The sequence below is a fragment of the Diadema setosum genome, chromosome 10 (assembly GCF_964275005.1).
Source record: "Diadema setosum chromosome 10, eeDiaSeto1, whole genome shotgun sequence".
Lineage (NCBI taxonomy): Eukaryota > Metazoa > Echinodermata > Echinoidea > Diadematoida > Diadematidae > Diadema > Diadema setosum.
In genome coordinates, this window is record NC_092694.1 from 32184158 (window position 1) to 32328336 (window position 144179).

At 38.5% G+C, this 144179-nt stretch overlaps 2 protein-coding genes across 2 annotated transcripts; one reads left to right on the forward strand and one right to left on the reverse strand.

The window, feature by feature from the left end:
- The first annotated feature begins 4627 nt into the window (after positions 1-4627).
- Positions 4628-75886, forward strand: LOC140234193 (kelch-like protein 38). The gene is made up of 6 exons (XM_072314261.1): positions 4628-4737; positions 32977-33043; positions 68557-69669; positions 70445-70612; positions 73846-74853; positions 75491-75886. Exons 3-6 carry the CDS (start codon positions 68596-68598, stop codon positions 75818-75820), a joined length of 2580 nt encoding a protein of 859 aa, XP_072170362.1. The 5' UTR covers positions 4628-4737; positions 32977-33043; positions 68557-68595; the 3' UTR covers positions 75821-75886.
- Positions 75887-86588: 10702 nt separating this feature from the next.
- LOC140233945 (uncharacterized) lies at positions 86589-90432 on the reverse strand. The gene is made up of 3 exons (XM_072314032.1): positions 89973-90432; positions 88599-88898; positions 86589-87334 (listed from the first exon to the last, which is right to left on the reverse strand). The coding sequence occupies exons 1-3, from the start codon at positions 90430-90432 to the stop codon at positions 86589-86591; spliced, it is 1506 nt and encodes a 501-aa protein (XP_072170133.1).
- Between the last annotated feature and the right edge of the window lie 53747 nt (positions 90433-144179).

The window sequence follows — 144179 nt, forward strand, 5'->3', positions numbered from 1 at the left end:
TTGTACGTCTGTTTTTTTTTTTGTTTTTTTTTGTTTTTGTAGTTTAGTATGGTTACAATGATTGTCTGTCCAATAACATAAGGTATGGTGAATCATACTAAAAAGTGAGACAGATCACCTTCTGAGGGTATCTACTTGAATACCTTCATCCGTGCACTTTCAAGAGTCTCAATTAAGATAAAGTTGGCTTGCACCTGCTACTAAAGCTAAGTGGGCCGCTTGCTTCGGTTCGGCCACAAAGGATATCTCGTCTTGTGTCATAATCACTATGGGGATGCGTTTGAGGTTCAAACATCAGCTGCGCAACGGCAGGAAAATCTGCGCAGAAGAATTTGCACAAGACTCGAAGAGTTTATTCACGAATTCAGTCAATTAAATCGCAAGCTTCCGATGACTCGCAAAATTACAAGGACTGGAATCGTCTTTCTATCACAGAAGTTTATTGTTTTCAAATTTATTTTTTTAAAGCAAACTTTTCAAGGGTTTCGTTTAGAATGATCCGTATGAGACATGTCATTGGAGACGCATATACAAAGAAAGCGTTTATTATTTCCAAAATTATGTTAGCCTGCGTGTAAATTTCATTGACTGTGTTTCATACGACAGTGCTGCATGTCGATGTTATCCATCATTTCGGTTTTGATCGTTGCAGGCCTATGTCATGTTATCAGGCCTAAAATCAGGCGTTTATAAGATGTTTAGTATATAGAACATTTAAGACAGTAAGAAGAGGCGACCGAATTAAGATTTTTTTTTTTTTTATGACCATCAAAATGAAGTTGGTCGAATTATAGAATCCCACAGGCATACTGGTATTTGACTGCACATAGAAGATTGGATTTCAGAATATTGATCTCGACGTGTGTCTCCAAAGTATATGGGATTTAATATCATGCGACCGGCCACATGACATTGTCTTGCTTTGAATCAAAGAGTTGAAAAAAAAAAAGAAAGCTGTGTTGATGGAGTAATTCTTTGTTGGTTTTTGTTTGTTATGCGCTTTGTTATGGTTTTTGTAACACAGCAGGTTGGAGACAAATGACACAGGACTCCATCATTTGTTCAGTATAGTGGCAGACTTTAATTGAGGGTGGCTTAACCCTGAAAAAAAAAACAACAACAACAAGGAACAAATCATGACTTACACACTGGCCATCTGACATATCTGCAAACTGCATGCTGTTGTAACATGCTACACTACTGATGTCTCAATTTTGTCTATTCATGCTTTTCAGCATTCCAATCCACGTGAACTATTTGGAAAAATCAATATGTATATCACTTTCTATGATTTTCCAGCCATATCGTTTTCCCTACAGTACACCATTGTACACATATGATCATACAATTATCACTGCAAATCATCTACCCTGGTACTTATCATCTTTATTCTTTCAATTCACAATATACTCCCTTCTTATTTATTTCAACCATATGCATGTAATTACCCCCCCCCCTTGTTGTTTTATTATGCTTTGTATTGTCTTATACTCAGTGTATATATATCCCAACATCTGCTTTCATAATATGCAAAATAACTCACAGCCTGCTATATGTACTACAAACAGCACAAATTTAATGATGTTACCCTGTCAACAAACAGGCTTGCTGGCCTACCAACACCAATATACTGTATCGTACATCATCAACTCTGAAATGTATCAAACAAAGCACATTTCAACTGACCAAAAACTTCATGAAACAGATTTCCTTTCAATAACAACCTATGTACAATTTAAGCAGCGTTGAGCTTGCCAGCCTATATGCTTATCACTGCCCTACTACAACTCACCCCTCTTGAGCTCTCTTGAGACTCGACTCCGTGCAAAGTGACTTCCAAGTCACTCAGTGAACTTGAACTCTGTAATATCAACATTATCCAAAAGTAACAAAAACGTCTTTAGTGTCTTGTACCTAACGGCACTATAACTTAAGTCATAGACTCTATCTGTCATAACAGATAACTCACATCAAACACCTAGCCAGTGCCATCAGTATTGTACATTCCAGCGAGTACGGTAACATGTCCCATCTGGCACACTCTCCATAAAAAAAAAGAATATACAACACATTGATGCTAGCATAGATGTATGTTACAGCCTATACAGCACACTTCTCAAATTTTAGTACAGAGCTGCACCACTACACCTAGATAAAAACTACAGTAGTTCATCATCTATCTGGGTGATGGATTGACACCATGTATCTAGGGCTACATTATACCCCACATAGAGTTATGTAATGTACCATCATCCAATGCCCGGATGGTAAAGCTAATGCCATCTCCATTGTATGGTGTACCTCATACAGGATTTTTGTCATACCTGCTATTTCCATCATTCACATTAAACTATTAACATAGCATGAAGTGACTCTTGGAAATATGGCATTCTCACTCACACTGCAACCTATGCCATAAAACTACATTATTCCTGGGGAAAAGGATGAAACAGCATACCCTGTCTTCCATCGTCTCCCTTATTTCCTACTACATAATCACTCCGAATCACTTATCACCTATAATCAGTCACCTCTCAAAGTTTTAGTGATTACACAGTGACTATTTTATACTTGCATAGCATCAAACTTCCAACTGAAACACTATGAATAAACATGAACAGCTTGCCTATGTTGTGGCATACATTACTGTGTCACCACAAGTAATCACCTAAGCTCCATCCCATACCATGAAGCCAACCAGTATTCTTCATACATGCCATGGCCAGCGATGGCATTGTGAAAAGTTACTCCCTTATAGTTTGCCAGGTATAACACACACATTTATTTGCACCATCGGTACCATACCTTAGCTTATGTAGTAACTCTGTGTAATGCAGCTGCTCTCAGCAGCACTGACTACAATCTTTCTTTACACACTTGACAAATCATACTTCAAACTCACATTTGTCATTTATTGTACCACCATATAATAACAAAGTTGTCATTTTCATAGTCAAGGCATTGTAGCCCAGGTTCCTCACCAAGTTCAGGCCTCTTGTTTCTCCATAAACTTTGTTGAAACGTCTGGAACTTTTGAGCTAAGACATGCTTCCATCCATCATGCTGCTCCAAGTGTTCCACTCATCCCCAGCCACATTTTGGTGACTACACACAACCCTGAACACTGTATGGTCAATGCTGCATGCTTTCACTAAAACAATAGGGTGTGTGAGCCACACAATAGGGTTTTGTACTTCAGCAAAAAGAAAAAAAAAAAACAATGTGAGAGCGTAGTCTACACCTCTCAGACCCACAAGATTAGACTCAAATCTAGACTCAAGTAAGGCACTCATACCAATTCACCTGTACATTTCTTGGTTGCAGAAATTACCCCAACTGGTCTGTTACATTTTGATAATGGTTGGGTGAGCTGCAAGCCTAATGTCCATGGCTTCTTTTTTTGTGTGTGTATATCGCGGTATACTATTTTTCTTTGAGTACACAAACCCTGTTACCAATAGATATTTTGATACGTGTATAATACAAATGTATATTGATATATCTATTGAATCTGATAAGAATATTCTTATCAGATCCCTCTGGCCGATTACTAGTACTTCTTGTCGGTTACTTACCTCTGTAAAGATGACCTCTTGGCCTTTTATTTTCTTCTTGCCTAACGTGTCATATTTATTGACCTCCCTTGTCACTCCACACAAAATAGCAAAATGTTATTAGTCGATTTTAAAATACCCGTAAATGGAAGGCGTACCATTTGCAATGCATTGATCATAAATTATGCAATTTGGTTTGTATACAATTCTTATTTTCACCACATGATTCCAACAGCTAGAGCATTGAATGAATGTAACTTAAGAGTATTAAACGAATCTTTTACTTGAAATACTCGTAAATAATCAATTTGCCTAAAAACGCACAGGCCACTGCAGCAGCTGTGCAACCTTTTGCCGGGGAGGGCGGTATTGCCTTTAGCTGGATGATTTTATTTTTAGTTTACCCTTTTCCCCCTTATTTTCTTTACCCCACGTAGTGTTTGGTGTTTTACCAGAGAGTCCTCTGCTTCCAAAATCATTGCGTATTCGTGAGCTACTGCCAAGTTTCGATTTGCACACAGTATGAATACACAGAAAGTGATTTGGTTGTTTCGAGATGTTTAGTGGTTTGCATTCATTCACACGCATCAAAAATCTATTGGTATCCGAATCTCTGATGCGTCAGCACACAGCGCTAATGAAAGTCCTACGTGGATCGCGCGCAGACGCCGCCCGTTGTGGTCCAATCCGTTCCGGATACTAGTAAGCTGCAGCACACACCGGATCCCGGTTGCACATCGGTTCCGCACATCTGCATCTCTCCTATCCTACTTTGTGAGCTAGCTAGCTGCTGCAGGCGCTAGGCGCAGGTGTAGGCAGCTGCAGATTAGAGGAGGTGCGCAGTCCATGCAGAAGCCTTGATATTTGGGCGCCGAATATCATCTGCATCTCTTCTAAATAAGAAGGAGATCATATTACGTTGACACTGAAAATAGTAAGGGGCACAATAGTTTCTGTCGATTTGGAACTCACGTGATGTCCTGACGCTTCCAAATTTTGGGACTCTGCCGACCTAAAGACTGACGAAAAGGGGACAAGAATTTGTGGGAATTTGCGGTAACCAGTTCGACGAACAGTAACCAGACATCGCCGAGGGGGCTTACCCCAAGCTCCGGGATCGGGATCAAGCGGACGCCCTGTACGGACTGGTCGTGCGTGGTTGGGTCGCCGCACACAAAGAACGGTAAGCATCTCGCATGCAGTGGATCCACGCACATGCAACCTCCTCTCTGTTGAAAGTCTTTGACTGATGGCAGATTCTATACATAAATAATACATCTTGTTTGGTTAGATTGACGGAGATTGCTACAGACTGCTTGGTCTCATGGTCTTCTACCCAGCCAACAAGCCAAGCTCAAGCCAAGGTTACGTTATGGGACCGGTTGTGTGTGTGGGAGAATCGTTTCACAGACCCTTCGCTTTTTCGTTCTTGTTCTGGTTTGACTGAAATACATTGGACGACACTCCTCTCTTTAAAAAAGAAATTATAAAAATTGGGTTGCTAATGGGCTACAAAGCTCCCTAAACCCTTCCACACTTGTAATCTAGGCCCTATCCACATGAAGATGGAGGCATGGGCCTTGGCACTTCACAACACAAGGTTTAAATTCAAGGTAAATATTCATATAGACCTAGACCTCTAACATTTAATTCAAGATACACCATACCACCATGACAAGTCCATGTACGGTGCGGTGCTGGGTTGCTTCACTGTGTTAAGGTTGAGACATTAGCTCTCAAGTCTTTGACTTTAATGCTAGATAATGTACAATGTAGGCCTAGTTGAAAGTCTTCGTAGTGATTGGAATCTATGTTAAATGTGTGCGTGTGGGTAGTTAGCTGTAGGCCCTAGACTCTAGTCTAGATTCTATTCCTATGCTATTCATTTCTAATTTGAGTAGATATAGACGTAGACCTCTACAGGTAGGTAGATTCTCGATTCTAGTTGTGTAGCATTGAATTTCTAGATCTAAAGTTAGACTGGTTTATACTCAGTATGAGAGTACATGTACGTATGCAGCCGGATCAGGTCTTACACAGTAAGTATCTAGAGCTTTTTTCACCACATATCATTGCAAAATTGTGTGAGAATGATAGGCACCACAGACAGTCTGTGTTTAGTGAGTGTGTGTTACAACAAGTGAGAATTGAGTTTCATATAATGTAAAATATCACAGGACTTCTGGGGCCTATATGATGATGTGACGTGAGTGTGCCATGATTTGTTTGAATGATCATTTGTTTTACATTGCCACTACACAAAAGCCCAAGGAAGGAAGCGTGCTTGTTCATCTACACGTAGTAAAATACAGGTTATCACAGGACTTCTGGGGCCTATATGATGTGAGTATGCCATGATTTGTTTGAATGATGATTTGTTTTTACATTGCGACTTCACTAAAGCCCAAGGAAGGAAGCATGCTTGTTCAGCTAGCAACCATGCGGGACCAATGGCTTGTAAGGCTCCTTCAAAGGAGTCCTTGGCATTGAGGATAAAGTGCCTAGTGCCTAACCAAGGAAGGGGCACAACCACTGCAGCCAGGGGACTCGAACAAGGAGGGGCGTTATTGATATTTCGTGGTCTTTCTGCTTAGCCACGACAGCTTCTCTATAAATCATATTTTACCAGAGCTCTGACTCACAAGATAGCAAATTGAAAATGAAAACTGTATGAGATGCTCGCTGACACAAGACTAAATCAGTTCATTAGTGTACGGATCAAGGTCTCATATTAAAGTTGATCATTTTCATTTGCAGCAGGACTGTCTGGCACTACTGAAGCACTAGTTTAACATAGAATAATCATATACCGTTAATGATGAAGCAGAATGTGTGGCAAAATTGTGTATTATTAGCCGGGCTTGTCAAATATTGAGTCAGCAGTGCGATTTAAAGCATGAACATGTGATTGTGTATCATTTGTGATTTTTTATAAAACTATGAACTCTGATTTTTCTCTCATGGGGATCATTTTCATTTCAGTCAATAGCAAATGAATTAATGTAATACCATCATCTAGATTCATGATTTTTTTTTGAATTTTTTTATAGTGAAACTAGTAAATTTTTGTATTGGAAACTTGTAGGTCCTAGAGTGGGGGAAATTTGTATTGTGCGTGAATTTGTTATCATTTAGGTGCGCTTGTATGTGAAGTTGTAACAAAAGATTCACACTGTGTGTGCGATGTGCAAATACATGCCTCAAATTTCTTGACGTGGTATAACTCCAGAATACATTCTGAAATGTGCTCGCAAGCACATTGAGTCTGTGTCTGTCCAGAGTGTTTGTGTACAAAGTGTACATCGTATGCTCCACAGATGACATTTGCTTTTACACAATTGATATAAGTGTGAAATTGGCTATCTATACTATATTTGTACATCAGTGTACATTGTGCCACTTTGTACTGAAACTTTATGTGAGTGGAGACAACGCATCCATGGAAGTGACTAGTTAATAGTTACAATAACATATATACAGCAACACTAACACCAACACTGAACTTGAATTGACAGATTTGATAATCTCTAGGGCCTTGTGTTAGCCAATGCGGAAAAGCATGTACATCACCAACATGAATCTACTACAGCCTGTACATAGCAGAGCATGGTTCCTCAGATGACATTAAACGCTAGGCCGATACACAGGTCTGCTAACACCAGCTGATTTCGGGTTGGAGGTTATCCCTAAATGTTGTTGAGATTGTACTACAGTAACATACTCGGCACTAGCACAAATGATACTAAAGCTTACATACAGGTAGTGTAGCCAAAACATCTACATGTAGGAAAACAATGTGTGAAGTTTACACTGTGTATATCCACACATGCTATGGATACAATGTGTGTGCTGTACAATTTTACAATGTACATTGTAGGTACTAGCCACTAGTGTGTGCAGAATTATTTTTATGTACAACAGGGAATAATTTTCCTGGTATCGCATCGCAATTTGCTATGCACTTTTACACCACTGCTACACAAACTATCTTTTGTGTAGCAGTTTTCTTCCATAGAAATGTACAGGATACCATGTGAAATATTGTTCATCAGCTGAAATTGCTAATCAAATTTGAGTTGGAAAATTATTCCCTGTACAAAATACAAATGTACAGTGTACGTACATGTACAATGGCCTTCTTCTCTTGATCGTATCTCACACTGAATATTTTGATGATAAGATATCAAAATTCTACCGTACGGCAATGATGGCAGAATTGATCTGATGCTGGAGGCACTTTGTCTTTTCTATTCATGTACATGTATTTAAATGGTCTACTCTGTCATATGAGTGCATGCTGGTCTGTTAATATGTGCTTATAATGTAATCACAAGACTACACTCGTACACTGCATTTTAAAATGCAGCCAGATTTGAAATACATGGTACTTGTGTGATGAGCCGTGATGTCAAGTCAAGAAATATAATTTCAGAATTTGACCGGCTGCTGCTGGATGGGACTAGGATGAAATGACGTGTATTTGTCTCAAAGACCATCCATTGTATGTATTGCTTTGTCTAGAAAATGGTAGAAAATTTACTATGAATTTGAGAATTAGTAGACTTGGTCAACCACTATTTCTGTAAGATAGTGAGGTCAGCATCGAAACTACTGAACCAACTGATTGAAACATACATTGTTGTTATTAGAAAAATCTGTTACTGTATCTCACTGCGTAATGTAGTAGTTTTGTACACCTTGGAGCTGAACTTGATATTCATGCACTGTGGAGATGTAAGAACACCAAAAAGACATCTACGGTGTACATTGTAATAGGCCTTTGCCTATTAGAAACCTAACCATTGGTGTTGTGGGACAACTACAGAGTACATTGCAGTCTATAAAATGTAAACAAATTGAAATTCTGTTTCTGAGTCATTGCCCATTCTGCTTTTGAATATGTACACATATACTATGCTCTGTTGTACATAATGCATGGCTTTAGATGGAGAGACTGGAAGATTTCCCCCTGCCTGCACTTCTTGTGTTTTTCAAACAATGTGCATTGGATTATACATAATGAGATTCCACTGATGATATGCGTAGATTCCACTGATGATATGCGTAAATTTCTATCTTTTAGGCGTAGCTGTAATGAACCCACAGTGAAATCCATCTCATTACAGATCAGACCAAGTACATGAATAGCAAAAGCGGAGAGATAGAGATAGAAGGGGAAAGATGAGAAGGGAGGGGAATCCTCAATCAGTCAGAATGTCTGGGTAGGTAATGAGGTACGACTGACTGCGCGACCCGCCCCCCTCCCTACTCCCCAGGCCACGTTCTGTGGCAGTCAGCTAGGGTGGATGGAGTGAAGTGGCCGTCATAAATAATGATGAGGGATGGGAGGCAAGGAAGGGGGAGGGAGCTTCTGCGTGTCCACCATGCTGTGGGCTTCCTTACCTACAGTGTATACCCCACCCTACCATTATCACTTGTTTAGCATTCCAGCATACAAGGTACATGTACAAGTACAATGTGTGAAATTACTTTGTGGCCTGTCAGTAAAATATAAACATGAATTCAGTCATGTCACCAAACCTTAATCTTCTCATTTTGTTATTGAAAGCTACATGTATTATTCTATTAATTCAGATCACCAGACTCTGAGCTGTCCAAAGATTGATTTGCCCTGATTTATTTCTTCAAACCTATCGGGTGTATCGTAGAAATGGAAGGAAAATGCATAAATTATGTTCAGGCAAAACCCCAGTTTGAACCCCCCCCCCCCAAAAAAAAAAAACAACAACAACAACAAACAAACACAAAAAAAAGCCCACAAAATAGTAACTACAGGATTCACAATTTAGACATTTAAATTGGGTTTCTAGAGCTCATTACACCATTTATACAGGAATGGAAAAAAAAATACTGCCACGTGAGAAAAAAAAATGAAAGATCTCAAATTTTAAATCTGTCTGACTGAAATTTTGACAAGAGCTACCTGTACCTTTGTTTATGAATCTGTGGATTTATCAAACTATGAATGTATAATTTTTGTATGATCTATAGGCTTATATGTGAAACCCATTAAATTTTCAATCGTTTGTTTGTTTGTTTGTTTGTTGTTGTTTTTTTTTTTGGGGGGGGGGGAGGAGAGGAGGGCTTTTGTTGTGTGAACATTACTCTCCTAAGGGTAAAATCGTGATGGCTCACCTGCAATAATTTGTATGTCTCCGCCCGAAGTGTGCTGGAGGCATTATTTACTGTTGCCATATTATTGAATTTATTATTGAATATTATTGACAGTACCAGGTTGTATTAAATTGCGCATCCAATAATGCACAGAACCAGTTCCGTCTTGCACGGGCAGAATTTCTTTTCCCCACCTCCATTTCCTCCCATTCTCCTGGTCTTTCATGTTCATGTGAGCTGTCAGCAAACAGCATCCCTGCATGGATTCCCTGTGCAAATCTCAGGCCCGCCCCACCCCAGGGGCCCTTTGTCGTTTCTCTCTCAGCCTGGCTGCCCCGTCAGAATGAAAAAAGTGTGTGATTTCCCAAGTGTATTTGCCCTGCCCTAATATGGACATTGTTATGACCTATGGCTCAATGGAGATTGTACGATTGAAGCAGGGAGGCAGGGAAAGATGAGAAAATAGTGTGCATAGTCGCCTGCAACATTGCTTGAAGGAAAGATCTTATCGTGTCCTCTTGTATGTAAAGCTAGCATGGAATGACGTATTAACATGTTACAGACACAGGAATGATGAGGTGCTGACTGTGGCTTGATGCTTTAAAGGGACTGTACAGTACTGGTTGAGGAGGGAATTCATGTTTTGAACATTCCTAAGTGAGATAATGAGAAACCTCTTATGAAATATGAAAGAGCATGTAATTTTAAGAAGGATTCGACGTTTATTTGATTAAAATTGGTTTTCAAATGACTGAGATATCCAAAAAAGGGATAGTAATAAAAGGCGACAGGCCACGCTTTTTATTATCATCTCTTTGTTTCACCTTGTTTTTGGATATCTCAGCCATTTCAAAACCGATTTTCATCAAATAAACTTTTGATACTTCTTAGAATTGAATGCTCTTTGACATCTCATAGAGTGGTTTCTGAATATCTCGCAAAACGTTAAAAGCTTAATCCTCACCTCGACCAGAACTGTACACACCCTTTAAGGCTCTACACATTATGCTCCGAAGCTCACACAGTGTATGGTTGTACATTTTGTGCCTGCACTCACAGAATGTAAATACCTTGAGGCCAATATAACAGTTGAGTGCATTGCAAATTGAAGTACAGTTGTATGTTGTACTTTGACAGGAAACCCAGTCTAGTATACATTATTGTATCATTGTGTTGTATTAATAAACCATTATCTTCAAACCCAAGCAAGCAAGCAAGCAACCAGTTTATGTTGATATTTTGATAACACTCCTGGGAAATTTTGTTGTACATTGTAAGAACCTTCTGAAGAGCAATGGGGTAATCTCTTTTTGCCCTTGTCACTTGTGGTCCCTTGCTGATCTATATTGGGAAAGATTGATGTTCAATGGAGATTACACTATCCCTTGTAGACGACAGTGTCGACATCATCATAAAGTGAGGAAAAACATGTCAAACCAAACTCAGTTCTTTACAACAGATCAGCGAAACTTGCCAACAATTGTGATATTAGAATCAATCAATTAAAAATCAAATGATTGCACCTTGTACAACTGTAGATTGACATAACGGTACAAATTGTACCATAGTCCAGGCTAGGCTCCATAGAAAGTGCACCTAACCTTGTTTTTTGATATATACAATGTTTTTTGATGGTTTCTTGTCAATTCGAAGGTGCTGATTCCAAATCCGATTGATGCCACTCGCGTAACCTTGAGCATTTTCGGCAAAACGCAAAAATTCAAAATGGCCGCCAGATATGCTAATTTGGCCATGATAATCCCAGTTATGTCAATTTTATGACAAATTATTCCATCAAAGTTTTTTAAATTCTTGTTCCTTGAGTACTTCTACTTGCACATGCAAGAAATTTTTCATTTGAAGAGGTACATTTAGTATTTTAAGCTTATTTTCAATTCAAAATGGCCGCCACTCCTATACTCATGTACTATATGAATGGCAAAAAATATGCATAGAAATAGAAAACGAATTTTCAGTCACATACCTACGCTTTTATCAAGTTTTGCATGTGCAATGCAAATCTGATGAGTGCCACTAGCAAAACAAGCAAACAAACAAGCAAACAAACAGAAAGTTTATTGTCTTTAGGCTTATTATATTCTTCTTAATACAAAACTTAAAAATGGATGCCACTCATATACCCCTGCACAATATGAACGGCAGAGCGTGTGAAATTAAAAAAAAAATTCTGTCACTCAGGTCCTCTGTTTACCAATTTGTGTGCTGATTATAAATCAGAAGGATGTTACTAACAAAGGCTGTTTCATTTTTTGATGCAAACATCCAAATTTGCCACCTCAATCTGAATTTTTCCTTAGGTATTTGGAAAAATCCACCAAAACTTGAATTGACGCCAAGATCAAGATCGTTTATCAGGAATTATTAGACATGAACATTTGATACTTACTTGCCTTGAGATGTTTAACATCAAAATATTCATTCTGATTTACTGAATTAAAAGGCTGAATCCTAGATGATGACAAAAATGAAATTTCCAATTAACTGTCCTGTTCTACATTATCTAAAAGCGATATTATACAAATTTTTCAGTCCCCTCATCCGAGAAAGAACATGCGGCAGGGGAAAGTGGAAAAAGGGACCACCTCACTTCCTGTTGTCAAATCTCTGAAATGAAAACAATGCCCCCAAATTTTTAATGTTAACCCAGATGAATTATATATGGTAGATGAATTTTACCACCATTTTTTTCGGAGTGAATGTGATTGAGTATAGGCCTATGATGTCGAGGGAGACTCTGAGATCTGTACAGTGCTTCCTCATTCTGAAAGCAGTGTTCTAACAACTTCACACTGCTTGTCTTTAATCTTCAGCATTTGCAGATTCAGGATTGCTCTCGGTAACCAGACCAGCTGTGTTGGGACTCTGAATGATGGCCTCCTTAATGGTGGCTGCAAACTAACTCCACTAGAGGTCTTTTTAACATATGTGGTGACATTACATTCACTTCACGTAGGAAGTTTGCAGATGATCTTGCCTTTACGTCTCATAGAAAGTCCTTGGATGACATGAGCCGAGTACTGACCCATCTCAAGACAATAGTGGAGTACTTCATCTTCTGGAGACTTTGTCCCAAACTTTTATTATTAGATTATCATCAGACCCATGCCTTCCATCTTAGTAACCATCTTTCCAACGCTATGTTCAAGGTAGCCCTCTCTGGCAAGCCTTCCAAGCATAGGCTGAGGAAGGCCACCCTCCTTCACTGGCACTCGATCACTCTCCCTCACACTGGAAGGAAAGGATGGCCATTGTCACCAGTGCCGTCAACGCATACCCTGACCTTCCAAACACGATAGCATGGGGGGGGGGGGGGGGCATTTCATGAAGCATTTTGTCTGACAAATTTGTCTGACAAATTTGCTTTCAGCCAATCAGATGCAAGGATTTAATAGCTTATAACAGTTTGTCAAAAAGAAAAGATCTGACAAAACACTTCATGAAATGCCCCCTTGAACAACCTGCCATCAATGCGCCTGAAATCCCACAAGCCTAGATTTCCCTGATGTAACTTGAAAGCTTTGACCCCAAAACGGGTTGGGGCAGATGCTGGTCTGATGTCATCTCTGATACCACCCAAGTTACCTACAACACTGTCTCTGGCCTGGCAACAAGGCCACAGGGCTTCAATGGGTGGTGATCAAGCAAGTCTTCATGTTTTCATCCTGTTTCTATGACAAGTAATCGGCCTCTGACCCCTGAGGAAGTGCTGAACACCACGATGTGGTTGCAATTAAAACAATTGCAGGACTAATACGCATCTTAAGCCTGAGAATTCTGCAAATTTGGGGCTGATGTCGCCTGCTGCTAAACATACAATTAAATGGTTCTTTAAAGACAATAAAAATGACAGTTTTAGTTTTAAGACAAGACTGAATGAGATCATGATTTCAAAGTGTATATCATCAACACTTGGGAACATGTTACTGTGAGAGAGCTAAAAGAGGTATCTCACATTGCTCCTTGGTTGAGGTTTAATGAACAGTTTGTACGGTATTGCATTACGACAGTTCCGTTTATGCCTTCAACAGTTTTTATTGTTGTTTTAATTCAAGAAGAAAATCAGGTTTGCTCGATAATATCAAGGCGGCATTTCTAAATTAAATCATATCAAAGTGATGGAGGTTATAATACATTTCGAACTCGCCTCAGGACTGCTCCCCCCCCCCCAACTCCTTGCAGGAAAAAAAAAAATCTACAATGTAAAGGGTTTTTAGTTGTGTCATTAATGTCCGACGCGTTTTTGTCTGCAACCATGTATCTCTGCACTTACTGTATAGGATTTTTCTGTACTTTGTTAATATGATTTTAGGGGAATGCATATTACAAGCTTGTTTTATAAGTTGCTTTATAGCTTCCCCTCCATTTTCAACATTATTTGATAAATACCATGTATCTAGGCTCCTTAATATATTGTGTTAGTATTACATTTTTTTATTCAACCGGCATGTGGAATATGATGGTATACTGATTCCTTGCGAGACGTTTAGTGAACTTATATTGTTGAGACTTTTGTTGAGATAAAATGAAATATATAAGAAATTGTGTTCAACATCGTAAGGGTTATGAATATTAAATGCTCATATATGTAGGCCCCCTGTATATTGTAATTGACACCCAACATATTGCACATGCAACACTTCATGATATCGTAGGTACGGGACTGGAAATACAGTAAATTTGTTGTATATTTCCATGCATATGTTTTGCCATTCATATAATACATAAGCATAGGAATGGCGGCCATTTTGAATTAAAAAATGAGCTTTAAATGCTAAATGAACCTATATGAAATGAAAATTCGCTTGCAAATGCAGATGGAGTAACTCTAGGAACAGAAATGTACAAAGTTTGGTGGAATAATTGGTCATATAATGCACATTATTGTGTTTATCACGGCCGAATTAGCATATCCGGCGGCCATTTTGGATTTTTGCATTTTGCCGAAAATGCTCAAGGTTACGCGAGTGGCATCAGTCGGATTTGGAATCAGCACCCTCGAATTGACAAGAAACCATCAAAAAACATTGTATATATCAAAAAACAAGGTTGGGTGCCTTCTAGCCTGGACTACCACATATTCAAGGGATTGTATGTAAGCAAGGTAACAACATTGTTAAACAAGGTGAATATCTTATTTGCAAAGCACTCTGCCAAGAGCATGCCTCAGTTATCACAATGCTGAATACTTCTGGAAAATCAGAACAGGAGAAAAGTCTAAAAACCATAGGTTGTTCCGCTTACAATACACATAAGTTTGATCGTATTGCCTTGGCTTGTTCAGAGTGCTCAGGTTCCTTTCTCAGTGTGTATCCTCTTGAGCCAGCTTCATTATCAGAGATGCTGTTGCAGTATAGTTATTATTTTCCTGTTGTGTTTACGTGCCTTTTATTTGTCAACAATCGCGAGACATCAAAGACGGCCCCCCAGGTGACCCCGGCAGAATGGAATGACGTGCGTGGGTGGCACAAAGTAGTTCAACCAAGCGACTAGAAATGAATTGCTCTTCAAACCAGAGAAGACCAAAAACCTCCTACAGTCAATGCCGACGTGTACTGCACCATCCATATTTTTCAGGTTTACAGTATGTGATAGAAACAGAAATTATGTACATTGTAGCTCAAATTTACGAGTAGAAACCGTTCCTTTGTGGACCGTTCAACCATGGTGATTGCCAATGAATCAGGACTTCAATCACAAATCTGTTGTTCACCACATCATGAAGTGAACTACTTCAGGTGTGACTGTGTCAAGATACATGTGTATGATATTCATCTGGTTGATTTCACTTGTAATATTTGTCCTAATTTTAGTTTGGTTTTGTTTGACTGCAGTTCCATGAAGTGGATAGCCACTTGAAATCATGCACAAATATGTGACAAGAATAACTAGAGAAAAAAAGAAAGAACTTCTATGTTATTGAAAAGAACTTATTATATAAAAAAAAAAAAGAAAGCTACATGTAGTCCTTCTGTCACTGGGGGAGGGAAAAGTAGATCATTGTGCAGGGCCACTTTGTCTAAAAGTGCACAAAATGGTGCATTCATGAACTAATCATGTCACGACCTGCTTTCAGACAAAATGCTTGCATACAATTCAAAGCGTGTGTGGAAGGATATGACCTATCTGATATATGAACACACCCCAAGCCACAAAGTTGAGGCATTGTTTTCCATTAATATGGATGTTTGTAGTTTGATATCATACAATGTAGTTCACGGTTAATTTGTGGTTTCTGCGGTGAACTTTAGGACAGGAAAATGGATGAAGATGAAGTTAAGGTGACTTGCTATGATCAAAGGCATATTCTGTTGTGACACTTTTAGGTAATGTTTTTAAAAGCACTGCACTGCAGTGCAGTGTGTAGAGAAATTCTGTTTAAATCAACTTTATGATTTTCAAGTACATTGTGTATTGCAGTACATGCTGTGATTTTAATCTCGACCTAGCTGTATAGATAGCAGATGTTATATATCAAAGTGATTCTAATTGAAAGTGTCTATAATTATGTTAATGAATCAGGCAACAGATCATTCTTTTACAAGAAACATATCTACGCTTTTTCTCTTCATGCATTGGGTGGTGGAATGTTAATGACCCACAACATTTCGAAGTTGGGCACTAATACACTGTAGTTTATGGTGGTGGGAGCTTGGAGACAGTGGGACTGCTGAACATTGTTCGCTGAAGTTCACTATAAATGTGCATGTACATTGTATGGTTATTCAACCCTTGGAATTTGATCGAATTCAAAAGCAGTTTATACACTTGCACAGATGCACAAAAAATGAAGGAATGTAAATTTAACTAATCAATGAATGGCTACAAGTGTACAAACGTTGTATGATGTACTCCATTTATAAATCACCAATAGCAATACTGATATTGATAAAAGAAAAAGAGATTTAGATGATAATATAATATTATTACTTAATAAATGTGTTTGAATTGTAGAAAAGTATTGGAAGCATTTTCTTGTTTTCACAGAGGAGGGTAGAAAATATTTTATAATTTTATTATCTATTGATATTTTCCATATCTTCAAATACTGTGTTTGGTATCTCAAATTGCTTTCCCCAAAACACCCTGTAGGCCTATATAGCAAGTTATGGTTTAGGGATACAAACTCCATTATATTTCACTCATGGAGGAATCTGTACAGTATGCTGTGCCATCTCCGTCATGTGAGATGCATACCACTGTACCACTACTTCGCTTGCCTGCATGGTGTTTGTGTCTTTATTTGTTGCAACCCTACATTATACAGCACATCCCCGTCTTGGAAGCCCACAATCAATACTGCTGAATCTGGTCATGGCATGGTGCACATGAAAGCAGTCACATTACCAGCCCTCTCCTTTTGTCCAACTGGGGTACATTGTAGACCCCTACATGTACTTCAACACCAGTGTTAAACACGAGATTGGACTTCAGCCAAGGAGGGGGGATGGGGGTGTGCCATGAGGAGGGGGGATGGGGGTGTGCCATGAGGAGTGGGTAGGGGATGATGGAATACTTGGTATAGTACCTTCTTGTTTGGAGTGTCTACTGGAAAAAATATCTGGGGTAGGGACATTGTGTCTCATCCCTAAGCCAGGGAGCTAAACTAAAGAGGATTATTGAGCACTTGGTACTTGCAAATTGCATTATTATATTCTTCATGTTATACTTGAGCCACAAAGTACATCCAAGGGATTACATGCTAGGACTTTGCACCATGTTTTGTACTCTCATCTTTGCCCCACAGGTACTTGTATTATCTTTCTTAGATAGTGGATTACAATAGTAATTTGATTGTGCTAAGTACTTCAAAGTAGGAAGATGTACCGGTACAATGTTGTATGAAGAATGCAGTGTACAACTGTATAGGAATGGCTATTAGTGCGTGTGTATGTGTGCGTTAAATAGGTATAGTACAGAGGTAAATGTAGAGAAAGATGTATATTGTTACCACGGCAGGGCTGTGTCCAGTTTATGTGTAGATTATGAAGATTGATAAATAGTAAAAAATGATTATATACAATGTATTACTCTGGAATGAGAAGTACACTAGATAAAAAGGGGAGACAAATGAGAAGATGGTGTTTTGAAAAGTTCTGATTTATGGAATGAATCTTTCACAATGAGAAGGAAAACAAAATATTGATGCATTGTTAAAAAGATGTGGGCATTTTTTTTTTATGCATAATGGAAGTGACTGATTGATAGCTACAAATTGTTAGATTTACTATGAAAGCACACTTGACAGAGTGGAAAGATTTCAGGGAGACTCATGATAAAGGTCATATCAAAACTCACGATTTAAAGCTATGTTCTTTCCTGGGACTTGTAGGCCCTTATGCTCTTCCGATAATAAGCTGACCACCGCTCCTGGAGCATGTTTGTATGCTTGCATGTCAGTGGTGATGTTGTTGCCATGGTGACGATGCAGGGGATGCTGAATAGAACCAGCAGGCCGTGAAGGCGGATTGAGCGTACTTGCTCTAGTGAGGATTATCATCAATCTTTTTTATTTTTTTCCAGTGGGATTTGCCCGTGAGGATGTGGCCATCTAAAGGTTAAAGGTTTAATGGTAATACAAATGTAGTACACGTAGCCTACCCTGATATTCAAGAAGGGGGGACTTCACTTAACTTTGGATGATGGACAATAAACCAATCCATTGCCCACTGTAACTCACTCAGAATCTTGTAGAGAACAAGTTTAACAACTCAAATTATCACGTCCCATATTAAAGCCACATTTTTGTGATTTGGTCAGCTTTGGTCAGAGTTTATTATTAGTATTTGAACAGATTTTTAAAATCATATTTGTGTGTGTGTGTGTGTGTGTGTGAGTCATTTGCTGTTTGTATAATAACTTTTTTAGCTTCAGTTAAAGAATTTTCTGAAGCCTCAAAATTACTGAATTTTAATGAATTTTTAAATAGGTAGGCCTACAATGTAACATCTCCAAAAAAGTTTTGTTTGTCAAATTGGCAAACACTAGTGAGACAATTGAGCATGATATATCTTTCACAGTTGTAAGATATGCAGTGAAATTTAAAGGTGATGATTTCTACAAGCAATATCCCCCCTGGAACCAATGATGGGTAAAATATATACCCATGAAGAGTCATGTCAGTGCATGATGAGTGTGATGAATGCCTCAGAGTCTCTTTCAACTCATGAGTGACATGTCTATGCAGTGACTGTTGCAAACTAATATTTTCAAATCTGTTCAATTTCTACAAGCTTTATGATACATTTGTAAAATATGTATCATCCATGTTGAATAGTGATGTCATGACCTGCAAGTGTTAAATGGCCAATGATGAGAAAAAGCGACGTTCATTTAAATGTAGAATACATGTACAGTATATTAAACTACAGTGCTGAAAATGTGTCCTTAGTGTTAAAATCAACAGGATGTTTAGTAATGAACTGAGCCAATGTTATTTTGAGGTTGAAAGAAAGGATTGAAGATACACATACATGTACATTGTACAATTGTAGCACACACTCACACCAACTACATTTGTATTGTGTGCATTGTATCTACCAGACCGCAATGAAATAATACAATTAATGCAAGGCCACTGCAAGTAGTAGTGGGTAGCTGTACTACCTACCCCTGGATGGACTGGTGCCGATATTGTTGTGGGTGAAACGGTTTAATTGATTCGACAAGGAGACAGTGCCGCATGTTTTCCCAGCATGTCTGGCCTTAATGAGAACCCTCGCAAGCTGCAATCAATACCAGCGATAACTCCCTTCACAGCAGGTGTCTTGAGCAATTTGCGAGTGGTTTGACGAGGAAAGCAGATTGCTTATCATTTTCTTTATGTACCTGTTAAAATCCTATGAGCAAGAACTTTTTTTTTAAAAGGCCAGATCAGAAGCGTCAAGAACAAATTGCAAATACCAGCTGATATCACCCCAAAACAATCTGATTTCTTTTTTTTTTGTAAATATAGAAATTTGAAAACTTTTATTGAGTAAAATTTTGCCAATTTAGTGAAAACTGGATCCTATGTAGTTGCTAAGATATTTCAATGTCTCATGTGGTTTTGAGTTCACCCAAGAAAGAAAGTTCAAGAAAGAAAGAAAAAATCAGTGAATGGACGTTTGTTTGTTTGTTTTTCCAGATGGATGTTAAAAAAAAAGATTAAGAAAACCCTTTGAATGCATCAACTAGAAAAATGCTGTGACTGATACTGCATGATTTGATCTGCTATGGAAAAAGTGGGCTTTTTTGCTTTCCTTGATTGTAATAGATTTTATATGATTATTTGCAACCCTAAAGATGCCTGTCTTTATTTCTTCTTTAAAAAAAGATGAACATACCAATGGTATCCTTATAGCCTTAAGATTCAGAGTGTATTTTTTATTAGTCTGCATGTATGCACTTGATATTGTTATCAGTGTGTTTTTCCATAAAATCATCGACTGCATGTTTTCAGTTAGAGACATTGACCTGCACCAGGGACAGGGTATTTTTATCAGGAAGGAATTGATGGGCTTGCTTTGGATACTTTCTGTTGTATGTTTTCCTTTCTCTGTGGGTACCCATTTGAGATGGTTTTAATACTTTGTATCCTTGAGAGAGATTAACAAATGCATTTTTTTATCATTTATTTTTTGTTACCATCCATTCATCATTCTGGACATTTATTAGGAGTGTTTTCCGAGAGACTTGAACATGTGAAGATGCTGCCATTTTTTTTGTTTTTTTTTTAGCATGTTATGTCCTTTTAATAATACAGCCTGCAGTATAAATCCAGGCAGCTTTGTACAACCCCCCCCCCCCCCCCCATGCAGACCAGCGAGATGGATTGAGCCAGGGTCGATTTCGGAGAAGAGAAGGATTTGATCGTCTCTTTAAATGATGAATGGGATATGATGCATAGTTGAACATGTAATCAAATTAATTCTACCCACGCCCCTGTACGGCATCGCCGTTCACTCAACGCCGCAAATGTTATGCTAATTGCAGAGATATCATGCTGTACAATGTTCACTTGATATTTTGATGATCATATTGAAGCTTGGTCATTGTACTTCAAGACCAGAGATATTGCAGTAATTGAACATTTATTCAAAGATAATGTCCTCTAGATTTATGAATTAAAAAAGACATGATATTCTGATTCTATTCACTACACTTATCTATTACAGTGTATCAGTTGCAGTAAGTAGTTTTATTTCCTAGTTTGCACAGATATTTCCTTAAATTGGCATTGTTTTATTTTGTAGGTTCATTTTTGTTTATAAGGTATAAAACATGCCTGCTTGCTTTTGGCAGGCAAAACTCATTCTCCAGCAAGTATGATATAAGGAAACGTTTACATCCTGATGTCATAAAAATACATATTTGTATTTTTTTTTTTATTAGCACACATAAAGAGCACTTCCTGATTATATATTAAAAATGATTAATGTCCTTGCCTGACATACGATTCCAAATTATTGTCGTAATACTGTATTCACCCCCAAATATGGTCACTCTGAGGAACAGTAAATCAGGATGAATAAAGAGGAAACTATGTTTCTCTTTTCCATTTCATCAGAATATTTCTTTTTTGTTTCTGTTTTATATAGAAATTTGAGCATGCCTTGGACTTCATCTAGAATTTTTCCCGTCTTCTGTTTTTGTTTTGCATTTATACTTTGAAATGTATGTAATGTATGCATTCCGGGAATAGTTGAGAACACTCGTAACTCTCCTGTACAGCCATTGCACAGTGGTGTATTCAAAGAATGTATCACATTTCAGCTAGGTTTCAGCAGCAGCAGTATAGTGTAAACAGCGGTTAAGAAAGAGGAGGAGGAAGAAGAGGAGGAAGATGATGAAAAGGAGGAGGAGGAGGAGGAGGAGGAGTTCTGAATGTTCGGCATCCCACAGTCTTGAGTCATGCACAGTTCCTCTACATGTAAATTGTATACTTCATTCCTGGAGTCATGTGACCCTTATGCTTGCCATTTTTTTTTTTTTTTTTGCCCTCTTAAGATGGCATAGATATGAAGTGTCTAAACTCAAGATGAAAATAAAGATCAAATAAAAATTGATATTGGTATCAAAATCAAAGTATTCAAATTTAATGGGAATTGGAGTCAACTTTTTAATCAAAGTTAACAGTCAACAAAACATCACCTTTGTATATGAAGTATGCACCAACAATGCATATTCTCAGATGTGTCTAGAGTTGTGCAGCTTGTTCAAGAGTTTTGCATGAAGACTATCAAGACCTAATAGAGCAAGCGTGCAAGTAGACAGAGAGTTCTTTTAGATTGGCAATGCAAAGAACTTGTTTGTAAACATGTTTATTAACAAAATATGTTTGTAATTTACTAATCAATAAATGATTTGAATCTCACTCATAATGATACTGATTGGAAATGGAAATATTAATAATTGCAATATTAATACCAACATTTCACTTGCCCAGAGTGCTCTTTTAAAATTCCATTGTTTTCATAAATCAAATTCCTTGTAGTTTGCATTGGGAGAGGACATTCACATAATCTCCACATATTAGGCTCTGTGTTAAAGGCATAATTTACCATTTGCAGATGAAAACATTAGTGCTTTGAAATAGTTCTAAAATGTGAGTTAGGGATAGAAACAACCACTGTCAAAATTTGAATCCGTATAATCGATGTTAAGTGTTGTTAAATACACAAAATGTGAACAATAGTTATAATAAAAAATGTTTCCAGACTAAACCGTATACAGTTACGGTTTACTGAGAAAAACCCTGATATCTCCTTATATTTTAGGTTTTATTGCAAATATTTCATATGGTAGGATGTTTTATGATACAACAGACCTACACATATGCATCAAATGTGATATCTTGAACATTTTTGAAATCACTGCTCCCAAAGGTAAACTGGACCTTTAAAAGTGATGTCACTTCGAGCACTTTGTGGACTATGACCCCTCATGACCTGAGCATGAGAGGGAGATAAAAGTGATAGGGTTGTACTTTATTACGGGGAGAGCGAAAGTTATCAGTTTACCCTCGTAGGTCTTTACCAGCCAGTGAAGATGGGGAGAGCAGGAGGAAAGTGATACCGGTTCCTGATGGTGATGCGGGCGTGGTGGCCTGGAGATGTACTTGAAGGCCTGACAGGTGACTCGTACATCTCACAAGATATTGACAGAGGGGGTGGGATGGATGGCAATGGCTGGGGGGGGGGGGGGGATTCATTTGATTACGACGTTGTCCATAGTTGAACTTTGCTTGAGATTCAGCTTGAGGGTCTCATTGACCAGAAGGAAGGAGACTGTTATATGCAGTATTCAGAAATCTCAGAAACATCTTTAAAGCAGTGTATGGCTCAATCATGAGAAGGACTAACAAATGTTATAAAGAGGGCTGCACACTTATTTTTTTCTACCTGTCCGACAAACAGGTCAGGTCGGATCAGCAGATACCCAGTTTTTCCATGTTTTACTTGTCCATTCCTGAAAAAGTAACTGGTCCGACAGTGATTTTTACTGGTCGGGGACCGTCAGACCAGTGCCAGTGTGCAGCGTTGTTATAAGGATGGTATAGTTTTGGTTGAGACATGGATTCAGGTTTTAACTTTTTGCGAAATTACTAGAAACCACTTTATATATGAAATATTTAAGAGCATACAACTCAAAGAGGAATTGAAAGACTATTTGAGAAAAAATGGTTTTGAAATTGCTGACATCCAAACTCAAAGTGGTCCTAATAAAAGATGGGACCCACCTTTTATTAAGAATACTTTGATTTACTTTTGGATATGTCAGATATTTCAAATCAATTTTCACCAAATAATCTTTTAATTCCTCTTAGAATTGCATACTCTTAAATATTTCATATAGTTGGTTTCAAACTATATTTCAAAGAGTTAATTTCCAAATCCCCATCTCAACCAAAACCATGACAATCCCTTTAACGTGAATTCAAATTGAATGTATGTCAAGTTTGACAGCATGCAATCATAGGTTGTGACAATGATCACAGGCTATCTATTGAAATGGCAAGTGTTAATTTACTCAAATGAGTTAAAGGAATTGAAGATTAACACATTCACAGACAATAATGTTTACAATCAAACATCATAGAGTATCACCTTGAGTCTCAAAGACACCAGGGGAATTGTTCCATTGAACCTGGTGGCCTGCGTATTACGTCAGTGGGCATTTCAAAATTCAGTATGGAACAGGTTAAAGTATACTATGCCTACTGGTAATGTGATGATACAGAAGAAATGCTGAAATTGATGATGTCATAGAACTACATAGGAGTGCATTTTCATGAGCAAGGAAAGGGGAGGGGGCATCAGTTGTGATCATCACATATCCACACTCGGGTTTACATTACAACTTTGTCGATGATGTCACAGGTTCAGCTATATTGGCCTGATTCACCGCTCGTTTCGAGTTCTCATGTCAGAATCGATAGGTTTGTGTGGACTGTGACTCACAGCCAATATCGTGGTGAGCGCTGTCCATCATTCAGAAAGCTCGTGTGAAACAGGCAGACTTTATTCTCTGTTTCGCTGCATTTACAGGCTGGATGGTGAAGGTTTAAAAACTGTTGTAATCATATCAAATGACCAGATGTTTCGAGGAGAATCGTGCGGTGAAAATGTCTGAATATCAAGGGATGTAGGCCTCGTCTGTCTAGCACGGAAAGAGAGCATTGGAAATGTGTTAGAGGGATCAACAAATGGATGGCGTTGGAAGAGTGGCTGGGAAATGCAGAGGATATTACTGCACTCAGCGTGAGCGGTGACAAAAGCGAATGATTCATCGTTACACACGTGTGTGTCGACATCTCACCCAGATCACGCCACAGTCTGCAAATGTAAACAAAGAGCCAATGCTGTGCTCATGAAGACTGATGTTCATTTTGTGTTGTATACCTGTATTCTGCAGTCCACTGAAAGAGGTGAGGGCATTGTGTGCAACATTTGTGAGTTGATTACATACAATGTACATTGTAGAAATTGACAAATATGTATAGTACATGCGTGTACAATGTAGATTTCATCCAGGTGTGTTGTGGCTGCATGAATATTCAAAGTGAGCATTATTATGTCTCTGTGAAGTATGCATGTGTGTTATTGGGATAGGGGGTGAAATTATATAAATTTCACACACCCTTCCCCTTTTCTAACTCAACTCAATGAACTTTATGCTGTTTTATGAATACGTGTGTATCCTTACTTGTCACATTCCTGCATTGTAGCTGAGTACAATGAATTTGATTTCATGGATAGAACTGCTGTCAATCAGCGCTAACTGATTGCACAATCAATGGTAGTTTTCAATATGTTTTGGTGTTGAAAACATGATAATCAATTAAATCATTTGACACGTGTGTATCGATTCACTTGGCTACATGTTGTAAACCATAGATACACATGCAGTGGACAGAACAGTTGTGCATTTGATCCGACTTCCTGCATAATGCATTCCATTACCGGCATTGCAGATCCGTTCTATCATCATGTCTGTCTGGTTTGGTGATTAAACTCGCCGTGCACTTTTGGTCCTCATTCCTCACCACTAATGGTGGCCAGTGTACATCCTTCTGTGCTGAGGATGCCCTCTTCATCACCAATCGCCATGGCAACAGCAGGGTGCTTGCCTTTGTACATGGGTCATAAATCCTCCCAGAGCTTCGACCCCGCCTAAGCTCCCGTGATGTTGTTCAATTTGTTAATGAATGGTCCTGAAAGACCCCTCTTTTTCTGTCCGTCTATTGATAATAGATAAAAAAGGAGCCCCCACCCCATCACCATCTTTCTCCTTTCCCCCCTCTCCCCATGTTCACAAGGCATCCGTGATGTAATTGCATGAGTCAGCCGGGGTCTGAATTTGTGGGTGATTAGGTATTTCACCTCGCTTTGTCTGGCTGTGTGCTTTACGTCGGAGCTGCACCCTCGCCTGCAATGTACATGTGTGTCGTGTACACGTAGGCTGCAGTCATCACTCCCGGGATGCGGGGAAAAGAGCCGCAGTGTGCATGTGTGATGGGGAATGGATGATGGGTTTCCACGGCGACTCGGCATTCGCATAGGATGAGACACGCTTTTCCCTACACGTTGGCCAGCCAGCAGGCAAACCGTGGACATGAAGGTGTCGATGAAAACATCAAGTTCGACATGTGTGCTGCCCTTTTGTCATTTTACGCTTCATTCGACAAGCTTTCTCTTCTCATGTGCATTGTAGCGGAAGAACACGTGTGGATGCATTCATTCTCTTATAAAACAGAATGTGAAAATCTATGAACAACCTCTTCATGGGGCTGTGGTCCCCTCCACCAGAGTGATGAAATTGAGGAGCTGCAAATATACAAGAGAGGTTGTATCGTAGGAAATGAAAGGTTTGTCTGCGGAGACATAAATACAAATGACCATTTTAAAGGAGGAAGTTGGATTGTACAATCAGCTTAATGTAAATATCTAGAGGTAAGTGATAAGATGTTATGTTAATCATTGTAATGAGTCTTTTGATAGAGATTGGTGCTTTTCACTTTTGTTTCTCTCTTGTCAATGGCAATGACGTTGTCAATGTCAAGATGTGTAGTTTTTATCATTGACATTGTAAATGAACATACAACGTAGATTGTGACAACAAATGTTATGCTATTGATGACATGACTACAACTGTTTATGAATAATAACATGTTATCACTCGTCCATGACTACATGTCGTACATCTTTTTTGCATCAATTGATATTTTACTAAATTGAACTGAATTTTCCAAGAGATGCAGACTACAAGGGTACCCCCACCCTATGAAAATGCTTCAGAATTCTGGAGAAACGTGCATTGCCCCCAAAATTTGATTGTTAAATGCTTGCACTCAGCACCATAACTGACATCCTCTGCTATGATATGATGCATGTTGACAGCCATGCACAAATAAAGGTATGTTGTACTATAGTAGCATGCCACTCACCTATGTACAGCCTGTAGTATGAGAGGTGCCCTGGAATCTAGGACTTACAGAGTGATTGTTGTACTGCTTGTCAAAACTGACACTTGTATGGTTTTATTTTTTCATACCACTGTGACTACTGTACATGTATTTGTCAACATACTCAGGTGCCATCATCAGGCTCATATTACTATACAGTAGGCTATATTTCTCTCTCTAGCATTTTGCTGGTACCATGGCGTTGTAAGTATTTGAACGTGAGTACATTGTACCTGTAGAACATTCTGGTGACTTATGCGGGCACTCTTGCGATGTTGTTATTGATGACTGTAATATGATATTCTACATGTGACATTATTTACGAGATGGTGCGCTATCAAAAATATACACTGTATGTGGGTAGTCTCTACTGTCACTTACAGTCCTTGTGATCCACAATGTACGATGAAGATAAATTTGAAAGGTACCAGGGGTAGTCACCAACAAATTGTAGTTTATTTGTTTGTATGCCGAAGGGGAATCATCAAATGTAAACAGAATTAGATAATTGTGAAGTCATACAAAATACAATATGAAGGGAGACATGGTGAATTGGTTCATTCGGTACAGCCAACAGACTTGCTGGTCATCAAGACAATAAGCTTTTATGGATGCAATTGCAATAAATGTCATCATAAATATTAGATCTATATTTTCCCCCGAGGATGAAGTTATGTGTTTAATTTGCCATTCATCCGTCCTTAGGTAACCCTTCCTTAGGTAACCCTTCCATGTAGTTGCTTTGTTTATGAAAGGGATAACCATGGATAATATCTGGATACTTTTAATTCCAAATACCTAATCCCCTATTGTGTCACATGGCCTTTCTGTTGGACTAAGGTACAATGTATTGTCATGCCTGAGTGGGCTGGCTAACTTGAATACCGGTACAGTAAAGTTGTGAGGATTTGTCTGAATCCTAATGAAATACAACGTAAGTACAGCAGTTACAGTGCCATGGGGCACACAAGGAGTTAATATGCAGAACCCAGTTTGCATCTACTGTAGTGGAAGGCAAGTGGAGTGAGCCAGTTCGCAATTGGCAAAGAAACCCACATTTTTGTGATAGTCACAGGAAAGTAATGTTGCCATTTCAATAGTGTAAAATGATAAAATGTGGTAGCCTTTTGTTGAGAAAGCCTGACTACCAGTATCTTCTCAGCACGGTTTGTACTGCAGCGCAAGATTGTATGTGAACTGCACGAATCTGGCATGGGAATTCTTTTGAAGTTTATCAAGTTGTAGCTGATTATTTTTTTACTTCTTCATTTTTTGATTTAATCATCTGCTTTGTTTTTATTTACAGTTTTAGTTATTCATTTATCTACTTTTAGCTCTCATTCTTGCATTTATTGATACTTTATTTCTTCATTTAGTTATCCCTACTTCAATCTTTATATCAGATATTCATTCATTTATGTTTTATCATTTATCTCTCTCTCTTTCTGTAGATGTATCTATGTTTATTCCTTTATTGATTCATATCTATCATTGATTAATGCTACAGTGTATGTCCAAGGTAGAATTTTTATGGGCATTTGGAAGGCATGGTTAAGACACTATAGAAGAGGCATAAATTTTAGGCAAGAGGGCCAGTCTGAAAGCATTCAGTTGAAGGCACGTAGTTAAAACCGCAACTCCACACCACAATCGATTTGGCTTTTGAGAAGAGTAAGATCAGAACAGAATTGTGGAAGTCTCAAAATGGGCTGACCCCCCCCCCCAAAAAAAAAAAGAAATAAGGAAAAAAACAACAACCAACAAACAAACTGAAATACAATTGTATGATGACTTTCAAGTTTCACATGTAATGTTTAAATACAAGAAAGATGTTAGGAGCCACCACGATGTGAACAAGAAGAGGCAGTGACATACCTCTGAGGTAACCCCCACTAACCTTTAACTCAGCTCTTTACTCGAGATAGTCAATTTATTTGTCATTAAATATGAAATTAGTGGGAACCAGTTCTATCCTTCACGTTGAATTATGGTAGTCTTGTAATAATTTTGAAATGATGACTTTCAGAGGGAAAGAGCATGTAGTTGCTAAATTATTAAACTGTATTCATAATACTGTACATTTTTCTAATGATCTTGTGCTGTACTAACTAATAAAAGAACTGTGAGGTGATAGCTCCATTGCTTCTACACTGTTCCCAGTTTGGTTGCTCCTAAAAATCACTATTTCATAAAAGCATTGGAAACTTTTGTCATCTTAATCTTTCAAATTCTGAGTTCCAACTTTGGAGAAACCTCTTCCATTCTGTTCAATAAAGATAGCATGTCATTCAGCCATGAGAGGTGCCCTGGAATCTAGGACTTAATTGTTTGTGCTGCTTGTAAAACCTGGCACTTGTGTCATTTATGTATACTCGGTCAAACCACTTCGGTGAAAATATTGATCAACGCATGATGCCATTTTCAGGCTCACACTAAATTTTTTATTGAAGATTTGAGAAACTTTGAAATTCCATATGACTTTGTAGTTGTTACTTACACAATGTATTGATTTTGAGAAGTCTCTTTTGTTATGTATGTTTGATTGTATGCTTATGAAAACTAACTTGGACATGACATAGTAGTCAAGGTTGAAGATGCAATGTTTCTATCTGTTTTGTTTCCTTTCTCATGGAGGAAAATTCTATTGTTCATTCTGAATGTGATTCCCTCAGTGGTTTCTAGTGGAGGATGGCCATCTACATACAATGTACAATGACAAATGTTGTGAGGCCATTAAAGAGAGCTAGACAGTGTGCAACTTGGACCCTCTCTTTGCAGAGCCAATCTGGTTTTCATCCTGCATGAGTAAAGCCTCGAGCATTCTGGTTAAGTTGCCGTGGAAACGACTGCAGAACATGGGACACGGGAGTGCATCGGAAAGTGGGTCTCTCTTCGATGTTTGATCAAAAGAACATGCAGCCCTGTATTCTGAGAAGGAGAAGAAGAAGAAAAAGAAGGAAGAAGAAGAAGAAGAAAAAACACCCCAGTACTCACCTCTAGGGACTGTGTGGCTTGTGCACTGGGGATGCTATCGATTTTCACGCCCACCCTTTGATTCTATGTTAATGGACTTGTGTGCTATTTCAATCCATGCCACATACGTAATGTGCTTCGGGAGAAGAATAGAGCCTGCCGAAGTGGGCTGTTATCCACATCTCATGCCAGGTTGAGCAGACATGTTCATGGGGCCAGGCCATAGGAGGGGCACAGGTATTTGAGCCTGAGCCTCCTTCAGACAAGGAAAAAGTAAAGAAAGAAATGAGGTTTCCATTCAAGGCGCATTATCTCTGTTATGATGTTTACCCAAGGAGCATTCCATTGTACAAGATGTACATTGTATTTTGATATGTAAGTCTGTATGCATCAGCACCCAGAGGATTATAAAATAATATATATATATATATTTTGGTGTATGTGTGTACATGCTTACATCCTGACATAAATGTTGAACTTAGCAATTCAAATGTCAACTCTGCTAGAGATAAGAAGGATAGAGAAGCTTGAAATGTTCTATTAATCGTTCGAAGGTGAAGTGTAAAATCATCCAACAACTTGTGGGCATATTCCCTGCAGCCCAAAGAAGCGCAGAGGTTCTTGAAAGCATTCTTTAAAGAAGAGTATGGGGTATTTGTTAGAAGGTGTTCAATGACCAAGTTTCCAGTAGACCTGTTTACAAGTTCCAGAGAATCTGTTAAAAAAACAACCCATAAACAGATCTCTTTCTATAAAACTAGAAATGCTCTACAAAGTATTCAAAATACCGATTGGTGAGTGCAGAGACTCCAACTCTCCCGTTTTCGACGGGAGATCTCCCGCCGAAATCCCATTTTTGCAAAATCTCCCGTTCTCCCGTTTGAGATTTAATTTCTCCCGCCCTGGCTCTTTGTCTCCCGTTGGAAAGGATTTCTTACATATTTCTATCGTATGTTGAAAAAATAAGCCTTATACCCCTTTCCCGCTGAAGAAAATCTTCCCCGGGGGCACCTGGGGGCACCCGGGGAACCCCGCAGTGTGAAAGGTCACTCGGTTGGAACCTAGGGGAAGCCTAGGTGAAACACCGATGAAATTTTGGGCAATTTTTACCCGAGAAGCGTCCTGGGTAAACTCCGATAGTTCAACGGGAAATCACCCGGTGGTTCCCCGAGAGCGCCCAGCGTGAAAGGTTGTCTCGGTGAAACACCGGGGAAAATATGCAGATTATGTCAAAGGTCATGTTTTGTTTCTGGTCATACACACGTTTTCAGCTAGCTAGCGCGCACTCGACCTCCCAAATCCACACGTACAGGGTACTAGTAATTCGTGTTTGTAAACATACTAATACACTCGACACTACATACTGTATGTCGTTGCATCGTGCTGTGGATTGTATTGTTTAATTAGCACGCCGTGTATACATATACAAAGCTGATACGTGTATAGGTTTACAGTGTACTTGATCGATTTGATGCGTCCTCCCTTTTCGTCTTCCTCTAGTGTCTAGCTCTTAACTCTTTCAGTAAAGTCTGATACAGTCCGCCTCTTGCTTGATTTTTTCGTATTTTGTGCTTTTCTCGTCAAGTGCTGGGTTTACAGTGTGCAGGAGAAATCCGTTGACGTTTTGTGCTGTTGAAATTTGAGGGAATTTTGCAAACGGCTGGAGTGTGGACCAAAGACGAAGAGAGAGTACGTAGCGAGGCAGCAGTGAACGAAGAACTGAGCGGGACGTCGGCTGACGCTGCCGCGTACGAGTCCCTCCTCCGAAAACTTGCTGAACATGGGATCGAAAAAACCAAATCGCAGATGCACAACAAACTCAAGTACATAAGATCACCCACGTTGCGAGCAGAAAACCCGTCTAGGGGAAAGTTTCACCGAGAGCAGTGTGAAACGACGGCACTCAAACTTTCACCGAGAGGTTCCCCGGTGAATTCACCGGGGAACCTCTCGGTGGTTCACCGAGACGGGCAGCGGGAAAGGGGTATTAGATAGCACCAGAGAGCATCTAGAACCCTGGGAATTTCGCGCTTCGCACACATCAACTTTGAAACTCCCGTTTGCTAGGGGTTTCAGGCGGGAGAATCTCCCGATCAGAAGGTACTTTGGGTTGGAGTCTCTGTGAGTGTACTTTCGAGTTTGTTTGTGGCAGATCCAGGGGTGGCCCCCTTGGGTTGAGGAACAAATTTGATGATGTTTTTGGTCAGATTTTCTACAAACTGGGCTGGTATTATCACCAGTATGTATAGAATACACAGTGTACAGTGTATACAAATGGATGCTATTCCCTCTTGTGAGGGCCCCCCCCCCCCAAAAAAAAAAAAGTCCCCCAAGTTTGTGATGTTCTTCCTAGGTGCTTGATGTTTAATACTCATACTGTAGTCTGCAATATTGTGTGGAAAGTAAATTTGCATTACTTACAGTAGGTGAGTGCTAGACCCACTGGTTCTCTTGTTTTCGATATATTTATTTGAGGTATTTGAGGTATTTTAAGTAATTAATGTAGTCCACTCATAATCAAGGAATCGGTGGGGTGATTTTTTTCTTCTTCATATAGTTATATGCGTGTCTGTAGATTTCATGGTGCCAGTATTCTTCAGTGGAAGATTGTATTAAAATGCATTATTTCAACGTTTGTAAAGCAAAAGGCGCGAGATGCGCGCAGAGTACTATTTGGAGGTGCCAAGCTGTGTTTACCCTGAAAACATCTCAGACAGGTTTGGGTCAAGGAATTTTAGATGCAGGCGCTTGAGATTGACAGGGGCTGGTTGCCATGGCAACAATGCAAACTCGCCAGAAAGTGCAAACAGTATGTTTTGTGTCAATGGTATTTGTGCATACCAGGGCAGGGTATACACGTGATCAGAAAAGAGTGCTGATCTTTCGCTCAGGCACAGTCATATTGCTTGTAATAGGTATGTGACAGCAAACTTTATCATCATGATTGGCAATCAGGATGACAGTTTAATGTGCAAGAATTTTCACTTCAATATGTTTGAATAAAAAAAAAAAATGTGATTTTTAGTATGGATAGATATTCATAGTCGTGACATTTGTTCAGTATAGATTAACCTCTCTTTTACTTTGTAAATGCCACTGGACATGTGTGCAGCAATATTGCCAGTGGATGTTAGAGTTGTTTGAAACTCAAAGTATAGGCCTACTTGATCCCGGCGGATGGGATAGGGAGTATGTAGCATGTGGAAATGAGACACGTAAAGGGTTAATATTCCGTGGTGTGGCGAGTGCGAGATGATGAGTTCTCAAAATTGGTTAATGCACTTTTCCAAATCAATGCAGTATGGAGGAGATTTTTGATGAATGGTTGTTTTTCTCATTTGTTGATTTCAGATCTCCCCAAGATGTGAGGATGAAGAGATTTATTCTGCAGCTCTAAATCGCCACGCAGCCTACTTCTGTAAGTACCCCGACTAATCAAAATGCTTCCCTCGCCTTTCCCCGTATCTTCCGTTAAAGGGATGGTATGGCTTTGATTGAGATGGGAATTCAGGTTATAACTTTTTGCACAGTATTTAGAAACCTCTTGTATGAAATATCAAAGAGCATACAATTCTAAGAGGAATTTAAAGTTTATTTGATGAAAATGGGTTTTGAAATGGCTGAGATATCCCAAAACAAAGAGGTGATAATAAAAGGTTGCTTCTACCTTTTATTAGGACCATTTTGTTTTACTTTTTTTTCATATCCCAGTCATTTCAAAACCAATTTTCATCAGATGAACTTAAAATTCCTCTTTAATAGAATTGTATGCTCTTTCATATTTCATATAAGCAGTTTCTAATCATCTCATAATGGTTTAAAGCCTGTATCCCCATCTTAACCCAAAACTATACCATCTCTTTAACGTTTCTACCATTAGGCAGTCTTATGGGACCTGTCTTAGATCCAGAATACTGGGATTAGGTGGTGGATCCAGTACCTAAAATTCGGTAGGGTCGGGAAAAAGCCGCCAAATCCCGTGTAGCACTTGATGACGTGCAGCTAACAAAAAGCAGAAATGGACATCGGATTATCTCTAACTGCTTCAGAGAGGTTTGACGACATCGAGGCGAGGGAGATTTGTGTCGGCACACTGAAATCTCGGTCAGCAACCTTTAAACATTATACAAAAATGTACCTGTCTCTTTATAATAATGATGCATAACACAGTGGCACATGCAAATGTAAAAAGAAAAAGTGGGGGGGGGGGGGGGGGAGGGAATAGTTAAAAAACTCAAACAAAACAAAGATTTAAAATTAAAGTGGGAAATTCACCCCCCCCCCCCCACCTTTGCTGAACTATATCGGATGAAAACTGTTCCTTTCATTTTGAAAAGTTTACACTTGTTTATTAAAAGATTAGAAAGTCACTTTGTCTGTGTAGAATGATGAAATTTTATCAACAGTCATGCTAGTTCATGTTGAGCCTATGACATCAGCGCAGTACTCCACCCAAGAAAGCCATTATACTTTTTTTCTCTTAACAACATGATTTTCAAATTTGCAATATTATTGCAGCATTATGACTCATTCTGACATCAGGCATAGTTTGCCATCTCGTCCTCAGCTTTGCGATCAATTCTGGAAAGAAAAATGTTCTTGAGCCCTAGGCTATTGGTATACAAGTTCTAACCAATTCTCGATGTTGTCAGCATGTGGATCATATAGCAATCATTGTTTGCTATTAAAATGAGATCTGATTGTTTGGATTCATGTTGTAGACGTGCATTACTCACTGCTGCGAGTGTGGATTTTTTTTTTTTTGGTGTGGAAAATTTTGCAACAGTTGACATGACGGTATAGTGCAAAAATAAAAGCACACATTTTTTTATTGTTATTTATATGATTATGCGGGATTTAATGCACACAAACTTCATCCTACTTGGCCAACCGCAAAAAGTTACTCTCAGGAAATTTCCACTTTAATATACAACATACATAGAATGGAAGAAGTGCATGTATAAAAGATTGCCATTTTTACATACGTACGTACATGTAGTCCTGCTTGTCAATGTGTATGTTTGTATTTAAGTGTGTGTGTTTGTTTGTGTGTATCTGTAAGGATATGCAGTGTATACTGTGTATATGAGTCCACCTTAAATGAAAAGGTGAAGTTTGAAGGAATTGCAACAATTCATATCAGGAGTATTGGACCCAATGATGCATACTTTGAAAGCCGTCAAAATGATCCTGCTTTACAAATTTACATGTCGAGCCCTGAAAACAATAATACAAAGAAACAAAGTACTAGCTGCAACTACTCAGTACACAGAACATTAAATATGATTGTTTACAATAACTTGCTCTAAAAATGAAAGCTTTTTATCTTGCCAGAGGAAACAAAGAAGACAAGAAAGAAGAAGAAGAAGAAGAAGAAGAAGAAGAAGAAGAAGAGAAAAATGGCTTTGTTCTTAAAGGTGCCCTAGATACATAATACATCCTGACTTGTGGGGAGCGGACATTCAATCCCAGGATGCATTGGGTGGCGATGAGGGATGGTTGGATAATCTTCCAAATTAGATCACATGACGCTGATAGCTGCCGACAAAGATGGAACACCCCTCCTCCCCCCCCCCCCCCATCCCAATGCTAAAAGGATCTGCACTTTTAATGGAGTGGATTGAAACTGTAGCAATGTTTATTCAGCCCGGAGGTAGGTTTGAAGTTGTCTAGGGATCGACAGATTCTGCATCTATCCATGTGCCTTGTTGTAAATCATCAAGGTGTAATCGCAGTATCTGATAGCAAAACTGAGTATGACACAACTGCTTGCCTGTACAGTGTGTATTCTGCCCCAGTGGAAGGCATGTGTACCAAAATCACATAAAGCCAGTCGACTGCTAAGTTTCCATTTTGGTCAATCCGTTGAGAATGGACTGATTTTGCTACGACGCACATTTCCCATAGACACTTGCCCAAGTATACTCAGGACTCATCCTCAATGGGTTAATATGAAAGACAGCTTCCTATTTGTGGAAATTATGACAGTCTCAGGGTGAAATGGATGTACAGTGATAGGGATTCTCCACAAGAAATTAGGGGAAAGATCTTGAAGTGCACAACAAGGAGAGAAACATTGATAATCTAAGGCACTAAACGAGCAATGGAAATTGAGAAAGTTGTTAGTAGATGTCTGCATGAAGTTGTTGTTTTGGTATAAGAAGGCGGTTTGCAATTATTGTGAGTCTATAACAAGGAATTTTCTATGGTGGTTACCTGGAAACAATGAATCAGTTGGGAGAATTTCAGCTATTGCGACAATACCGGTAAACAATACCGGTAAATTGTAGTAATTTACAGTGATTATGAACTGCTTTATGAAAGAGGGGCCTGTAATATGTATATAATGATAGAGATATAGGCAAGATATAACTGGACTAGAGAGAGAGAGAGAGAGAGATTAGAGAGAGAAATGCAGAGAAAGAGATAGATAGATAGATAGATACATAGATGGATAGATAGATAGATAGATAGATGGATAGATAGATAGATAGATGGACAAACAGATAGATACAAATGTAGATAGATAGATAGATAGATAGATAGATAGATAGATAGATGGATAGATAGATAGATAGATAGATAGATAGATGGATAGATAGATAGATAGATAGATAGATAGATAGATGGATAGATAGATAGATAGATAGATACAGCTAGATAGATAGATAAAAGTATAGATATAGAGCCGGGAGGTTATCACTCATTACCTGTTATATTGCATGCAGGGCTTCTAATCCTACTAATTGGCTTGACATGTACATAACAAGCATGCCCAGGGTATATCGCCCTATTCCGGGACGGCTATGGAAGGCAGGGCATACCCAATGCCCCAAGGTATAGTATACAGTGCCTGCATACAATCCATTATTCATTAGCTTTGGTTCAAGGCAACCAGAGACTTTCTTTCCTTGCCGTGATACATTGTACAAGTACAAAGTGTAGAAGGCATTTTGTGATTTGTTTGCCTGCTTGAATTGGGTTTAGCAATCGCATCTGTTACTGTTGAAAATTCCAAATCTGAAGTGATCACAGTGAGAAAAACCTCAGTGTTAAAAAAAAAAGGTAATATGAAGGAAGCAAGTTTTAGAGGAAACATCTGAGGGTCTTGGCGAAGAAGTGTACCAGCTGAAAGTGACCGTGATCACGGATGAAATGTGCTCTTGCTATGATATATGTATTGCAACAGTGGTTTCAGTTACTGCCAAGTCTGTATACATGTACATGACTGTACCAGATACATTTTGTATGCCAAAGTGCACACATGCGCACACACACGCACACACCCAAAGATCATAATTATATACCTTACCATTTGCATGCAGTAGAATGCAGTTGACTCCTGTGTTCTTCTATAGAGATCTTGTCTGACAAAAGAGTATGAGGAAAAAAAATTCCTGATGGGGTCTTGAGCCAAAGTCAACTAATTCATTGCCGCCTGGGCCATTCACTAGAGTGTGTATACAATACCATCTGCTGGCACATTGGATCTATCAATGAAGATGCTCCTCTCCTCCGTCCAAGTGCCCTGTAACCGCATCTCTTGCATCAGCTCTGCACGATATAAGGACACAATGTTGAATCTACCCATCAGGATATATTACCACGATTCCAGCAACTTTTAATCAAGTCCATGTCACTTCAGATTGTGTATTTTCTTACTGAAAATGGGGTCCTCCTAGGTACAGTTTTAGTGGTTATAAATGGATGAGAGCATGTGTGAAAGAAAAAGTGTTGTTGCTGATGAAGATTATTTGCATAACATGCCTGTGTACATGTAGCTGTGCCCTTTACAACTCACTATCCATAGTAATGTATTGTAGCATCAAGTGCATACACGTACATACATTGTATGAGGCTGGACTCCTTTTCATGCGAACGGAATATTCATTCCATTTCAACTATAGATGCAGAGATGTAACCTTAAATACAGAAATGTATTGCTGCAGCATCTGCAGATAATTCTGGTTCCTTTTTTTTTTAATGAAATCAGTGAGAGGGTCTGATAAACTTTTTTTTTTTTTTTTTTTTTTTTTAGTTCAGTTTATAACTGTGTAAGGTACAGTCTTGCTCCTCTCATGACCAGTTTGATTCACCCTGCTCTTTTTCTACTGATACTTTGCTTGTGTGCAGGTATACAGGGGGTTAAAGAGGGTTATCTTTCACTGTATTGTTTTTATCATAGGATGAAACTGAATACATGATATCACACATACAATGAACTATGATAAATCACTTCACTGCTCTACCTGAATGCCATGCAAGAGATATAGTGGTTTACAAGTTGGTAAAGTGTGGGAGACTGCCTCCCTGTGTGCTATTGCCTACCCTAAAGTGATTGCACACAGAGATCCATGGCTGATCATAAATTACATGTGTCATCTGTACAGTATATCACTACTACCTTGTGCTAGGTATGTAGTATTTATAGCTGTCCGAGATGTAGCCCTCAACAAATCATCTCTCACAACATTCCATGATGCCAAGCCCTTCCCCACTCCATGGTGTTCCCTCTCAACTGGGTCTTCAGTGTTTGCAAGGAACAGTTTGAGCACCAAGAAATGCAGCCTGACTTCAGTGCAAGGAATATTCTTTACTTATTCTCAAAATATCAGCATTTGCCCATATCATTTTTCTCCCAAATCAGTGCATTTAGCCTTTGAATATTGCTCATGTAGGGATTATAGGGAGACATGTAGAAATGGTTGTGGCACGTAGGATACAGTTTGCGTCTTTGATTTCAACTGCAGCGAGCAAATAAGAATACAATAGTTGATTGGCTCTTGATTGTACTCTAGCTAGTGCATTTGAAATCATATACCTTTCAGAATAGGCAACTCAGCAGCAGATTAGCCAAGGCCATGCAGAGCATCTGTGTGGTCAGCGTACTCCTGTTGCTACACATTGATACAGAGAATGGACTAAATGCTGTAGTATATCGCTTGTAAAATAAGATCTTTGGCCAGTATTTACAATGACCGAAAAAGAGAGACGTTTGGTCAATTTATTCTTCACAATATGAAACACACAAGATTTAAAACGCAGAGGTGTGTGAATTTGACCTCATAAAGAAGTGTTGCGCTGACTCATGGCATTTAAAGACTCGAGATATCAAATGCCAGTGCAGAAATTGGCATTTCAGCAGCACACCGCCGCTTGGAAGTCTTTGGCGAGAGGTTCTTGACATCGGCAATAACAATATGTCTCTCTTGGAAATGATGTCATCCTATTTCTAGCCTGCACGGGTTCTGTCTTCTGTCTAAAGTAGATGGTTACATAGCAGCTTGTGCCATCAAGATGTAATCTGGGACATTCAGTACTAAAGTAGTTTACTTATTGTCTTTCATGTGGCACCATCACAAAAAGAAACAAGAGAGTATGTTGCCTGTCTTTCATTACCTACATGTATGAAGACAAACAGTAGTATATTTGCAAAGAGTCTCAGGCTCGGATGTAACATGATGAACTAGAATACATTGGTACCTCAAAGGAAAAAGGTAAAATTAGAACTGAAGTATTTGATATAACAAGGTATTTTTTCAGGTCCCATTCCTGTATAATATTTACCTGGTATTCTTTTGTTTTTATCCCTGATATGATGAGATTCTCAGATATAAGGAGGAAATTTGAGTGACCCCAAACAGCTCATTACAATGATTTTTCCCTTTTATTAGGGCTGGTTAGTACAGTGTAAGTCACATGTAATGTGTATTGGTAATGATAATGATAATGATAATGATAATAATATCAATCACACATACATTCACATTTTCCATATACACACATGTTCAAATGGACTTAAAACTATTTTGATCATTAAAGGGAAGATAAACCCCAAGAACAATGTGGATTGAGTGAAAGCAGCAACATTAGTAGAACACATCAGTGAAAGTTTGAAGAAAATCGGAAAATCGATGCAAAAGTTATGCATTTTTAAAGTTTTGGTGTTGGAACCGCTGGATGAGGAGACTACTAGAGGTTATGATGTATGAGTGGACTACAATATCAAGAAAATCTAAAGAAAATACTACAAAAATCCATTTTTCATGAAAATTACAAATTCCATCAACTTGATATTGACATATGTTAAGGGTAGCAATTATTCCCCCTGCTTTCTGAAAGCGGTTGGTCCACTGCTCTTTCATAATTCTAGAAAAGTGAATTTTTGTTGAATATCCTTTATATTTTCTTTGTATTGTTGTCCACTCATACGTCATATCCTCTAGTAGTCTCCTCATCCAGCGGTTCCAACACCAAAACTTTAAAAATTCATAACTTTTGCATCGATTGTCCGATTTTCTTCAAACTTTCACTGATGTGTTCTACTAATGTTGCTGCTTTCACTCAATCCACATTGCTCTTTGGGTTTACCTTCCCTTTAATGAAAGAAGTGAGTTTCTAGATGTTTCTTGAAAATGATGAGAGAGTGCTGGTTGTGGAGAGATTGGGGTAGATGATGCCACAGTTTTGGAGCAGCAGATAAAATGATTTATCACCAAGCGCTTTATCACCAAGCATGGCCAGCATCCTGGAAGTGGGATGGTTCATTGTGATACCATGTGAGGAGAGCAGAGGGTGTACCAAGATGGATGATGGATAGTTATGAGTTCGGATAAGAAAGGAGGATTGAGGACCAAGTGAAGACAATCACTTCACAAAGAGATCTGTTAGATCTATCTGTGATTTGGTTGATCAAGTACATACTTCAGCATGTCATAAGAATTTCAAAAAATATCAGAAAATAGAACTTCAAGAAGTCGCAAAGAGCTGTCTTTTAACTCCCATGAAGAATGTCTCTCTCATGAGTTTAGATTCAGCCTACATTGTAATTTCCGTACTATTGCATGTAAAAGAGGGAAAAAAAGAGGCTCTATTTTACCTATTAACAAGCTTTTATCAAAAGAATGTAAGCTGCGGTTGTGCAAAGTTATCCAATTATACTGTGGAGGAAGAAGCATGCAAGAAGAGCAGACACGCTTTGCTGTTTAAAAGGGTAGTGAACCTGCATTTGAGATATGTCTTGGAAATTAGAAACTTCATCAACATCTGAGGGTGATGTCTAATCCAATGATGGTGGGGATTTGGCGTGAGATAAGAGGTTTAGTCTGGAAACTATGTCACTTGCTTGAACCTCGTAGAAAGTTCTTGGATTGGTTTTGATACAAATGCATGAAGGAATGAATGCTTAGTGAAGGCAGTATAAAGTGTGTTTGTGTGTGTGTGGGGGGGGGGGATGCTAACTTGGATTATTTGGTGAATCCCTATGCATCTCATTATGGCATGTTTTCAAACAACCAGCAAACTGCATGCATTATAGGACAGTACTCTCCACTTAATTGGGTAATGTCTTGCAGAGCAGATGGAAAAAAAGATGGGAGGGGGAAAAAAACACTGACTTTGATGCATGATGATACAGGGCAAGTGTTCCATAAAATGCTGAAGCTAAACTGCTTACATTTTATGACTTACATCAGTGAGCTAAACTGCATCATCAGAAAAGGACAACAGTTTAACAAAGTCAAGCATTTGCAGTTGTCATGATAAACCAGTGTATTCTTCCAGATCTGTTTTCGTGTGAAGTGCTGGTTTATAAATGGCAGAGTGATGTGAATTCCTGCGTGAGCACCGTCATTAAAATGGTGAAGGGACTCCTTTCTGTCTGCCTGCTTACGAGCTATTGCCGCCAAGATCCTGCATGTTCCCCCTTTCCAGGGCAGACAGAGGTAAACAAATGGGACAATCCCCTGGCAGTAGCTGGGGGAAATGGAGATCTCCAAATAAGGACTTCCTTGTCAGAATACCAAGGAGGAATGCCAAGACAAGGTTGACAATGGAGAAAGGAGGAGACAGTTGAATGAACAGATTCCTCCTTCTTTTTTATCATAGTGAAGCAAGATAGGTGAGATTTATTAAACATGAAAAATGACAGGAAATTTCATTGGCTGGAAAAAATTACTGATTTGAGTATTAAAATACCTATGTCATAATGGCTTTACTTTTATGGATGTTGTAAGCTTATGTGAAATTATTAGTCAATTTTGTGCATTGATTCATTGCTTTTCATCAATGACGTACCTGGGCCCCGTCTTATAAAGACTTGTGATTGATTCAAATCGATCACAACTTTGCGATTGAATGCAAATCCATCTTATAAAAAAAGTTATGATTGAAGTTAAGACGGAGAACTGCAATCAATCAATCACAGGTTGCGATTGATTGCAGCTTTCAAGAGATTTGTGATTGATTGATTTCTATCACAAGTTTTATAAGACAGGGCCCAGGTGCATTCAAAGAAGCTTGTCTAAAGGAGATGCCAGATAGGCAAGATCACCTAGTACCTCCTTGGTCCAACAGCTAGTTCTTGAGGGGTATAAAGATGAATCTTATGTCAACAGATTATTCATGAATTGTTTTGGGAAGCCCCAGTGACCTCAAAAGCATGTTGATTTTTCACAAATTATTTTGGAGTTGTACATTTGCTATAAATATTCCCAGAGAGGTTTCCTATTTCTTTATTAGTCATTTTCTCTCTGTCTATTTTTTTTTTTTGTAAGTAGTTGAATCTAAAGTCATAATTTTCATCACCGTGGAGTTTGTGTATTTGAAATAGGTTGCCCCAAGTGTTTTTTATAGTGATCATGAATATGCAACCCTCATTGAACAGGGGCCTCTTTGTGGCTTGGAACATACCAATAACAACATCAGCAGCAACAACAACAAAAGGACAGTTGTACTAGCAAATTACAGCATAGATTTTCAATCCATTTGTTGTGTATGGTAGGGTCGAAAAAGAGAAATATAGAAGCTCTTGCATTTCACTGAAATACATTGTGTATTGGTTTGTAGCATTTTGATAACGGAACCGTCATAGCAATGTGTAGTAATCAGAAAATTGGTCAGATTGGTCATTTATGCTAAGTGTCAGCCTATGAAAAATCTGTTATCTTTTTGAGACAAGAACCATCATTGCATTGTATAGTAATCATTGTTCAGATTGGTCACATGTGCTATTAAAGGGTCACTCATTGATCAGTCTATTGGTAGCACTGATTGTTGGGACAAGAACTAAACCATCACAGCACAGTGTGCACACAGTTTAATCACCCTCAACAACATCAACTGACCAATCAACTGACCGAGAGACATAAAATCCATTGTGAGGTCATTAATGACCTTTCCATGGAATGCTGCATTTTTGTATTATTTTTAATTAAAGTTATTATTATTATTATTATTATCATAATCATTATTATTATTATTATTATTATTATTATTATTATTATTATTATCATAATCAGTATTATTATTATTATTATTATTGTTATTGTTGTTATTATGATTTTTTTTTCTCCTCTTACTATCTGGGCATGTAGTTAACTCCCAGAGGTCAATGGTACTCCCTGTACTGGTCTACTCAAGAGAATGAAGGGCAAAGGTCACATCTGGACTATGCATGTAGGCCAGCTGACATGGCTGTTTGTCTCCATGGCAATATTAAAGACATTTCTCCTTGAAGTTATTTTACGTACATGCCTTTGAAGTTCGGGGAAGTCATAAAATATAAATTCTTGAGTTTTGAAGGAGACGGTACTTTTGTTTAAAGTAAGTATCGGGATTTGCACCCATATTATCCTTTGTTTATTAACCATCCGCCTATTGCCTCATTTATAACTTTCAGTCTCTATTGTGAGGAATAGTTTTAAAAGTGAAAGAATCAATTTATATTTGCGTATTAATCTGCAAGGTCTGTAACCTTTTTTGTGTGTGTTTGTTTTTATGTAGCTGTAATTTCTTGTATAATTTGTTAAATTTCCGCAGGTCTGTTATCATTGTTTGTGTGTTTGTTTTTATTCAGCCGTAATTTCTTGTATAATTTGTTAAATTTCCGCTGGCAGTATACACATGCCTTTTAAGGCAGTCGTGTCATGTGCTTGTGTGTTTGAAATGTTGCCCTTATTGTTGATATTTTTCAGGTTCTATATTTGATACATGTACTCTAGGCAATACCAATACCAGTAATCTGGCTGATTGATTTTATCATCATTTCACAATACCATGGGCTACAGATAGAAATTGTTTTTGTGGAGATGGAGACACGGAAATTTTGTTGGATTGAAACGGAGCCAGCTTGACTCCAGCTTATTTTGTTCACCTCACCTCACCTTCTGCGAGAAGAGGAAGAAGATGATGAAGAAAGAGAAGGGGAATGAGAAGGAAAGAAAAATATATGTGTAGAGATATATAGATAGATAGATAGAGAACGAATAAATATAATTTCAGCAAACTAGGTATTTGAAATTATATACAGGTATATATATCCTGTTGTTTCCTGTTTGTTTCCTGCGTGATGCCAGTTTTTAGCGATAAACATATTTCCGCAAACAGAATTGTTTGTGCAGAGTAGTTAGGCAAGGAAACAATGTTAAAAAAAAGTCAGTTGCCTTGTTTGCTGAAATTATGTGTTTTCGCGCTCTCTCTCTTTCTTATGCTGCTTTGAAGTGCAGGCTTAAAGGGACTTTACAGGACTGGTTGAGATGAGGATTCAGCTTGAAACGTTTTGCGAGATATTTAGAAATCACTCTATGAAATGTTAAAGAGCATATTCTAAGGGGAATCAAAAGTTTACCTAATGAAAATCGGTGTTTTTTGTGTTGTTGAAATGTCTGAGATGTCTAAAAACAAGGAAAAACGAAGAGATCCTAATTATTATTTTTTATTAGGATCGCTATTTGGGATATCTCAGCCATTTCAAGGCCAATTTTCATCAAATAAACGTTTAATCCTTCTTGAAAATACATGTTCTTTCTTATTTCATAAGAGGTTTCTCATTATCTCACAAAAAAAGTGTTACAACCTGAATCGTCACCTCAACCAGTGCTGTACAGTACCTTTAAATGAAAGCAACAGAAAGAAAAACAGGAGAGGGAAGAGGTTGATAATATAACGTGGAATGGTTATTTTCTGTCTTTGAAATAGAGACGTGCCGAGTTGTCCCGACTTTATACCGAAGTTTCTTTCGAGAAGTGCCGAAAGACCTCGCTGGTACTCCAGTTCGGCACCAAGTCGTGTCTATCACGAAAGTTGATGTAAATTGCGTAAGAACCGTGAACAACCTCGCGTTATTTTTAGGAACAGACAGAAAGACATGTACATACACACACACACACAAACGCCAAGTTGAACATGCACAAAGACAAGAGAAAGACAAAAAAAAAAGGAAGAAAAACTACACTGAGGTCATTTGTATTCATCGCATCAGAGGCAAATTAGAGTTTAAAGAGCAGATATTTGTATAAATATGTATTATATAATAATATATACACACGTATGTGGTTATGATGTGTCTTAAAACTATAGTTTTATTTTTTTTTCGTGGGGGGAGGGTGATTGGGTGGGGGATTAGCAGGCTCATCATTATCATCATCATGGTTATTTTGTTTTGTTTATAATTATTTGTTTGGCTTTGGAAGATGATTAGCCAGGAGAAGTTATTGCCATCTTATATTCTCAGATAATAATTGTCTCCATAAGTCATTACGCCATTGATTACCGGGGTAGATCTGTTTTTTTTTTCCTGTGCTTTCATGTCGGCACGCCTCGATGTGAAAGCTGGCTATCGCTCGTCTGCAAACATGAGGCGCCTTTGGAGGTGAACAATATTCAGATAAGAGAGTACTTCCAGTCAGAACGATACAGAGAATCTATGGTTATCTTTGTTAAAGGAGTGCACACAGAGGATAGGAATTGTTTCAAGGTCTGCGGTATATACCCATGCAGTACTATATACATCCTCATAGCTATAGATAAATGGATCACTGTGATAAATATAACACTTCCAGGATATACTCCAGTTCGTGCTATAAAATCATGCAACAGATTCATGGGATAGGAGAAGAGTAGTTGATGTCTGAGTGTTGCATCATGCCTTGTAAAGGTGAGTCCCGCCACAGGAGTAAATCCCACATTCAGTACACATGCACAGTAACAGAGATACGATACGGTGATACCAAATCAAAATAATGGCAAGAATGTCTCAAGACCTTTAAATTGTTTTCCTTTTGTGAGTGGTGACGTTGTAAGATAATAATCTTGAGTATACGCGTATACTTCATGTCACAGTAAACACATCGGAGGGAAAGACCTTTTTTTTTAAAATAAAAAGTATATCTATGAAATACTCTATAATGTAGGAAGATGTGTGTGTTTGTGTGTGTGGGTGTGGGTGTGTGTGTGTGTGTGCGTGTGCGTGTGGGAGGGGACCCATAAAAGCCCGTTGTAAAGCAGGAATTACCCAATTCTTTAAAGGGAGAATGAAGTATAGTGTGTGAGACCAGAGACGTCCACGTACATTTTGAAACGTTATGAAATTGATTTGTCTTGTCTTCTTCTTCAGTTATAATGCATAAATATCTACACGGTTTCTCATCCAGACTTTTGCAAGTTTGCCTTTGCTTTTCGTCTGAACTTTACTCAATTTTGCATGATCGAGGAGATTTCAGAGTATAAAAAGAAAAAAAAAACCATATGTTGAAACTGCTTAAGGTTATTTAGTCCAACTTTATTTTGAAGTTGAATTTAGGTTGCCACTTCTTTTTCCAGTGTACTCTGGGTACCTCATCTTCATGAATTTTGCTAACCCCAGGGCTCAGTCTTGTCGCAAGGATTCGTGATGAGATATCGGTGTTAAAACATGGCGGAGACATGATGTCGGGAAAATCTCCGCATGCTGTATGCAAATGACCTAACTGCCTAAGCCACGACATTGTGTCTGACCCCTGTATGTAGACAAGCGAAGACAGATTTCCTAGAAATCTTGGCGTCTCTGCTGAAAAAGAAGAAAAGAAAAGAAAAAACATCTTTAGCTGATACGTCTAACATGTAAACGGAAAATACGGTTACAGCGTTCCGGGTGGTCATCGCGACTGATGCTTAATCTAGACGTCTTAATATATCTGTAGATTAATACTTTCACGAAGTCAGATGTAAAGTCTTGATAGAGGAAAAATATATTCGAAAGGATGAGGAAATAACCCCAAAACAAAAACGAGAATGACTGAAATAAAGTGAAGCAAGGTAAAACCGACTAGTCTTCATAAAGGAAACTTCTCTTTTTTCTCCTCTACACTTCTGTCTGTCGTGTCCGAAGTGTAGAGTGTCAGTCTATATACATTCGCATATTTAACTTCCTGTCGTAGGTTTATTGACTTGAGGTCACTTCAAGTAAGCCTATATAAACTTCAATATCTCTTGTGTTCACTTGTCATTATTTTATGATCCGTCACTAATTGTATAAATTTATTAAGAATTCCGTAATAGAAATGAATTAAAGTACCATCCAAACTACACATCCTTGCAATTGATTTTATTTCTTCCAAACTGCAAAAGGACGTTCCTTCTGATCGTAACTCCGTGCGCTGGGGCCGTAACAATAAGTACCCGACAAAACTGACTGTGTCAAATTGGAGCGGAATAATGTCGGTAGACCTCATTAAGTGTGTTATCAGAGGGTGCTAGGGAGATGCGGTTAAGTGATGTTATGGGCGCAATTTCCAGTTGACTTGTAAACATGAAAACAACGTCGTAGGATTTGAACTATTGCTCAGAAGCGCTGCCTAGCTCGTAGCATGCTGTGAAGTAGTGTAAATATTTAGGCAAAGTAAAAGACGAATGGTTGCAGGAAATAAAATTTTTATGGAAAAGGTACGGATGAAGCAGAAAGAAAAAAAAAAGAAAAAGCAGAATGAAGAAGAAGAAGAAGGCAGAGGAGGAGAAGAAGAACAACAAGAAGAAAGAAAAAAAAGGTATAGCGAGACTAACTTCACATCTTCAGTAGCCAGCGGCTTGGCGCCAGTATGTCTGGTCCGTGGCGCCACGGAGTTCACACTTTTAGCTGCACACATTAGCTCATTGAAATCGTGCTCTTACGCGACGTGTTCTACGGAGACTTCACCCCTGTATGTATGCATGATGGCCTCATGTGTTTGCAACCTATTCTCAACTTCCAGGAGGCCTTGAGAACTCACTAAAACAGTGCGGCAATAACAACACCACAAAACACGCCAAACTTTATCAAGATGAGGACATCTTGATTTGCGAGTTAAGAGCACTCTTACACGAAACTTGAAATTATTGTGAACAAACAGACTTGCACAAAACACGATACACATTTACATCTTCAAAATCGTTCACGAGTTTGACACAAGACTTTAAACGGATCGTATAGTTTTGGTTGAGACCTGTGGCCCGTTGCATAAAACTTACCGTTGAATTTCAATGGTAACTACCATCAAAATTAGGCGTCACAGCCAATCAGCATCAAGGATTATAAGCTTTACCGCTAATTTGAAGACTTACCGCTAGAAATGAGCGGTAAGTCCAGCGGTAAGGGTTTTATGCAACAGGGCACTGATTTCAGGTTTCTAACATTTTTTTTTTTGGTGAGATTATGTAAAACCTCTAATGAAATATGAAAAAGCATGTAATTCTATGAGGAATTCAACGTTTATTTGATGAAAAATTGGTTTTGAAATGGCTGAGATATCCAAAAAAAAAAAAGCGATTCTAATAAAGTGTGAGACCCACGCTTTATCACGATCGCTTTGTTTTACTTTGTTTTTGGATGTTGCAGTCATTCCAAACCCGATTTCCATCAAGTAAACTTTTAATTCCTCTTAAAATGATATGCTCTGTACTATAATCAGAAGTGTTTTCTAGGTGTCTCGCAAAAAGTTGAAAGCCCAATTCTCATCTCCACCAATACTGTACCATCCCTTTAACAACTTTTCCCTAAACCTTCTCACATAAACACGAAAACACATGCACACAGACACAGTCAGACACACACACCCACACACACACCCACACCCACACACACACACACACACACACACACACACACACACACACACAAATAGACACAGATGCGACACACAAATACATTCACCTTTGGTCAGTATATCTTCTTAGAACGTGTCGTTCGAATACGAGCACTCTTGTAACAGTCTTCTGATAGTTGAGTGGGATACACGGGCTGCTGTGTTTAAAACTATAGATGTCATTTCAGCGTCACCATACATGCTTCAGGTCCCTGCAATTGCCTCTTTATTTTTTATTTTTTACCGTACGTGAAGAGCCTACTTATAACATGACAAGCTATGGACGTAATAGATATTAACCACATGACGACACTGCCTTGTAGGTTGACGTATCTTTATGCGTAATCCGACGACTTTCTTCGAAGAATATTAAACTGCATGGCCCTAACGACTAAACTAATCCGTTCAATCTAGAACGCTCTATTACTGTGCAAATGAAAATATAAGCTGGCCTGACCTTGAGGGATTTCCTAACCACCAATAAGAGGGGAAAACGATGCGAAGATAAGAGATTGAAGAGGAGAGAAGCAGAGTATTAAAGAGAGAGAGAGAGATATCGGGGAAGAAAGATAGGAAGAACGATATAAAATGATTAAAAGAGGAAGAACAGAAGGCGAACGGTATGAGGAGATAAACATTAATTAACAAGTATGAAGTATGAGGAAATAAACATTAATATATTACAGGGAGAGAGAATGTTACACAGAGAGAGAAAGATATATAGATATATCTATATATTACAATATATTACAGAGAGAGAGAGAGATAGATAGAGTGACAGATGCAGGTTGAGAGGGAGAGACAGAGAGGATGATATGGTATTATCTGCCAATCTCAAGGTTAAAGATGTATCTTTCTTTCCTCCACACTTACGATTCATGTTGCGTTCGTCCAGTTCGTGGAGCCCTTTAAACAGCGACGAATCGGCGGTTGATATTTCAAGTGTATCTTTCCCCGAGACACGGAGTGAAATATCGCGAGCGTTTGGGATTCTTGGTGACTAATGTTACTGATTGGCACACATCTTGTTTGTTTCGAGGGCGAAAGGAAAAGAAGGCGCTTCCCTCGCCGGAGCCGCAACTCCCTTCGGAATAGGAACACGAATAGATGTATATGTTTTACCGCCAGCCCGAGCTTGTCTTACCACAACCCCTCGCGTTGTTTCGTTTTTGTTTCGTTTTTGTTTTTTTTTTGTTTTTCTTAGCGGAGATAATTCAACTTAATATTGAGTTCCATCCGGCGAGAACAGACGCGTGTCGTTTCACGACGTGTAGTATCCAGGTGCATGTATCATACGTCGTCATTCAGGTAAGACAGACTAATCGTTTTGTAAGAGCAGTAAACTAAGTTTCTGACCTTTTGACCATATCGACACAGTGCGTTCCTGATGGTTCACGTCATTTGGACTGAATTCCAAATGTTTACACTTGTTGTGTTCCTGTGTGTGTGTGTGTGTGTGTGTGTGTGATCAATGTCACACAAAATAATTAAAGAATAACATGGATCTAGAAGTGTCCCGATTCCAGCTCAAAAGCCCTACTAGAAGGTGATAACCAGTAGTTCATCTCGTCTTCAACGGTTTTCTCATATTCCATGCACCATTAGTCCTGGTCCTTATAAAGGTCACTATGTCTCTCCCCCCCCCCCTTTCCCCCCGCCCGTCCCTCGAAACCCCATTGCCCAACTTTCGTTGGATGGAATACTACTTGTGACTCAAGGAATCGGCACGCCGACAATGTTCATGGTCGGCGTCGAGGAGAGATTGGGAACGACACCAATATCTCCCGCCATGCACTCATCGCCTCTCAGCACCGGTACTCAATGTCGATTTCCATTACCCCTTCGTAAATCTCTCCGGGGAGGCCTGGGCATCTTCGACTTTGCTTCGACTCCTTCCATGCTCCCTCTTTGTCTGCGTGTGTCAAAAGAACTGTGATTATAACTTCGTGAATGGTTTCTCGATGTTCGTTGAACATAAGCCAGATTTCACAAGAACTAACAATTTAAAGGACATCTGATGTTGTTATAATCTTTGTGAGTGGTGTTCTAATTTTGAATTACGTTAGCATGGAGGTTGTGAACGGAAAGGACAAGCAGACTCGTAGCTTTGTCTTTTTTTTTCTTCTCGAATCTGTGCGAGATGTAAGTTCTCAGACCAAAGATCTCAGCATATTAAACCTTGATATCGTTTGATGTATAGTGCTTCGAGATGCCTGTGTATATCCTGTGACTGCTATATTTCAGCTGTTTATGTGACATTTTGACATCAGTGACATCAATCTAAGAGGCCGTTCGGGGCTAAACACAAAAATCCCTCTCTTTTTTTATCCTGCGGGTTCTCGACTGCAAACCTAAAAAAAAAAAAAAAAAAAAAAAAAAAAAAAAAAATGCGTTTGGCATTTGAAAAAGAAAAAAAATATTCGTATGGAGATATGAATACAACTCCGTTTCGTAGTCGTTCTGAGAGGGAAACATTTTCTTCCCTTCTCTCTGTTGCGTTACTTTAGTATCTACCTATTCGTTTAGCTTTATTTGTGAAATTTGATTGTAATGCATACTGACAACCCGTTTCTTGCTTAGACCTCATAGTGCATAATAGATTGTAAGCAGGGCCCAATATTACTGGTGGCCCGAGGCCACTAAACATTGATGTTGGGCCACCAAATTTCCAAAAAGGCTGTCTTTTGTTTGCCCGATCTGGCAGCTAAAATTCAAAATGAATTTTTAAATCAATTTTAATTTCGGGCCACCAAAATTTCAAATGCAAAGATTTTAGTGGCCCAAACGGACCACCTGAGAAAAAAAGAAAAAAGTTAGTGTCGAGCCCTCATTTGCCTGCTATTGTGTCATAAAGACAAATATGAGCCATATCTTGTATGTGTCAGCTGAAGTAGGCTCCTATATAGATACGTTAACAAACAAAGAAACGGAGAGGTATTTTACATGATTGTGCATCCATAGACATGATAGGGGAAATTGCCAAATGCAATATTATTAATTTAGGGGAAATGACAAAGAGAAAACAGCAGCTTATCCAGTTATATGACTAGTGGCATTGTGCAATGCGAATTCCCGATACTTCTACCAGGGAGGTGGAAATCTCTTTCCACCTCCCTGCTTCTACCTTATACATTACCTAATTACACCGATCCTGCGTGGCACTGCAGAGCTCAGTGAATGTGGCGCTGCATGTGAGGCGTGAAATCTGGTTAAGGGCCCAGAGTCTGTGTTGGCAGCGGGAAGGAATTCATTATGCGACGACGCCGTAGCTCTGTGGTCACCCAGGTGAAACGCCCGGGGAGGACCTGAATGCCTTTGCCTTTGTCCGAAGCAATCACGAAGAGTCTCCCGTCGATCGAATTTATTTAAAGGAATACATCCCCACTCAAATCGTGCCTCGTAAAAACGAATAAAAATCAAATAAACAGTGAGAAATGGAATGAATCTACAATTACCACGTATTTAAGTACGGAACATTTTCTCACTTAGTACTGTCGTCATTTTGATCCCTGTTATTTTCGTGCTAACAACATGCTTTTTCTTTTAGATTTATTAAAAGAAAAGCAGGAGAAATATACAGAAGTTATGTCCTTAAACTTATCACCTCATCCAATTGCAATGTTTATGTGAACAGTATCACCGTTTCTGGAAGAAAATATATTCCGTAAATGTTTCATGTTAAATGATATTATTGACTGCATTTTTCTTGTTTGTTTGTTGCATGGACTCTACTCAATAATCTTAGTGAACTTGAGCAAATGGTGTTACGTTTATCTGTTATCATGTTAATCAATTCCATTTCATTTTTTTTTTTTTTTGCGAAATTAAATAATCATTGCTTAGCACTTTTATATCCGATGTAGGTTCAGATTCAGATTTCACGATTATGATAGCCGAAGAAATGAATTTATGTTAACAAGAGCTGCGAGTGAAAAGATTTAGCTATCAAAGGAATTTATATCCTACAATCATAACAATCATAAAGAATCCCATGACTGGAATTTGCTAGTGAGCAAATGCAAAAAATGTTGAAATAAGCCAATAAACAGAACTCGTATCAGCTATTCCTTAAGAAGTGCATCCAAAGGATGCTACAATTCGGGTGTTCCCCGTGTTTGCTTAACACCACATCAGTTAAGTTATCTTCAAGATCCTGAATGATTTCCCCCGGAGCCTGTGACTGGAAAAAAAGAAAGAAAAAGAAATCAACAAACCAACACACGAATGACTAAACAAACAAACAAACAAATAAACAAAAGCACAGGGACAATCTCTTCTAGCATATCGTAGCCATACACTGTACTTGTTTTCCATGATCAGATAACGCGTAGAAAACGTTGTCATCCCTTTCCTTACACATGTTGTACTTCAGGGATGACAAGCAGTCGCCTCCACGGTCTCAGCTGGGCAATGACGAAGTATTTGTGACGTTTGCACTATTTATGGACGTGTAGAATGGCGACTCTTAGCACCAAGACACGAAATTCCTACAATGTCGCAGAACATACGACGATTGAGACACTTCCCCCTGTATAGAGCGCGCCATATTCAAGGATGACATTACGCGTAAAAATGCTGAGCTTACGGAATGTCCCGGAAAAGGAAACAACTGGCCTTATACTCCCAACCTCCTCTCCCCCCCCCCCCCCCAGTTAATGATTAGAATGTTAGGAGAGAGAGAGAGATATTAGCGGTGAAAGTGCTAACAGTGCAATGACGCCTTCCGGTTGAAACGTATCATTTCGATTAGCAGTGATGGGCACTTTGCCAGCAAATCCTGTTCTCTGATATATGATGATGTCAACCTTATTGACATGAGATAAGGATATTCACATAGTAAACACGATTGTCGGTGACTGGGTATATAAACGCGGGTCGAGGAGTGAACTAATAATTAACACGGATTGATGAGGAATTGATGTAAGATGCGAGCAAATCAATTCCTCATATAATGTCACTTTGTGAATGAGGAGGCGAATCTATTATGCTGTCAGATTTTCAGTCAATCTAATCATTGAGTTGGTCTGTATAGGTTTATCAAAAATTCGAACAATCAATGGAGCAATCAACTATCTACAATCAATCAGTGAATCGAGAAATCAATCTTTAGATGACAAGGTATAGACTGTGATCTCCCAATAAGGAGTGGAGATCATTATTCCGCTATATACTGAGTACCCTGCTCTGTGTTATCGCCTTTTGGATCAACAACGGCTTTCTTGACTTTGCGGCGTAGAAAGTAATAGACTGGTTAATTTTAATGGCAGTCGGATCTACGAAAACACATTACATTCCATCATGTATAATGTTTTTGATGTCAGGTCGTTCATAACTCTATAATATAGCATTACCAGTTACCTTAAAACTTCATGGGTATATTTAAGGGATGTCTAGAGTATTATAGACCACCTTATTCCAGGGTCTGCCATTTCAAAAGTCTAGGCTATATCTGTATCACGTTACATTTTTTTTTTTTTTTTTTTTTGTGACTGCAATTCATGCAGGTCGATATTGTCTGAAATTTGGTCGAACCAGTTATGTTGATCTGCTGCTTTAAATTCTCTATTTTCATTATTACGCAAGTAGCTGTGTGGATTAAGCAACTCTTCGCTGCGCAAACGTGTCTTTCCTGGATTACGCCTTCGATAAAAGAACGTGAAATCGGGCAGTTCCTCAACATGCATTTTATTACGGGTATCCATTGACCTGGGCATTTTTGGCGGTATATACTGCTCATTGTTTGCATCAAGGTAAACAGCGAGCTAAATAGATGTGGAAAGCGAATCCTCTTATCATTCCTTTTCGTATAACTGAGAGATTTTCTATTCTTGGCAATCCCTGTCGCTTTGTTTATTTGAAACAAGCAGAACCTTCCAGACGTAAAGAATCTAAAGGCTCAACGTTAAAGGGACAGTTTTTCTTTTAAATGGAACGTTTTATGTATTCCATTTTCGGGAGGTGTGGGACAGGTGTATACTGTCTAACTTAAAGGACTCTGTGTCCAGCGAACCTTCTGTGCTGCGTCACAGTTAGCTTTCAAGAAAGGGTTATCTCAAACTTGAGACAGTTACGAAGTACTGTATTATATATACCGTCTTCCACCCTTACTGGTTCAGCTCTTAGACTGCGAACGGGTTCCCCAGCTATATGTTTGATCCAGTTATACGAGTGAAGCCAATGACGTAATAAAGTGTGACAGCATCTTCAATACGACTTTTCTTAGTATCTTTTATACACGTAAGATTAGTATCTTTTATACACGTAAGAATAATGTTGTACTATGTTTTGAAGTCCAGCGAAACATGGATGAAAAGGCGGCGTGGATATTAGTGCACGTACTCGCACAAGAGCAGCGTACGTGTTGGAAACAACCGTATTTGCAATTATTATTTCGTCATTTGAGTTATTGATTCATCATGTGCCTGCTAGGATGGTCGTGCAGGGGTGCATGATTGGAACAGAGCTCCCCGTCAGTTTCCGTCTGATCGAAACGTGGCGACACGTTCGTTTTCTTGCACGCCAATTTTACTTCTTTTATACATAATATACAGGCACTATAAAATTGTACAATATCTAAAAAACAAACAAACAAAAGAAATCCAGCAAAACTACATGGACCTACGTGCTTCTCACAGCAGTGTCTCTCATATTGACTGAAGATGAAGCTATATACATGGACGAATATGCAATATGAAATGATCGTCAAGATTTATGCCTATTAGGAACAAGATTGTCCATACTCAATGTTCTTTAGATTTGGAATATTTTATTTCTCTTTGAAAGGGGATTGATAACATTGTGATAATTGTTCATACGTCTCAGTAAAGTAAAAACAAAAAAAAATCTTTAATTTTTTGTTTTATGTTCCATGTAGTTGAACATAATTATACTGTGTGGACGATGTGTAAAGTGGCTTCATTGAACACAATTCGGCCAGTCACGGTTGATCGACATAGTCTTCTAAGGAGGCCAAGAAGCAAGTGGGCTGTAACATGTCATGTTGGTAAACATGCCACCTCACTTTGTGAACAACTTCCGATAGCACATAGAGCCGAGGAATTCCCGATGAGCGCCTTTTGCCGAGACCGGAAGCAATCGGATTCTGGCCGAAATCCACTTCGGAAATTGAGTTAGGTGACACAGGAGGGGGGAAGGAGAAGAAGAAGGAGGGGGCAGCGGAGTGAGTAGCATATACGAGTATCGCTCGCTACTTTCAGGGGCAAGTTGCCTCATCTTTCAACCAGCCAATATCGCTTCGGCAATCGCCTGATTGGAGCAGGTGAAGAAGGGGACAAATGTTCGGATTGCAGCCAGTATTTTTGTTATCACTCGTCCTCGTCGGGTCGATGAGTCACGTGACAGCCAACGAGTCATGTGACAGCATCGACTTGAAGTTGTTGCAAGTTAATCATAAGTATAATAGGAGGTTGTTATTGGTTGCCGAATCGGTTTATCGGGTTGTTCTAACCTTGTTTTGAACTTTTGCAGCGGATGTAAAAGTGTACTACCATCTATTCGTCTGCACTGAACAGTGACAATATTGACAATATCCTGTCAATTTCCGTGTATGACACCTCTTCAAAGATTGCCACATAAAGATTGCCACAGCCTATTGAGTGTCGTGATTTCCCGGAACGGTATATTGAAAACGACGTCATTTAGATTTTTAAGTGGGCTTCTTACTGTCACTTTAAAGGGATCGTATAGTTTTGGTTGAGACCTATAATTTCAGGTTTCTAACATTTTTTTTTTGTGAGAAAATGAGAAACCTCTTATGAAGTATGAAAGAGCATGTAATTCCATGAGGAATTCAACGTTTATTTGATGAAAATTGATTTTGAAATTGTTGAAATATCCAAAACAGAGCGATTCTAATAAAGTGTGGGACCCACCTCTTATTACGATCGCTCTGTTTTACTTTGTATTTGGATATTTCAGTAATTTCAAACCCGAATTTCATTCAAATAAACTTTGAATTCCTCTTAAAATGGTATGCCCTGTACTACATGTATTTCATAAGTGTTTTCTTGGTATCTCCACCAATACTGTACCATCCCTTTAAGGGCAACGTAACGAGACGCATTTGAAACGTTTCAATATTGGTTCATGCGCATGGGCAAAACGAAATTTCGATCTTCAAACCGACAGTCGGTCTGAATGTGGCATGTACATGACTGCGCAGTGTCACTTTCGACACTGTGTTCGAGCTGTTGTCACTGGTTGTGGATCAGTGGGTGAGAACAAGGACCCTAATCTTGCAGTATCCGTGTCGAGACTCTTGTCAGAAGCGGAACTTTTGTGCGGACAGGATAGTCTTCTCACAGCTATTTAGGTGGGACTAAACTTTAACTCATAAATTGCCCTCCCTCACAGGGAGTCACAGCACTTTTATCAAGTCCAGTACAATGCTTAAAGGGATCGTATAGTTTTGGTTGAGACCAAATTTCAGGTTTCTAACTTTTTGTTTGTTTGTGAGATAATGAGAAACCTCTCATGAAATATGAAAGAGCATGTAATTCCATAAGGAATTCAACGTTTATTTGATGAAAATTGGTTTTGAAATTGCTGAGATATCCAAAACAGAGCGATTGTAAAAGAAGTGTGGGACCCACCTTTTATTACGATCACTTTGTTTTACTTTGTTTTTGGATGTTTCAGTCATTCCAAACCCGATTTTTATTAAATAAACTTTGAATTCCTCTTAAAATAGTATGCTCTGTAATGTTTCATAAGTGTTTTCTTGGTATCTCGCAAAAAGTTACACTGTAAAAACGTCGGTGTTAGATTTAACATCACGGATGTTAAATTTAACACCGATCAAACTTCAATAAAGGACCACACCCACAGGTGTTAAAAATGCACTGTGACCGTGTTGAAAAGTGTTCACCTGACACTTCGTGGTGTTAATTTGACACTGTACCTGGTGTTATTTTGACACTGTACTGGTGTTAATTCAAAAATGACACCACATGGTGTTGATTTGATATTTGTTGGTGTTAATATCAATGGTTTAACACCCGTCCAGCTTCAATAAGAGACCACACCAGCTGGTGTTACTTTGGTGTAAATTTATTTTCACATTTTTTCAAAAATCTAATATTTTAATGCAAAATTCTTGATCGTCTTGTTTAAATTAAAAATCAACAAGAAGTGCAGTTACTAAGAAACTCTTCAAAAAACAGTTTAAAATTTGGAAATGACACCCAGGGGTGTTAATTTAACACCATAAATGAGCACCGAAAATTTAACACCAGCTCGGTGTTCGCTATTTAACACCGGACTTTTTGCAGTGTAAAAGCCTAATTCTCATCTCCACCAATACTGTACAATCCCTTTAAGTTTAAAGACCGTCCATCGGGAATACGAAAGCGTTTCTCAATGTGACAATGTACGCTTTCTTTGCCGCTATGTTCTAACGGAGGCCACGCCGCGGATCCTTCCTTTCATGATTGTAAAATGAACAACAATGGCCGCCTTTATTGTACAGTATATTTTCTACTTTCTTCTTTTTTTTTGTCAGTAATCCTTTTTTTTTTTTTTAATCTTGTTACATAGCTTCAGCGAACTTGACTTCAGTGGTAGACGCACAGAGAAACTAAAGTGACAAGCAAACAACGAGTTGATCGTTTCGGAATTTTCTTTGAGGCGTCCTTTTTTTTCTCAAACGTGGTTTTCCATCCATCGTTATATCAGTACTGCAAAGGTCAGGTAGTGGTTTTGTTAGCAAACAGCATGTCGCATTTAGACCTACTTCTATCTTCGCCAGAGACGTGTCGACCTCCATACTGTGTGTGTCTAATCGTCTTCCCTCGTTCAAACTTGGTGTGACGAAAACTTGACGCCTACACCCATAGTGGGCGGACTACAACTTTTGTTGACTGTTCACAAAGTTTTCAATGCCTTCCGTTTACCCACACATCAAAACAGCAGGTTGACAGTAGCACCCCTTTAAAGACACCTGTGGTTAAGGCAAACTTGGGCGTGGAACGATGAATTTCGCAATGTGCACGGCTGTTTTTTACCGTCTTCTTGTTCAATTACTGGAGAAAGAAGTTGCGTCCACCTTCTCTTTGTAAGCGTCTGTCGAAACCGTCTGCAAAACTGTGACGCAGAACGTGACATTACATTGACTGTTCCACAGTTTCCGTTTTCGGAGCGGAGAACTTTTAATAGTGTGGTTTCCTTGATCCCCGTAGAGTTGGAGTGAGCTCACCAGAGAGGTTTTCTGGGTTGTGGAGTCGCAGGGCTCGTCGAACAAACTCGTTAATTGACGTGGTGGACTTTTTTCCTCTCATTTTATAGGAAATGTCAAGTTCGCATGATCGCGGGAGCTCTTCTCATTCGCATGTTTCATGTGGTGGGAACCACGAGCGGATTAAGTCAACTTAACACGCAGCTGCATCCTTCGCCATCCAACCTGTATCAACGTATGTATGAAGTTTATCTCTATAAGATCATTTTCATTGCAGCATGTTGTTTCTATGAATTCGGAAATGTTGACGGGAAGGTCGCATAAGATAAAACATCAGAGAAAGACGTTGAAATTAGATTGCAAATTGTTGGTATCCGTTTCTTGAAATACTCCGTGGAATCCCGTGGATATGTTTTTGACGCCAGATTAGTCGACTGACGTTGCTGTTAAAACCGATGTCACGCAAACAGTTTTTAAGTCATTGCTACGTAAGAAGTGAAGGGGCCATGAACTTTCAATTTCTTTGATCCTTCTAAGATCAGTTTTAAGAAATGTTATGAACACAATCTGACAATGTACCCGGTCTTTGTCTGAGGATAAATTATCCATCATTTATGCAATGCTATAGACACGAGTCATGTACGAGAGATCACGGCCGTAAATACACAAACGTAATTGCTAAATCTTTGCAAGTCAACCCAATCAGCTCAATTATGCATGAAGAGTTTGATCGCAAAAGGAACTAACTCCATTATTATCCATTTGAGATATTTGCGATTAAAGCTGCCAAAAAACAAACAGACATAATATAAAGAAGTAACAAGGAAATACGGGATATTCTTAGTCATAACTTCAAGAATATTCCGTCTTATGTAACAAGTGAGGTATCACTGGAAATATTTTATTTTGCTTTGACGATGGACTTACTGTATATGTTTCAAAATGCCGCTCGTTTTGTGATCACAGTCATTATATTTCATATACATGTACATGTTTATGTCACCGTCCAATCTTTTCACAGTTGTACATGTATACAACAGCTAGGTCTGTTTTTAATCATTATTATTAATGATCGTCAGTAAAGTGTACTTTCTGGGCGTACATCTCTTTAAAGCAAGCAATTTTCTGCATACGTCCTATATAAATTCGGTTCGATTGGAATAGGATGGGTACCTTTGCAGCTGGATTTGTATAACCCGAGAATATAATTATTATTGCCCCATCACGCTGCTGTGAAATACTGTTGTCGTTGTATGCAACTTAATGGTCGCCAGTGGTAATGACATCAAGAATGCAGTTTAAATATTTGCCGCTCCCGTTTATGTCGAGATATAGTAATGGTATATAGTCATGACTTGCAGCATTGCTGACTCGGGAGCCGATCGGGTTATTTTTTTTTTTCGGTCGTCATAATGGAATTGCAGCGTTCCTCCTATTATACCCTCAGCGTTTAGTGTAGAAAATTTGAAGATATTTCTGTTAATCTGTCTATCTGTCTGTCTGTCTGTGAGTACATGTGTAATTGTGTGTGTGTGTGTGTGTGTGTGTGTGTGTGCTGTACTTGTATGTATATATACATGGTATTGTATAAAATTTATTTATCTTGTGTGTTTTTGTGTTTGTCTGATTTTGTGTCACTGTACTATGATAAAGATGTTGACCTAGAGCAGAATGCCTCTTACTCCGTCTTGCTTGGTTTGGTGGAATGTGACTTTTCTGAGAGAAATCAGCGATGAAGGAAGAGGTGTTTAGCCTTGTATCAGTCTCTCTCTGTCTGAGTGCCCTGTGAGAGGAGAAAGGGTTTAAATATTGCATTTCATCATTTTTTTTTTCAGCACAACAACTTGACCGTGGCCCTGTGGCGCTATAAGAGATCGCCATTTACGAACGACTTTTAGTTTAAGGAGCCGACATGAACTTCACGCTTGCAAGTGCTGAAGAGGGTCTGGATTGAATTCCCGAACGATTCTTTTACAGCACTGCCACGAGTACGGCGCCCGTCATCACTTATCCGAAAGTGGTGCCTATTAGTCTAGTTTGCCAGGCGTCGGCTTCATGTGCTGTCATGTTCACCATGCATGCTGTTCATAATTATTCAACATCTTGCTATGACAGGATTTTGACGAAAACGATAATGGTAGGATACTCGAACTTGGTGACATTGAACTTGAAGGACAGCTAATTTATCATTGAAATATTTCGTTTGTTTTGGACCAAAGTGCTCTTGCGAAGATTACTTAGCTCCTGTGTATGTTGTAGGCCTACTCGATAATTTATTCTATGGCTGATAATGCACTCTTCATTTTTGTTCAGAGTAGTGCCTCCCTGCTTGTGTGATTTTTTGTTGTTCGCTGCTCATTATAGACGACATCAATTTATTATTGAATAACACTTTCTCGACTCCATGAAATTTGCGCATTCAGGATCCGAGCCCGTAGTGAAAAATGTGCGACGTCAAGAACATTGTGTGATATTAAACAAGGATTCGCAACGCATATGAATTCTTCTGCAGGGGAAGGCATTTTGTTTTCTTGTGAGATACTATACCGATTGACCTTCGCAGGGGGCAAATGGTTTTATGTGAAAACTTTCATCTCTATGTATTGTCGCCTTCCTCAGCAGTCAAGCGTTCGTGGTTATGGTGTCTCGTTGAATGCCGAAAGTCCCCTTGGTGTACGTTTTTGTTTTTGCACCCTCTTATTCTAGCTGTTCTGAAATCTATAGGGTGTGCGTGTGTTTGTGTGTGACTGTGATTTCGTTGTTTTCGAGGGGCAGGGGATCAAAATTCAAGCAGAGACGCCTCCTTCAGGTATAAAGGCATTTCATGAATTATTGATAAATTTAATATGCTTCTCTTTACGCATGAGCCCCTAATTGGTTTAGTTGGTCTACTACTCAATGTTAAGTGCTGATGGTATATTGTTATTTGTACATATGGTTGTTGATTTTCTTGTTTACTTTTTTTTTTTTAATTATAACGAGGTAATGGGTCACGGAATATGTCCAAATACTAAGACTCTTCTTCAGGTCATGTCCACATTCCCTGGCTGTCGCACTCGAGAATGCACCATGACCGCTCATCTGGAGTCATGAACAACTTCACGACTGAGGACGCCCGCATCGGCGCATGATGCGCATAATAAGCAAATACACCATTATGCGAAATATAACAAGCCGAAATGGAAGGGAAAAAAGCCTCCTTTAAATTGACCCATCATCATGCTCGTTGACCTGGAAGACATAACTCCAGCGCTCGTATTTGAACCTGCGAAAACGGCATGCCAGTAAGATTTCGTTGTTGTTGTTGTTGTTGTCGTCTCTTTTTTGTCTTTGCTGCTGCTGACGAATTCTAAATATTGAGCTTCCTGCGAATGAACGCGAGATGAATTTGTCCCTGGACGTACTGACGGCTGACTAAGCTCCGGATTGATCCCTGTTCATCGGCTAAACCCTGCAATTAAAACAGCCCCGGAAGTCTAAAAGAGTGATAGCTACAGTGTATAGGGCCTACCCTAAAGACGCTGATGAACCTAGTGATCGCTCAATTTTAGTGAAAACCCCCAGCGTTTTCCTTAAATGGCGATATAGAGTGGCGATCGAATGGATGAAAAACACGTGAGCGTGCACAGGTTTAAATATGATCGGTTTTTATCACATTATAATATGAAAATAATCTGAACAAACATGCTAGTAAATAGTTTCGGAAATGATTCTGTTTAATTAGTGTTTGAGCTCAAATACATTTCCTGAAAGAAAATGGTAACGAAGGAAACGTTTACAGCCGGTAAACTGTCACCTTTACGTGTATTTTTCTCTTCTTCTTTTTTTTTAATTGTGTAAACTGCTACGATACATTACTGGGGATATGGCTGAATGACTAAATGTGGTATTTGTTGCTTACTGCCGGTTTCTCTTTCTCCAAAATATAGCATATATGTTCATTTTTCCGTTTAACACGATCCATAATGTGGTTTTTACGATCAAGGCGGGATGATGGTACAATGTACTAATATAACCATGGAGCTATAGTAGCTCTGTCATGTCTATGGTATAACAATGTCGCTGAACGATATTACGTTTCTTGCAGTTTACATTTCAAGATTCCTTTTTGTTCTTTGAACTTATTTTCCGTGTCGCGCCTGCAGAGTATTGCTTTTAATAATCACGCTTGTACCTTATGCACAGGATAGAGTGCGTTAGTGAAGGTGCGGCGCACTCGAGAGTATTGACAATGGTGCAACATAATACTGTGTAACATCGACAAAGCCGTCAAAGCAAATATGCTGGTATATTATGTCAAACACATGCCACTTGTACTTGTCAATTGCATGGCCGCCAAAATGTTTTGGCTGTGTTTTGAATGAACGATGAAACTTTACGATGCACTTGCATCGTCCGCATACCAGCCATTCACCAGCTGGTGAGAAATATTGATTTTTTTGAGAGACATTTCTCCGTATGGCAAACGATGCAAACAAAGTGGTATAAGGTTGTTTACCTTTTATATACACGAATGATCGATTTGGCCTTGTTATGTCATTTGTATGTCTTAAATAATTGACGTATTGGAAGAGCAAGAAACAAACAACAACCAACAAACAAACAATATACCGGAGACACAAACAACCGTACAGAGTAGCGGACACTATCTTTACGATTTGATTTACTCGGTACTTTTGCTCTTTTAGTGCCCATAATAAATGATGAAGCTTTCCCTGTCATTTGCAAGTGATTGAGTCTACGTTAGAAGAGGACTGTACATCTTAGGTGTTTTGCTGAATATCCACAAAACGGTCAATGCATTGAGCTTGATATTCTCGGCCCACAATCTGTTGCCCTATGTGGGAAACGTGACTCTTACCTTTAAAGCGGAACACGGTGAATGTGTCACGCTGAAGCCACTCTCTACACTTGAACTCTGTCGCACTTTTGTCATTGTATTGCACTTAGGTGAACATAGTTGAAGCTAAGAGGTATATAGGCAATATTCGCGCGCCCGCAATTACTTTGCCGGAGCTGAAAATAAAAAGAAGAAAATCAGAGGGAAAGAGGGGGAAAGGGGGAAAATGATCGTGAATTCACGGGTAAGTAGACCGAAAGTAAATTATCAAGCATCAGATTCAGAAGGATAGGGCGGGGTTGGTGTAATGAGAGGAACGCAACATGCGAATCCATGTATATAGAGTGATGTTTGTAATGAGCAAAAATTATATGCCAATTTAGGCCCAGACAAGTATATTTTATGTAGCCGTGCTGTCGTGGACAAATTGAAGTTGTGCATGGTATTATTACAGGGGCAATGCGGCTTCTCATCATAGTCTGAACGGAGAGAGCTTTTGATAACCGGCACAGATCTGGGATCAGCATTTACAATTTACACGAGAATGCACAATTTATAATGATTATTGTGTTTGCCCTATTGCACTGCATGCCGCTGTCGTTTTGTAGGGAACAATTTCTGCACAAACGGATACTATGCAATCTTCTATTTGCTAGGTTTTACAGCTTCACAATAATTAATGATACAAAAGATGTGACATATATTTCATATGGATTAATTGAAATAATAGAAAACAATTAGTGAAGACTTCTGAACAGGTCATTGGGAGACTTGAGAAATAAATTAGGTTTTTACCTCCTTTTCCTTGCATAATAGTTTTAGCAACATCACTATCAGTCTTTTGAAAACATGTGAAACGTTAGCATCCAATCAGTGTCTCATTTTGTGTCCTATTATGAAATTTCAATCTTTCAAAATCATTTGTTGAATGCCTTTGCACGTATATACGTTTTGCGACTCAAAACGTGGAACACTGTAATCGCGCACGCACACAGATTCACATAATTCGATGTGCTAGTGGTGGTAGTGGGGGTGGGGTGGTGGTAGTGGGGGGTGGGGTGGTCAATGCAGCCATTCATGTTTCATCAGCTGTTTACAAGCCAAACTCTTCCACCGATGGTGCATTGAGAGAATGCTATTTCAGTTTAGTCGTACGTTATGTAGTACTTTCACTCCTCGCTTTGCGCCAATTTTGGAACGGTCGGAAACGGCAATGTTTATCCATCGGCCGTGATGGCGGTTTCCCGAATTCGAGAGATAAGCCATAGTTTTGTGATAATCGGAAGTAGGGTTCCTTCCGTCTAGCTGATTGAACTGGGTACCAGTAGGAAGCGTATCTGCAATCAGATAAATGTCCACTCTTTTTCACCGAGTCTGGGATGATACCGCATTTGTCACCTTGCTGTGTTTTTAGCAGTGAATGGCTGGCCTGGGTTTTTACCTTGTGCATACGGACTGATATCGATGATGTTTAAAGTTAATTGTGCTATACTTCTGTTGTTATTGTCATTGTTGATATTGATGATACTTCCCTTTAAGCAAGTTAATATTCTGTCATTTCCATTGATGGCTTGATTGTATCAGACGTCAGTGACAATCTATTTATTTCTAATCTTTTGTCAGGGTAGCCCATTCACCAGTAAGTAGTGGTCTTCCATGGAGCCCTGAATAATTTTGATGAACATATGTACATTAAATAGCAAAACGTATATAGAAGATAACAAAGATATATACTTTGTAAAGATATATACTGTACATTGCAAAGTAACATAAAACATACAGTGTATATTGATTATGCCACAAGAGTTCACCAGAATGCCGATATACATCAATTGAATCGCTATTGTGCATGAATTATTAGCTAGCACAGAATAATTCGGTCACTATGTCATAGCACGTCACAGTTCGGATTAACACGTTTTCACCACGTCACAAGAATAGTCCTATCATTCATATACAGACAGTGTACTGTAAAGTCAGTGGGTCGAATGTGCAGAGGTTTGAGGTGAAGATCCAGACGACTCGAATTGTTTGGTGAATTAATGAGGTCTAGCAATATCTAATACTACACTTGTGTGTTGAGTAATCGGACAAAATGATTAAACATGCCACATCGCAGTTTGCCATTTTGGTAGTAGTACGCAAACGAATGACTGTGTGAGGGGGGGGGGGGGGAGGGGGATGCCCGAGTGGATTCCCGAGCCATCGTCAGCGAGAGAGGATGCAGAACGATTCGGAGCTCATTTATCATTACGGTCGCGCTGACGTCGATATCCAAAGTTGAATAATGATACGAATTCTGCAACACGACTGCAGCGCGCGGACGCATTTGCAAAAGCCATCAGAGCAGCCGTGGTTATCCAATAACCTCACCGATTCTCTGCCTGTTCGGACCCGAGCAACTTCTGTGCGGCCGATCAGATAAATTTCGACGTCATTTCGGAGGAATGCCGATGGCTTTAGCATGCGAAAATTACCGCTTAGAAATTTCAATTTGCTTTCAGCTCAGTTTGATGCCATTTACATGCCGCGGCGTTGCAGGGCCGTAGCTCTTCTGTGAAAATCAAAGAATCGCCTGACTGTAACCTCTGCTGTAACTAGCTTTGTTTACGTCGCAGCTGGAGTCCTTCTGCCAGCTGATCGGGAATGGGTTGTGCCAATTTACCGCATTGACTTTATTCAGGCGAGGTTGGCAGTTCGTCTTCGTTGACATGGGACTTCTGTTGAATCGCATGGATATGGGAACGAAACACACCCACTGTACTTCTGTCTGATCGTGTCATGGAAAAATCTAAAATCTGAGACTTGCACAGGTACATTGTACTCTCTCTCTCTCTCTGTCGAGCCATACTTATGTGTGTTATATGGAAGTGTCAAGTAATTCAGTGACGAGGAGATAGATATGCATATTCATGATTATGTGCGCTAATGTTCTGTGTGGCGTATGCAGCATCTCGTGTGTCGCCAGTTTTCTCTCTCATTTTTTGCCCAGCAAAGCCACCATCGCACCACACGACTGGTGATCGACGTGGTAGATTACTCACACCGTACCGTACTTTCCTGTAACTTCACTTCGTAGGCGAGCTGAGGCCGTAAATACATCACTAAACGTACACTTTGTAATGGATGCAAGAGGGACTGGCTTTGGTCTTGGTGGGTTGCTCTTCGATCGTGAGACGATATATTTCATTCCATTGTTGAATACTAAAACCGTCTGCTGAATATAATCTAACGCCGTAATGAACTTCTGATCGAAGTAAAAATACCGCTAACTAACAATGTTAGAATCTAATCGCGGTGAGTACAGCAACTGTATTGGCAATTGTGTAAATGAATGCCGTTGTCTGAGATATCACTGATACAGTGTTACGTATCGCACGCTACCCCATCGCCCAGCTGCCTGTGTGTGTGTGTGTCCACATCTGTGGAAGATCACACGGCGTTGCTCGCCAGGTTTTGTAATCTGTCGATTAATGAGAGATAGCGAGTGATTGCACTCAGATTTTCCCATCTATCACACCATGACGTGCGGAAAAGATGCAAATACTGTTGTCGTTGTTGTTCCTTTAGTGAGTTGATCCATCTATCAGTGCATAGAAATTTCAGGCATTATCAGCCAGGCATTTCACACGTACAATGTACCTGGTGATATAATATAGATCTAGTAAACGTTATTAGGATGCCTACCTACTTCCTATCATAGGCACATAGCCAAGCCACGAGGTATTGCCGAGAGTTTGAATTACAACTTCTTGAATTTCAACAAGAATTGTTCAAACTCAAAGTGAGCAAAGACAACTTTGTATCGTTTGCAAAGCACCATTTAACACTCTTTTAGCAGACCTTGACTGTCCTTGTGAATTGCCGTTCCCCTTACCCACTGGTCCCTGATTAAAAATTGTGTTTTTTTTTTTCTTCTTTTTGTTCTGTGTACCCAGCCTGTCCCTGTCTGTTCTTGTTGTGTGCAGTCCTTATATGTGATTGCTTTCCCTGCTTGTTTGTCATTGTGCCTCTGACGAAGATTCTGCTAGGATCGAAAGCTCAGGCCCCTTTTGACTCCATTTTTTCTTTTTAATCAGTTATGTTGACCCTTGTGAAAAAAAATGCAAGTAGGGCCTAGACACACAAACACACTATGTTACTTAGTGATACATTGCACAGACAGACCTGTATCAGACATCTGTGTTGTCTGTTGATAAGTAAATTGAAGTCCATATAGAATAATATTCCAAGATGGTCTAATGTTAGGATCTAACAAAAGGAAGAAAAAACAAACAAACAAACACCTGGGACAGTTATTTGGACACTACTTGTGGAATGCAGATTTTTTTTTTCTTTTTATAAGCTAGGTGAAATATATCTTCTTTTCTACACATCATATGTACAGATTCATGTCCACAGTTATTTAGATAAGTTGCAGTGATCTCCCCTGCTGTTATTAACTGGGGAGTGTACATGTATGGTGAATCTTTTATAGTTCTATTTTCATGAGTATCATGCATGGGCTGTTGATGTCAAAAAAAAAAACAATGTGCAAAAACTTTGAAAAAAAAAATCCCTTGCATGCATTGTTCAAGGCTAGCACATTGACATTGAGATTTGATCTCATTTCAAGGGCGTTTTATGGTTTGTTTGAGAAGTCACACTTCCTTTTGAATATTTCTGTGTTTTTCTTTTGCAGTTATGATAATAAGAAAATTAACCCGCAAGAATGTCTGATAAACTGCCATTCGTGCAATTATCTGTATGCGAAATATCAGCATGTACATTGACCACTTTATATGTTTTGCATAATATAATTGTCTCTCTTTAAGAACAATATAGAGGAGAGCATTTTCTGTGAACACGCCAGGTACCAGACGATAGCATTCATTTAGTTCCATTATTCTTGCTTCATTCTTTGTGTGTTGAATTTGGGGTCTCCCTCGACTCCTCCATGGCTACAATTGTAATACACGTTGTATTCCAATTCCACAAAACTAACTCCTTTCATTTTATTTCTGTGTTTTTTTTTCCCTCTTCAGATTTCCCAGTGACTAGCATGTAAAGCCTTCAACGCCAACATGGGATGTTGTCAGAGTTGTCGTCGTAAGAAGGCCCGGCCACCTGTCAACGAGCCGGGAAACTTCATGTATCCTGACATACCGGAGGTAGAAGCACACACCCCGTTCACGGAGATCAAGGAAGAGCCGTCATCATGCGACGATTGCATCCGCTCATCCCCGGTTCCTCCCGCTCCCAACGGGCACCTACAAGACATGACACCCATCAACAACCTGTCATTTGTCATCAGGAGAACGCCTGGCTCCACCCTGTCCCTGTCCAAGAGGCTATCCATGGCCGGCAATTTCTATCGCCTCAGCCGCTACGGCAGCCAGTTCAGCGTTGCGGACAGTCTTAAAACCGACGGCAGTACGTGGACAATCACGTCGTCAACCTACGAACAGAAGGAGGTCGATGACCCAAACTACGCGGCTAACGTACTCCATAAACTCAACCAGTTTCGCCTGGAGGACAAGTTCACAGACTTCACTGTTTTTGTTGGCAGTGTAAGGTTCAGATGTCACAAGGTAGTGCTAGCTGCCACAAGTCGGTTCTTTGCGCACAGCCTAGCAGATGAAGTGACGGAGGAGGGTGATCGCATTGTCAAAGATGAGCTGATCATTGATGCTGTGGAACCTTTCATTGTGCGCCTATTACTGGATTACATCTACTCTGCCAAGTTAACAATCAGTAATGAAAATGCAACAAAACTGCTTGCAGCGTCACGCCAGTTCCACATGCACTCAGCCGAGCAAGCGTGCCTGGAATTCCTTGAGCGGCAGGACAACAGGAAGAGAGAGTCTGCGAGCGATCTCACAAAACTCGCGGCAGAGTACACCTTTGAGCAACCGTACCACGTCAACGAAATCCTCCTCGGACTCAACGACCAGAGGCACGACAGAAAGTTTGTCGATGTCAGGTTGTGCGTGGAGAAGGAGGAGCTTCTGTGTCACCGTGTTGTCATAGCAACCATTGACGATGTGATGGAGAAGCGGATGGTGCACACTGTAGATTCAGGAAAGGTAACCATTGAAGATGTCACTCCTTCCGTCCTGAGGATGATTGTGAACTACACATACACATCTCGACTTGAGGTCAGTATAGCAAGGGGCAGGAGGAGTGCTTCATCTCTGCTGTTGTCAATCAGTCAATCTCTACTGTTTGAAGAGTTTAAGATATAGCAGTGACTGGATGAGAATGTATTGAAGAAATTATGGTTTCTGTATAACATGCATTACACAGTGCACAAAGCAGATTTAGTGGTTAAAGTGTGATTAACCAAAATCAGGCAAGAATAAATGTACTTCAGGAAATTTTTAATCTTGACCTGATGAAGCCATACTCAAAATCAAAACAAGGCTTGAGTTGATAGAGAAATTTGTTTAATGAACATGGTGTCAACTCAAGATTCATGTGCTTGGTTTTGCATTTTAAAATCATACACGTCATTCCTTTTTCTTCTTTTTTTAATCTTGATGAATCCTGAAAATATTATGAGTGACAAATTACCACGTAATGCTTGATGTTTTTCATCCTGATGTGTGTATGCGAAAGAAGAAAAAACAACAACAACAAAGACAACACATAAGAAGTAGCTATGTAGTCGCACATTGCCAGGCTGCATAAAGTATACCTTTTATCGTATGCTTTTTGTGCTTTTGATTGTGTTACGAAAACCTAACAATTTTACTGAGAGATTTGGTAGTAGGGGGAGTACAATAGTGTTAAGTGAATTTTGAATGTTTATATTTGTTAGAACGTTACATATTTACTTTCAGTGATAATTCAGATCCCTGTTTGTCTTAAAATCAAGTTTTTGTAACACATATTAAGTGCCTCCTCTTGATATCGTCACATAACCATACTCAGATCTTTGAAGAGAATGCCAAAGAAGCACTACGCCTTGCCTCCATGATGAAGCACTCCTCGGCCATCCGAAAGTGCAGTGACTTCCTGCGCGGGATGCTGGACCCGGCCAACTGCCTGGAGATCCAGCGCACTGCCTCCATGGACCTCAGCTGTGAGCAGCTGCACAAGGTATTAAGTGACATCAGATATTGTATCCCACAGAATTGCATCTCATTACAAATCACTTGGCTGTCACCTAGTTCCTTCACAATGCACTGGTATTTATGTATCATCACGTACATGTGCTTGTGTCTGCCTGTATCATACGTACAGTTTCATTTCTGCTCTTATGTAGCTATGGGATAGCATTAGATAGAGAAAGGTGTAGATAGATAGATAAATAGATGACTGTTGTAGATAGATACACTGTAGATATATGGATATAGCTGTTGTCTAAGTCTACATTTATTTGTGTATCATCACATCCTTGTGCTCTCCTGCATCATTCGTGCAGTTTCATTGCTGCTCTTCTGTAGCTATGGGCTAGCATTAGATAGATAGGTAGATACTGTAAAACGAGGAATATTCACGTGCATTTTAATTTCGCGAATTTCGCGAGCACCGAGATTCGCGAAATTAAAATGCACACTAAAGTTCTTGTCTACACTATATGCATTGAATGCCAGTGGCAATTCGCGAAAATTTCATGCCGCAAAAAAGGCCGTCGGCTCCAATTCGCGAAAAATTCATGCCGCGGATATATCATGTTTTACAGTAGATTGATAGATACATTTGAAGATAGATTGACAGGAAGAAAGAGAGAGGAGAGGAGCATATATCCTTGTGAAGATTGTAATTTTTTTAAACCTCCTCCAAACCTCCACCCAAAAATGATCAATGTTACATTGAAATGTTTCTGTATAGGGAAGAAGATGAAGGGGATTGGCCAGCAGTGTCAAGAAGCATGATGCACTCTTTAGTGTACAGAAGATTGGTGGCCTGATATAATGATGAAAGAGTGCTGTGAGGTCATTAATGATTTGACAATTTACCTAAGTATCAGAGGCCCGTTTTCGGAAAGAGTTAACATTGATCTTACATTCAATTCATTTGATGTAACTCAACAAATCGAGCGTAAAATCAATTTTGATCGTACAGTAAGTCCGTTTCATAAATATAGGCGTGATCTTAAAGCACAGATTTAATAGCAGATTGAGCTATAACTTTTTAGAATGGCATCTGTTGTATAATCAGTCTTACAGTCAAGCATTATGAAACACTTCCCAGAATTGAATTGATCATTGCCAGAGCTGTTTAGCCTCCCTTATACAGCAGGAGGCTCTTGCAACTATTTGCTTGATTTCTGACAGAAGATTAGAAAGACCTTTGTGATCTTGGAACTGTAATTGCCCATTTAGTTGCTTGTAAATTTGACTATCTCCCTGGCAGCTTTTTTTAATCTCCCTGACTTTGATGTGTGACTGTTGGCTGCTTTGCTTAAAGTTGGCAGTATACTCTTTCTTGTTTTTTTGTTTTGTGAGTTTCATTTCCAGTTTGTATGCCTGCTTGAAATGGTGTCTGTAACACTCATTGGATGCTCTTGTAGCAATCATCATTGTATTAAGAAGAGTGAAGAAATCGCTGAGATTTATTCTTCCTAGAATGTATCTATCCCGCCAGTTTGCAGTCTGCAATCAGGTTTTTCCCCTCTGCATTTTAAATTGATCTCTCCAATCTCAATTATCTTTCATCATTTATTCATCACAGCACATCTTTAATATTTGCAATGACTTTACCACAAGGATGTGGTCATGACATATGAATCTACTTCAGCGATACCCGAGAATAACTACTAAGTATTTATAACATGGAAAGTGAAAGCTCGTCAGTTAGATGGGGCAATATCTTTGACAGTCAAATGTACCATTCTGATTAGTCTTGGACCATATAATGTGCTGGAAATTCTAAAGCTCTCAACAGCCAAGCATCTGTTTTTTCATAGTCAAAGGTTGCTACTTTATTTTGGTGCTGTAAAATACTGATATTTAGTTAAAGATAATATAAAGTTTTGGTACCTCAAAAGTTTCCCTGAATTTCCTTGTCTTTGTTTGTGTTTCAGGTTAAAGTACCTTAAACACTGAGACTTACTCGCCCCAAAGTGCTCTCATGTCTTAGTAATCATGCAATAATGGTTTCGTACCAGAGCCGCCGCCGTACGACAGCGAAGGTAGTACACGTATTGTACGAAACCATTATTGCATGACAACTGCGACCAGCAGCGTGCAGCCCCATACGCATACAATTGTAGCTAACTGTGACCAGCAGCCCCATACGCATAGCTAAATGGGGCTTCGCATTGTAGCATTCAGCATCATGACAGAATTAGTATCGTGGGTAAATATCAACTTAAAATCCAAAAATTTCTTCAATTTGAAGACTTACCAGTTAAGTTGAAGTATTGAAAACAGGCTTCGGGCAACGTTTGGTTTTGCCAATAGTCCCTTTCTGTTCGAATTGATGACTGAATGTGACTCAGTCGAGAGGACCTTGGGAGAGCTACACTGAATTGAAGGCCAGCGCATGCGCACACAAACATCTTAGCCGTTCATGGATTTGAAATTTGTGCGCATGTGATGTGTGCCAATGCACTGGCCGCTAGTATTCAGTGTATGTAGCTCTCCCAAGGTCCTCTCGACCAAGTCAAATTCAGTCATCAATTCGAACAGAAAGGGACTATTGGCAGAACCAAACGTTGCCCGAAGCCTGTTTTCAATACTTCAACTCAATTGGTAAGTCTTCAAATTGAAGAAATTTTTGGATTTTAAGTTGATATTTACCCGCGATACTAAATCTTTCATGATCCTGTATACTGCAATGCGAAGCCCCATTGCGCTATGCGTATGGGGCTGCTGGTCGCAGTTAATTGCATGATTACTAAGACATGAGAGCACTTTGGGGCGAGTAAGTCTCACAGTGTTAGTTATATGAAAGGTACTTTAATCTAAAACACAAACTAAGACAAGGAAATTCAGGGAAACTTTTGAGGTACCAAAACTTTATATTATCTTTAAAATGCTTTAATACGTGGACATGTATTCATTGTGTTTGTATAATCACGAAACCTTCAAAGCAATACTGTAAAAGTGGACATTTTAGCACGAATGATCGTTTTGTGCTCGGTCGGGTATTAAAGATGCATTTTGCACATTTTTAATTCCACAGAATTAAAACATGAAATACACAAAATATTTGTGTGCCTCTACAATCACTGTGGTTTCTTGTTTCGTAAAATGCTGAAAAATTTTCATGTTTACTGTACATGATATACACTCTTCTTCTCGCCAACTGAGATGGAATTGTATTGAGGTGTGTAAATGAAGTTGGTTTAAAAAAATTATCTCTGAAATCTTGTCTTCTTCCAGGCTGCCACTAAATATGCCCTGAAGTGCTTCCCTGAAGTGATCAAGCAAGATCAGTACCTCCACTTGAGTGCAGAAGAAGTCCTGGACTACCTGGGAGATGACAACCTCAACCTGCGATCTGAGGAGGAGGCCTTTGAAGCCCTGATGAAGTGGGTCAGGTTCAAGGAGGACGAAAGAGTCGGTTACCTCGCGGACATGCTCATGTGCATTAGACTGCCTTACATTGGGCCTGACACCCTACGAGAACGGATCAAGACTGCACCTCTGATCAGGGACAATGAGGGATGCCAGTTCCTCATTCTGGAGGCCATGGAGATGCAGCAGATAATCAGAGAGGGGCGCAACACCACTGACCCTCGCATGAAGCCGCGGAGGGCGTTTGCCGATGTCACGTTCGTTGTCGGCGGTCGCAACAAGCAGCAGACGTGGATCAAGGACACCTGCTACTACGACAGCGCGCGGCGCAAGTGGTACCCTCTGGCGCCGTATCCGGGCAGCACGACGGAGTACCGCGTCGTCGCCATGAACAATGACGTATACGTGGTGGGTGGGCGCAACGAGTCGAGTAGGCTCATCACGGGCGAGACGTGGAAGTACAATTCGTTGTTTGACGAGTGGTCACAATGCAGCGGTCTCGTCATTCCGCGGCTGTGTCATGGCCTTGGTGTCCTCCACGACAGGATCTACGCTGTTGGAGGGAGACTTGACTCCAGCAACGAGCCCCTGCACGAGGTGGAGCGCTACAACCGCCGCACCAACCAGTGGAAACAGACGGAGTCCCTCGCGTACGGGGTGGTGGATCCTGTTGTCACTGCGCACAGCCGTCGTCTCTACGTGATCGGTGGACACACAGAGGACACGAATGACATCCTGGTGCAGTGCTTTCACCTAGACAAGAGCTGCTGGACAGTGATCAAGGATGTCTCCCTCCCCTGTGAGCCAAGAGTGGGTGCAACCCTCAAGAGCAAAATCTATCTGGTTGGAGGCAGGACAGAGTATAGAGTGCAGGTACTTATTTCCTTCTGGTTTTGTATTTTGGCATCTTGAGTTGGATGCGACACTCTCACTTCCATTGACAAATAGTTTGACGATAGTACATAGTTTTCACAAAATTTGTGCCTCATCAGCATATTAAAATTGGTATCACGGATGCTCTATATATGTTATGTCGTTTTGAAAGTACCTGTCAATAGCAAAGACAAAACTCATCAATTTTCGTGACATTTGAATTTCTTGGCATACAGTTGTATATCTGTTTATTTGTCATGTGAAACTGAAGTCACGTAATATCTGCAATTGAGTAATTATCCTGGTTGGTTAGGAATGTGAGCTACTACAGTGAACTTTAACTCTTTTGTGAATCTGTTTACCAGCACTTATGGCAGGGTGACCTTGAGTGTTAAATGTTCCACTTCTTTTGAAAAGAAACGGAATTACATTTCCTGTGTGCTGTATTCTCAGTTGTCAGCAAATTAAAAAAATGTATTACTCGTTATATATTTTTTCAAGCTCTGTGTGCATTTACGTTTTTTAGTCTCATCTAGATGTGTGCAGGCAAAAAAGTGATTCCAGGGTTATTCATCACTCGAATGCTCATGTATTTCAGTAAGTTGTGTTACCATGACAACATCTTCCTCTGATACAGGTGTACAGTCCCCACAAGGGAGAAGTAAACACCATCGCCGAGATGCAGCATGCAGAGGGCCACGCAAGGGAGCTGTACTCCATGACGGTAACCAACAAGAAGATTGACGTCATCGGCGGCCAATGGACAGTGGGCGACGAGGACGATGCCCTCACCATCTCCACCAACAGCGTGGAGCAGTTTGACCCGCAGACCAACGAGTGGACAGTGCTTGGCCCCATGCCCCGGGCCCTGACACACCATGGCTGTGTCACCATCAAGAAGTACATTGGCCTCCCCAAGGCCCTCCTCAGCTGGGTGCCCAAGACAGCGTCCAACCACAGCAGATGAGCAGCTCACCATTACCCCAGGGCGGGGCTTTGCTGGGTGCTTTAAATACTTATTTGCATAGAGGCATGGCCTCAACCCCGGATAAGTGTACTGGAACATCCTCAAATTGTTGTAGGTGTATTTCGATAGGAGAATTCATAGTGTATTCAAATCTGTGGAGATCAATCCCTAACGAACCTAGCTGTAGCATCAGATCTTCTCTGTTCATTTGCTCTGTACTACAGCTTTGCTTTTACTGCATCAGTATAGTTCATGGGAGGTGGGGTGCGAGTCTTTGTCATTTTTATGTGTCTTCAGCAAAACTTGTTCACTGAGCAAATATGGACACGTGATAAACTGCCAGCTGCTTTCCGTTCAATCATCTATTGAACTCTATCATCTCTTTCTTTAGTGAATAGATTGGGCAGATAGTCACAAACTGATATTATCAACTTAATATGCACGTGCATAAAAGTATAAAGTTCACCCGGGCAATGTAATGCAGATTTGTATGATTTACTGTCATTTGCAGATTAGCTCAATTGAAGGAGAGAGAGAAATCTATATTTTGATAGCAGTTTGTTAGTCGCAAATGTAGGAAATGGGGCTTCCTGAAGTCTAGTAAAGAATATTTCATAGTCTTGCTTTCAAGCACACCAATGGGGTGCCGAGAAATGTATCTCGAAACAAGAGTCGAACAAAATTCGAGCAGTTTTCTCATCTTTAGGGCATTGTGACTCTCTGCTGGTAAGCATTATTTTAAAACTGCTGAGTCAGTAGCAAGGACTCACCATCAATGAATACACCCTAAATAGGTCAGTGCATAGTCAAATGACCACTTTCTGATCTACAGTCTACCAGAAGGGATTATGATGCCAAGTTAAGGAAAATGTCTGTGTTATGATACAACAATCATGCACTAATCAGCTTCTCTGTTTTGTAACATCATGTGAAAAATAAGCAGAAACGCAAATGCTGTTTCTTCTTGCTGTGAAATCTTCACCATGCTGTATAAGCAGGAGCTATTTATTGACAGTAATTCTAAACATATCATATTGACAGATCTAGCATCATCAGTGAACAAATTAGTTTTCAGCCATAAGTTGGACATTTATGCCTCATGTATTGAAAGAAATTGGAGACAGAATTTGGACAAATCAGAACTAGTAAGTTCTGTTTGGTTGTCAAACAAAATCATATATTGCCAACAAGTGTACAATAACCTGGACTTTACTGTGATATATACATGTACCTGTACAGAAGTGGAAATGAAGGTTGCAGATCAACAAACATTGGCATGGACAATGATATTATCTCAAGAGGTATCTGTACTCAACTCTGTGGAACATTAGTCTATGAATGCATTAATCCGAAATGATGCACTTTGTGTGGATGTAGACTGTCTAAACCAAGACATGGGTGCCTCTGTGTTAGTGAATGTACATTGTACAATTAGCACTTAGAGTGCTAAGCAAGCCAATTCCTAGATCTGTCCAGCTTCATTCAGTCCCACAGTACTTAAATCGATGTCGGGTGATTTGATGCAACCTTTGTCAGACTACTGGAAAAAAAAAAGAGGAATTCGTAGGAGATGCTACTGCAAGTGGTATTCAGCAGAGTTTTGTGTACATTCGTGAAGTGCTAATAGACAAAAAGAAATAATTGAAAAGTACTTTCAACAGGTCAGTGTGAATGAAACCATTCAATGTGTGCTCACTGGTGCGAGGATATGGAGAGTGAAGTGTGATACTTACAAATGACATGTACTTAAGACAGAGTCTAGAGTGGTGGTATGAAAGTGTTAGCCTGTGTTGTATATGAGTAGTTAACGTATTTATGAAAAGCAAGTGAACGTTGACCAAGTGTACCATACAAACAAGCAGAATAAATGAAAAATCTATTTATGTGTACAGTGTATTTAGGATTGGGGTTGGGGGTTGGAGAGGGAGGGTCAGTAATTCAGCAGGCTCTTTTTAGTGGGGGGTGGGGATAGGGAGGAGAAATAGGATGGGTACTGTGGTATTTCATGGTAATCCATAAAGTCTGCCATGGGCTGAAAGAAATTGCATTGCAAGAAGCTTGCACATGCCTCAAAATTGTAGCAACTCAAGCAGCATTTAGGCGGATTTCTCAGCATAAGTTGGTTTTGATGACTGATGATGATGGTAATGCCAATGTTAATGATAATAAGAAGCAAGTGTCGGCTGTTTCGTGTATAGGACGTGATATTCATAAAATGCAAGTTTCAACTTCCATTGGAAACAGCAGATAATTCATAGAAGTGATTGACTGTTGCTCACATATTTGTCATCATTGAAAGTTCTGGCCACAATTATGCAAATAACATAGTCTTGTCTCCTCTGGAATACTAATGGAAAGCTTTGAAACCTTTATCTTACCAGTCTCATTTCTAAAAATTTTCTCTGCTTTAGGTAGAGGAGAGTAGAAAAAGACTCTGTACATTGATGTTTTGACAGAAAAAAACCCCCATACATATTGCAGTCCAAATGATTTCTTGCATTGTGCTGTCATCAAACTAAATTTATCTTTCAATAATTAATAAGTGCAATTTCTTGTATTAAGCAATTACAGATTTTATTGAAATTGAAAATGAAAATAAATCTAATATCAAATGGTTGCCTGTGCAGTCAAAGCTGTGACAATATTAAGAGATAATTTGTTTCTTGAACATGAATGGTTGTAATTTTAAATCTTTTGGGATTTGTGTTCTTGTGCTTATTATATTATGTTTTATGCTTCCAGAGGTTGTAGGATGGGGTGTGGTCAGACTAAAGTACTTTGCTACGTACAATTTCCTTCCAATACACTGGATACAGGACACCCTAATAATATTATGATGTTTGCAAAGATTCAATAGAGGACAAATCTTTTATGGACAATCACTGTGCATTATTGGTGTGGAGGTAACGACCATATGTTATCTCTGTAACTCATATGTTCCCATTTTTAAACTCTTGTTTGCATTATCCATGTGTTAGATTGAATCCAGCTATGGTGGCCTGTATTGAAATGCGTTCTCATCCACCTAGTGGGCTGATGTCAGCTGTGATGTCAACAATCGCGCAAACATTTGCTGCGCTGATGCAAATGTTTGTGACCCTTTTATCGTACTCTTTGTAGACACAACCATGTCAAACGTAAAATGCATTCAGCTCAAAAACTATCACATAATTGATTCGTCCAACTAAAGGTCAACATCAGGGCTAAAAAAAAAGAAAAAAAAGAAAAGAATCCAAACTTTTTTCTTCCAGCTGCTTCACGACTTATTATTACGTAATTGATCTTATATTTATTGTATTTATTTTTGTGTGTGTTTGAGATGAGAGTAACATGAGTTCATGTAGTCAATCTCACATCCCTCCTCATTGGGTGATTCATGCGAAGTACAGGTGTAGAATTTGTATTTACTGTGCAGGAGCTCCAAGCTGGCTTTTCCACTGACGTCACCTGTGTGAGACTTGCACATTAAAAATTTCTGAATTTCTTGAGATAAAACATCCTAAGCTTGTAAACCTGTATCTTCTGTGACATATTTGGTGCACTTGTGCCTTTGTTCTACTGAAGTGCTTCCGTTTTGTTTCAATATTTTTTCTCTTCTCCTATTCTGAAACTCGCCCGTACAACCCACTTGTGCCATACACATGAAAGTGGAAAATCCTGGACTGCACTGTTTTGTTTGTTTATTTTTCTGTACACAAGAGATACAATGACAGTGAAGTATCTTTCAGTGACAGTGTGAGTGACTGTAAAGTTTTGGATTATTTTGACACAGTTGTAAACCACCTAGCTTCATAAATTTTGAGGTACTGATTTTCTTTGGTTTTCAGCTTTTTTTCTGTGTTTTAAATAGAAGAAAACTTGAGAGACCATATGCATAGTTTATTTTTCATTATACAATCTTCAAGTTGGTCATATGTGTAATGCATTGGTAATATTTATAAAATATCATAATTGCTGTGTGTCTTGAAAGTCATTGACAAAGGCCTGTGGGTGTCAGTATGTGCTGTGTTTCATATATCAGTGAGCAAAAATCTCATGAAGGTGTTACATGTAGATAAGATATTCACAGCATTTTGTTAGAAGGGCAGTGACGCCAGGCACTCAACTGCTTGCTGATCAACGCATCAACTGGCATACTAAAAAAAGGTAGTTACTTCAGCAGATGAATGTTATAGCAAAAGGAGATTTCTGCTTTTTAACTCACCTGAGCCAAAGGCTCAAGCGAGCTATTGCGATCGCCCTTCATCCGGCGTGCGTCGTCCGTCGTGCGTAAACTTTTACATTTTTATCTTCTTCTTGAAAACCCCAAGACCGATTTTCATCAAACTTGGCAGGTAGCATCCCTAGGGGGTTAGGAACTAAATTTGTTAAAATGGGCACCATGCCCCACCCAGGGGGTCCCCAGGGGGGCCCAAACCCCCCAAAATTAAGGAATCTGTAAAAATCTTCTTCTCTAGAACCAGAAGTGATAGAGCTAAGTTAATACTATGAGTTAGTACATTGATGACTGTAGTTTCAAGTTTGTTCATGGCAGAATCAGGGGTGCCCCCCTTGGGACCCAGGGGAGCCAGGGGAGGGGGGTGGGGAGGGGTCCAAACCCCCCAAAATGAAGGAATCTTTAAAAATCTTCTCTAGAATCAGAAGTTATAGAGCTAAGATAATACTATGAGTGAGTACATTAATGACTGTAGTTTCAAGCTTGTTCATAGCAAATCCAGGGGTGCCCCTCTTGGGGGCAGGGGGGGGGGGGGGGGTTGGGAAGGTCCAAATGGGGGCCTGAATTGTACATTTTCATCTTCTTCCTGAAAACCTCATGATGGATTTTCGTCAAACTTGGCAGGTAGCATCCCTAGGGGGTCAGGATCTCAATTTATCAAAATGGGCACCATGCCCCACCCAGACGGCCCCAGGGGGCCCCCCCAAATTAAGGAATCTTTAAAAATTTCGGCCTTTATTGTACATTTTCATCTTCTACTTGAGAAGCCTGGTCAAATTTTAGTAGAGCTGTGAATAATTTAGATTAGTGACTGCGTGAAAGGTGAAATTGCGATACTCGGGTGAGCGCTAGACCCGCGGGTCTCTTGCTTTTTTAATCGAAGAGGAGGCAAATCTGAATGACAAGGGGTAAATTGGCTTGAGATGAGTGATGGACTATTCTTGCTCAGATTTTAGAGCTATGCTGCCGCATAATTTGACATTTATGTGGTGTCTATGTGCAACAAGCCATAAAACTTCCCATCTACAAGATTATCACCTTGGTTGTGAAAGATCGATGGAATTTCATTAATTACCGTCAAAAGTATTTTGGACCCTTTGTTTATTCATTTTTTTTATTTTTATTTAATTTAATCTAATTTTTATTTTATTTTATTTCTTTTTTTGGGGGGGGGGGGATGGGCTTAGTTTGAATTGATTAAATTAGTTTGGAATTGATTTGAATATTTTTTTTTGAGTTCAGGGCTTCTCATATATGTTACATTTCCGAAAAAGTTTCATTGCCGTTACCCACTGGAATTGAAACGCCATGTGTACATTTGTAGCAAGTATTATGCCCAAATTCATGTAGGACATTTTGTGATATGTGAGCACAAATTAGGAATGTGCAACCAGCCGTCATAACTTTACTTTGGTGTTATCATTCTCCATTGTTGCATTCTCTTCTGTGCTTGGTTTTAGCCGTGTAATGTCCACAAATACTATGATGCTGTTTCAATATGAATCTAAACAAAGAACAGGAAAATTAATGTCTGTGCAGAGTAATCGTCTCTTTCTTGTCTCCTTGCTAAATGCTGAATTGAAACTGAAATATTCATGCGAGACTGAAACAGATATTAAAGTTCTGGTGCAGTTTTAGTAAATGTATATTTGCTGAGAGAGATACCATCAAGATTCTGTTTTTAATTATCAAGGAGTCAATATCTCCCTTTATTCCGCCTGGTGTAATACACTGTGTAGCATAACGTTGCTGGGACAACAAGACCTTGTATCTACAAAATGTTAAATGTTCAGGAGAGCAAGAGAACATGGCAGCCAGCCAAAACATTATTTATCAAATGGGATAACCTTTCCTCTGACATGCAATGGTGGCTTCATGTGGGGATAAGACAGTTAAGGATTGGACAGGACATCTCTTAACTGATTATCTAACCATTAATCCAAGAAAGTCATTTTCACCAAAATTTGAGATACAAGGTCTTGTCACCGCATCAACGGTAAGTATTGAAAACATAAGTGCAGGGGCCCATTGCATAAAAGTTACTATTGTGGTGACTTTTCCATCCAATGATAACTTCCATCGAATTCCTGATTTACCACAACAGTAACTTTTATGCAACAGGCCCCAGAACTTCCATGAGAAGACACTCAAGGAGGTACTTACAATAGAATGAGTCTTAGAGAATGCCGAGATAATTTCAGTGAATAGTCAGATGGAGGTTTGATCTTGAAAATATGGCTGTCTTGTCATATTAAACTTTAACACATATCCTGTCTTTCATGTGACCTATAGAACAACAACAACAACAACAACAAAATGGTTGAACTCTGTTGATTGCTTCCTCAAACAGCTCTCTGGATTCAAAGGGAGTGGTCATATCTGAGTTGATATGGTGTTACATATACCACTTAATAGTCAAAGCTTGGACAATATAAAACTATTATCAACATGCAGGTGCATTGTGCATATAATGTAAGCTGTAAAATGCTTGTGTGCAGGTAAAAGCTTCACTTGTATGAAGTTGATGAAAGATAGCCATCATTGTACATCTACCGGCATCATTTGTATGTTTTTCGGGGAAGAAGGTATGTTTACATGTTGCTCTACTACCTAACGTGCATTTACCACAAGTTAAGTGATTCTAATCCTATCTGAAAGATAATTGGTGCAGAGTACATTCCTGTCATTGTGCTTTCCTGCACAGCAAGGCAGTACTAATTAGTTGTTTGCTGCCCTCTGTAAGCATGTCATGTACAATCTGTGACAGACATCTTTATTAATCAGGAGCTGTTTACGACTTCACACGATTTCCATTTACATGAACTTTGTTTTGCATCAAGAACATGCGTGGAAGTTAAACACTGACTGACAAATGTTATCATTCTTCCCATATTTTTATGCCTCCGCGTGAAGGGTGTCAGAGGCTTTATTTTATTCTCAAACTTTGATCCTCTGCTTGCTTCATTTTGAAATGTCTTGGCGCTCTTTCATGAACAATATTATTTGACCACAAATTACAATCATGGTTAATTGCAGATACGGTAGCAGCAGCGAGGCATGTCTGTTTCACAGGGAACAATAATTGCAATCACCATGTTGAAGACAGAAATACATTTTAGTCAAAGCTGGTCGGTTGTCATTTGCCTAGCCACTTCCTTGAAAACAGCAGTTGTCTTATAATGCAGTTGTTCTAAACTGCTCCGCGAATAATCAGACCTATGTCAGCTGTGATATCGACAATTATTTGTGTGGAAACAATCTTGGCAAACCTTTGGGTGAGATTGGACCCAGAAATTTCACAATCATTGGGAGACCCATGTATGGAATTTGTAATGTCTTCAGTACCGTGTTTACTCATCCTTGTTTGTGTATAAAGAGATGTTAGAACACTGGTGCACTCGTTTCAAACTGTTTCCGTCTTCATCGTATGAGATGAATCTGAATTTTTGTGATGCATCGTTGTGTGGCTTTGAAATATCAGTTGAAAATGGCTGAAAGATGAAACTTCTTGCTTCTTTCTCTTTCAAGTACTCTGTGGTGCAAAATGCCTTGATTTTGATGAGTTAGTGCAGTTTTTGCATCGTGAATTAAGCGTTGCTTCAAGAACAAAGTATGTAAAGATTTATGGTGGGTTAAGAATTTTTGAAGGAGTCGTTATGGTTTGTTATGGATAGATGTTGTGAAAGTTTAAAGCAAAGTGAGAGTAAATGATATTGTGTAAAGATGACATAAAATCATGACAATTATTTATTCTAATCAACAAACTATCATTGTTTCCTATAAATTAAGAATTTGATAATCAAGAATATTAAAAGACGAGGCAATGACAAAGATTTAAGTACTAGAATATTTGTAAATGAGATATTTTGTAAGATTGTACAAATGATGGAGTCGTGATGAATCATTAAAAAAATGCTTTACAGAGTGTGATATTACATATGGAATGTGCTGTGTGGTATGCATGTATGATTACTAATAAAATTGATGAAACTGTGCATTGCAAATACTATGGTTTCTTTCTGTCCTGTATCTAGTGCATAACAATGAATATATATGTATATACATATATAAAATAAATGAATATATATATATCATGAAGAGTTTGTTTGCAAAAACCGATAAGTCCATATTTGTCAAATGGAGATATTTGCAATTAAAGGTGAAGAAAAATAAAGAGAATAATAAGAAAATTTTTGCTTCTTTTGACCATAACTTCAAAAATATACCTTTATATGTAGTGACCAATGTATCATTTAAAAGGTATTATTTTGTACTTTATGACAGAGATCGTACTTCAAAATCTTCAAAAATGGACTTATCGGTTTTTGCAAACAAACTCTTCATATATATATATATATATATATATATATATATATATATATATACTAGTACATAGTGTACTCCCATTATTACGAACACGGTTATAAGAAAATTCCAGTTACAAGGAAGTAAAATATTCAGGCCACAACATTATCCACTCTATTATAGTTTTATTGTTTGTTTGGATATTAATGAAATTTTGATATAACGAAGAAAATTACTGGTCCCGAGGAGTCCACTGTACGCGTTTGATCACAAACGAGTTAGGCACCATTTAAGATCTATAAAGTCTTACAAATGATGAGACTAAAATGAAACGTTTGATACCTCACATTTTACATGCCAGAGAGCAATTTGAATTTCATATCAAAATGTCCCATATTTTCTTAGTTCCTTTGTTGTTTAAGCAGCTTTGATCACAAAAACCTGAAATTGACAAGAATGGAGTTAAGTCGTTTTGCGACCAAACTCTAATGACGTCAAGAAATTGTTCTTCATCAGACTCCTTTAAAAGCAGTCTAAAAACTCACTTGTTTAAAGCCTCAATTTGACTACTTATTACATGTACTTGATATTTGTATGTCCTTTATCTCCTTCACTTTCTCTTCCTTCCGCGCCTAGAGCACTCTGCAGAGTGGATTTGGCGCTATATAAATCATATCATATCATATCATGCTTATTTCTCTTTTATACAAGTGGAGAAATAAAACTCTGACTATATCTATGTATGTGTGTGTGTGTGTGTGTTTGTTTGTGTGTGTGCTTGTTTGTGTCTTTGTGAAGGTACGGTTTCTGCTGCGTAACTGACGCCATTCTAGGAATATCGACAGACACACCAGAATTAGGAAGAAAACTCCCCGCTTTATATCAAGGACGAACTTTAGAAATGCAGTGTATAAAACTTAATCTCTTTAAATGCATAGCAACGCCGTTTTTGTAATTAACGCTTGCATACAAGTACACCCGTACTTGCAAAATTCGGGGGATTTTTAAATTATGTCTCATATATTCCTCTTAGAATTGTGTGGTCTTAAATATTTCCTGTAAGTGTGTTTTGATTATCTTGCAAAAAAAAAAAAAAAAAAATTAAACCTGAACCCCCATCTCAACCAAATCCATATAATCCCTTTAAATTTAGTTACAAGTCTGCACAATACAAAAAAAAAAAAAAAGAGGAATTAACAAACTGAGCCAATCTGAGACTAACAGAAACTTTAATATCGTAAGTTTTGTCAGCAATTTACGAATTAACTTCAGATTGAACTGGATGGTTTTGAAAATTCAGCATCATTTGTAAACAAACACCAATTCCAAGCGAAAAAACAAAAACAAAACAGCGTTCAAAGGCAAGACATTTTGTCCATTTTTTTAAAAGTCTACCTTATGAAGTTCTAACAATGAATGGTAAAAATGACACCTGAAAATGCAGGGAAAAATTCACAAAAAGTGCTTTCTTTGACTGTTGCAAGTTACGACATTACTACAACAGCTATTGCAGGACTTGGAGACTGCCGTGTTCTGATGAATGACTATTATTCTTTTCTTTTTTTTTTGTCGAAATTTATAGTGTTAATATAGACATTGCCAATAATCCCTCGATAGATTCAGTAATGACGGTCTGACGGTCTACATCTCATGAAGACCTTCGGATTTGACGTGCACGTTGAATGGCATTGTGACAAATGTAAGAGGAATGATGTCTAAAGTTTGCAAAAGTATGAAAGAAAAAAGCTGTGCTTTCTCGCGAAAATGAAGTCAATACGCAGAAACAATTAAAGGTAAAATACAGTTCCTATATGACTACATAAACTGTCAATATCTACTCTAAAAATAAAACCTATGCATCAGAAAATGTGTTGAATCAACAATGATCAATGCATTATTCTGGCAAATTGCGTCAGCCAGAAGAAGAATGTCTTGATAGACCGATTTAATACATTGCAAGCAAATTCTAAAAGGTGGAAGATGAATTTTGAGCCCTTCTAAGAGCTATGTTTTGAGACGATGAAATATGTGTTTGTTTGAGTTTAGGACATTTTCAATTCAGATTATTGTTCGAGGGGGAAAAACACTTAATTCAAGGTTTATTTGCGTGTTAAGCTTTATACGATAGCCTTCTTCAGACAGGAGAAAGAATGATCTTCTATCGTGAAATTGCCACTTTCTCCCGCTTTCTGCTTTGCATAGAATTAGGAAAAGAAGACGTTATGAATGATAACATCTTTAAACCATTCAAGAAGGACATGACAGGCTTGCACTGTCAGGCAAGCCTTCCTCACAGTCTGTGTTGGTCGTCTTACGACTCACTAACTGCACCGTACAGCCATCCAAATCTTGGTTCGAGGCACCGTCTGCACTGTCGTGTTCGCCGCCGAACTGGAAGTCGTAAGCCGCCTCGACCTCCTCGTCATCACCTACATCATCACCGTCATCATCGTCGTCGTCGTCGTCGTCGTCAATTAAGTCGAGACTGAAATCGGGATGGTACAAATTGTCTTCTTCCTCTGCCTCACCGTCCACACTGGTGTTCCTGACAGCAGCTACCGGCTCGTCGTCGTCACTGGATGAGTTGCAACTGGCAGCTACATCGCCATTTTGATCGACATGTATGCTGACACGCTGACTACTTTTATCGTTAGTTTGACTCCTGCTGCCTTCATCTACGGCTTCCACAGTTGCTTCGCTGCCCGCTACGCTGGTGATGCTTCCATCCCGGCTTTCCTTGCCTACAGATAGGTCAAAAGAGAAGCCGCTGCTATGGCAACTATCGTCATCATCCTCGCCCAGGGCCACCAGGGCGTGGATCAGGCTGTACGAACGATTAGGCGAGTCTGGAAGCTGCCAGTGGATGTGGCGGATCTTCCGGCTGGTCGGCAAGCAGGGACTCCCCTCGATATCCGCAGCTCGGTCTCTCTTCATACCGCCGTTGGAATTGGCGGACGATGGTACGGAGACGGGTGGAGGAACCTCACGCTGGTCTAGTGTGCGAAGGGGAAGAGTAGATAGGTATAAGAGTTCAAAGCACTTAACTAGCGTCCTTGTGATGGGAGAAAAAGAAACAACAATCAAGAGCCACTACACATTGGAGACCATAGAGTACGTCACATAGATTAATAAATATCACACAGACAACAAAGTAATAAAAGTATGTGATTAAACTTTGAGTTTAAAAGGTTTTGAAAGCAATATTAACACTCTCGGGCTAACTACTTGAAGAGATCATTGCACTCCTGTGCTACATAGATGTGATAATACAGTTAACCACGGGATAACTGGATTGACTCTATCGCGGTTGACAACCACAGATGTTCAACAAACTGGTGTCTCAAGTGGTGTGGTACACTTGCAAGCCTAATCAGTCTAATGAAAAGCATAAACGCGACACAAAGTGTTATACGAGTTTGCGAGGGTGCAAGGTGACCGCTTATGGGATAGGGCCTACTGTGTCGGTTAGTTAGTATACGTAAAGATAAAACGCTTTGAATAGGTCTGTGTAGTAAACCTAGCTAATATGATCAAGGGGAAAATTTGACGGAGAAGGGAAGAATACTTAAAGAATTACAAAGAGAGATGAACAAAACAAACAGACAAACAGACAAAAAACAAACAAACACCAAACACCAAAACACAACACAACAACAACAACGACGATGACGACGACGACAACAACAACAACAAAGGAGCCGCGGCCTTAAGATAGTATACCATGAGAGCGTCGAAATGGGGTAAAAATTTTGTAAACAGAGCCACTGATATACGAATGTCAGTTTATTTGTAAGGAAAATAGCTCTCCTTTACGACAACAAAACACCGAGCTATCTTCCTTTATTGAACACCAGGAATTGATACAAAGAAGGGGTGATGCAATGCAATTTTTCTCAGAAAGTGTTTTAATAGAAAGAAAGAAAGAAAGAAAGAAAGAAAGAGACAAAGTATTACTTCGTGTCGAATGAGTCAATAGTAATAATCTCGATGCTCTCAATGTTCAAAGAACAAACGGTTCACGAAATTAATAAAGCACTCTTATCAAAGGCATGTCACTATGAACATTTACTCTCTCAGCAACGCACATAGCGTATATAAGAAGTTTGCTAACGACATATCTTTCACAGTAGGTTGAAGTGGAACAAAAGCAAAGTTTGAATAAAATCAGACGTGATTTCTATTGCCGTTATCGTAGAAATCAAATTTCAAATTAAACAAAAACATATTTTGGCTACAACATCAAAAGGCGCGATTAACCTGCAAAAAAGGCCCAGTTTCCTCGTCCCTCAGCAGCCTTTCCGTTGCCCGGCTCTCCGATGGGAAGAGAGTCTACGGACGCTTCGCGCTGGGCTGGCACGGGGGACGGAGCACATCTCATCCGGAGCAGCTGCCACGCCTGAAAATCGGCCACAATCGAACCACGGCATGACCTCCGCCAGTAGACGTACGCCAGGACGACGGCGAGGATGATGAGGACGACCAGCACGAGAGTGATGAGAACCAGCACCCAGCTGCTCAGGTGTACACTCATGGTTGAGTTCGAGGTCGGCGCGCCTACTGGATTGTTTTGTTATACATTGCATAAGTAATATATCAAAATACTTATAAAAAAGTTTTATCACAAAACGAGAGAGGAAGAAAGTAGAGATATGACTACATATCCTTATTAGTCGATTTTTAACACACAAATTATTATTTTTTTCATATTTTATAGAGAAATACAAATATCATAATTTGTTCCTTCATGATGTCTACTTTGATGTTTTGAGGTATTTGATGTCTATTCATTTGATGTTAAACTGTCAAAATTTGGTCGGCGCGACGTTGTTATCAATGAAGCATTGCTTTGGATTTCTTTGGATTGAATCAAATGGCATAACTTATGAAAACGTTGTTTTTGTCTCCTGTCTAGTAAGTGATGATATTTGGAACGACAAATAAACGCATGTCAGACTAAAGTGATATGGACGGATCTACCTTACGTAACAACTGCTCAACGTATCCGTTCTTGTTTTTATTGTGGAATAAACACACCATCCTTATTTCGGCGTGATCAAGAAAATTGTTCTGTATGCAACTGTAATTAGAATTTGATGTGTTTCTTTCTTTCTTTCTTTAATTTTTGTTTGGTGAACTAAGTGATATGGCCAACAGATTTCAGGTGTCTTTATGCATTATAAATTCAGGATTAGCATAATCCTTTGCTATTGCCTGGTTGAATGAGCTACAGTCACGCGTGCACCCTGTGGATTATATTTCTGTCATTATACCAGTCCTGTCATCACTGGAAGGGGCCACGGATAGTTTAATGGCCACCAGAACATAATATGTCTTGAAATGATGGCAAACTTGTGGCATACGCAGTTACTATTCCTAGAACATAGTATTATGAAGCGTTTGATTGCCCCCCAAAAAGTTTACCCTATTTTGTAACAATTCGAGATATTTGCGATTCAAACTACTAAAAAAGAGAGTAGTAGTAAGCAAGCGATAAATGTGATGGAACAAGTGATCACGTACCACTTGAAAGGTTTTTATCTTGCTCTACCTAATGAGTGATTTACTTTAGAATGGTCAAAACCTATTTTGCGATCAAACTCTATATTATTATGTGAAGAGAAGTAGACTTACTGGGTAAGTGATCTGATACGTCATTCAGAGCTAGGACGAACCCCGTCCTCTCTACCGCCTCAAACCCAGACACGAACACCACCGTCATCAAGTCGCCAGAAGTCTGAAAGGATGGCGGGATTGTGGAGCCGCTTGCCCGCACGATGGGTGAGGCATCCCCTCGCGCATTCGTAGGTGGCCCGTCGTAGACCTTCACGTAGTCGGCCGGGCCTCGCAGATCGATGCTACGGAAAGTGGCATTAATCGTGCTGCCCTGCGCGACGAGAATAATCCAGGAGCAGCGCTGATTTGGCGGGTAGAAGCGCGGGTAGTTCGGCGACTTTATGGTGAACGAGTCATGACGTCCTAGGTATAAAGTGCCCCCGCAAGAAGGCAAGGATGGCGTAGAAAGAATACTTGGACGGACAGATGAAGACGTTGGTGATGATGATGATGAAGAGGAAGAGGAAGAAGTAGACATGGTAATGGTACCACTACTAGTGGTAGAAGCAGTAGAAGACGAGGAGGAGGATGAATGAGTGGTGAGAGGTGGTGTAGGCAATGAACTTGAAGAAGTTGAAATCTCCCCCGAAGGTTCGAGCAAAGACGCAGAGGATTGTGATGTTGCATGCATCTCTGTAGTGCCGCGATGAGAAGTGAGTGATTGATGGGTTGATGAGAAAGATGAGGATGACAATGAAGATGACGATGATGATGATGATGATGAGAACGACGTAGAGGATGACCCCGTAGATGAAGACGGTGTAGATGGGTGCGTGACGGGTAATGATGATGACGTCTGGATAACAGGCTTTCCTGTTTGAAATGGAAGTAAAGCACGGGATGTCATTGATGTCGATGAAGCTGAAATCTTTGATGATGATGATGATGATGATGATGATAGTGATGATGATGTTGGTGATGATGATGGTGATGATAATGATGGCAATGATGATGGTGACGTTGATGATGGTGATGATGATGTTGCTGATGATGATGTTGATGATGGTGATGATGATGGTGATGATGATGGTGAGGATGATGGTGAGGATGATGATGATGATGATGGTGATGATGATGATGATGATGTTGATGATGATGATGTTGATGATGGTGATGATGATGATGATGATGATTGTGATGATGATGTTGATGATGATGATGATGGTGATGATGATAATGATTGGGCTGAAGCTGACTCTGATGGAGCGATGGAGTGCATTGAATGTGACGGCGATTTTATGACTGTTTCTGAGTGTAGGGAAGATGACAATAAGGACGACGATGATAATGACTGAGATGGATCTGAAAAAGTCTGCGATGAGAGTAAGCTTGGTGTACGAACTGAGGACTGTGTGGCCTGAGTAATTGTTTCTAGGAGTGAAAAGGAAAAAGGCAACTCTGTTGTATTTTGTGAAGGCAACTCTGTTGTATTTTGTGGAGGCAACTCTGTTGTATTTTGTGGAGGCTCATCTGCAGGAAAGACAAGAAAATATCACTTAACACTTAAAACAAATTGCGTAGTAGTAACAATTCAACTTATAAAGGGAATATTCTTATTTTGACATTTAAGTAATAGCACTGGATATCATCACTTATAATTCTCCAAAGCTGAATAGAACACTAATTTGCTGATTTGCAAACAATTCATAAAACAAAACTGGGAAGTCCCTGATGTGATACTTCGTGCACATTAGCGAATTATTTTTACTGTTATGTAGCTACAGTGTACATGGAAATAATTACTGTGTTGTAATCACGCTATGTACCGGTGAAAAAGTGCTGTCGCCACTTAATCATAAAAAGTCGACTACACAGTATAGCCACATAGCAGGCCAACTCTAATATTAAACCATGTAAGCCTGTAAAAACCCACTTCCAAGAGGGCTGGGGGAATATCATACTATTAAGACAATGAACGTGATGAAATGATGATTCTCACGACAATCGTCAAGATGATAAACATAACCAAAATAACAACAACTTGATCACAAATTGATTCCGTTACATATCCAGCAACCTGCAGAACCTGGCATAGAAAGCTGGTTTGGATTGTCTCGTGGCACTGCAAAAAAATTAATACAGCGTTATTAGGAGCCCATAAAAAGCTAAGGGAAATTTTTGTTGATCCCCGAGGAATAACAGAAGTAAAAGATAGGCAACAGTGATGATACTGATGAATAATGATAATAATAATAATAATGATGATGATGATAATAATAATAATAATAATAATAATAATAATCATAATAATGATAATAATAATAATTATTATTATTATTATTATAATATTGATGATGATGATGATGATAATAATAATGATAAAATATCAGTAATAATAATGGTAATATAACTCTGATGTAAACATATGACAAAGTTGAACAAAAAAAAGTCGTCGAAAGACGTTGCCCATTCATAATTGGCCCGTTAAGCAAATCCCGACTCTCTGTTACCATCTCCGCACGTAGCCCCGTACGTGCCCTCGCGACAGGCGCAGCGGAACCCGAGGCGAGAAGTAGGATCTTCACTGCACGTGCCTCCATTATCACAGGGCGACGAGTGGCAGAAGAGCTCTGTCAGCAGGGGGGCAGAGATAAGTGGATACAAAGTGCGCACAAAAGTGATCAGCAGCTACTTGGAAAATTATCATTCTCAACTTGGGCGGTACACCATCGTAATGCTGACGTGTTGTTTCCACGATCGTGTCACGAAAATATGTACAAGCCTATGCCATGGGCTCATTTTGATTCTTTTTTTTTCTCCTCTATTTGAGAGTATTGCGAGGATGGTTGTCTGTACTGTATTTTTTTGCCAGGATTGGAAACACTTATGAAGGTCCTAATATCGTCAATGTACCCGTTGTATTAAAATGCAGAATATATTAATGTAGAGTAGAGTAATTCACAAGATTTACAAGCTATGTTTCTCTTGTGAATTCCCCTTTTCCATATAGAGCTACAAAATAAAATTGTATTGCTTATTTATTTATCTAAAAACAAAGTTGATGTTATCATAATTGTATCCATGTTTTGTTGAAACTTATGTGATTCAAAGTTCCTTCAAATATTATGTACTCATGCACGCGTTATGTATATTGCTTTGTATTACTTTAAAAATCACTTGAATTGAATTTAATATAAAGGGGTCATCCCACAAGCTAGACACCAAGAGTCATACGGCTCACGAGCTAGACATTTCAAAAAAAAAATCACTTTTCTGGCATAATGAAAGAGCACTTGACTAACCGCTTTCAAAAAGCAGGGAGAATAATTATTACCCTCAACATATGTCACTATCAAGTTGATGGAATGTGTAATTTTCATGACAAATGACTTTTTGTGGAATTCCCTTTATATTTTCTTTACACGGTTGTCCGTACGTAAACGTCATAACCTCTAGTAGTCTCCTCATCCAGCGGTTCCAACACCAAAAATTTAAAAAATCATAACTTTTGCATCGATTGTCCAATTTCCCTCAAACTTTCACTGATGTGTTCTACTGATGTTGCTGCTTTCACTCAATCCACATTTCTCTTTGGGTTTTGGTTTTCTTTTTAGTCAATTCCTTGTCTCCGGACGTACCTTCCTGACACATGTCCCCACTCCACCCCTCTGGACAGGTACACTGGAATCCCTCCGCCGTCAGTGCACAGGTTCCTCCATTTTGGCACGGATCACTGTGGCACTCGCTCTCTGTACAACACAGAACAAAAATGAGGCGCTCATAAAAAAAAAAAAAAGAAAAAAAAAAGTTGTTTGATATGGGACAGCATCCGAGTTCCCTAAATCTCCGGGAAAGGGGTACTTTTCGCGGAATTGTAGAAAAGAAAAAAAAAAGTTGTGTATTTTACATATTCTCATTGACCTTTGACACCCTTCCGTCCGCAGCCATATCATTGTTAACAGAAAAAAAAAACCAAATAAACCAAAAAACCAAAACAACAACAACGAAAAAAAGATAGAAAAAACATAAACAGACAGACACAAAGTTCCTCGACCCCTAACCTGTTACCCTTAGACTTCGTTCTATTGCACAGAAAGCGGGGCAATAATTGATTTTTGTCTGCTGAACATTTTTTTTTCTTCACATTTTGACGTTATTCCTTCAGGGTAAAATTCTGTGCTGTCTCTTTAAGTAGGCCTATGTTGATTCTGTCAATAAGAAACGACGATCACTGAACAGCGGACCTTTACTCCAAAGGCGAGACCAAATTTTGTTTCTTGATTGAGTGCAGAATAGGTGTTATCATTTTTATAATTTCATTTCTATATTCTCGTATAGACATTGCCATCTTCACATCGTGGTATATCTATATATACATATACATATACATATACATATACATATACATATACATATATATATATATGTATATGTAATATGTATATATATATATATATATATATATATATATATATATATAAACTTTATTTTTATAAACTTTATATAATAAACTTTATTTTTCATTTTTTTTTGTTTTTTTTTATTTGTTTATTTATTTTTTATTTTTTATTAACAAATGCCGTTTCTTACTGTTCTGACACGTGATGCCGATGAATCTTGCGTCACAGGTGCACCGGAAGTCAGCAAGACCCAGGGGTGCGCAAGTGCCTTCATTGTTACCATGTTCACACGGGTTATTCTTACATGCAGTTTCTGAAAAAATTATAACAGGGTTGATATTGATAAATGATTAATAATAAACAAACAAACACACACACACACAACCAAAGATTCATCTGCCAATCTATTAGGTGTGTATCTACAGGTATCCCTTTATGATAAATTTATTGAAAAACATAAAAATGATACGCCTAGAGTCTGAACTTCAGTTGCAGTTGACATAATTTTATGTGTTTACTGTATCTCCTATACGTAACTAAGATACAGGAGTAAATGCACCAAATCCTATGTTTCTGGTATTGAGCCATCCTGAAATCGATATCCCTGTAAAGTGTTTTTTCCCCACCTTTCACATTTTATTTGTTTTCTCAGTATGCATAAGGTATAGGTCAATAAAATGCTTACAAAAGTAACCGGAAACCTGTGAGTTGGAATGCTATTCACCGCGTGAGCATGTCATCAACCAATAGGGATTTAAGGCATTTATAGTTGATTATCCTTTACATGTTATCTTGGTGAGTGGTCTCACAAATCCTGAATAAATTTGATACTGTACGTCACAAGCGGAGAGCGGACACTGACGACACCCTCAACGTACCTAATTCGCAGTTTTTCCCTGCGTATTCCGGTGGACACTGGCAGTTGTAGTCGGTGTCGTTAAAATCGCATATGGCGCCATTCTGACAATTGCCAAGTTCGCATAGGTTAGTAGCCTCTGTGATGACAACAAATATTTCCGGTTCATTAAACAAGGTTAGACTATACATTCTATCCGCATATTCGCCTCCCCTCTAAATTCTGCCACTCATCGCAGAACAGAACGCAATCTAAACAAACAGCTCCCCTCTTAAGTTTTTGAATCGAGACAATTCAACTCAATTGATTTATTACATGCACTTACTGAATTACTTGATGTAATTGGGCCCTACAGCTCGTTGAAATTCATAATCAATTATCTCTCTCAGTGACACACACTCACACTCTCTCACTCTCGATGTGTTAATCGTATCAGCTCTCCTCAGGTTGAAACCAAGGAATAACTGAGGCGCACACACCCTGCTGGAAAGAACACCATGTCCCACGTGGTGAAACACATTGTGAAACACAATGTGAACACATTGTGAATACAGGATGAAATCATCTTCACACTGTTACATTCGAGCTTTTTAACATAATGAACACATTATAAATCATCAATTCACAGTGTGAAACAGAACATTTCTATGTGAACACTCCGTGTGAAAAAAAAAACAACAAAACATATCACAGTGTGAAATCATCCGTCACATTGTTGAATTCGAGCGTTTTCACCTACATGTAGACGATTAAGTGAACACAATATTGTGTGCACACTGTAGGACACTGTGGTCTTTCCAGCAGGGATATACATATAGGCCAGGGGCGGATCCAGGAATTCCGAAAAGGGGAGGCACCTTTACAAAATTTCTTTTTATTTCTTTTGTTTCAACAGAAAATAAAGAGCGGGTGCGCGCCCGGTGTCCCCCCCCCCCCATGGATCCGCCACTGTAGGCCTACCTTGTTTGTTTTCCCTTGATCTTTATAGATTTTATTTACATCATAATATGAAATAACCCATTCTGGGTATAACATAAAAAATGCAATACAAATACAATTAAAATAAAAAACAAATTCATTCCAATGAATATATTGAAACTAATTTCTCTTTTCAACGTCGATAATGACAGTTGCAATCAATCCAACTAGTCAATACTAAGTAATGAGATAATATTGACATATGCAATCATGATCCCCTTGAATACATACAATGTAAGTTGGTTCATATAAATTATATTCCATTTAATCATATCAATATCAATATAAAAATGCAGTGTACAATTCAAGAATGAAATCGTTCATATGAGCCCATTCAGCCCTACCCCTCCAAACCAAAACGAATCTTCATCTTAATCTTCATCCTAAATGATTAATCATACCAAATGATTCTTAAAATTTGTATCTATCTTCCACAGGACTGGTTGACTTCAAAGTTTATTCCAGTCCCACCATCCCACTGACTCCGATTCGCCCAAAACCCAAACCACATAACACACACACACACACACACACACAACACACACACACACACACACACACACACGCGCGCAGACACACATAATGTAATTTTATCAGAAGTAGGAATTTCGCTCGCACACAATAATTGATAAACACATACACACACAAGCATAAAGTCATGTATTCACACAGGCGTAAAATATTGTGTACCAGTGTATATTAAAATTGAATACGAGCATTGTGACATATTACGCATTCAAGACCATCAGCGAAGGGATGGCCAGATTCTGCCTACAGAGGTCTCACTATCCGAAAGTCTCAAGCACGAAGCAGTTAGATGCTGTCTCTCCCTGCTTATAGGGTTCACACGGGTAAATATTTCCCCATAAAGACATGTGTTTAAATTCAAAATAAAAAAAAAAATCTGTAAAATATTAGTGAAAATGAGGTGTTTCATCTTCACTAGCCTTAAAAAGTGAGATATACCCTTTTATCCATCAAATTTCCAAGGGGGGTTCTTGGGCTCAAACTCTGTCCGACTGCCAGACTACGAGTTCTTTTCACTCAAAAAATCACCCATTTTCTGTACATGCACCCAATCAAATATAGTCCCTTCAAATTCCATGAGAAAAGCTTTCATCTTTCCAACCAAAATGCAGTTTGTAGAACAATTCATACTCAATATCTGCAGCTATTCTTTTTTTTTTTTTTTTGCAAAACTGCATTTCTGATTTTTAATTAATTTTTTTTTTGCTTCATTTAATTTGGTATCTTTGGTACGATTTTGTGAAGCGGTCAGGGACATTCCATTATATTTACAGGTGTGAGCCCTATACTCACTTTCGCATTGGAGCCCTTGGTACCCTGGAGGACAATTACATTCCCACCCTTGTTGGTTGCCAACTTCCAGGAATTGACACTCGCCGCGTTGACACGGATTGCTATCGCAGACTCCCACATCTGTAGTGGATGATAGAAAATGACAGATTTTTTTGACATTCCTTTCTGCTGGTTAAAATACATTTTACTACTAGCTGCTGCTGCCTACTGCATGTACAACTAGTATTAGTGTATTACTATCAAAACTGGACTGCAGTAGTCTGGCTTCCAGACCCTTGCATGTACTATTAATTTGCTGTACAGATCATTGACGCCCTCAACGTCGAAAACTGGAGGTGGAATTTCGGCAAAGGAGCGCGCACAGAACTTACTCTACATCAGTTCTATGGGCGCGCGGCGACTTAATCGTCGTGGGCGGCTCGTCGCCGCAGAGGGCGCATTTTCTTGGAAGGAACCAGTGCCGTATATTAAAGAGAGTCTGGCCAACTGCTAATTTGGACGCACGCCATGTCGTTACCGCGCGTATTACGCGTTACAAGGTTAGCGTTTACGCTCAGACGTAACAAAATAACCAAGCCAAATAAGTGGTAGTTAACAATGGGCACTGCGTATGAGCGCACTTCAGTAACGACATGGCGCCTGTAGATCACGGGACCAGCTTTTGACCAATCACAGGCTTCAAAACACGTAAGCCAAAAACCGAGTTGGCCAGACTCTCTTTTACTAATATATACGGCACTGGAAGGAACCAGTGCCGTAGAGTCTGGCCAACTACTAAATTGAACGCCATGTCGTTGCCCAGCGTATTACACGTTACAGGGTTAGCGTGTACGCCCACACGTAATAATGAAAACCTGCCAAAAAAGGGGTAGTGAACAATGAGCATCGCGTATGAGCGCACTTGGTAACGACATGGCTCCTCGAAGATCATGGGACCCGTTTTGACCAATCACAGGCTTCAAAACTCATGAGCCGAAAAGCGAGTTGGCCAGACTCTCTTTATATTCGGCACTGGAAGGAACAATATTATAGGCCAAAGGGTCTGGAAACCAGGCTAGGATTGCAGCAATTTGGAACCCCTCCTGTACAACAGGGAGGTGAATATTCCTCCATGTGTACAAGAAAGGCGGCCACATCCACACAATCGAAAAGTCCCGCAATATTAATCAGAGTGCCTTAAACAATAGGGAGCTTTAGATTTTAGACGCGCGGACGTTCAGAGGGGGAAAAAAAAACATGTTCTGAGCGTGCGCAGAAGCGTGCGTCAACTTGACCCGCGCTTCTGCGCACGCTCAGAACATGTTTTTTTTCCCCTTTGAACGTCCGCGCGTCTAAAATCTAAACTCCCTAAAGATTCAGCGCGTGCGTACATTTTCTACGTGTGATTTAGAAGGTGACAAGTAAAGTGAAAAATTAATGATCTCACTCAAACTTTTAGCATGTCCAAACAAACTATGATCTTTCTCTGTCTCCTTCTTTTGTTCTTCTGTTTGTTCTGAAGTGAGGGGTAATTATAAGGAAAGCTTAATATTCATACAATTTTCACAGTGTCTGCCACCGAGTGTAGGAGGGCACATGCACAGATAACTAGTTCCATCCACACTGCATGTTCCGTCGTTCTCACATACTTCCTCCTGTAGACAAGGGTTTTCTGGAAGGGAGGGACAGAAGGAATGAAGTAGTAGTAGTAGTAGTAGTAGTAGTAGTAGTAGTAGTAGTAGTAGAAGAAGAAGAAACAAGATGAGGAAAGAAACGAGATGAGGAAAGAAACGAGATGAGGGAAGAAAAGAAGACAAAAATGATTATATTGCGTTTAATGATTATTTTCATATTAATATACCATCAAAAGCTAAAGACACATACACAAAGACACACACACACACATGTATACATATACATCATCTGCACTTCATATCAATAAGTAAGCCTATTATGCTCCATGCCACAGTGCGTCTCGTAGTGGAGAAATATGAGATGGAAATTGTTGAATATAAAAATAAGCTTTCATATTCCACTTTCTAGTATAATCAAAGTGTGAGTACATTTTTTTTTTTTTTTTTTGACAGAAGACCTTCTCTGACAACAACATAAACAGTGGTGGGTCATATTACCAACGACTAATGAATTGAAATCATGTCAAGCTAAGGATTTCCTAACAGATTCACAAAAGCTACAATGTATAAGTTGAAATAATATTACATGATTATATCTCATACCAGCAGAGCGAAGGGGTTATAAAGTGAAACATTGTTGGAAACACCATGGAATATATATTTTATGAATTACATTGATGTGCAGGTAATACACGCTTCCTACCTATATAGATTCAAGGGGGCATCCCACGAGACCGACACCCACGAGTCATACGGTCCACGAGACCGACATCAGTAATAGGTCCATGAGTCATACAGCCCATGAGTTATACGGCTCAGGAGTCATACAGCCCATGAGTTCGACACTACGCACAAAAGGCTCATGAGACCGACACTCAGCAAACATAGCCCACGAGACCGACACTAAGCAATAAAGGCTAATGAGACCGACACTAAGCAAAGAAAGCCCACGAGACCGACAGTAGGCAAAGAAGGCCCACGAGATCGACAGGATAAACAGCGCCATCTACATGTCAATCACCTGTACAGGGTGTTCCATGAACGGAAAAATAACATACTGGCGGGTGTAATTTCGTAACGCTATAGATTGAAAGATGGTGACCATCTACATATGAACGTCATCAAATATATATTTCTACATACTTCTGGGGAGGGGGGGGGGGGGTAAGTGTGTCAGGGAGCGACATTGTTATCAAGTAGAAAAATTGAATTGTATTCTTCATGCCCCCCCCCAAAAAAAAAAAAAAAAAAAAATTAGAAGAATTAGTATTCTTCATCCTCCCCCCAAAAAGAGACAAAAACACAAATGAATTTAACAGAGGACAACAACGATGTATGAATTAATTTTAGAGCATTAATAATGCCATAGTGTTATTTCTAATAGGCTTTCCCAGTTTTTAGCTAGAAAATGGACAAGATATAAATCTTACCTCTTCTCTTTCCCGATTCACTAGTTACTTATTCTATTTTAGATATTCTACCCTCCTGCTTTGACGTTTTGCAGTAAGATCTATGTGTAATTTTCTCTGTAACTATGATGTAATTCTACTGACTAAAACGTTTTATGTCGCAGGGATTCACCTCAATTTTGTGGCTTGTGTTATTCTCCTCCGAACAGTACATTTTATCGTGAAATACAATAGCTGTTTTCATGGATGCGTCTGCTTTTTTCCGAATCCCTAACGCTACCTTAATAGACGATTACGTTATTGTTTATTTTTAATTGATACTAAATCAACACCCTCGCATGTTTATTGTAGAAAGATCTGTTACACACTTTTACTGTACTTTGTTCATTTCTTTTTTCACAAACACACACCCATGCAAACACAATTAAAGATCCTGATCATTGGGGGGGGGGGGGGGGGGGGGCAACTGATGGGGTAACACCCTGCCGGAGATGGCAACTCTTCTTTTCCATCTCTCATATCTTCCTATGCTATTATCAGGACACCCTATATAATTTATTGGTCTATAGGTGGCGCTGTTCATCCTGTCGGTCTCGTGGGCCTTCTTTGCTTAGTGTCGGTCTCGCGAACCTCTTTTGCGTAATGTCGGTCTCGTGAGCCTTGTATGCGTAGCGTCGGTCTCGTGGACTTTTTAAGTGTAGTGTCGGTCTCGTGGGCTTTGTTTGCTTACTGTCGGTCTCATGAGCCTTTTGTGCGTAGTGTCGGACTCGTGAGCCATATAACTCCTGGGCTTATTTTACTTGATGTCGAACTCGTGGGCTTTATTTACCCAGTGTCGAATTCGTGGGCTGTATAACTGGTGGGCTGTATGACTTGTGAGCTGTATAACTTGTGGGCTGTATGACTCGTGGGTGTCGGTCTCGTGACGTGCACCCGGAAAAGTCGGGCTTACCTGCAGAGCAATTTTTACCGACAAAGTCTTCGGGACAATCACAAGTATATCCCCGGTCTGAATCTAGGGAACAGAGTCCGCCATTCTCGCACGGGTAGATCGAGCATTCGTTGACTAAAGATAACAACAATAGTTGTTAAAACAATTACAATACTGATAGATAAAACAAGTGATGATAATGATAATAATAGTGATTGTATATTTGCTATCATTTTATTAAAGTGTCTTCTTTATCCGTATGTTTTCTTTATACATTTGTTTATATAGATTGACATAATAGTGACAGTTCTAGTTCATGCTTGACCGAAGCTCATGACGCAACAAATACAAATCTTAACATTCCTGCACCACATTCCGATTATATCCAGAATGACAATCTATCAACTTCTCTCGTGACAGAGCCATATAACCTTATTGAATCAAGTTAATACATTGACATGTAGTGTTCTCTCACTGATAAAAAATGCAAATATTTCCCTAACTTTTCTCCGCCGTGTCCTTTAAAATTGAACCGAGGAAGCAAAAAGGGGATAACCTAAGGAATCCAACTCACATCTCTGACAATAATCCCCAATGTACTGCGGCAAACACGAGCAGATGAAGTTCGCCGTCCCATTGATGACGTCATCTTTGAGGGTGTGGCACGTTCCTCCGGGCGAACAGGGCTCGTAGAAGCAGGGGTCCACTGCATGTACGGGAGACAATCAACAGAAGGAGAAGAGAGAATGCTGTTTACTCTTCAACATCTTGGTGGCGTTCAAACCCAACGGAAAAAAAGTGAATAAATTCCTAGTACGCTACCTTCCACAAAGACTTATACTTTTCTGGGGATATTGATATCATTATCTGTTGTCTGAAAGTTTCCATGAAGATCGATGTGCAGGAAAGATGAGGAAGACAGGTCTGTGGTAACACAATGTGGATTTCGTATTTGAAAGGACTGTTGTATGGACAAAGTTATAGATCCGAGAATGAGGAGAAGGAAGAGGGAAGTAACAAAGGGAGTATGTTTTTGCCAAGGATTTCAGTAATATCATCCCATTTATGTTTCGATAATTTTCCGAATTAAAAAAAAAAAGTAATATATGCTACGCTTCAGTCTGTCAGTCCGTATATAATGTTTATAAAACAATGCCATCACTGGAGAGGCTGTAAATGCAACACTCCTTTAAATGATATGACCAAAGAATACAAAAAGAAAATACACAATTATATATTTTTTATTTCAGTCATTCCCTCACCGCTACTTGCCCTTTTTTGAATGTGACAGTACCAGGACACATTTCTTTATGAATAATCCATCAAGTGACGAAACGTCAGAGACAACCAATCAAAGAGCTCAGAGGAAATCACGTGATATCACAAATATATGCATTGGTTGAGCGCAGTACCTACCAATGGTACAATTCTCTCCATAGTATTTCTGTGTACACGTGCACTCGTAGCCCGTAGAGGGGAGACGTGTGCAAGTCGCTCCGTTCTTGCAGGGCACTCCATAACAGTCGTCATCTGCGAGATAAGTGAAACAAACACGAAATGCAGATAACAGCGGTGACATCAGAACTTACACAAAACATTAGTACAATTGTTTAACTCTTCTTGTTCATCTGGTTAAACACAGCCCGCAACTCATTACTCTCTTTAAAGCTTCCAATAATAACCTTTTCAATTTTAGCGATACTATATTTACGATGGAATGATGATGCAGTAGTTTAATGATAAGAATTAGTGCCTACAGTTTTTATTCCAGTCTTTAAACATGCCTTTGCTGTATCAATATCTATACTCAAATAACGATGCCATCATAGATTATCTCACCATACATACTCATATCAACTGTTCAAAAACTATTTTGTCTAACTTGTCTTCAAACAATGTCAAAAACATTTTATTTATTTATTTATATCTTTATATTAGGAGGTGCTCCCGAGAGAACAAAATACTAACATCTTTCACATGCATCTCCGATGTATCCTGGGCTACAGGTGCAGTCGTGATTGGCTATGTCGTTTGTGACGTCATGGAATAGAGTGGTGCACCTTCCACCATGCATACACGGACTACTGAAGCATGAATCCACTGTATGATGACATTGCATTGAAATGTGAACAAAATGAAAAATTTTCATGTCATAAACTGTTTCTGGTATTAAACGAATCCCTGAGCATACAAGCGATGGATTGTGCTTGCTTTATAGCCATAAGAAAGATGAAAGAAGAATTTTTCTTGTATAGAAAAGAGTAACGAAAACAAATAAATTCATTGATAAATAGATAGAAATATAAATAAACGAATGAATAAATAACGATAGAAAGATAAATAGATATACACTAACAAATGTGAATGACCTGCAAACGTACGAACAATACGTACGTCAGTGTAATTGGGTAAATGTGAAATACATATGTAGACACACAAAAAAATGAACAAACTTAATAAACAAGTCAGAATAAAGAGTTAGATGAATAAAGTAAATAAACTGAAGTGCTTACAATTAGAGAAATCGATACAGTAGAGTAGATTGGACCATTATAAACATGCCAACAGTGTTACATGCCGGTCATATCTATATTTGCTGCACTTTCTGTCGTCAAATTTGTATTTGATTGGAGTGAGCTACGACTAGACTGCATAGCCAATACTTTTCTTCAATGATTACACGCGTCATTTCTTTCTTTCATAGGCATCACAATGCCATCTCATGATCTTACAGCATCAAATCATGCATCTCATAAAGTGAAAATTATATGAAATTCTCAAGTTTTAAGTGAGTAGGCCTAAAGGATACGAGGTGAAGAAAGCATCACCTTAGAATGTTAGTGTCCCATTGATATGTGCATAAGAGCAAAATGTGCTTAAAAACTATGTTTTTGGCCGATGATTTAGCAAGTAAAACGTTGATCTCCACCTGAAAGTCCCCATCAGCAGAATAATTCGACGCAAAAAAAAGTACGATTCCTTTTTTGGTTCTGTTTCTCATGAAAATGAAATTTAGTGAAGATATCATTCCCAATGCAGATTACTGCATGACTTGTGCCGTAATGACGCTCTCACCTTATTTCATCTATTCAACGTGGTTGCCACCAGTGTCACTGTTCTTTGAAAACATTCCATAGTCAAAGACCAATTATAATATTTACACTATTTCATCTCCAAACTTGATGGTAATAATCATCAACTCCCAACATCATATTTTACTAATCTTTCACAGCCATCTTGAAGGTAAAGTGGTAGGCTACTGCGGTCTCAAGTACGGTCCATGTTTTGTATATGATTACAACTACAGGAAAGCAAGTATTGACAGGTTTTTACCAATTTTACAGTGTTCTCCAACGTACTTCCTCTCGCACGTGCAGTTATAACCGGACTCCGGAAGGAGCGAACACTCGCCACCATTTTGGCAGGGTTGAGAAAAGCACTCGTTTACTGTGATCAGTTTGGGGCACAGACAATAGCAAAACATGATAGGTTTATGATGTCAGAACGATGATTTAATGATTAAGGCAATTAAGGCATCACAGCATCTTTAGAAATTGATGGTAGTCAGATGGACCTCGACTCAAGAAGCGGGGTTGTTGTAGAGTTATGTACATTGTAACTTCTTGCACAATAGTTGCTGTGAGTAAAAATGCTGTTAAACCAAAATAACAAAACTGTCTTAGTTACAAAGATGCTGTAACGATTATATTTCGATCTCTTAAACTTTATTGTCTTGTCAGATAACAGCGATGTCTGATATCCTCTGAATGACACTTCTGAACTTTTCGCAGTGATGCCACTATAAGTTCAGTGTGAAAAGCAAAGACGTATGACAGCACTGTACACTGAAATTGAAACACAGAACTCCATAAAGCTTACTTCGCTGGCACTGCATCCCGGTGTATCCCTCGGGACAAGTACAGTTGTATCCGGCAGTCCCATTGATGACGTCATGGTAGAGAATGGTGCACATTCCCCCATTCATACACGGGCCGGTGAAACACGGGTTCGCTGGACAGAAAAAAACAAACAAAACAAAACACAGTACGAATGAACCACATGATGCAAGTCATAGCCAGCATGCAAACGCTTCAGATTTTTAATGCGTAAGCGGAGAGTGTGATATCTGTTTGTAAGATTTTGGATTGTATAGTCGTCATTATTAGTGTATAATGATTATAGTAATATTCGTAATAACAATAATAGTAATAATAACAATAACAATAATAATAATAATAATAATAATAATAATAATAATAATAATGATAAAAGAACTGATAATGATAATGATAATTGATCATTGATAAATGATCATTATTATAAGAATAGGAATAAATGAAATGTAATGTTATTTTAATCATTATATGATCATCATCATCATTGTTATCATTTACAAAGTGACGTCTAAGATTCTTTGAACCCACATTATTTACTATAGTCAGATAGTATCGTTCGATTTTTGGCGATGGAAACAGATTTTTGTTGCAAAATTGTGATATTAAACGTGAACATCACGGTGCGGAGTTACCTATGGTACAGTTCTCTCCAAGGAAATCTTGGGGGCAGGTACAGCTATAGCCTGCTACTGGCAAAACGTCACAAGTCCCTCCATTTTCGCAAGGTTTGGCAAAGCATTCGTCATCTGGAACATAAAGAGTAGTCAATGATGAGAAATACACCTTGCATGTACTTTCTCCTTTCTTTATAAGAGAGTAAGTCACTATAATGGTACTTATAGCTTTTCTTTTTCAATCTACAACTCTTCTATACAGGTTTACATATTAGATTTTGAGTGATTCACATTTTAGAAGCTCTCCTTTTCGGCGGACACTTTTTTTTTCACATCGTTATACTTACTTTTCCGTCAACCTTGCAAGTTGTACGTTGCTGTTCTTCGTTATTCTACTTAATTGCACATACAATTGTATCTATCATGTAATTTATGATCCATATGCATTATGTATTTTATTTGTTTTTTTAAACAAATGTGTAATACAATCATTTTTTATGTTTTGTACTTTGTTTCCCTCTTTTGTTCTTTGGAAATGAATTATAATTTAATCAAATTTAATTACATATATATGTTTTATATTATATATATATATATATATATATATATATATATATATATTAGGTGAGAGAAAGGATGAGACGATAGACGTAGCTTGAATCCTCACACTTTGATTTTTATTCTCTTGGGCGATGCCCTTTATCAAGACTGAGGATCAAAGAAATCGGACAAAATAATGATGATGGATACAGAACATGATATAGATATTGTATACAAACAATAATAATAATGATGATCAAGATAATAGTGACAATAATAACGATAATGATAGAGGTAAAAATAGCAGAAAATAACAAAATTAATAGGAGTGTATATATGCGTTAATCATACATAATATAATATACACACATACACACAATCATAAACAAACATATTCAAGCATACATACAAATTCAAGGATTCAAGCTGCGTCTATCGTCTCATCCTTTCTCTCACCTACCCACACACACACACACACACACACACACACTCTCTCTCTCTCTCTCTCTCTCTCTCTCTCTATATATATATATATATATATATAAAGTCAAGAATTCTCTATCACACAACGTCATTTGGTAATCTCGATAGATCTGCATCAAGCGCTAGTGAAACGGAATATTGCTTTATGCTATTTACCAATAAATGATTAAGATGGAAGATTGTCTTGCTATAGATAGTGGGAAAGTACATAGTTATCTGAGGTCACGTGTTCCAGTAGAATCTATTGAAAAATTTTGCAGTTTTCTCATTGAAAATATATCCTAAATCTCTTAAGCCTTTGTTCAAGATTTAACGTTGACATGAGTTTGCAACAGGCATCAATTAAAAAAACAACAACTACAAAGATCTTCTCAAATTTGAAGCCAATCACCTCTTAAACAACAGCCACAACAATAACAACAACAACAACAACAACAACAAAAACCCTTTGTCATTAACATAATGAAATAGGGTTGTGCATGTTCACTGCTGTTTTCGGAAACTCGTGGATGCTGACTGAGCTAGGAACTCACATCGCTCACAACTTTCCCCTTTAAAATCTGGTGGGCATGTACAGTCAAATCCAGCAGTTCCATTGACCACGACATCGTTGAGAGTGTTACACGTCCCTCCGTTCATACAGGGGTCGAAGAAGCATGGATCCTCTGTCAGTGGTGGACGGAGCGGAGAGATGGTGAACATTGAATCTTTGATATTTTACAGACATTTTTTTTTTTCCGCGATTGCCATAAATCAGTTGAGATGCTCAAAATACGTGAAGATACAACTCATTGGTCAAACACGTTGGTGCGACAGTGCAAGCAAGGAATTAATTTGCGCTGAATTAAGTTGTCTATATGAAAGGAAGGCCTTTCAACTCTTCAGTTCTAAATTGAATACGAAGAAAAAGGGTAACAGCGCTCTTTCAGCGTTGGTTAGATTAATGTTTCACGAACCAAAGAGAGTTGATTTGTTATCATGACAGTGAACGTTGGATCGACAACCAATTTAAGACAATTGTGGACGGGTGTCCAAGTATGTGAGAGATGTAAGATATAAATGGTAAAAGCTCAGATGATACATGTTACGGGTTTTTACTTGCTGTGAACAATGAACAAACAACGAAGGCAGTTGCATTCAAAATCTTTTTTCCCATTTCGACACATTAATTGGCTTATAGGGTTTAATAGCAAGAGGAGGAAACTCCATTGCATAACATCATGTTTTACATGAGAGACGCCTCATAATTCACATCTGAGAGACAACCATGGAAATACATTGTTGTGTGCTCTGTACAACAGATTGTACGGTAGACCCACTATAATACAACACCTTCATCACGATACTGAGAGACAACCGCGACAGAATCAAGAATGCCAGACTTCTTGAGAACCAAAAGACTATCATAACATTGTGTGTCTTACCCACACTACAGTTATGCCCGATAAATTGTGTTGGGCAGGTGCAGTTGAAGCCAACATCTTGTAAATTGCAGGTGCCGCCATTTTGACACGGATACTCCGTACACTCGTCATCTGTAGATGGAGGGGGGGGGGGGGAACACAACAATGGAATAAGATTTCAGCCTTCAAGAACATTTTTGCCATGTCGTTTGGCAACAGTTTCCCAGCTCAGATTCACAATAATCCTAGATATTTATCAACAGATCATGATAATCCCTCACTAACATAATTATGGATCTCTTTTTACCGTCATCACAATTAATAACATTTAAGTTCATAGCGGAAGCAGTAGATTCTAGGATTAACGAGAGTTCTCCTGTAAGAGAATTTGACAGCGGAGTTTATATTTTTACTATCAAAGAAAAAAAATGTGCTTATTACTCAAACTGCCTTTTTTCTCATGACAGACATCGCACGAATCAGTAACGGTTAAGTGAATCATTGAAACGTTTGTGTTACTATCTGAGACAGTTTCTAATGAGGCACCAATGTAGTAAAATTCCACTTATGTTTTCATTGAAGAGATATAGGCATTACCATAATTATGATTACAGGTTACGGCCGCTAACATAATTTGTTCAAGGGTCGGTGTATCCCCCTAGTCAGATGCCGATTAAAACAAGGAAAAGTAGAAATTACGCGGTGCGTAATATATGTCCCCGCCGGAAGTAGCATTTTGTAGCAAAATGTGTAATATAGGTCAAAAATCAAGGTCAAAGGTCAAAGAAGTCAAAGGTCAAAATTCTGTGTAAAAGTTTTGAAGCCCTCACCTAGTGCCATCACATAGAGCAAACGGAATCGAAATCGGGTTAGAAATGGCGAAGGAGTAGCATTTTGTAGCCAATGTACAATACAGGTCAAAAATCAAGGTCAAAGGTCAAAGAAGGAAAAGGTCAAAATTCTGTGTAAAGTTTTGAAGCCCTCACCTAGCGCCATCACATAAAGCAAACGGAATCGAAATCGGGTTAGAAATGGCGAAGGAGTAGCATTTTGTAGCCAATGTACGATACAGGTCAAAAATCAAGGTCAAAGGTCAAGGAAGGCAAAGGTCAAAATTCTGTGTAGAAGTTTTGAAGCCCTCACCTAGTGCCATCACATAAAGCAAACGGAATCGAAATCGGGTTAGAAATGGCGAAGGAGTAGCATTTTGTAGCAAAATGTACAATATAGGTCAAAAATCAAGGTCAAAGGTCAAAGAAGGCAAAGGTCAAAATTCTGTGTAGAAGTTTTGAAGCCCTCACCTAGTGCCATCACATAAAGCAAACAGAATCGAAATCGGGTTAGAAATGGCGAAGGAGTAGCATTTTGTAGCAAAATGTACAATATAGGTCAAAAATCAAGGTCAAAGGTCAAAGAAGTCAAAGGTCAAAATTCTGTGTAGAAGTTTTGAAGCCCTCACCTAGCGCCATCACATAAAGCAAACGGAATCGAAATCGGGTTAGAAATGGCGAAGGAGTAGCATTTTGTAGCAAAATGTACAATATAGGTCAAAGGTCAAGGTCAAAGGTCACAACTGAAATTCTGTGTAGAAGTTTCAAAGCTCCCATGTAGTGCTATCATATAAAGCAAACAGAATCAAAATTGGCTCATAAATGACAGAGAAGTAGCAAATTTAACATTTTGATCACACACGGACGCACACACGGACGGACGCACGGACGGACGGACGGACGGTCGGACGCACGGACGGACGCGCGGACACACACACGTACGGAGCCCATTTCATAGTCCCCTGCTCGAACTCGTTCGGCGGGGACAAAAAAAAAGAGGACAACAACAACAAAAGGAAAAGAAGAAACATTAATGCAGGCACTCACATCTTTCACAGTGGCGGTCAATAAAACCTGCAACACATGTGCAGTTGTAATTGGCTGTTCCGTTGATGACGTCATCAGGGATGATGGCGCACGTGCCACCATTCACGCAGGGACCGTCTGTACATGGATTAACTACACCACCAGAGTGGAGAGGAAGGCAATAAAGAAGAACAAAAAGAGATAAAAAACAACGTTCAAGACGTCTTTCGAAGCTTGTCACATCCTAATTATAATCTAGTTTAAAAAAGATTTTTTTTTTTTTACAGATTTATTTTCTAAAATTTATTCAGAACAATTGTACATTGTTATCTGGTATGTGCTTGATTGTTATTTGCCATGCATTTTATCATCTATCTTTTCATTTCTGAGGCGTCATGAGCACCGAAAGGTGGACCTGGGCATGTACGCTATACACACCAGTACAAGTAGCCACTATGTTGATGATGATGATAATGATGATGATGATGATGATGATTGTTATTGTTATTGTTATTATTATTATTATTATTATTATTATTATCACCATCATCATCATTATGACTTGCGCAGTGTGTTCTTGCAAACTCATCGCACGAACACCAACATTGATATCATGCCTCTATCTGTTGTCATAAGATTATATTGAAAAACGGTATTTTTATACTTACACATTGGAGATGCCTTCGTTTAAAAATCATGAGAAAGTTTATTTCAGTTGAAAGAAAATAAAAGGAGCCATCGTTTAATGAAGAGACATCCGTCGTAATAATCATTTTCAAATCGTATGTTTTGTAGCAAGAATAACAGTCATTTCGAAAAATTCGGGAATCCGACGTGTTTCAAAAGCATTCACCGTCATTTCAACAGTACGGACAAGGTATAGCGTCAATACAAGATTGCACAACGGTCTGAATTAGTGTAATCATTACTCAAGCGTGGTCTGACCACGGAACTCTTGTAGCGTCTGGCCTAACACGTCTGCATACCTGTGGTGCAGTTCATTCCTAAATATCCCTCCGCGCAAACGCAGCTGTATCCCTCGTGCTGGAGAAAATGACAGGTGCCGCCATTTTGACAGGGACCGTCGAAACATTCGTCATCTAAGGCAAAATATAAGACGGCAATTACATGTATGTTGATAATGAAATATTGTCTTTGCGTTGAGAGGTATCATTCAGGCAGTTAATCCTAAATGTAGACAACACTGAAAAAACAAACAAACGCAGTGACCATGAAGACAGCTGCTGTTTGCGTGATTTAAACACACACACATACACACAGTCACATAATGGATGTGCAATACTGTGCAATGCCCTAAGTGATCATGATGGTTGTGAAAAGTGTGAGTGTGAAACACACAAGTCTATCACAGTAATGTGTATAACATGCAGCACACACTCATACACAGTGAATGTTAGAGAATTAATTATAAACTGACCTTTAAAGAAAATGGTAGTAGATTTGTGGTATATTCAAATTTTATGCACAACCTGTCGAGGAAATATTTTCCTCAACAGCCAAGAGAGCTTGTTCACCGAGCTAAAAGTAAGAAATGCAAACTCGATCATACTCAGCTTTCGATTGCGTTGTTATGAAAAGATTCACAGAAGCTAGAAAGCCGATGAAGAGACTGCAAATTGCTCAGATATATCCTCGAAAGAAGCATGTACCCATGAATTAGACTACAAAGTGGAATGTACAGATGAAATGCGCGAAATATGCCGAAGTATTGAAATTGGTATGTCGTATGCATGTGCATACCCATCACCTTTTGCTGAATTCTGACTTATTTTTTAGATTTTTTAATCATTGTAATACATTCCCATATTATTGCTATCTCTTCCAAAGTACGGGAAGCCGAATAGAATAATATGCTGTTAATTAAATCAAAATATGCGTGTCTATTATGATATATAATTATAGTATATATACAAGCATAGTCAGGCTAATTTTCTAAAGAGACCAATTAAATATTTCGAATCCATCTTTGTCTACACTGACCCTAATTACACTCGTTTGCCCTCAAACCTGTCGAAGTCACCTTTTAATAGTCGTATTTCATTCACACGTTTATGGATTTAAATTCCCCATATGATGTAAATCAATACATTATATTTGTCGATGCATGATGCTCTTAAAAGTGCAATCACAAATAATCCTGGATTAGGGGAACTCTAAAGGGTGTCATTTTGCTCCCCCCCCCCACCCACCCGATCGTCAACCCTGGGCATTGAGACAGACGTCTGTCCAACACCGACCAAAACATAGAAACAACACAAACTTACACCAGCCACAGTGTCTATCAATATAACCCGTGGCACAAGTGCAGGTGTAATTAGCTACTCCATTGATGACGTCATCGGTGATAGTGGTGCATGTTCCGCCGTTCATGCACGGACTGTTTGTGCATGGATCCACTGCCGACAGAAAAAAAGAACCAAACAATCAAATCAACAAGAGCATTCGAGTATTCTGTTAAAGTCGATGCAATCTCTAATACAGTAATTTTGCTTGAAAGCTACACTTATAATTGATAATTATTAAGATGGACATTTCTCCATGACATTGTATCAACAAAAATGTGCTATTGGAAATGAAATCTCATTTGTATTTTGAATTGAAGGGTCAGGTGATCTTACATCAAAATAGATAGAAAAACCAAAACGCTTCCAGAAAAATGTGTTCATGTTTCAATGTGTTCTTTCGGCACATGGATGAGAAATGTTTCTTTCTAACCAATGCTTATATCATAACTGATTAATTTGAAGAAAAAAAAATATACGTTGGCCTACACAAGACAGAAGCCTTGTCAATATATTATAACACAATTATTTGAGTAAATCAAAGTAATGAAAGGAAACCATATCACAAAGGCAGCCAGGGTAAATATCCCCGATTCTCTTGTGCTGTTGTCACTATTAAGTTCTTTCGAACATTCTAGAAGTCGATGTGGTAGCATTCACCATCATTTCAACAATACCGACAGGGTAGACTCTACCCAAGCTTACCCAACGATCTGAATATACCACTACTATCAATAGTAACGTAACAATCGCCATGATCGCTGCATACCTGTGGTGCAGTTCATTCCTAAATATCCTTCCGCGCATACGCAGTTGTATCCTTCGTGTGAGAGAAGGCAGGTGCCGCCATTTTGACAGGGACCGTCGAAACATTCGTTATCTGAGGCAAAATATGAGGCGGCATTAATGTTCATGATGGCATCTTCTCTTTCACTTGTCTTTGCGTTGGGATTCATCATGCTGCTTGGTAAATGAGCTTAAATGTAGGCAACACTGAAGCAAGACACCTTCCTGCTGCCTTTTGCATGATTTTAAAACACAAGCCCCAACACAGTCACATACGTGCGATTGATGATTCCTCCTACGGTTTTGTACATGGTCATGATGGTTGTGAAATCGGGGTCATCCCACGAACTGAACACCCACGAGTCATACGGACCACAAGGTAGACGTTGACAACTTGAAGGTCCATGAGTGTGGCACCATGCACGAATCATACAGTCCACGTGATAGACACCAAGTAAAACAGGCCAAGGAGCTAGACACCAGGCAAATGAGGCCCACGAGCTCGACACGAGGCAGAAAAGGCCCACGGGCATAGCACTACGTAAAATAAGGTCCCCGAGGTAATGTCCAGGTCTTTGCCTAGTGTCGATCTTCTCTCATTTGCCTAGTGTCTCGTTTCGAAGCCTAGGTTAATTTTCTAGCTCGTATACTTGATGTCGAGCTCGTGGGCTGCACGACTTGTGAGCTGTATAATTCGTTGGCTGCATGACTCGTGGGCAGTACGTCTCGTGGACTGTTTGACTCGTGGGTGTCGAACTCGTGACGTGCACCCGTGAAATACAATATAAACGTTCAACACATAGAACATTATGTCAGTCACAGCAATGTGTATATCATGCAGTGCACACAAGCACCCAATGTATGTTATAGAAACACTGACCTTAGAATATGGTATAGGCCCTATATTCGTGGTACATTTATTTGTCAAGGAAATATTTTCTTCAGCAACCAAAACAGAGATTGAACAACCTAGAAGCCATCGACTAAAAAGTAGTAAATGCAAGCATGATCAGACTCGGTCTCTCTTTAAATTATTCAAATAAGTTGCAAAGTAAATGAAGTGATTGCAAATAACTCAAAATACTGAGAAGAAGCTAAACGAAGTCCCTGAAATTTGCTTAAAATGGTCTATCCGACGCATGTTGGTCCGACATACCAGTCCTGCTACGCAATGCAATGTTAATGAATGCAGCATTCTATTCGTAGAGGTATGGTACCCTAACAAGTGCTGTCACATGGGAAGCTCTAACAGTCTAAACGGTGTTATAAACCTCAGCCTTCCTCCCCCCGCACCCTATCAGACAAACGTTTGCCCAACACCCACCAAAACGTAGAAATAACACAAACTTACACCTGCCACAGTGTCTATCAATGTAACCCGTGACACAAGTGCAATTGTAATTGGCTACTCCATTGATGACGTCATCGATGATAGTGGCGCATGTTCCACCATTCACGCACGGACTGTTCGTGCATGGATCCACTGCGGAAATAAACGAGTTGAGGAACAAAATTAACAGAATATTATAATTGCAATGGTTATAATCGTAGGCCTACATCTATGATGATTGGAATCAGGGAAGTGGAGCAACTCCCTGTATCGGAATGTACTAGTAGTATATAGTCGTATGATTATGTAATTTGTTTTGAACAGCGACCAAACGAATCACCTGTCATTACTTCCATAACCACAGGGGCCAATCAAATTATAACATCGGCTGTCAGATTTTATGCATTTTAACTTGAAATATCTCGCTCGATAACACTGGAAAGTCCCAAGCTGCGATGCTAGATATCAACAGGGAATTATCACAGTAAAGAGGACCCATCTGTCGTACCTTTAATACACATGTTTTGGTGTTTGCTTGCTTGTTTTTTGTCTGAAAGACGGACATTTTTTACTCCATGATTATGAAGTTAGGTTGGTTTTTTTTTTATGAAACTGAACAAAGAAAAAAATGCTGTTTTCGACAGCTTTTAGGAGCTGCCACAAAATCTTTACTGGAATAGTGTGGGCATGAAAAATGTTGTCTTGCAATGTAAAACAAAAACAACAACAAGACACAAGCAAAAGAACTATATCATACATATATACATAAAAATAATCAATCTGTAAAAATTGGAATACATTCCACAATTGCTAAAGTGAAGAAAAACCATCTTATGAAGACGCTCTTTGTTGTAAGAATATAAGTCATGAGTAATACCAATTTCGCATACCTATTGTACAGTTCCTCCCTAAATATCCCTCCGCGCATGTGCAGTTGTATCCTTCGTGTGCTAGAAGAAGACAGGTTCCGCCGTGTTGGCAGGGATTGTGCAAACACTCGTCGTCTGAGGGCAGCAAATACAACTTTCATAATTTTGATAGAAAACATGATAGTCCTCACAACACCAGCTGCTGTCCTAACACATTGGGGAGTCAGTGAGTTGTTATAATTAGAACAAAGAGAAACAATGGTAAGGCACAGTATGGAAATGATCGACATTCGACGGAGTAGACAGAGCAACGTGCGAATGGCGATGAATCTACCGGCATGAAGCACGTGTACATGGTGTATATTAAGCAGGTTATTATGTTTATCATGCAGCATGAACGCACAGTCGTCCATCTTTTCTATCTAAAACTGTTATGAATACATGCAAATTGTGAAGACACTACAAGAGAAACTAAAAGCACATGGTATCAAGTAAATGCATGTTTTTCGATATATCGGCTCACATCGTTGACACTGTTCACCGACGTATCCATATTGACACGTGCAATTGTAGCCAGCTCTTCCGTCTGTGACGTCATCAAGAAGGATGTTGCAAGTTGCATTGTGCAAACAAGGAATCGAAGCACAGGAATTGACTGCGGGTGATATGAAAGAAGACGGAAAAAAAAATCTTACTCTCAAAGTTACTGCTGGATATTTCAAATTTCTGAAGGGTTTTCATGCACATTTTCATATACGGATGCAAAAAAAAAAAACAAAAACAAAAAACAATTCAAAATAGAAATAAATGGGTGATCAAAATAAATAGCCACAACGGCACACGCTTACAACGTCTACTTACACTTACACATTTCAATTCCTCAAAATTTCGAATTTGAATTGACGAGGGGTACTTCTGTCAAAAAACAAACAAACACACAAATCATCCAAGCTGACCTCAAACGCATTTTTGAAGACCTACTAGTATATTAAGTCAAATGACTTTCAGTCTTTTTTTGTAGTCCAGGATAACATTTGATATTCACTCACACTCATTAACCATTCTTATACGTCTGAAATTTATTTCAAGCAAACAAATATGAAACCCGGGAAGATAATTTAGTAAGAAAAGTAAGAACATTGCCCAAAAGTGAACTGGTGTGATTCCTTAAAAAGGTAAAGTTGTGTTATCGGCTAAGTGTCTCAACGGGAGTTGAAGAGTTTGCCGCATATAGACACACACACACACACACACACACAAACAAATAAAAAAGTAACAACCAATCCCCCAAAAAGCTATAATGAATGAACGAAATCCATTTACCTATACTGCAGTTAAATCCTATGAATTCCTCAGGACAAGAGCATGTGTAGCCGCTGTCTCGTAGTAGCGAACATGTGCCTCCATTATGGCAGGGAGCCTTGAAACATTCATCAGCTGTAGAACAAACATTGACAAAAGGAGATTATAAAAGATAAAAGAATGTAGCTACCAAAAACCTTGTGCAAAGAGATCAACTCTTATTATTGAGCCCTTTTACTTAAGTGGCCAAACAACTGAAAGATAGCAAAACAACTGAAAGAATCCTTATCTGGCTTCAAGACCACCAACTTGCATAAGGGAGTTCAAGGTTAGCGCATGTCTCATTTGACCCCAACACCACAGACTTTCAAATAACATGGAAAGGACCTGTGACAGAGCATTTTTTGTTGAAGCATGCCACCTTTGTAATCAATGTCAATGAAATGCGTGTGAAGCTTTTGTTAAACATTATTGATGAATCACTTTCACCTGTGCGTTCTAACAAGTTGAAACACACAACCTAACATCCCAAATCCTCATTTGCCTGAGGATTCTTTTTGTTTGAAAGTCAATGGCAAATACACAAACATTCTCATTTGACCTTTATTTTGCACATGCGCAAATCGCAACCGTGAACTCCCTTATTGTTTGGCTTCCAAACATATTAACTCCCTCTAGCGACGAGAGATACAGCAGGGTCAGCTGGGGTCCTGCAGGCGCCTTTGCCGCGAGGGCGCATTTTGTGGAAGGAACTTCAGTTGGCAAAGGGTCTGGAAACCAGACTAAGCGAGCCCCTACATAATTTATTATACACGCTGTAAAATACAAATGCACTTCAAGAAAACTCCTAGATTTTGGTTAATAACTCACCCCGATGACACGTGTTACCAGTGTAGCCAGGCTGGCACGTGCAATTGTAATGTGCTTCGCTTGTTGTGTCATCGAAAAGTGTTTGGCATGTTCCTCCATTAGCACAGGGAACTGCATAACACGGGTCACCTGTAAAGATATACATTAGAGAAGATAGAACATTTGTATTCAAGGTCCATTCTAAGTTTATGGCAATGCCTGCTCTTGGATATCCTACAGTTTGAAATGCCGATCATTCGAATGAATTCAGGATAAACAATTACATCTCTCGTTCTGTATTTCCCATTGAATATTCCATGAGAGGATTTTTTTTTTCTTTTCAGTCCGTTACGAGGATTTTTAGACTCTATAGCAAAGCGCGTAATCTCGGAAGTGAAATCTCATGAAAATGCTCGGTTCTGTTTGAACCTTTGAAGAAACTTGCAAATAATTTTAAAGATGGTTTATTTTCCATTCTCCATAAGAGGAGTGAATTTAGTCGTAAACAAAATAATGCTTAACTCTCTGAAATCGACTGTATCAAAGTGTTGAACTATTGACGTGTGATACGTACCGACTCCGGGTTGTAATGATAAATTAAAGGCAACCTTGTGTATGAAATAGAAGACTTCTCAATTCGTAAATTACTGGGTGCATGACTTTGAGAATCATATTTGATGACGCAGATAATGAAAAGCGATGAATGATGCATAAAAGTTGGAGGGAATTCAAGCTTTTGATTGGAAAATGGTAAGCAGGGAGGCGATCTATATACCTCTCCGGGATAACGTACCAACGTCACAGTTTGATCCGATGAATCCCTCAAGGCATGAGCATTCGAATCCCTGCTCCTGAAGGAGGGTACAGTTGCCCCCGTTTAGGCACGGACTCGTAGAGCACTCATCAACTGTAGTGCGAGAACGAGTTACCAAAATAGTACCAGTGAATGTATGGAGAGTTACACCAACAGACATTCGTTTGACAAAAAGGAAGCTTGATGTAATACTCGATGTCATCATCGGTGCCATCATCTAACATCAAACCACGCTGTTTATGGTTACAGTTACGCGACTATGAGGTAATATATCTCTCTCTTTAAATAATCATATATATACAATTTCTCTATTGTAATGTATGTGTTATTCATTATCGATTACCAAACAGCCATGCTTTGTGCTTATTCTTGGCAAGTTCATTGTTCTGTCTGCAACTTAAGAATATGGCGCGTGTGATTGTAATACAAATGATTTATATGACGATAATCGTTGAAAATAGTAATTTATCACTGTTATTTTGTACAATATCAATGAAATTGCAGAGAATTTATGTACTTGTGAAGAGAATGTCATACAGAGAGAATCAAATCAAATCACATCAGAAAACATACATAATAGACTATAAATGTAAAAACATAATGTAATACGGTGTATATACTTAATGGAGTGCATATTTAAGTTAATACATTTTATTTGTCTTTCAGCAAGGTGACTTACATCTGCTACATGTCTCGTTGATATATCCTTCACGACATGTGCATTTAAACCATGCTGTCTGATCGATGGACTCGTCATAGACAATTTCGCACGTTCCACCATTTTCACACGGATTAACATAGCACGGATTGGCTGCAATGTGGACATAGAAATACATGATTGTGATGAAGGAGAAAAAAAAATAACATTAAAAGGTGCATGTTTCCTGAGGATAAAATACGCGCAAAGAAAGGTTGCTCCCAATATATGCCTAACATTTCCAGAGTTTCGCCTCTCTGGCCCATGATATTATAAAAAAAAAAATCTAAACCTCGACATTTTCAATTAAGGGTCAAGAAAGACATATCACATTCGTAGTAAAGCAGTTTAGTGAAAAAGTTTAAGCACTGAACTTTGACCCCGTTGTTTATTCCTGCTTATAGTCACATAGCGCAAATACCAGAGCGGACGACAGACTGTAATAAAGATTGCTTTGACCCTTTTAATTATGTGGGTAACAATTTATTGTAAGTAATACTGCCTACTGACTTTAGTGTATATGATGCATTTCTATTGTAGTAATATCATGAATTATACTGCCAACAATAAGGGGCATATAAACATGAATTTTTAAATTTACAGTCATGTTTTGGCGAAGTGAGGTAAGAAGGTTTAAGTATCAATAAAATGTAAACTTACATGTAACGCAATTTGTTCCAATGAACTGTTCTGAACACGAGCAATAGTATCCACTGTCTGGTAGAAGTCTGCAGGTGCCTTCATTTTGACAGGGATTTGAAGAACACTCATCGACTGGAAATATACAAGAATTTGATACAGAATAGTATCAAATGATGAAATCTTTGCAGACTTCCGTGGCAGTAGAATGCTTAAAGGTGCACCACGTACTCTTTCTTGTGTGGTAATGTCTGTCTGTCTGTCTATCTGTCTCTCTCTGTCTGTCTGTCTCTCTCTCTCTCTCTCTCTCTCTCTCTATATATATATATATATATATATGTATATATACATATATATGATAAAATTATGTACAAATTTCTCTATCGGAATGTATAGGTTTTCCCGGCTAACTTTGCACTTTTGTCAACCCATTTGATAAAAGGGTCATTCAATTTAGCGAAAATCCTCGTCACTGCACATTCTGTCATTCAAAATTGCAAGTTGGTCGTTCAATTTAACATTTCGATCAATGAAATTTGCACATGTGCCTTTCGAATTCGTAAAACAGGCATTCAAATTGGCACCTGCTCTATAGTCAATCAAATTCGCCAGCACTGGACGAAAAGGGTATTTCAGTCATTCAATTTCACGTATGGGCAGTCAAATTCCAAACATGTTCATTTAAATTAACGTCATGTTATCACTTTTTTTTTTGTGTAAAGGTGAGAACATTTAAAACGCGTATTTCTATGTGACTTTTTGTTTCATCCACGCTCTGTTAAGCAGTGAAAGTATCATATTTTGACCCTATATAACTCGAGTTTGTTGTTCTTGTTTCTCAAGAAGACAAAAAAGGAATTATAGGAAGATTTGATGATCATAACCATAACTTCCTAGAACTGGCCGACACACTCGGAATATTTAAAGCGCTCAACGACCAAGTTGTGGCCACATGCACTATCTTCGGACTGGAAGACTGAATAAGCACATTGAAGAAAAAAAAAAAATGTTGCCAAAATCTCTAAAATGAATACGATAATATGAAATGTAAAGACGCTTGCAAAACAATAACTATGGTGGAAAAAATAAAGAAAGACTCAAAGCATAGACATGCGTGCTAAATTGACTGCAAAAGATGTTAAATTGGATGCCCAAAAATGAATTTGAATGAACGAGTGCAGCATGTCCGTGATCACGTGACTATATCATTCTAAATTGAATAAACGAATAACGAAATGGTGCTTGTTTTACGATTTTCAATTGAAAAAGTGTTGATTAGAATGAAGCTAAAAGTAAATTGAATGCTCCAAAATGAATTAGAATGAAGAGATCATGAAATTGAAATACCGAACATGTCATCTACGCTAAATTTTGCTAAACTGAATGCAGCAATTAGGAATTGGACTGACAAAAATGCGAAATTGGCCGGGAAAACCTATACTAATGTTATTCATTATCGATTGCAAAACAGTCGAGCTTGCCAAATTGTCTGTTCTGTTTGCACATTAAGAAAATAAGACATGTGATTATACTTTAGATGAATATATGATGACGATTGCTGTTAACAATAGTCATATCACTGCTATTTTGTACAATGTTAGTGAAATTGGAAAGAATTTAGGCCTATGTACTTATAAAGAAAATGTAATACACAGGAGAACTCAAATCAAATCAAAATACATACATATTATGATCATAAATGCAAAAACATAATGTAGTATGGTGCATCTGAGATACTTAATGAAGTGCGTATTTATGTTAATACATTTTCTTTAACTTTCAATAATGTGACTTACATCTACTGCATGTCACGTTGATGTATCCCTCACGACATGTGCATTTAAACTGTGCTGTTTCATCGCTGGCGACATCATCGACAATTTCGCATGTTGCACCATTCTCACACGGATTTACATAACACGGATTGGCTGCAACATAGATATGGAAATACATATTGTGAAGAAGGAGAAGAAAAAAGGAGAGAGCATGAAAAGGTGTTTCCCAAGCATGAAATACACGAAATGGTAGGTTGCTCCCAACATGCTCAATATTTCCAGAGTTTGGCCTTTAATTTCCCATGCTACCATTCTTTTAAAAATAATTCTAAACTTCAACATTTTAACGTAATGGTCAAGAAAGGCATATCACATTCATAGTAAAGCATTTTAGTAAAAAGTTTCAACCGTGAGCTTTGACCCCATTTTTAGGTCACTTTATAGTCACACAGAGAAAAGACCAGCGCGGACGAGAGACTGCAATGAAAATTGCGTTGACACTTTTAACCATGTGGGTAAGAATTTATTATAAGTTACTGCCTATCGACTTCAGTGTATACCTCTCGATTATATTTTGTAAATGATATATTTTTTATTGCATTAATATCATGAATGATAAGGCCAACAAAAGGTGTGGCACATGAATTTGAATTTTAGAATTTATAACCATGCTTTATGGATCAAATATATTGAGCTTCCGTCTCATAGGTATCTTCCCAAGGCCGTAGTGAGCTACGAAGGTTGAAGTATCAAGAAAATGTTAACTTACATGTAACGCAATTTGTTCCAATGAACTGTTCCAAACACGAGCAATTGTATCCACTACCAGGTAGAAGTCTGCAGGTGCCTTCATTTTGACAGGGATTTGAAGAACACTCATCGACTGAAAATAACAACAAAAATTTGATACAGTATACGTTTTTGTTTTTCACTCTATTTCACCTAACATGAACAACATTGATGGAATCTTTGCGGGCTTTCGTGGTAGTAGAACGTTGGGTGATAGAATGAAGGCTTAACGGTGTACCACGTATTGGTATGTACGTGGCCTTTTTCAGGGCCACATTCATTTGAACATACCCAAGAAAGAATACCTGGTGCAACTTTAAGCCTTCTACCACTCAATAAACAACATTGTCTTGTTTGCCAAGTAGTTTAAATAAATATGGCGGTATAATCCATTGTATTCCCATAGTCAAACTTACATCTTTGACAAGTTTCTTCAATATATCCTTGTCGACATGTACAGTTGAAATCAGCAAATCCTTTGGCATCATCAATGCCTGTGAGAGTGCATATTCCTCCATTCATACACGGACCAGAAAAGCACGGATCAACTGTATTGCAAAATAAGTAAAAATGAATGATGAAAAATAAATTAGTTGTTACTTACATTTCAATGTTCATTGTGAGAATATAAAAGCCAACGATTTCCTTGTTTAGGGAAATTAAGCCTTACAAAACTAAAATCCTTTTGCTGAAATTACTTCGTAAAAAATGGTCAAATGAATTCCGGCCCATCTCCTTGATTCCAGAATGCACAAAGTTGTATCTTCAGGCCAGACTAAATCTGATCTTTTGAGATACCCTTCTTCCATATATTTGCAGGCATGTATCAAAGTATTGTACACGATATTCACGACTTTCCATCTGTTCTCTCTCTAAGAAAAAAAAGATGGTCATTATTTTCGTCGAGGAAATGACTGATTTCGTATAACAGAATCGACTGTGTCACACTTGGCGCCCCATAGAACTTATCCCCGAGTAATCCTACGGATCACCGTTTGAACGTAACTTGTGACTGATATCACTAATTTGTGATCATTAGTTATGCACGTAATAACTAATACATAACATTCTTTTCTTTGCCAGTAAAGTTTTAATGAAACAGGGCAGTACTGTTTGACGTTGTTCTTATTACATTGAAAATAAACATGGAGCGTGTTTTTTTTCTCTCTCTCTTAGGAGTGATATCTCTGTTTCACATCGAAGTTGATATTTTGCTTAAATAAACATAATTGATTATATACCTATATGGCAGGTGCTGCCAATGTAACCAGTCAGGCATAAGCAGCTGTACGCTGCGGTGTTGTTTTTGACGTGAAAAATGGTCTCACAGGTTCCTCCATTAGTACACGGGTCCACGTAACAGGGATCCTCTGTCAACATGTAAAAAGAAGCATTTCCACGTTTTAAAAAAAAATACGCAAAACAAATTTTTAATGGCAGAGTATCCGACGTTGATTTCAACAAAGTGAGTGCAGAACTAAGCCCATCCAAATCCCTCCTGAGTTACCATTATAGTTAATATCAAACTGTAATTACGTAAATCATAATTGATTATTGTTATTTTGTTGTTGTTGTTGCAATAACATAAGACATGAGTTTCAAGTACAACTGAGCCCAGCAACACAGTTCACTGTGAAAGTGTCTGTGTGAACAGGGAGAATGGTGCACATAAACCGTTCAAAGTAAAACTTATCCACAGAACTTCTGGATAGTTTTAGCAATGAAAGAATTTGAGTTCGGCGAGATCGTAGTTTATGGAGCTAAAAGTACAAAACATCGGTTATTAATGGTGTCGTTAATTACAGTGTAGAAAGTGTACAAGCAATGACGAACTCGAGAAGAACAAACTAAACAAATAGAAACAAAATTTCAAACAATCAATAATGATATGAATATACCGACGTCAGTTCAATGCATATCAAGATTTGACTTGAATCAGGCAAAATATTAGTTCCCTACTAATGAAAATATGATTATGATGATGAAAAAAAATTGAGGAAGTGAAACGAATCTCCATATGCTTTACGATTTATGATGCTGAAGGAAATATCGTTGTCTTGTACTTCTGCACTAATATTTCGAATGTTACTCTGTCACCTGTACTACAGTTGGGCCCAATATATCCCTGGGAACACGTGCAATTGTAGCCGATTGGAGAAAGCAGTAAGCACGTCCCTCCATTCTCACAGGGGTGCCTGAAGCATTCATCAACTGAAAAATATGACAGCGAACGAATAACTGTTATCATCATGGACCTTGCACGGGAATACTTACAAACGAACATACTAGTGTACGAACACTTTTCCCCCCTCTTCAAAGCCGAAAATATCTCGACTTTAACAAATGTCGTTTTCAGTACATGCATAACTAATACACAAATATCAAAAAGAAATAAAAAATCAAGATGTATATCAATTTTTTAAATCAGCTAAGCCCAATATTTTGGCATAATACTATGTAGTTATGTATTATTTTATCATCACCTACATAGTACAATCTTTGTACTTTTCTTAAAGTTGTTTTCGTTGTAACTACTATCCTGATAAACTCACTGCTATGAATAGTGTCTCACTGGAGGTACAACTAATGATTTCTGTAGACTCTTACTGGCAATTAACAGTGTGTATTCATCATAAATTATTTCTTAAAGTAATGTATTATATGAGTTTGTGTTCATAATTAATATGTACGGAAACATACATAAAAACACAACTCAAAAATACACACATCCAGTTTAAAAATAGTAATAGCTAATACATTCCGAGAGATTTCCCCAGAATGTTTGTCCATTTCTAATTACATCGCATATGTCTGTGCAAAGAGTACATTCACTTACATCTCTGGCAGTAATCGCCGATATATCCAGACAAACATGAACAGGAATAGTACACTGTCTCGTTATCAGTCAGCGTGTTACACGTTCCTTCATTCTGACAAGGGCTGGAGAAACAGGGGTCCACTGGAAAGACGTGAGGAGTGCGGGTGCAACCAACGTTATCAGTAAAGTGCGTCGTTCGATGGTTTTCATTGATTAACTTTTTCATTCATTTATGTATTCACTCGTTCACTTATTAATTAATTAATCAATTCATTCATTCATTCATTTCTTTAATCTTTGATTAATTAATTAATTCATTCAATCGTTCAAACATTTAATTATATACACATAAACATATAATTTAGTTTACATAATTCAATGTATAAATTACATTTCAGTGTACAATAAACGAATTTTATTAGCTTGCAAAGTATTTAAAGTAAACGTAAATACTGGAAAGGTAGCACACGGCAATAATGATGACGTCCTGTGACATATATTACACTCTACAAAATCTTTTGTCTATTTTGTCATTCTTACTCGTTTTTTTCTTAACAAGAAAAAAAGGACTAATACGTAACCGCTTCGCTTGTTTAATGGATGATAATAATGTGCAAACAAACACGGATGACTATCATACATTTCTATTATATCTGCACAAGATATAAGGCTAACATCGAACTAATGTTCTTGTAGAGTCTCTTGGCGTCTAGAAGCATAATCCCCAGGCAGTTATTCACACATACAAAATATTGAAGTAACGACACGTTTAGTTGAAAAAAGAATTGTGTTTAAACATATATGATTGTATGAGCCCTATTCACTTCAATTCAATTCAACTTACGTTAGTGTGAAACGGATTACCGATTTACCTGTTCCACATTTGTCATCAATATATTCGTCTGGACACTGGCATTCAAATCCACTCCCTGTTAGGAGAATACAGGTGGCGCCGTTCTTACATGGTGATTGGGAGCAGTCATCAACTAATCAGAAACAACAAAAAAAACAACAACAAATAAACAGACAAAAACAAATCTGCAAAGTAGATGCTGTTTGATTACTAAACGACCAGCGGTCGACTTCAGTAATGATGTCGTTTTGTACACTATAGTTGTATCTACTTCGAAACTCAGCTTTAACTTGTCAGCTGCTTGTCGTACCTTGCATCTTCAAAATCTGAAAGTATCTTTGAGAGGTAAGATTGTACAAAGACCTTTCAATGACTTGAATTCTGCAATCAAAGGTATGAATCAAATGTGGAAACTTGGTCCAACTTTCATCGTAATTTCGTTTTTCTCTTGCTATGATTGTGTTTGATGATTGTAAGTTGTCGATTATTATAAATATAAAGAATGAATCGTTGCAAAGAAACATTTACATCTAACCGCAGCACTCAGAGGAAACAGATTGTTTCTCAAATATGTTATCAAAAGCAATGTCATTCATTTGCATTCTTTATCATAACTTGATATTCAAAACAAAAATAGAGCAGAAAAAAAAACTGCGGCAAAACATGAAGCAATCTCGTAAATTCTAAATGTTGATAACCGCAGGAAATTAAAGTAATGCAAAATGCCTTAAATTGCGTCTGTTGTTAAAAAATACAACACAAAAATGAAGCTTGGCATAAACGAAAGAAAAAAAATCATTCAGAAATTTGAATCACATCAGAAAACAGTGCATTGCGCCAAAATAAAATCCATACGTACGGAGAGAAAAAAAAAACCCAACAACTTTTTTCTTTCTTTCTTATATCATCATCATTCTAGTTTGTTGAAAGGTGATGCACATCTTATTCATTATTTTCAATAGAATAGCAAAAACATTTTTTTTTAACTCTAGAGACGGTTCGTTGTCATTACTATGACACTGATGATATAAATTCAAGCGAATACATTATTACATCAAGTAAACGTTTGTGACTTTTTTTTTCAATTAAAATTTTAATTTGCACTTTACCTTCAGACGAGAGTTCTTTAGCTGAACAAGTGCTGCATACTGACGAGAACATTAATCTTCACATTTGACAAAATTCGAATGACGTCATAATGCAGTGATGAGACATCATTGATTATTTGTTTACATCTATGAAACATAGTGATCATAGTTGAGCGAAAAGACGCATCACTCTTCCACAAGCACGCACAAACACACTCGTACACATTATCAGATCATTGCACACATTGAACTGTGTGGGGCATCCGTGTACAATTTCATTACATTTTATTTGTTTTATTATATAGAATTCTATCTAAACCCTGAAGCTGGTTTCCATATCCACTCAGCTTTAACTAATAAAAAGCCATCTTCTGTGATGCATATTGGTCCTGTTACCCACCAGAACAGTCTATACTATGCAAATACACACACACTGACAAAAACACATAATATACACATAGTACAAACTATAACACAACTATAGTGATTTGATTGTATTGCGTTATTTACATCTGTACATCACCCAGTATAAAGACAGAACTATATGAACTTGCCTTTCATCATTTCCAAAACAGTAACAATTAAAACTCAACTATTCAAATCATCTGGCAGTCATCCACTTTTTCAATTATTAACAGTTAAGATTCAATAAGTCACAAATCACAAAACAAACTCTGCATGAATACTGATGCAGATATGACATTAGGAAGATAATGGTAACATATTGTTGAGATGATGATAATGATACAATTTTTTTAACAGCATTATAATCGTGTTAGTACATCGAAGACATAATCAATATTACACAAGTATTGTTATGATAGTAAAATCTAACGAGTTATACGGAAGCAAAACATGCAAGCAACGAGCGCATACTAATGGAATGGAATGCGTGCATTTTAGCAATAAAACATGAACAGGGTGACGTGAATAGAAAATGTGATGATTACTGATGCCTGTCGCTACAAAAGCAGAACAATTTAAAGGGATTGTACAGTTTTGGTTGAGACCTAATTTCAAGTTTGTAACATTTTTTTTTTTTTGGTGAGATAATGAGAAACTTCTTATGAAATATGAAAGAGCACGTAATTCTATGAGGAATTCAACATTTATTTGATTAAAATTGGTTTTGAAATGGCTGAGATATCCAAAAAGGAGCAAGTCTAATAAAGTGTGGGACCCACACTTTATTACAATTGCTTTGTTTTACTTTGTTTTTGGATGTTTCAGTCATTCCAAACCGAATTTTTATCAAATAAACTTTGAATTCCTCTTAAAAAGGTATGCTGTGTACTATATCATAAGTGTTTTCTTGGTATCTCGCCAAAAGTTAAAAGCCCAATTCTCATCTCCACCAATACTGTACCATCCCTTTAAGAAACAGTACAGTGGCAAGGCATCACCAGCTTTTCGCTAACTTACATCTCTCGCAGTGCCTCCCAATGTATTCTGGTTGACAAGTGCAATTATAGTCGGCTGTTCCATTTGTGACGTCATCAGGGAGAGTGGTGCATGTTCCCGCATTCATGCACGGCGAATAGAAGCACTTGTCAACTGAGATGAAAAAGAGATGAGCCAATTCTATGATATATAAATCATATTATATTCATAGGATTGTTTAGAAAGTATATTAAATGCTAGCATATTTCATGCTGCACATTAATGCCTCCAAAAACCTTTTTACGCATGTTGAGACTGTGTTTAGGTCTGTTCAAGACTTACCAAAACTGCAGTTGTATCCGATGAATTCGTCTGGACATGAACAGCTGTATCCTTTATCTTGGAGAAGCAAACACTCTCCTCCATTTTCACAGGGCTCTAGATGACATTCATCAACTGTAACAGATGTAATTGTAATTCAAGCCAGCTGAACAAAATAGATAGATTGTATCTTATGATGTACAATCCAATAGTTTATTGTGAATCGTGTACTAAGTGGACTTTATTTTTTACTTCCTTGTAGTTTACGGAGAGCAGACAAAAAAAAATGGACTCTCACGTCGTTTATATCTATCTATCTATCTATCCATCTATATCTACCTATGTACACATCCTTGTTAACTAAATAATCGCTCTTCTGTATATAAATGCGTAGATTTACTTAAATCTTAAATCTGTAAAGAGTCCAGAAACATTAAACGGAGTGACAAACTGATGAATGCAAGTTTGCAGGCTACTAAACTACTAAACTCACATCTTTGACAACGGTCTCCAATAAAACCAGGCAAACAGGTGCAGTTGTAATCTGCTGTCCCATTGGTGACGTCATATCGTAGAGTGGTGCATGATCCCATGTTCATACACGGACGGTAAAAACATGGGTCCTCTGCAGATTACACCAGAATAGAGACAAATGTACATTTCATCTGTATTTTCTCGTATGAATTTTGTGTAAATTGACAGAATCAAACAAATTCCATCTAATCTTTCTTTGTGCAGTATAGGATGCCTGTACTCAATTCAAGACTGTCCCTAAAAACAAACAAACAAACAAACAAACAAACAAACAAACAACAACAAACAGGCATACACCGAAACTGAGACAGGAAGAAAATACCTTGGCATCACTTACAATATGTGGTAAGGTGTACAATCCTCGACAAAGGATAATGAAGGAAGCAAGATATTGACTCACCGATACTGCAGTTATGACCGATGTATTTATCCGGGCAAGTGCAGTTATAACCCTTTTCCGGGAGAAGTGTGCAGTTCCCGCCATTTTCACAAGGATCGACATAACATTCGTCGACTGCAGTAATGAACGAAACAAACCACCACAATAATACATACATAGATTGGAGCCACCAGTGTTGTTTTGTTTTTTTAATCCGATTTTTCGCAAAAGTAATATCTGATTATGGCCGATATCTGATGAACCAAAAAAAGGTGATCTACGCATAGGTTCATGCGTTGATTTACTCTGATATCTCCATAATTATAGAAACGGAGAACCCTCCCCCCCCCCCACAAGAATAATTTTGAAAGCCACAGCAAAGTAAAGATGCAATTTCATCAGTCTTTGTACTCACCGACGTGTTTTTGTTTCCATCGAATGTCCATGCTTTTTATTTCAAAGCTGCATCAAATTTATGTATTTACGAATGAATATGCAACTCTCTCAGCACCGAAGAGAGTTGCAGACAAAAAGCAAAATTTTCTCTGTCATATACTGCACAAGCTGTGTTGGTATACTTTGGCCCAAAAAACATAAAACAAATAAACAGAAAAAAAGGATGAATAATTATGAATGAAAATCCTCGAATTGCTCTACTAGTAACACATCTTCTCGTGGCTAAGAAGTATCATTGAAGCCACATTTGAAATTCAATGAATGATTTTACGAGAATACGTCATTCAGTCCGTTTAGTCATCCTGGATAATCCCTATCTTCACTGAAAACCTGAAGTCACAAACCTATCTGTGTTCTTCGTTGAAATCCTATCACCTCTATTGTCCTAAGATATAGCATGGAAATTCAATATTGAAGCTTCATGGGTATAGGTAGGTATAAGTGTTAATGCAAAGCTTTGAACGTGAACTCACCTCTTCGACAATCATCTTCTATGTAACCAGGTTGGCATGTGCAGTTGTGGTTCGCTGTCCCGTTAGTGACGTCATCAAGAAGAGCCGTGCATGCTCCCTCGTTCATGCACAGACTGTAGAAACATGGATTTGCTGTCAAGCAAAAAAAAAAAAAATCTTATCAAGAATCAGAATGAATTAAACTGCTAATGATGGAAAGCTCGAAATCTACTACTCGTTACACGCAAATTATCATATAATGAACGGAAAGCGATGATTAACTGTTCATTGTTGTTACCATTGCTTCATAGTTTTCTGTAGATACACCACGTCTAGTCTATTCATGAATGATGAAGACACCGCCTACCTTAAAGGATGTGTACAGTTCTGGTCGAGGTGAGGATTTAGCTTTTAACGTTTTGCGAGATATTCAGAAACCACTCTATGAGATGTCAAAGAGCATGCAATTCTAAGGGGTATCAAAAGTTTATTCGATGAAAATCGGTTTTGAAATGGCTGAGATATTCAAAAACAAGGTGAAACAAAGAGATCCTGTTGAAAGGCGTGGCCTGTCGCCTTTTATTATTATTATCACTTTTCTTTTGGATATCTCAGCCATTTGAAAACCAATTTTAATCAGTTAAAACGTTGAATCCTTCTTAAAATTACATGCTCTTTCATATTTCATAAGATGTTTCTCATTATCTCACTTAGGAATGTTCAAAACATGAATCCCCACCTCAACCAGTACTGTACAGTCCCTTTAAACATCTGATCGTATCAGACGGAACGGAAACTTTGCATCCATCGCTCTGTTCAGCATCAATTTTCATATATATTATTCTACGCTATCTGTCTTCTATTCTACCTTCTTACCAATGGAACAGTTGTACCCGATGTAGTCCTCAGGACACGTGCAGTTGTATCCCTCATCAATGAGAAGAGAGCAGGTCCCGCCATTTTCGCAGGGGTGTAAGTAACAGTCGTCAACTGCATAAACGTGGAAATTATGTCTTAAGTTTTTGTTTGTTGTCACTGGTGTATACTTATTCAATTTTGGTACAAAACAGATTTCACTATACTGTAGGACAAAATGCAATATGACAGTGCTTTATCACTTACACGCTAAAGCAAAACCAAAATCGAAAATCCTTTGGAAAATGTACAGTATTATCATAACTATCAGTATTGATGCTTGAGAAATACAATCATATTTTCATGGCAGCTTGTCGTCATCTTTCACTACACTAAATCATAAAAAAACCCCACACACACCCACTCACGGAGATTTACATAAAACTCACTTGTACATACAAACAAATAATAGACGTAATAGTAATAATAATCGTAAGAATTTCACTGATTTACTCACATCTCTGACAATAATCTTCGATATAGCCTGATTGACATGTGCAGTTGAAGTTCGCTGTTCCGTTTATGAGGTCATCAATGAGGGTGGTGCATGTTCCCCCATTCATACAGGGACTGTAGAAACACTGGTCAACTGAAATGAAATTTGAAATATAGTACAATAACTAACATGATTTCAAGTCTTCTGGTCTTTTTTTTTTTTTTACTTTTACTTATTTCTTTCTTTGGAAGTTGTTCATCAAAAATGATTTGTGTTTGTGTGTGTATGTGTGTGTGTGTGTGTGTGTGTGTGTGTCCCTGTATGTTTGTTTATTTTTGCACTCCAGACTTCAGCTGAAGTGAAGTTCCTTAAAAGTCTGTTCTGGCAATTAGTAATATAGAAAATAATCATATCTCAAAATTTTGACTTTTTTGTACATAACGATGGGCATGAATGTGTCCTGTTTACATAGATATAAACACTCATCGGCACAAGCATGAATGCGTATACAAACGCATTTACAAAAATCTAATATACTGTGGTGATGTAACACTAATCCTTTAACAGATGTTTTATTGTAATTATTCTACGTTCATTGATTTATTTAATAGTCTGTGCATGGGTACGTGCACGCACATATCATAGTACAAGCACTTGATTTATTTTCTTCTGTAACCACCTCTCACAAATTGTCAACAACTATCACATTATTAAGACGGCTTACCAATATTGCAGTTGTAGCCGATAAATGGGTCTGGGCAGGTACAGTTGTAACCTGTCTCTTCCAGCAGCGAACAGTTACCTCCATTTTTGCAGGGTTGTAGGTAGCACTCGTCGACTGTGATGGGGAAGCATCATACTTAATGCATGTGATAGAGCGAATGTTTCATATGACATGTCAATAATGTCATGAATTACGCAATTTTTATTACACACGTGTGACATAGGTGTAGCAGGTGGTACAGATACATCTGTAGGTCCTTTTTCGATCATTTCATGCACATGTCCACAGTTTAGCAGGTTAATATGATATCATGAATGTCAAATATAAGTATATGTACACATATACTTCAGTATATTCGCGTTATCATATATATGAATATATATGAATATATATATATATATAGATAGATAAATACATACATGTATACATTAAACTAATGTAGTCCAATAAGATAAAACTCACATCTTTCGCAGTTTCTGCCGATATATCCTTGTGGGCAGGTGCAATTGTATTTCGCTGTGCCATTGATGACGTCATCTGCGATAGTTGTACATGTGCCCTCATTCATGCAGGGGTCGAAGAAACAAGGATCAACTGCGGATTGCATCAAAAGAGACAATACATTAACTTTTAATCTGGAATACTTACAGCAAGAAAAAAAAAGGACGTTGAAATTAAAGCAATCTGTCTCTTTCTTCCCACCTAGGGGACAGAGGACGTAATTTTGATGCACGAAAACTTAGATAAGATCAGAAAGATTATGTAATAAATGTAAGCATGGTAATCTCCAGACGTTGTCTTATATTGGACTCTAATTCTCTGATGAGTGAAAAAATGACATTATTCATATAAACAACTTTACTTCACGATCCGAATCTCCTTTTGAAAAAACAAACAAACAAAAACCAGAAGAACACGATTAGCTGGTGTGCAGTTTACCAGGACATAAGATGTGAATTGATGTGATTTTGTTTATGAGAGTAAAGTAGAATAAACAAAAGAGAGAATTTCTTTAAAATCGAACGAAAAGTCATAAGGGCTTGTATTCTAAAAATTACCAATACTATAACCACTGACTGATATGGGCGGCGATCGGATAAGCGACTTATAATAGGGATAATGTTAATAAAGATTAACAAACTTGTCAGATTGAATATCCTTATTTTTATGTTTAAATATCATAGAGGTATGCTCCCTTCTGTATTTGACAGTAGGATCCAAACAAACTCTCATTTTCACATGTATTCCACTCGTTCTCGAAGTAATTTACGGTACCCTTTTACTCGTTTGACTGCACGATCCCACTCTATTAGGTTCACCGGTGTAAACGGATGGAATTCAATAAGTATTGTTTTGAAATGCAGCACAACTCTTTCTAGATTTAAGTGCTTACTGAAGCTCTATTTTTTTGAACTGTTAGCCATGACTGTGATGTAGACAATGTTCTTCTTATCTATCCTGTCCTCTATCATTATGTATACTGCATGTGTGTGTGTGTGTGTGTGTGTGAGTGTGTGTGTGTGTGTGTGTGTGTGAGTGTGTGTGTGTGTGTGTGTGTGTGTTATGAGTGTGAGTGTAATATGTTTATGTATTAATGTAATGGTGTCGTGTTTATCTACTTGACTTCACACAGAATTATTTGTAATATAATGTTGTCATTGTAAAGTATTTTATAGTATTTTCATGTGTAGGCAACCTACCACAAGCACACGATGCTTTCAAGGCTGCCTGGCTCTCATTGTAAACGCCACTATCTTATGTTTTTGTGTTTTATTTTGCCGAAATAAATGGCCTAAATTGACCACAATCAATCAAAAAAAAAGAAAAAAGAATACACCAACACGATCAAATAATTATTTCAAGTCCACGCACGATACAACAACAAAGGCAACAGAAGGAGCGACACCATCTGCGTTTCCATATTAAGAATTTGCTGCTGTTGTTTAGTGAGTTATGATATCAACATCTTCTCATGTTAATATCTTTCGTCTTCACTTTCAACTATAGGCCTACATTGAAACAATACATAGATTACTAATGTCTCTTACCAACAGAACAGTTGTATCCTATATACTGCAGATGGCAAAGGCACGTGTAGCCGGTTCCGGGGAGTAAACTACAGTTCCCGCCATTTTGACATGGCACAGTGAAGCAGTCGTCGGCTGAGAACAAAGCCATAATAAGTTGCTGTTGTAATGAAGCTTTCAAATTTTTCGTGTATTCTAATATTAGTTATTTTTCTTTTTAAGTGGCACACTGCATTATTGGCCGTAAACAATATGTGCAATCTTTTGTTGTTGAAAGATTCAGCATGGTCTCATGTTGTTAATCTTGATCAGAATGCTGACTTTATTTAACACTTAGACATTTGGTAATCAGAATGCCGTCATCGGAGGAAAGGGGGGGGGGGGGCACAACTATGAATGACAACGCCTCAATATTGTCAGGAAAATCGATCAAAATACCGAATACCTTCCGGGAAGGTGCAATGATCTTGATCATATTCCTTGGTTTATATTTGTACAAGTTCCATCTCTTCTACGTGATGGATGATAAGGGTTTACTGTTGTAGATCTTCATTTCCATATTCACTATCTACAAATAATATTTTCCATGGCAGTACTCGTTTGTTTGGAGTATATAAACTGACTACGTTGGGGCTAGCGATGGGTTTCTAGGTACCTGCCATACAGATAAAAATCTCGAAAGAGTCGAGTCAAACATTACAGTACCTCTTTGACAATTGTCACCGATATATCCTTCTCGGCATGTACAATTGTATCCAGCTTTCCCGTTAGAAATGATGCTGGAAAGAGTGGTGCATGTTCCTTCATTCAAACATGGTGAATCGTAGCAGGTATCCACTGTGACAAGAAAAGAATATTATGTATGATGATTATGTATGTACCAACTTTATGAGTTTCAGGCAGCAGAAACATTAACGTCGCTTACGTAATCACGATGTTTAACACTTGTAGGCCTATATATATATATATATATATATATATATATACATATATATATATATACATATATATATATATATATATATATATATATATATATATATACATTAAAAAATAATAAACTGGTAATGCATTTTTTGGCAATAAAGAATGAGTTTATTCGACTCAAATTTTCAGCGGCCTCCGCCTTCTTCAGGATCTTTTCTTGTTACTGTTCTCTCAGTATCAACACTTGAGAAAGAGCGAGTCGCTCATAAATTTTTGTACAGAAATAAACCGTTGGTGAATACAGCATGAACTTTGTTCCAGTTTTGTTTTTTATCTTTTTATCTTGCCAACACGTGGACAACCTACTATATATATATATATATATATATATATATATATATATATATATACATATATCTATACATATATCTATACATACTGTATATATTGTATATAATTATGTATATATTGTATCCAGCTTTATACATATACATTGTACATTATAGTGTTGAGTATCAACACTTGAGAAAGAGCGAGTCGCTCGAAAATTTGTGTGCAGAAATGAACCGTTGGTGAATACAACACGAACTTTGTTCCAGTTTTGTTTTTTTATATCAAATATCGTGATCACGTAAGCGACGTTAAGAGTTTCTGCTGCCTGGAACTCATAAGTTTCAATAGTTTCCATCGGCCTTTTCCTCATATTCACACCCTACGTTACGAGTTAATAACTAAAATCATAGTTGGCAAGTTGTGATTATAATGAAATGGCAGCTACCTGCATGGCAGGAGATTTTACCTATAATTATGACTTGTAAAATGTAAGAAGGTAAATACATCAATGTCAACGAATTAGATATGAGTCATTGGATTGAACAAAAAGAAACGAGAAAAAATCTATTGCAAAGATATCAATACTTTGATCAGTTTTAGACTGAAAAAAAAATACGTACACAAACAATTGTATTTGCATGAATGTCAGACGACATATTATCTAATAAAAATTAATACATCACAATATGCATAACATTGAAGTGGGATGACAAATTCAAGAGAGACAAAACTTACCAGTGCTACAATTTTGACCAAGGTAACCTTCGGGACAGAAACACTCATAGCCCGTCGTGTTTTGCAGGACGCAGGTTCCGCCGTGCTGACAGGGCTCCATATAGCAGTCGTTCCCTGAAAAATAAAGAGAAGAGATTTTAGGCACTGAAGGCACGTTAATACACTCACATTTTGCTATGAACCACGTATTTGCATGCGGAAGGAGTTCAATAGTGAAAAATCGCCATGTGACGAAACCCCCTATGACAAAGTTCTCTTTAAATAAATCTAGATAGTCATATCGGATAAGTGTCGCTTTTAATTGTATCAAACCAGGGAGGTGGGATCAAACTAAAGGCATGTGCTACTTCAAGTAAACTGTTCTGGTACTTGGGATAAAAATGGATTAATTGTAACTATTAATGTAAGACTGATGACATAGTGAATGAGTGTTACAAAATAATTTTAATTGATCTGATCAGTTATTGTAATACACGTATTTTGAAGTGTGATAATCGTGTAATCTCTATGTGTTTAAAGGTACTAGCCCACATTTGCAAACCCACGAAAATCAAAACTGCATAAAACAGGTCCAATATGACTTCAAGTACAAGTTATAACAGTAACATACCTCACCTGTCGCTCTTTGTCTATACCATTCGATAAAAGAGAGAAAATCATCGTTTTAAAATCAATTTTCAAACCGGGTCAACCCGACCCAAAATCGAATTACGAGCGTGGGCTATAGCTACGTACATTGTACATGTAACATGTAAGTGGACCGGAGCTAGCGAGCGTTATACGCATGCATACGGATTACGGTGCATTTTCATTTATTTTTATGAAAGTAATGGACTAATTGGAACGAAATTTTGCACAGGTGTTACTGCAATCATACCCAAACTCCATGCTAACTATGAGACCAATTGATGCAGGTTTACAAATGTGGGCTAATACCTTTAAGATAAAGTCATCTTTGAACAGTCATCAACCCAGTCAACGAAAAACTGAGCTCAGAGAAGAACATTTTCTTGGTCCTGGAGCAGTCAGCACTCCATCGTTATCAGGCGTATGATGCCATTGATTTGGTATCGCAGGTACTACACGTAATGTCGATAAAATATTTCCTACCAATGTTGTTGTTGTTGTTGTTATCATTTTTCCTATACCGAGACCTATACAACTGCAAGGTAATACAACTACATGTATGTAACTGCTCCCGTTATATATCGTTCAATGCTATCATTCTATCTGTAATGTGAAAAGAAAACACATACGCATACGTACTCCATCCGAGCAAATAGAAACAATGGTTTCTTTAATTGAACAGAAAACTATGCTTTCTTACAACGTTGACACTCGTCTCCAATGTACGGGTAGACGCAAGTACAGGTGTATGTAGACGTCCCATTTAGTTCATCGACAAGATGTGTGTTACACGTGGCATCATTGAGGCAAGGTAGACTGGCACAGGCGTCAACTTTAAGAGTTAGATGAAAATAAAAATTGTATTATTCAGTAAATGATCCATTGAAATGATGCATTACCCTGCTTTGGCATCAGGCTCCAATCATTTGTGACTATAGCATCTCAATTTCTGTTGCTCGGGAGAAAAGGCAAAAACAAAACCGCAAAACAAAGATACAGACAGAACAACAATAACTGCAATAACCCACCAATAATTAATACAAGAACATTGGATACGGAACACGATTTCTAAGGCTCAAATGCGATTCGAAGTTGTGACGTCCACACATGGAAATTCGCAATACCCCCCCCCCCCAATACACTTAATTTTTGCTCAATCCAATTCTTAATAAAATCCATTTCATTGAAAAGTCCTGATATGATGTAATTTGAGGAGACGCGAAAACATCTCAAGAAAAGATGACACTCATTTTCGATACTCCGAAGCTCTATAGGAGAAAGCAGTTCTCGCTCCAAAGGCGAAGGAATTTGTTCTGTTCCTCATCATCGGCATTCTTTGTCCTTGTAAGGTTTTCGCAGGTTTTTTCTTTCTTTCTCTCCGAGGGATCTACATTAAACAAGCTCAGTCTTTTGATGGAATCCCTCTATTTTCCCTGGAATATATAAGAACATAATGTATACAGCTTTATTTCTAGTTCATCGATGACACGACATAAAGTACTTTTGCATCTTGATATTGCTCACATGTGCTGTTTCAACGAATTGCGTTGTATATTCTAATAAACATGAAGGTTCAAGATAAAGTTTGAACTGAAATCAACATTGGAGGAAATACTTCTCCAATACATGATGGACCAAACTACAGACAGATTGATCACTTTATTGGTATTTCAGGCTTTTTTTTTTTACCTCAGGATCTGGTCATGAGTTATCCTACTGACCCTTTTCAGCATATTTCACTATACTATGGTTGGAAAATGATTTGGCGCATGTTAAAAGTCCTGTTTACCTTTGTGAACAGTGATTTTAAAAATTTTCAAGATATGACATTTAATGGATATGTGTAGGTCTGTTGTACCACAAAACATCCCATCATATAAAATTTTGCGATAAAGCCTGAAATATAAGGAGATATCTGTAGACTGTTTAGTCTGAATTTTTTAAATTATAATTATTGTTCACATTTCGTATATTTAACAATACTTAACATCGATTTTACCGATTCAAATTTTTACAGTGGTTGTTTATATCCCTAACTCACATTTTAGACCTATTTCCAAGCACTAACGCTGAGTTTTTGTTTCATCTGCAAAAGGTAAATTATGCCTTTAATTGTAGCTGGTATATTACCTATATCGCAATTGATTCCCAGCCAGCCGTCCGGGCACTGGCACTCGTATCCGGGGTTGGTGAGAGAGCAAGAAGCTCCGTTTCGGCACGGATCACTCAGACACGAGTTCTCTGTGATATTTAGAAGATATCACAAGAAAAGAAAGAAAACCATTCCAATAAGGATGACATGGAGATTAGATATGTATATATGCGAGAAGATTAGTGAACCACACGCTGAAAGCTGTCAAAAAATGGAGCAATCCGTTCAAAAGTCTTGTGTTTTTTCTTTCTTGTAATGTTTGGATAATTCTGTTTGTTGCAAATCTAATGATATCAAAAGGATACACTGATTTTCCTAAAACTTTCACAGATTCATAAATCTCTCTGCGTTGATGGATTCAAATGTGTATCAAGGGGAAGAAAGAGATGGACTGATTTTACGGGGAAGTCAGCCAATCTGTCGTCATAGGACCTCTATAAACCAACCTTGCCGCTTATGCTAAAAAGGTAGATCTACTCAGTCATGTGATTATGTCGTGTGCTGCAGTTTCTTAGGAGAACAATGACTATTGAACATGGGGACAAAATGACCCTCAATTTAGTAAGAAGTGCATTCTTAGCCTGTTTGTTCTTTTGATTTGGTCATGATATTATCAACATATCTCTCACCAATTCGACAAATGTCCCCGGTCCAGCCGGATAGGCAGGTGCAGTTGAACTGGTCTAGGCCGACGTTCGTACAAGTACCAGTATTCTCACAAGGGTTCGGCAGACAAGGGTCATCTGGTGAAGACATTGCATATTGTCAGTACAATTTTACGGGGTTTCTGTTACGATTATTATGATACATCACTCGAGACCATATAAGAAATTAATGTTAGAAAATGTCGAATATGAAATGGACAGTAACGAAACAGTGGAATTTTGAGTAAACTTTTTATAGAAAATTAACAGTTGTTCATCCAGAAGAAAGTATTGTTTCAGCTGCCTTCTCGTGTGATGCTATACATTGTCATATATTCATATTACTCGATAAACAAAATCTTTATTTAAATTATTATTTAAATAAATGATTTTAGTACATTATATATAAACAACTTACACATCCTAGCTCTGAAAATGAAAGAATGACATTTCCCACTATTCCAAACTCATTCCACAAGTGTCTCCCACTGAACTTACCATGTAAGCACAACTCGTGCTTCACATCAGCTAGCCATTAAGACACAAAATAATCTTTTACGTATTCATTTCCGAAGGCTATCATTTTGAAAATGAAAATGTCATCAGAATGCATTATCATCGAAAATTGTTGAAGGCAGACAAAAGGAAGTTTGCCAAAGAGGTTACCTCTCAAAAATATACAAAAAGAACAGAAAAGAAAGTTTTGTTCTCTCCATGACGGACGGCTATAGCAACGCTCTTACCTCGCGAGCAGTCTGAACCGATCCAGCCGTCTACGCAGTCGCACACGAAGTCGGCCCCTCCGTCGATGAGTCGGCACGAGCCTCCGTTTTGACATCGATCCCCGCTGCATTGAGCTATCCGAGGAAAGTGAAAATTCATAGTTAGGCACATAAGAAGTAACAATAGACCGGATAATTGAGATGTTGGTGCCTTATGACACCCATTTAAAGAAGGGTATTTCTGACAGTCGGGTTTGCCCGACATAGCGGCTAATACTGCTTACAAATCGAATTCACTGTGTTGACATCAACATGCACCATGTCTTGTTAGAAACGAGTAAAATGAACAGCTTATTATCGAAGGGATCCTGCTTTCTTTGTCTCTATGTAACATGATTATATATCAATAAATCTTCAAACTGGCATGTTTCCATCATTATTTCTACGATCTACATTTTATAGTGTGACTCATTTCATTTTAGATAAGATTCCTGTACAACTGGGTTTTTTTTTTCGGGTGCTGTTCGTTATTCCGAAGATTCGCTATTCCGAAGGTTCGTTGTTCCGAAGGGTCGTTAATCCGAAGCACGCAAATTCCCTATACCTAGAGGTTCGTTAATCCGAAAATGAAAAGGGGTTCGTTAATCCGAAAATTTGTGGCGTTATTCCGAAGGTTCGTTATTCCGAAGATCGGTTAATCCGAAAATGAAATTCGGAACAATGAACCTTCGGAATAACGAATCTTAGGAATAAAGAGCCTTCGGAATAACGAACCTTCGGAATAACGAGCTGTAACCTTTTTTTCTGTTCTTTTACAATGTATTTCACAACTTGGACTCCTGTCTGCACAGATAAAGTATTGTCAAGATGAACTTTTTGTGTGATGTTGGTAAACGGTGAGTCTGAACGTACTCTGCCGTTAATCTTTCAAGCCCTGGGTTAATTGTTGTCCTATAGAAATTATCTTCTTGTTCCCATTTACTTGGCAACTTTTAATTTCACTAAATATCCAATGATTTGTCACGGATAGATAGAATTAGTTTGATGTACACAAATTACAAAAAACAAACAAACAACAACAACAACACACACACACAAACTTTCGTCAATTGCAGTCAGAAGCTTCACTTTATATCATTAAGAAATGGTAATATTAAGAATCAACGATAGACTTTAGTAACTTAGATAACATTTTGATATTTCTGCAAACCAAAACATGTGTATAATTGCCAAATAGTAAGACTTAAAAAGAAAAAGAAGTTCTATGGTATACCGCATGAAATACTGACAATGAATGATAAAGTTCATCAAAAGAAAAATACAGCATCAAAACAAAGAAACGTGATTTCTTGACTTAATTTATTGATTATTATCCAAATGAAAGACTCCCCAAAAAGAAAAAAAAAAAACAAAAACAAAACAAACAAAAAAAAAACAAACAAAACAACAGCAGTAAAAGCTTACGGATTTCACAGTTCGTTCCCTCCCAGCCGTCTGGGCAGAATAAGCAAACGTAAAAAGTGGAGCTCGAGAAATTGTCACATTGTCCTCCATTTTGACAGGGGTTGCTTGCACACGGATCCCCTACAATGGGAGTTGACAGAGTAACGGTGGCCAAAGAAACGATTATTTCATGTTGCGCCGTCTCAAACGGAGTGAATTTCGATATCATGTTAACCATAGGAAGACATGCATGTCATTTGAGATAATATGAATATGAAATAGATTTCGACGTGAATACTATAGTAGACAAGGCATGTCCAACAATGATCGAAAGTAGTTATGAAACCGAACATTATGATAGCAATATTATGCCCAATAGCAACAGTGCGATAATGGTCAGGAACCGTATACCTCATAATTATTGATTTTAAAGACGGAATGGGTTTCCCAATTATAATTATTTCGTAAAAGAGTTATCGACCATTGCAATCAAGCAATCATCTAATCAACACCAGTCCTTTAAACAATGTTAAAGAGGTATTGCAAATTGATTCAAAGAAGAGGAAATGAACACATTAATTAATTCTATCTAATCAACAAGAGACACATAAGTAATTTTCGTTCAGTTAAATATCTGGCCTGTCTTATCTGATCACATCCATACCGTCTTCACAAAATGTGCCTCCCCATCCTTGCGTGCACTGACAGACGAACTGTTGCCCGAATGGACTACAGGTGGCGCCATTCAAACAGGGTTCGCTCACGCATGGATCGGGCGTATCTAGGATTGGGGAAAGTAAAATGGGACCTTAATAATTAGCTATCGACCAGAAACAGTGGGTATCATTGTTCAGACCTTCTGGAAGCACTTCACTAATTGTATTAAACCAATATATCCTCTGATTATTAGCTACTGTCCACCTACAAAGACTTTTCTGTACATAAAAGAAGAAAAAATATATATAATCATGTCAGTATAGATTATTAGAAGTAAAACTAGATAGAAAAAAAAAAGATAGAAGAAGAAGGGAAGAAGAAAAGAGAGGAAAATGAAAATAAAATAGAGAAAGTAAAATGAAAGGTGAAGGAACTTAAAAAGAAGAAGTGAAGAATGTGACAGATGTAATTACATTGAATAGATCATTTTCTATGTAACTTTTATAGTTGTTTATTCCCATTCCATTCTTACGATTTGATAACTGTCATGATCATGACATTCTTGATAAAAATTACATAATAACTATGTTGATTTCCATATAACACAAAGGAGTCGGATACCCAAAGAAAAATGACGTTATATCGGACAGACATTTACGGAGATTTTCAAGTAACTATACGCTGTATTGACTAGTTGACATGCTTTTCGACAATGACACGAAGCTCACATTTAAGCAACTGTTACTACATCAATGAACATGATTATAAGTTGTTTTATTTTTAGCAATATTCCCTATAAACGTCTTACTTCTCATTGGATTGTAAATTCAAGTGTTGACCAGAAACATTATGTCACGAATACCACCGTATAGAGTTTGTTAGAGTTTTGTCTTTTGATAACCAATGATAATATATTTGCGAGATGGACCAGCAATGATGTGATATTAGCAGCAGCTCTCGGCATGTTTTAGTTTCGCTGTCCAAAGCCAAGAGATTATAATATCTTTGGTCCTCATCTAAACCTACAACACTGTACAACCCTTCTTGACACTTACAAACGTCGCAGTTGTAGCCGGAATAGTCCTGTGTGCAATTGCACTTGTAGTACTCCTGTCCGTCGGTAGCAACAAGGTTTTCACACTCTCCATCGTTTTCACACGGACGGCTCGAACAGGGGCCAGTTTCTGACAGTTACGAGAGTCGTTTTTAG

What these genes read in the sequence shown, in the direction of transcription:
- LOC140234193 (XM_072314261.1), top strand. Translation starts at nt 68,596, where the DNA reads ATGGGATGTTGTCAGAGTTGTCGTCGTAAGAAGGCCCGGCCACCTGTC. An exon ending in GCTGTGAGCAGCTGCACAAG is followed by an intron (nt 70,613 to 73,845) that starts GTATTAAGTGAC and finishes GTCTTCTTCCAG; the next exon opens with GCTGCCACTAAATATGCCCT. An exon ending in GGACAGAGTATAGAGTGCAG is followed by an intron (nt 74,854 to 75,490) that starts GTACTTATTTCC and finishes CCTCTGATACAG; the next exon opens with GTGTACAGTCCCCACAAGGG.
- LOC140233945 (XM_072314032.1), bottom strand. Translation starts at nt 90,432, where the DNA reads ATGTCTACTTCTTCCTCTTCCTCTTCATCATCATCATCACCAACGTCT. An exon ending in CGTATCAGATCACTTACCCA is followed by an intron (nt 88,899 to 89,972) that starts GTAAGTCTACTT and finishes AAAACAATCCAG; the next exon opens with TAGGCGCGCCGACCTCGAAC. An exon ending in AAACTGGGCCTTTTTTGCAG is followed by an intron (nt 87,335 to 88,598) that starts GTTAATCGCGCC and finishes TTCGCACACTAG; the next exon opens with ACCAGCGTGAGGTTCCTCCA.